The 144,179-nt window shown below is 34.0% G+C and overlaps 7 protein-coding genes and 3 long non-coding RNA genes across 29 annotated transcripts in view; 7 read left to right on the forward strand and 3 right to left on the reverse strand.

Moving 5' to 3' along the window:
- Positions 1–5,214: 5,214 nt before the first annotated feature.
- Positions 5,215–6,324, reverse strand: LOC148625580 (uncharacterized). The gene is made up of 2 exons (XR_015919944.1): positions 5,721–6,324; positions 5,215–5,355 (listed from the first exon to the last, which is right to left on the reverse strand). It is a non-coding gene; the product is annotated as an uncharacterized LOC148625580 (long non-coding RNA).
- Positions 6,325–8,291: 1,967 nt separating this feature from the next.
- On the forward strand, positions 8,292–40,941 carry LOC148625581 (glutamine synthetase-like). 4 transcript variants are annotated; one of them, XM_088569159.1, is made up of 8 exons: positions 8,292–8,372; positions 19,795–19,949; positions 29,454–29,618; positions 30,690–30,761; positions 37,646–37,807; positions 38,661–38,797; positions 39,083–39,276; positions 40,272–40,941. In XM_088569159.1, exons 2-8 carry the CDS (start codon positions 19,799–19,801, stop codon positions 40,621–40,623), a joined length of 1,233 nt encoding a protein of 410 aa, XP_088425285.1. In that variant the 5' UTR covers positions 8,292–8,372; positions 19,795–19,798; the 3' UTR covers positions 40,624–40,941. The 4 variants fall into 4 exon arrangements, with proteins under 4 accessions (XP_088425285.1, XP_088425284.1, XP_088425288.1 ...); XM_088569158.1 differs by lacking the exon at positions 8,292–8,372 and adding an exon at positions 18,864–19,430; XM_088569161.1 differs by lacking the exons at positions 8,292–8,372; positions 30,690–30,761 and adding an exon at positions 18,875–19,430.
- LOC148625582 (uncharacterized) lies at positions 38,968–50,025 on the reverse strand. Of its 3 annotated transcripts, XM_088569171.1 has the most exons (6): positions 49,907–50,024; positions 49,073–49,104; positions 45,640–45,698; positions 45,203–45,259; positions 41,624–42,404; positions 38,968–41,188 (listed from the first exon to the last, which is right to left on the reverse strand). In XM_088569171.1, exons 2-6 carry the CDS (start codon positions 49,096–49,098, stop codon positions 41,176–41,178), a joined length of 936 nt encoding a protein of 311 aa, XP_088425297.1. In that variant the 5' UTR covers positions 49,099–49,104; positions 49,907–50,024; the 3' UTR covers positions 38,968–41,175. The 3 variants fall into 3 exon arrangements, with proteins under 3 accessions (XP_088425297.1, XP_088425296.1, XP_088425298.1); XM_088569170.1 differs by having other exon boundaries at positions 38,968–42,404; positions 49,907–50,025; XM_088569172.1 differs by lacking the exon at positions 45,640–45,698 and having other exon boundaries at positions 38,968–42,404; positions 49,907–50,022.
- Positions 49,968–66,159, forward strand: LOC148625583 (glutamine synthetase-like). Of its 4 annotated transcripts, none has more exons than XM_088569165.1 (8): positions 49,968–50,071; positions 53,514–53,869; positions 56,520–56,678; positions 57,025–57,189; positions 57,534–57,716; positions 58,774–58,910; positions 61,750–61,949; positions 62,194–66,159. In XM_088569165.1, exons 3-8 carry the CDS (start codon positions 56,534–56,536, stop codon positions 62,546–62,548), a joined length of 1,185 nt encoding a protein of 394 aa, XP_088425291.1. In that variant the 5' UTR covers positions 49,968–50,071; positions 53,514–53,869; positions 56,520–56,533; the 3' UTR covers positions 62,549–66,159. The 4 variants fall into 4 exon arrangements, with proteins under 4 accessions (XP_088425291.1, XP_088425294.1, XP_088425292.1 ...); XM_088569167.1 differs by having other exon boundaries at positions 49,994–50,071; positions 53,514–53,558; XM_088569166.1 differs by lacking the exon at positions 53,514–53,869 and having other exon boundaries at positions 49,976–50,071.
- Positions 66,160–76,345: 10,186 nt separating this feature from the next.
- LOC148625584 (glutamine synthetase-like) lies at positions 76,346–77,907 on the forward strand. The gene is made up of 2 exons (XM_088569173.1): positions 76,346–76,368; positions 77,417–77,907. The coding sequence occupies exons 1-2, from the start codon at positions 76,346–76,348 to the stop codon at positions 77,769–77,771; spliced, it is 378 nt and encodes a 125-aa protein (XP_088425299.1). The 3' UTR covers positions 77,772–77,907.
- Positions 77,908–83,850: 5,943 nt separating this feature from the next.
- Positions 83,851–98,705, forward strand: LOC148625585 (glutamine synthetase-like). The gene is made up of 6 exons (XM_088569169.1): positions 83,851–83,998; positions 94,180–94,344; positions 95,023–95,205; positions 95,670–95,806; positions 97,589–97,788; positions 98,171–98,705. Exons 1-6 carry the CDS (start codon positions 83,851–83,853, stop codon positions 98,532–98,534), a joined length of 1,197 nt encoding a protein of 398 aa, XP_088425295.1. The 3' UTR covers positions 98,535–98,705.
- Positions 98,706–99,733: 1,028 nt separating this feature from the next.
- Positions 99,734–112,098, forward strand: LOC148625586 (glutamine synthetase-like). Of its 5 annotated transcripts, XM_088569175.1 has the most exons (8): positions 99,734–100,049; positions 103,328–103,966; positions 105,486–105,635; positions 106,127–106,291; positions 106,781–106,963; positions 108,331–108,467; positions 110,239–110,438; positions 111,636–112,098. In XM_088569175.1, the coding sequence occupies exons 3-8, from the start codon at positions 105,488–105,490 to the stop codon at positions 111,994–111,996; spliced, it is 1,194 nt and encodes a 397-aa protein (XP_088425301.1). In that variant the 5' UTR covers positions 99,734–100,049; positions 103,328–103,966; positions 105,486–105,487; the 3' UTR covers positions 111,997–112,098. The 5 variants fall into 5 exon arrangements, with proteins under 5 accessions (XP_088425301.1, XP_088425304.1, XP_088425303.1 ...); XM_088569178.1 differs by lacking the exon at positions 105,486–105,635; XM_088569177.1 differs by lacking the exon at positions 103,328–103,966.
- A 5,684-nt stretch (positions 112,099–117,782) lies between these two features.
- LOC148625587 (uncharacterized) lies at positions 117,783–119,729 on the reverse strand. The gene is made up of 3 exons (XR_015919954.1): positions 119,665–119,729; positions 118,311–118,416; positions 117,783–117,923 (listed from the first exon to the last, which is right to left on the reverse strand). It is a non-coding gene; the product is annotated as an uncharacterized LOC148625587 (long non-coding RNA).
- An 11,340-nt stretch (positions 119,730–131,069) lies between these two features.
- LOC148625588 (uncharacterized) lies at positions 131,070–136,280 on the forward strand. Of its 2 annotated transcripts, none has more exons than XM_088569189.1 (3): positions 131,070–131,949; positions 132,314–132,468; positions 135,855–136,280. In XM_088569189.1, exons 2-3 carry the CDS (start codon positions 132,318–132,320, stop codon positions 136,088–136,090), a joined length of 387 nt encoding a protein of 128 aa, XP_088425315.1. In that variant the 5' UTR covers positions 131,070–131,949; positions 132,314–132,317; the 3' UTR covers positions 136,091–136,280. The 2 variants fall into 2 exon arrangements, with proteins under 2 accessions (XP_088425315.1, XP_088425316.1); XM_088569190.1 differs by lacking the exon at positions 135,855–136,280 and adding an exon at positions 133,102–133,651 and having other exon boundaries at positions 131,800–131,949.
- A 4,512-nt stretch (positions 136,281–140,792) lies between these two features.
- LOC148625589 (uncharacterized) overlaps positions 140,793–144,179 on the forward strand; it is a 17,581-nt gene continuing 14,194 nt past the window's right edge. For all 7 annotated transcript variants that reach the window (XR_015919949.1, XR_015919948.1, XR_015919950.1 and 4 more), the window contains exon 1: positions 140,793–142,715. This is a non-coding gene — a long non-coding RNA (uncharacterized LOC148625589). The remainder of the gene's footprint in view (positions 142,716–144,179) is intronic.

The following is a 144,179-nucleotide window of genomic DNA, read 5'->3' on the forward strand; positions in this document are numbered from 1 at the left end:
GCGTGCACACGAAATTTTAAAAGGTGTGCTCCAAATATTTAAATGTGCGCACGAAATAATAAATCGCGCGCGAAATACTAAGTCGTACGCACCAAATACTAAATCGTGTACACTAAATACTAAGTTGTGCGCAGGAAATAATAAATCATGCGCACGAAATACTAAATCATGCACACGAAATACTAAATCATGCGCTCGAATTACATAATTGTATGCACAAAATAATAAACCGTGAGCACGAAGTACTAAGCCATGCGCATGAAATGCTAAATGCTAAATCGTGCACACAAAAGCTAAGTCGTGCCCACGAAATACTTAATCGTGCGCATTAAGTAATAAATCATGCGCACGAAATATTAATGCGCATGCGACTTACAGTCAAATGACAGTTGACACGAATGAGTTCAAGCATGTCGATGACATGTCGATTTTATAGTGTTTCGTGTGAACGATTTTGTATTACGTGCGCATGACTAAATATTTCGCGCGCACGGCTTAATTTTTCGTGTGCAAGGCTTAGTATTTCGTGCGCATGAATTATTATTTCCTGTGCACAACTAATTAGTATTTCGTGTACACGATTTAGTATTTTGTGTGCATGACTTAGTATTTCGCGTGCACGATTTTGTATTTTTTTCGCACATTTTAATATTTCGTGCGCATGTTTTAATAGTTCGAACGCACGACTTAGTTAATTAATCCTTCGACACGATAGTTTCCGTGGCCTGATGATATAACCTTCTCTCGTGTAAGTAATATTTTGATAATGACAATTATAAAAGATAAACCTTTACTCGAATTTTATCCGGTTCATAAATCGTGTCGACCAATTATTTCATGTCTGCGCAAGCATGTCATCAAATACGTGCATTTAATCTAACTATTGGACATGTGGACTATTCCATATCAATTTTATATGAAGGTAAGCATGTGGACTATTCCATATCAATTTTATATGAAGGTAAGCATTCTGTTAATTTGATTGTTCAGTGATGTAGTTAATTTTCATCACACGTTGGCTACGTAGAATTGAAGATTGATATTCAAGTTAGTTTTTTTGATCAATTACTGCAGATTCATAATTATTTTGATATGGTAATTATTTGGATACGCATATAATAGGACCTATCGAATCTTGCAGATAACGTGGTCGCTAAAAATATGTGTTTGCGCCTCTCGCGTAAAAAATGACTGATTCGGGAAGGAGTCATCATGTTTTCGACATTTTGTTTGAAATATGCTGATAATAATGTGGTCTTAGTGAACTAAAACGTCAACACTGAAGGTAAGTACAAAAATAAACCTCTTTTTGTTTTGGAATGGATGGTATAACTACAAATGAATTGCAAATTACACCTGATGATTTGTTATTGAGTTTTTCATGGCACAAGCTAACTTGTTTTAGACCTGTGAGGCATGTATCAGTTCGTTTTAGTCAGATTAGCTGAAAAATGTGGAAAGGATGGAATACGAGCAAACACTCGACTGCTGACAGTACAAAGAATCTTCCATGGTGAATTTCCGATTTTCAGTGCGATGCCATTTCTATGTAATATTGTACACCTAGAATAAAGTAAGTGTCGGTTTTTGTAATCATTTGTAATGGGGTTACTTATAAAATAGTGTCAAACAAGTAAAATATACTGACAAAAATAAACCTTAAATAACACAGGGGATCAACTCCGGTTTAAGCGGAAAAATTGAAATCCCAGCCCATTCTGTTCGTAAATTTCGTCCCATACTTAAACTCAATAGCATAGACGGACATAATGTTTAATGAGTGTAGACTGCAATCTTTTCAACAAAAGCAAAAAAACAAAACAAAACAAAACAAAACAAAACAAAAAAACAAAAAAAAAAAAAAAAAAAAAAAAAAAAACCGAAAAAAAAAAAAACGATTTAAAATCATGGCGTTTATTTATTTATTAACAGTATAAAGTATCATAATAATACCCAAATTGGAAATTCTGCCAACTATTCATCGTATCAGGGGATATCAGGGAAAGGGGAAGGAAACAGAGAAATATGCCGCAAGAAAATGGCGATTATTTCCTCTCGGAAAAGCTTGGGTTCTTTAAAAATGCCCGATAAATATATAAAGTAACGCTGTGTTCTCGCTAACGAGATGTTCATTTCATTGGCTGTAAACTTAGCCGAAACATAACGAATATTGTAATTAGCCACGTGCATAACAGCTTTGTTTTTTTTAGGTTAATCCTCTAGATTCGGCATCCTTTATATAATAATTTACAAATAATATTCAAACCGCAGACATTTATTTGAAAATTTAAACAAAGCAAGTACATATATCCAGGGGGTCATTTTTTTCTGTAAGTGGAATAGGGGGGGGGTTCAGTTTTTTTTATAACTTCAAAGAGGGGGGTCATTTTTTTGCACATGGATTTCAAGAGGGATCCAAATTTTTAGTTACGCAGAGCATTACACCAGTCAAATTAAAACATATTTTACCACCTTTAAACATTATATTTCATTGTCACATGCACGATCTCTGGTAAAATCAAGTTCACACACTAACATCACCATCAGAACCTAAAACATTTACAGTTATTAAATCAAATTGGTCTGACTTATCTGCTGACGATTCAATTTCCTTACCAATATCTTGAATCTCAAGAGCTGTGTCTGATTCTGCTTGATTTTGATCAGACTTTTCCAAAGTATCAAGTTTTGGAATTGAAGACTTGAATTTTTTATTGTAAGAATTCTTTAACATCTCAACTGCTTTTGCTTCAAAGAGTAATCAAAGAAACTACGGTTATAACGGTAATAAGAAGAATGTTATCCAGGGACAAAGACCAAACATGGAAAACAGACGTACAAAGAACATGAAATTTTGTTAAAAGCAAATATACAAATTAACAAAAGCAAACGAGCAACTATGACTCCACTAAAAACTTGGAGCATGGACCAGGTGCGCCAGTAGGGTAAGCGTCCTCTGCTTTTCTAGAAACACCCGTCGAGTTGCTCATAAAAAGTCAAGTCCGGGGTAGACGAAAGAGGAAAGGAAAACCATGACACATTGAACAAATCAGTTTTCATGGCGCAGATGGATGCACCGTAGCGATCCACGATTTCATGATGACGACCATAACATAAAACTTCTATAAGGATGACTTCAATCTTGTAGCAACACAACCCTGTTCCAAAAGTTTATTTGTTAGAATTCTAGCGCGATACAAAAACTCTGCGTAGTTTCTGGCTCTGGCATAATGTAGGAGTTATATGAAAACTCCATACGCATGTTTAATAGAGGGGGTATCACATTTAAAAAAAAATGTTTTTAAGGGGGATAAGAAAATATCATGGGGGGGGGGTCAAGAAAATTTTATATGATTTCAAAATGACCAGTCCCCCCTCCCAGGTAAATAATGATAAATTTCTATATCCATTTGAATCGTAAGGGGAAACAAGGGGGCTATATAGTCAAATTTTGTGTCCTGGATCTTTTTATGTAATATTCAAACCAGAACTTTTATTCGCCTATTGCATCTTTGTATTTATATAAAATCATATATCTTGTCCTACCTTTCTATTTCAAATGTGATCCTGGCCCGACCCCCACTCATAAAAATCAACATGGTTACTCGGAGGCGTATTCAGGTGGGGGAGTGGCGGGCGTGCGCCCCCTAAAATTTGCAAAGCATGGGTTGTCAGGGGTAGATTTAGGCGGTTTCAAGTTGAAACTTTAAATTTCAAGCCAATTTTACCACAAAAGATATCTACATTGCACCCACTCTAAAATATTTCAAAAATTTAACCTCAAAATTTGTGTCACCTCGCTTCGCTCGGCAGAATGTTTACTGTGCGCCCCTATCTAAAATCCTGGATCCGTCCTTGTTACTCCTACAACGTAAGAGGTTGGAATTCCGTTCCACTATACCCCAGAATGGCATCAAGTCAGAAAATAGCTTGCCAGACAACCTCTAGCATTGCTGGAGTGCAACATGGTTTGCTAACTAAGCATTGTATTGCTTATTTATATATTTCTTTTTTGCTTTTATGGAGAATATTAAAATAGTTTCAAAACAGGCAACTTGTTTCATGCTAAACGGTTAAAGCAAAATATGATGAAGGCTATTTACAGGTTAGTGAACAGGGACGGCTCCAGACACTTTGAAAAGGAGAGGTGCAAGCCAATGTGATGGTGATGCCAAGACATTATTTTCCATGTTTTGTCAATTTTACACATGAAAATGACTAATTTTCTGGTAAAAAGGAGGGGTGCCAACCCCCTCTGATCAATAAACAGGTATTACCAGCACAGTTGACTAATAATCATTCGATAAAATGTCCTATTAAACAGGTGCATCATGAGCTTATGGTATGATTATCCTCACCTCAACATCTCTCTTAACTTGTGAACAAAAAAAATCACAATTTACCAGTCTTGTAGAGTTTATACAAGGAAACCATGAATTCAGACCAATTCAATGTAAATTATAGGTACAAGTACATGGCATGATTATGATTAGCTCAAAATTCAACAATAAATCCTTCTTTTCAAAATTTTTAATGTCTGTGAATGTTTATATTTTATTCTGTTTACCCATGGAACTTGTTTTTTTTTTCATTGATTGGTTGTGGTTTCAATGCATATTGCAATTATTTCTTGCATTTCAGGACAAGAATGTTTTACTGTATGAAATGATCCTGCTTTATACTACTCTACTATTATGACATTTTGAGGCGGTTTCATAGTGCTACCTCACAGAATCAACAGTTTCTTAGCCAAATAGTTGTTACACAAAATTACTTGTTTGAGAAGCAATGAAAGATTTAGCACTCACTAGTCATAAGTAGAAAACTTAAATGCATGTACCATTTATGTTTGCCAATCAGATAGTCATTCAAAAAACCAAGCAAGTAATGATTAAGCTTCTAGAAGTGAAATCACCACATGGTTATCAATAATGGGCAAACCACATACCATTAAGCAATCTATAAAAAGGCCCAAAAACAAATAAAGTAAAACTATTTACAAAAGACCATAATCAACCTAATCTAGAGAAAACAATGAAGTAATTTTTTAGCTCAGTTGATAGACTGACAGCTTGTATTGCAAGGGATTCTAGGTTGTATTCCAGAATGGTACTGTCAAGAAGTGTACATGGCTGTAATTGTATACATGTATGAAAGTGACTTTTACTTTTGAAACACAACACATTTAAACCTTGTACATTTGCATAAGAAATATGATTTTGAAAATCTTTATTTTCAAACTTCAGCTTCATATCAGCTTTCATTACAGTGCAAGCAGAGATTTGAACAGCATTGAAGATCATCTAAATTATACATGTATGAATTCTTTTCAGTCATATATATGCCATGAATGACCTGGAAGTATGAAAATCAATAATAAATATACATAATACTCATATTCAAAGTTATTGTGATTCATGATTCCTGTATTGAAGTAGACCTCTATTTAAGTAAACCCTACATTATATGGCTCATTGGATGTTTTTGTTCTTCAAACAAAACATCCCATTATGTTAAAATATTACGTCTATGTTACAACCTTCATTTAAGTGTAATGGGAACTGTGAAAGTGAGGGTCCAAGCTATTAATTTCCTCATTTTTGCAAAAAGAATTCCACATTACTTCCAACATTTCCCAATAAAAGAGGTGGTTCCTCCTTTTGGAACACCCTAAATCAAAATTAAAAAAAAATATTGTATACAGAACCTCAAATACCTACACAATCTATTATCATACTTCATTTGAACAGAGCTTCCTGTTATGTATGACTTGTCTGGTAACTTGTATCGTTGGTAGATGAACATAATGGCTGCATCTAAAATTTTGTGGAAAATATCAAAACATATTTCCTTTTAATATGGAAAGAGATACTGAAAATCAACATGGATAGACTTTTATCATATTGTCATGACTATGGTATAATTGTACATGTTCATGACAACATACTGTGCAAAAGAAATCTGATGAGTGATAAAACTAGTTTCTTATCCTTAGTTACAGATATACAATGTAAGTCAACAGCTTGTATTTATGGATCTATTAAAAAAGTAAAAATATATAACACGATGAACTTCTTAAAAAATTGGAAATTGTGTCTTATATAAGGTCATACAAATGTGTATGTTAATGTTTAGATTAATTTCCAAATCATATAATTCATGTAGTTTACCTCAAGTTATGTATGAAATGTTCTCATATGACTTGCATGTATAATACCAAGGAACATTAAATATTGTTTTTGATTGCTCTTGGTCAACTATTCAGCAATACTTGTTTCACTGGAGTTTCCTTGACCTTGTACATGAATTTATTTTTGTTCTCAAAAATGAAATATGGATACACAAATAACAGATCTTGTAAGGTTTTGTTTGTGTTACCCTATAACCAAGTAACTGTACAACTCATCATGTTCAAAAAGTTTGTATCATAGACTGTTTCATTTAAATGAAAATCAACAGTCATTGACTCAACGACAACTCTTCATGTCTTTAAAAATGTTAGTATGGACTATGGAACATGTATACAATACACGTATAAGGCTTAAGAAAGTTTTTTGTGTACCATAAGGTCCATATCTCCTGTAATTTGAACTGCACTCATTTACTTAGACTACTGCACATGATTTAGACAAATTATAATTAACAAATACATGGTATATGGTAAACACTTAAGCTATTTATCATAATTTTTCATTATTGTAACTGTGCTCGAGCTAAATAAAATATTTGTATTTTCATCATGGCGACACTGTAAACAATAATGAATGCATATCATTAATATTCGTTCGTTTTGCTAATCAATTTTTTGATATATAAAAATATAAAAACAAAAAAAATATAGCAAACAATTGAAATAAAAACAAACTGTCATGTTCGAAATGAAAAAATATATTCAAATAAAACATTAATTTAGCGACAAATATGCCGAAGTTCATAAGCAAGCTGCTGATAAAAAAACACAATGGAGAAAATTTTAAATAGTTTGGCGTTTTTTGTAGAAGGTTTGGAATTATCTCAAACTACAATTTTCAGGTTCATTTGTATTCACCTTAATGTGTCACTTACTCTTTGGTGGAATATATGTCCATATGTGAGTACACGAAACTCAAATTCAGACGCCCCCCCCCCCCAATGTGAAAGCATGATTTTTCACAAAATACCGTTCGGAAGTCTGATTTTAGTTCAAAAGTCATGTAAAAGTCCGAGAATTCCGAACTCTTGTTTCCATAGGCTGGTCGTATTGAGATACCCGGAACTCACAAATTAGATACAAATCGATCTTCAGTTTTGAATGTTTTCAACAGTAGGAATTCCGGAAAAAAAATAAAACGAAAACGACACTTACAAGCCCTTTTACTGTGTTTGACATCGGCGACGCTTGTGTAGCTTTCAATGGGTGATACATGTAATTTAGTAATTTTTTAAGTAACAGTCCATGTAAAATTAAGAAACTGCCTATAGTAGATGTGAATTAGGGTGTAGAAAAACCCACCAAAGAAATGATGTGTTCTTTTCAGTCTACATAGGCGATATATTTATATAACGACAATTTTTTTTTATTTTGATCTGCACTTTTGAGAAAACCGTACATTCATCTTCCACTAAAATCAAATAATTCGAACCAAATGGTAACTCTTGCAAATGCAAATTTGATTCACAATCTGTATAATTTTTATCTCAAAAGCAAAACAAACATTTGAAAAACCAAAAATAGTTTTCTTATCTGAACAATAAATAAATGTGAATTTGGTGGGTTTTTGACATACATGAATCACTCCTATCTGATTAAAAAAAGACTGCTACTTTTTAAAAAAAATGTTAATGTCCGTCTTACAATATTTTAACAAAACGCTAGTATTACTTTTTGCCAAATCATTTTTTGGCACCGTTTATCCTTTTCATGTAAAAACACGTATATTTATGTATATACTGGAGAGGACTTCATCTTGTGTCCAATCCGACTGCTTTAACAGCAATAAAATATGTTGGAACTTTGTATATTTACGTATATGTAACAGTCTGCAATGTTGTTTTATAAGAATATTAAAATGTATTGTGTAATAAAAAAAATATTTGACTTGTATGAATATGTATTATGTTATACTTTTTTTACTTCGACCAACGGAACTGGTGATTGTATTGCAATCTAGTCGTAATCTTCTATATTCTTTTTCATGCTTGATTAGTACGCACTTCTTTTCTCTTCATCTATTGGTTGGTAATCGTCGCGGTTTAATTCCTTTTTTATTTGAACACTCTAACCTAAGTATCTGAACGGACATGTTGGTATTTATGTTCACCCGAATCTAGCAACCTATATTCTTATCAACTTAAGTTTTTCCATATCGGACTTCAACTTAAATATTATTAAGGTTAGTTTCTTTTGCATTCTTAGATTAATTGTGAATGTTAATGGTTTAGAAATTAAGTAGCTGTCTTTGTAAGAATCATGCAAAATCTGAAAAATGTGATACACCCCAAAAAAGGCTACATATTTTTATTTTTGTAATTAAGTTGTTTTATGGGTCTATACTATGAAATGTGTAATTATTCATTCAAATCTGCCTTTGGAGATAATCGGCATTGAAAATGCAGTAGATTCTATTGTATTTTAGCGCCATTTACAGAGTTATCTCCCTTAATTTTAAAATTACAGTGCATTCTATATAATTTTTATCTCCTAAGAGCACGGGTTATATGAAAAACCACATGTTTATTTCTCTTTACTATTACATTTCAAACAAAATATCAAAAATAAAAATATGTAGGCTTTTTACCCATGAATCACATTTTGCATGATCCTTAGCTGGAGTGCTACTTAATATTTTTACTCTCAAATAATTTGGCCAAACATTTTTAGCAAAAAGTTACATTGTATGACTTATTTTACTTTCGGCAGTATGAAAGTCCGGTATGAATAATTGATTGATTGTGTAACTTTCATAAACATTTGCCTTAATGCATAAATCTGTAAGGATATTAAACTATGCATAAATAAAAGGGGTCAATGATTGATTCATTTGACAATTCGAATGGGCCGCTCGAAAGTAAAAGTATAAATCATTAAACCGATCACACACTATGGTCATTAAGTAATTGTTTTAAACTATAAATACAATAAGTGATTTTTGATACTTCAGGTAAAATACAGTAGTACTGGGGACTATTACTATTCCTGTGACCATTTACAAATGTGCCTCTTGCACGATATGTGAGATAATCTTTGTAACGGAGCTCAAGTTGTCTCCTTTTTCAACATCCGAATACACAATTGGAAATTATCATAGGAAACATCTCATAGGTTTTTTCACAAATGATAAATTTTTAAATTGTAACAAACCATTAAGCATCTTTTAAGACACGATTGTAAGATGGGGTTCGGGAGAGACCAAGGGCTAATTTCAACATTCATTTCCTTATTCGCCATTTTAGGTCGCACAGAGTTGGGAATGGTCGCCATCGACTCGGGAGGGGTCACTGATCTCATTTCAACATTCATTAATTTTCAACTTTCATTTCCTTATTCGCCATTTTAGTTCGCACAGAGTTGGGAATGGTCCCAATCGACTCGAGACGGGTCACTGATCTCATTTCAACATTCATTTCCTTATTCGCCATTTGAGGTTGCACAGAGTTGGGAATGGTCGCAATCGACTCGGGAGGGATCACATTATCTCATTTCAACATTAATTTCCTTTTTCGTCATTCATTTCCTTTTTCTCCATTTTAGGTCGCACAGAGTTGGGAATGGTCGCAATCGACTTGGGAGGGGTCACTGATCTCATTTCAATTTTCATTTCCTTTTTCAACATTCATTTCCTTATTCGCCATTTAAGGTGGCACATAGTTGGGAATTGCCGCAATCGACTCGGGAGGGGTCAGAGATCTTATTTCAACATTCATTTCCTTTTTCAATATTCATTTCTTTCTTTTTAAGCCATCATGTCCTTATTAGGCATTTTAGGTCATTTTCATTATTGTTATGTACATTTTGGGCTTCGCGAGTCAATCATGCACTACCCAACTCATCAACGCAATCATGATTGTTTTCGGGTCCATTCGTATGTCTCATTTACGAATCAATTAGGTACAATGGTGTCAGGTTACACACTTACAATTTAAAAAAAAAATGAAAATTGCATGCCTCTACTCCACACAAAATGCTTATAATGACACGTTTTAAACTTCATGGGTATTTATGTTTCAGTATAACATTTTCTTTGTTTTTAAAGTTTTAATGAAATTATGTTGCGATTTGAATTTTTTCCTATTTTCAATAATGGTAGGATGCTTTCCTTTCTACAATTAATAAATCGTCTCAAATTTGGAATCATTCGGTAGTAAATTTTGATTAACTTCAAGGTAAAACCAAGAGAAACTATTTTAAATATTGAGAGAGTAATGAAGGAAACCATGGTTCTAGCGAGAAAAAAAAAGCACAAAACATAGAAATATTACCCTTATCCCTATAAAAGAGGTCTCATTATCAATGTAAACTGTTGATTTACGGTATACCAACCCTGTCTAACTCAAATTTAGGTCATTTAGAAAACTATGTCTCTATCATATCTTTTTCGACACTTAGTTGTTTATGATGGAGTTATGATTGCTATATAATCGTAAAGTTGGGTATTAAGAATATCAAATTTTCTTGTGTTTTGCCTGTTGTAGACAAGTTTTCAAAATACTATATTTAAAACAAGCTATTGTATGATACAGTTGATTTATTAAATATTGTATCTATCAGACGACGTAAGGTAATAAATATTCCATGTCCATTTATAAGATAATTGCCTTCGCTACCTTCTCAAAAAATAAACATATATGTATAGAAAATGCAAATTGTAAAAAAATGGGAAATTATGAAATAAACCAATTAATTTTAAGATTAAAAAAATAAAGTGGTTTTTCAGGGCATTAGAGAAGATTGCAACAAAATAAAATTAAAAAAAAAAAAGATTTTTAAAATTGATTTTTCGGGCATTTAAAAAGATTGTGAAAAAATAAAATAAAAAAATTTTTTTTAAAAAAAACTAACAATGACAACAGACTATAACGGACATAAAGTGAAGGCAATAACTCGCGCTGACCTTCGTCTCAGGTGAGCTTAAAATATACGATAAGAAAACAATCCTTTATCTTCTAACTAAATTCTGTTACTCAGAATGGTATTTTCAAACTCCAGACATTAATTTCTTTAAGTTTTAATTAATCTAAAGTAAATATCATCATAGCGGAACAAACGGTACACTTGACGGAGGGAACGAAACGTAAAGTTGACCTGTAACTTATCATGGTGAACGTGTAAACCAAAAGTTCACGCCAATATCTGCAAGTGTTAAAAAAGTCCAAAAAAAAAAACTGAAGATGGTCTGATGGACTGACGGACAGACGGACGGGTCAAAAACATTATACCCTTTAGAAAACACGTATTCCATAACAGAATGGTGTGTAAATGATTATTAGTCCTGCTACTGGAGTTAAGCACAAGTGATAATTGGCAAGTGACTCTCCATATTTATGACATATTATGAGGTGAAATATTTCATGAAATGAGTCATTAATTTAGGCACTGACGCTTTTTATACAATGGGGGGCCTGGGATTTTCAATTTTGATAAATATTTTTTTTCCGCGCTTTTTAAAATTATTTGATTTTTTTCAATAGCAAATGAATTATATTTTGTTTTCAGGAATATAGCAGATTTTTTTGCCAGTCATCTTGTGATAAGAATAAATGGAAAATATTATATAAATATCAAGGGAGTGCATATGAAAGTAAAGATTCATTTCAATGGGATATTTTTTTCTTGTTAAGACCAAAATAAAACTAATTAGATCAACATCCCCTCCTGCTCCTAAAAATGACATTTTCCAAAATGAAATGAGACGGGAATGTATGCACTTCTCTCTTGGAAATCTCTATTTTTTGTTTGAACTAAATTTAGTGGTTTGATCTTTCCAAGAACACCACGAATATTGGTACCCAGTGAATAATAATACTTTCACAGTAGGATATTCTTTTTCCATTTCAAGATGAACTTTTTTCAGCTGCCTTAATTAGTTGAACCACTTAACATGCGTGTATACATACTTGCCATGTCATAAGAACATAGGAACTTTGTTGTCATATAGAATCTGTAAAAGATCTGAGCTGTCTTGTACATAAGTTACTTGGTTTTTAAATATAGGAAGCAAGAATTAGTCAAGAAGTCAACGAAATTTTCACAATGGGAAATAATTGGACGGCTTGGTATTCTAATCTTTTCTCTGATGGGAATAAAATCTAAATTAGTTACAATGTTTAATGGTAGTTCGAGTATCTTTGTGCATCTTTCTTATTGTTTGTTTAACATACTGGATTAATGTAAAACTGACTCTGGATATTGATATCCATTAAGTTGCTCATTATAACATCATGAATTTTGCGACTATAAATCGTAAAATCTTAATATTAAAGACATTTGTTGAATACTTCTTTATACATAAATATAATAAAACATGTAGAATTGTAGTTTATGATACATTCACTATATGCACGAGATTCCTCTCCTTTTCTTTTCTTTTAATGTTTTTTTTTCTGCTTAAACATTTTTTTACGAAAAACAGAATACAACTTTATTATTTTTTTTAACATTGTGGAACTTTTTTTCTTGCCACAGAAATTAAAAAAAAAATTTTCTTCAAATTGAAATTAATATTTTTTTTTTCAAAAAAATACCAGCCCCCTCCTCAATATAAAAATGGTCGGTGCCTTAAGCCAAAATTTGGTATGTCATTTGACCATGAGGTCATAGGTCAAGTTCAAAAGTTGCACACCTTTGTACAAGACGCTCCGCCTTGGTGTGAAATACCCACATACCAAATGTCAGATATCTATGTAAAGAGAAAAAAGTCATGGCCCAGACAAAACTTTGGGTAGTATTTTGCCAAAATGTTTATGTTATTTGACCTTGAAGTTACAGGTTAAGGTAAAATGTCACCTACTCTAGATCTGGTACGCGACACTCAACTTAAAGAGGATATACCAACATACTAAATATTATAAGTCTAGGTCGAAAGACAAAAAAGTTATGATCCGGGCAACGTCAAAATTTTGTATGTTATTTGACCATGAGGTCAACGGTTAAGTTTGAATTATCTAGTACGTGACGCCTCACCTAAAGGTTATACAATCCAATACCAAATATCAGATGTCTAAATTGAATGACATAAAACCTCATGGCCAAGATACAGTTTTGTATGGTATTTTGTCAAATTATTTATGTTATTTGACCTTTGGATCAGAGGTCAAGGTCAAAGGTCACCTATCTTAAACATTACTCTCCACCTTGGTGTAATAAACCTATGCCAAAGATCAGATATCTAAGTAAAAAGACCAAAAAGTAATGACTGAAACAAAAATATGTATCGTATTTTCCAAAATTTATATGTTATTTGACATTGAGGATAAGCGTCAAGGTCAAAGGTCACCTACTCTGGTTCGCGACACTCTGTCCTGAGAGGATATACCAACATACCAAATATTTGAAGCCTACGTCAAAAGCAAAAAAAAAAAAAAAAAAAAAATGGTCTTGACAAAGTTTGTATGAAAAGCGTTAAGAAGAAGAAAAGTCTTTATGGACAGTGATTTCGGGTCCAGATGAGCAAAAAAAACAAAGATATGCTACATATTTGTATTATTTATATGTTCCAGAGGAGAGGTCCTGCTACACATCCATGCATGCATACATTTTAATTATATCTTCTTTCAGTCTTGGCAAAACGGGTCTGAACATAGTCTATTTTCGTATATTTCCAAATGTCAAGAATTAGGAATTTTGGATGCTATGGTAACCAGATCTTAACCAATCAGATTGGTTTGTACTTTATTATAATTTGTTTTATTTAGACACACTTCATTACTATAGTTATGTAGTTTGAAAAATTTCCATCATTAGATGTATATAATTACATTCAAATTGTGACATTTTTGTGATTATTAGGCACTAAATTGGTGGTTGCTAACGACTGGTTGTTGCGATGGTAACGGTGAAGATATTTTTCATTTTTTCATTTTATTTTTTGTCTTTTTTTTTTCGAACTTCTTCTTTTTACAAAATGAAGTAAACAGACACATATAGGTACCAACAAATAGCAGAATGTGAAAACAATGCAACAATGCAATAAAAATAGATTTTTCGATTTTCCTGTAAAATGTCGCATAATAAGTGTCTCAAATTTGGGTCCATTCGATAGATAATTCAATTTTCTACTGAAATAAATCACGAAAAACTAATTTCCCAGAAATATTTTCTAAAAAATGTTAAAAAATATTAACCCTACCCCTAGAAAACTGGTCTCACTTTCAAACAGAATTCGCCCCGTGCAGGTCCCGGTTTCAAAAGAATAGGCCAGAAGTAGCGCCAAGCTTGTAAAAGGCGACTAAATAGCGCTCAAAAACCTAGCCGGGGACTGGGCGCTTTGCCCACAGAGCAACTGGGTTGTGTGCCCCAGGTGGTGGAATGGGGTACCCCTGGTTTGTTGCATGCTGGGGGTTGGATGTTTGTTTGTTGGGGTTTAACGTCCGAGCAGCAATATTTCAGCTATATTCAGACAATGAACATGAAATGGATGATAGAATGAAGATGAAACGAAAAAAAAGGATGGGTCACAAGGATAATAGGGTCGACAAATTTTGATTGCCACTGGAAAAAGGGGGGATGGGTAAGGTAGGGCAATTTAGCCTCCTGTGGCGGAGCACAAAGGTTCCTACTCCTATCGAATACCACAGCAGGGTTCTTTAACGTGCCAGGAACGTGACATCTTTCCCAACACGGTGCACCACTATGGTTTGCGGTCAGGTTTTCCGTATTATAGCCTGACAACCCCAGCATGTAACACGCCAGGGGTACCCCATTCCACCTCCTGGGGCACACATCCCAGTTGCTCTGTGGGCAGAGCGCCTAACCCCCGGCTAGGTTTCTGAGCACTATTTAGTCGCCTTATACGACAAGCTTAGCGCTGCTGCTGGCCTATTCTTTTAACACCCGGACCTGCACGGGGCCTGGGGGTTGGAAGGATATAATACCGGAAACTTGACCGCAAACCATAGTGGTGCACCGTGTTGGGAAAAATGCTACGTTCGTCGCACGTTAAGAACCCTGCCGTGGTTTTCAATAGGAGTAGGAACCTTTGCGCTCCGCCACAGGAAGCTAAATTGCTCGACCCTACCCATTCCTCCCTATACTTGTGGCAAACAAAATTTGTTGACCCTATAACACTTGTGTCCCATCCCTTTTTTCATTTCATCATCATCATTTCATGTTCATCGCCTGAATATAGCTGAAATATTGCTGCTTGGGCGTTAAACCCCAATAATCAATCAATCAATCAATCAAACAGAATTCTCATTCACTATAAAACTCACATTATAGGCATTCCTAATTAAGGTAATGATGTACCCAACATATCTGAAAAATTCAGGGTTACAATTGCTATAAAATCGTAAAAAAGGAATTTTCAGAATTTCTTCTATATAACCCGTTATTGCCTTTTTTCAATTTATCGTAGTTTAAATAAGCTTTTGTGTAATACAGTACATTTAAATAGTGTCAGCTTTCAAATGAGCCCGAGTATGTTGGGTGCTATTGTTTTAATTATTAATATATCCTAATTTTAGGCGTGTATTTTTTAGTTTCAATGTGGCATTATTGAGTTTTAAATTAAAAGGGGGAACTCCTGGAATTTTATATTTTCTTCCATTTCACTGGTAATTCGCAATGTTTTCAAGTGGTAATGCAACTTTGAACACCATGAATTGGAAGAATGGGGTTTGCACGGTGGACCCTCCCAGCCCATCAACTATACGTTTTACAGTGCTGTGAATGAGAATTTTGTTAAATACCGATATCAGATTTCTAGGGGTAGGAGTAATATTTTACGCTCTTTCGGGAAAATTAAGTTTTCGTGGTTTAATCATGTCGAAAATTGAATTATCAGTTGAATGTTACAAAATTTGACACGTTTCAGCTGAGAAATAACTTGTGGAGTCGAATTTATGCCTCTTTGTTTCAGATTGATTGATTGATTGTTGGGGTTTAACGTCCGAGCAGCAATATTTCAGCTATATTCAGACAATGAACATGAAATGGATGATAAAATGAACATGAAATGAAAAAAAAAGGGTCACAAGGATAATAGGGTCGACAAATTTTGATTGCCACTGGAAAAAGGAGGGATGGGTAAGGTAGGGCAATTTAGCCTCCTGTGGCGGCGCCCTATGGTTCCTACTCTTATCGAATACCACAGCAGGGTTCTTTAACGTGCGAGGAACGTGGCATCTTTCCCAACACGGTGCACCACTATGGTTTGCGGTCAGGTTTTCCGTATTATAGCCTGACAACCCCAGCATTTAACACGCCAGGGGTACCCCATTCCACCACCTGGGGCACACATCTCAGTTGCTCTGCGGGCAGAGCGCCTAATCCCCGGCTAGGTTTCTGAGCACTATTAATTCGCCTTATACGACAAGCTTAGCGCTGCTGCAGACCTATTCTTTTAACACCCGGACCTGCACGGGTGCACTTTGTATCAGAAAATCGAATATTTGCATTTTTTTTTTATAAATTCTGACAATAAAAATTGCTACAAATCATCAAATAACCACAAAAGTATCAATTATAATGGTACAAAACAGAAAATACCAAATAAGCCATAGATACTCTAGGGGTTTGACATGTGAACTTATGCGATTTTTCTATGGGGTAGGGGAATAGTTTTGTTTTTTTTTTAATTCCAGACCCCAAACTGTTACCGGAAGTTGTCTGGTACAATTGGAAAGCTGTATATTTGTCTACTTGATGAAACCTTAATGTGACAATTTACTTCGTTTTGTAGAAAGTAAAAAAAGGATATTTGCCATATAGAGGTACAATAAATGACCCAAAAATACAAAAATGTGTTAGCTTTTTTCTTTGCGACAAAAATGTTCATAACTGGAAGGTATAAGGATACATGAAAACCATATTGTGGTTAATGAGTGGGAATATTGTAAGGGGACTATCTCAACCCACGTACAATAGTACATGTATGCACATAATATCATAAACGACCATTATGTTATGAAGATACAACGAAATGCCGAATGGCAAGTGATTTCTTTTTACGAATCAACTCATTTCATTGTTTCTGTTAAAACATATACCTGTATTAATAACTGGTATAATTACTCAATATATACATGAAACTATTGAAATGAGGGTTTTTGGGAAAAAATAGTTTCATTATACCCCTGCAAACACAGTTTTGGGGGGAAATAGAAATCATCCCGTCCGTCATTCCACATTTCTTGTTCTTCGTAACATTTAATTACTAACAAACTTGACAAATTTTCTTCGCCTTAAAATTTATAAATGGAACTTTATTTATAAAAGTGTAAAACATTAAATTTTCGTTATAATTTTTCTTTTCTCAGCTTCTATCTGATTATACCGCCAAACATTTACATTTTGTCTGGTTATTATTTCAACGATAAAAAAGTACACAAAGTATTATCCTGTGCATTCAATACAATGCATGGTCCGAAAATAGAAGGTAGTTTTCAAGATCCCCGTGCAGGTCCGGGTGTTTAAAAGAATAGGCCTGCAGCAGCGCTAAGCTTGTCGTAAAAGGCGACTAAATAGTGCTCAGAAACCTAGCCGGGGATTAGGCGCTCTGCCCACAGAGCAACTGGGATGTGTGCCCCAGGTGGTGGAATGGGGAACCCCTGGCATGTTACATGCTGGGGTTGTCAGGCTATAATACGGAAAACCTGACCGCAAACCATAGTGGTGCACCGTGTTGGGAAAGATGCCATGTTCCTCGCACGTTAAAGAACCCTGCTGTGGTAATCGATAGGAGTAGGAACCTGTGCGCTCCGCCACAGGAGGCTAAATTGCCCGACCTTACCCATTTCCCCTTTTTACAGTGGCAATCAAAATTTGTCGACCCTATTATCCTTGTGTTCCATCCTTTTTTTTCATTTCATGTTCATTTTATCATCCATTTCATGTTCATCGTCTGAATATAGCTGAAATATTGCTGCTCGGACGTTAAACCCCAACAAACAAACCAATCTACCTCTGATAATAAACATTGGATATAAAACGTTTTACAGACAAACAACAATGTTGTTTTGGGCTTCGTCTGCTGGTACGACAACATATTTGTCATGTACTGTAGACAACGTTTTGCTACATCGAGGTCTTTGAAAACCAATGTAGCCTTGGCACTCATTGACCTACTTAAAACTTTCATTCATTTCAAAATTAAAGACCTCACGGCCTTTCATCACTCTGACAGAGAATCAATATCTTCTTGTTCTCGTTTTATCCATTTTCTTGCATAGACATTCGTTTCCTTTTTCAACATTCATTTCCTTATTTGAGGTTGCACAGAGTTGTGAATGGTCGCAATCGATTCATGAGAGAAATATCATTTCAGCATTCATTTTCTTATTTGCCGTTTGGGCGATTCTACTTTGCACTACCCTATTCATCAACACACCATTGTTTTCAGGTACATATATGTGTCCCATTTACAAATCAATTTGTTCCGTAGCTTTGTATTGCGTTTTTGCATTGCTTATGTATTTGCTTTGCTATTGTTACGCTTATTGTATGCACTTAATCGCTTCTGCTCTAACGCTGTTGTTTTGCTATTTAATATGTTTGATTAGATAATTTACCATTTTCTTATAATTTGCTACATTCGAATATGGAGTAACCCCCCCCCCCTTTCCCGAGACAAACTACATATTTAGCCAGTTGGTTTATGCTTCACAAGGAGATTGATGAAGCCAAAAATTAAATTTACTCAAATGTTATATTTTTCCTATGATATGTAAATGTACTAAAATATACATTCACACATATGGTTAAGAGTACTAATTTTTATTCTATATATATAATTTCTTTTTACAAATTTTCAACGAGCAAGCGTTGAAATGCTATTTAAATTGGATGGCAGATTTTGCATCTTACCCCCTCCCCCACATTTCCAGGGTGAAAATTATATTAAATCTGCGCATGATCCCTCTTTGAGTCGATCGCGTCAATGTCTCAATGGAAAAAAAAATGGAGTTGTATGTTGAATATTGTGTGGTTGGTGTAATGTGACCTTGACTCCATCTGAAAAGCTTCCTTTAATGTTACTATATTCTAGTGGAATTAAACGTTTTTATTTAATATAAAGCATGTGAGATGATTGATCTCTTCTGATTAATATGTCTTTTTAAAGAGGCAAACAGAGAAAATGTCTTCATTTATCTGATATATACCTGTATAAGGCATGCGAAATTAACCCTAAACCCCGTTGTCTGGTAGAGAACATCGTTATCTGTAAGTTGACAGATCGTAAATCACAATACCACCTGGGCAGTATCTCTGTGCAATTGTTGTGAAATAAATCAAGGTAAGTCAGCAGACATAGTATTGTGCTTTGTTACACTTTACCTTATAAATACTGATCTTGCTTTTTATAGATCGCATACGACAGAAAAATGCACACAAACAGTGGCGCACCAATTTTACAATAGGCTTCATATAAAGATGAAAGTATATTGTTAAATTTCTCATTAACCAGGTCCAGGAGAAAAAAAGGGGGATCGGAATTCCCTTTTGATAATTTTATTGTTAAAAAATGAACAAATAATAGTCATTTTTTTCTTTAACCCCACTTTTTTATAGAAAAAAAAAGTATTTTCATGAAAATAAATACGTATCTATCAGAAATTGTTGATGCAATGATTCAGTGATTAATATGTATTTTGATTCAGCAAAATGGTTTCTAATAGTCGCTGGAATAATTTGCTTCCCGATTATACTGAAGAAGGAGAAGGCATCATTTTGGAATATGTTTGGCCGCTTCACACTGGATATGAAATGGCCAGTAAAATTAAAATTGTAGAACAGGAACCACGGAGAATAAAAGGTATTTTTTATGCACTAAAGAATACGACTGTGTTAAAGGAAATTGAATACGCCATTCCCTTTTCCCGTAATAAAAATTTCGTGGCTCTGAAACGAAAAATTATGAAAGACAGCGGAAAAAATTTGAATTCTTTAAAGCAATTTAATTTGCTGTCCCTTAAGTCGAGAGAATGGTAAAATCAGCAAGAACCTTCACATGTTTGAGTTATCGAAGTCCAAGGGATTATTACATAGCAAAGAAACCTCAGTGTCTTGAGACATCTTGAGATGTCTTGAGACACGTCAGGATTAAATTCTTGAGACGCATCTAAAGTCATGTCTTATAGACACGTTAGGATTAAATTTTTGACGTGTCTTAAAGGAATGCCTTGAGACATTTTGAGATGATTAAATGTCTTGAAATCCTGTTTTAAGACATCTTGAGACATGAATTCCATGTCTTAAGATACCTTCGGGTCACGTTCACTGGTCTTTAAAAGACACATTAAAACACATCTGATGACAAAAAAAATCATATTTAAAGAAGTCCTTTAATTATACATGTAAGTGCTCATTACTTAAATATCTTAAGACACTGTATCAGTAAGCAAGTCACAATATATTTATTTATTCGAAAGTTTTTTTTTCTAAATAGATATAGCTACAGGCTTTACATACACGTACTTAAAGTTGTCGAAGAGAGCTTAACAAACATTGACAATTCTTGATTTGGCCTACTAATTTGATGCATGGGAGCTTATATAACACAGTAGTTAATGCTTTTCTAAAATTATATCATTTTGCATTGCTTTTTTGTTAATTTACTATTTCAACAATTTAGTGAGGGCACTTTCCCTGCCTCAACCTACCCCTTAAGCCATGCAAAAGTGTTGCATCTTAAATCATCTGTAAACTGCAGTAAAAGCCAACATTTGACAACGTAACTTATACGTCTGTGTCTAGTACCATTCATTTATAACATACCATATTTGCAATTCATATATCACATTTTTTATCTGGTTTTATCTGTCAGTACAGTAATATCAACATAATATAATATGATAATGTCAAATCAGTCTTTAAACACTTCAAACAAACATCAACATAAGATCTGCATGTTTTAGAGCCCCGTGCAGATCCGGGTGTTAAAAGAATAGGCCTGCAGCAGCGCTAAGCTTGTCGTAAAAGGCGACTTAATAGTGCTCAGAACCCTAGCCGGGGGCTAGGGCGCTCTGACCACAGAGCAACTGGGATGCGTGCCCCAGGTGGTGGAATGGGGTACCCCTGGCGTGTTACATGCTGGGATTGTCAGGCTATAATACGGAAAATCTGACCGCAAACCAAAATGGTGCACCGTGTTGGGAAAGATGCCGCGTTCCGCGCACGTTAAAGAACCCTACTGTGGTATTCTCCCGGAATAGGAACCATAGGGCTCCGCCACAGGAGGCTAAATTGCCCTACCTTACCCATCTCTCCCTATTTCCGGTGGCAATCAAAATTTGTCCACCCAATTGTCCTTGTGTCCCATCCGTTTTTCATTTCATCATCAATTTCATGTTCATCGTCTGAATATAGCTGAAATATTGTTGCTCGGACGTTAAACCCCAACAAAGAAAGCATGTTTTAGAAAAATAGAATTACTTGTGGGATACATATTGAAATGTCTCAAAAGGCTAAAATTGTTGCGAATATGGACACAATATTCAAGCTGTAAAGCTGTTAATGAATTTAATATTAGACAAAAAACTAGAAATCATTGAGATGCAATCCATCTGTGTGGCCACCCCCTTTGAATTACGCCATTTTTATGAAATGTATTTGGAAAAAGCTTTCCAACTCGAAATTTGGGTTTTTAATATGGCACTCATAGTCAACAAAAATATTTACCAGTTGAGAAAGAAGTATAGAACCATATATAATCCAAACACAAGTTTCTCACTGAATTTAAGGAACTTGACCTTGAGATCAAAAATCAAGGTCATATGCCATTATCCATGGTACGTGACACATACTCTTTAGGTGATCTACCAAAAGCCAAATACCAAAAGCCCACATCCAAATACAAAAAAATACAGTCTGGACACAAGTTTGTCACTGAAAATAAATATAAATTTTACCTTGAGGTCACTGTTCAAGGTCATAGGTCACAATCCATGGTATGCAATGCATCATTTTATGTGATCTACCAAAATGCAAAATATCAAAAGCCTACAGTACATCAAAAGACAAAAAAGTTCGGACACGAGTTTTTGATGAAGATGGACAAAGTGATCACTGTATGGCAACCACCACTTTTTGTTGGGCACTGATAAATTTGGTCAAAGTTTTGATTTAACATTTAGGGTTTATGGCCTAACATATCAGTAAAAAATATGTTTAAATCTACATAACCTCAGTTCATAATTCTAATTCTTAATTCATATACATGCATACATGTATGACATAACATCTAATTAACAAACTTAAATGATTTATGAACCAGACCGAAAATTTATATACATGTACATGATAGCAAGATTCAGTATTTCAAATAAACCAAGAAAAACTAGATATTTTAATCATTTGATGGAAATTATCTCTGTGCACGCCATGTTAATATCTTTAGGTCAGACTGATAGTGAACCATATATTAATTATCCAACAATAAAATGTTTGTATGGCTCAGTTTGATACTAACGCAGAGGTTGAACCATGATCAGTTGGGAAAAGTATTGATACATCATTCAAACTTAACAAAGCTTTATATTTAATAACAAAATGAAATTTGACACAGGGTAAAAATTTAACCAGAAACGAAGTGGTATAATTTTGGCCATTATCACTAAATGGTTCCAGTCTAAACCTGCAAAATCAATTCCCATAGGGATATGGTACCTTGTGGCAAAATTCTGAATCCAGTTATCGTCCAGAAATCAGATAAAAAAGCTTCCCTGAGCGCATCATGGTATGAGCGCAGTGGTTAAACCTTGAACAGTTGGGGCAAGTGTGGACATAATATTATAATTTGACATATTTAGTCATAGGGACTTACAATTCATTATGGAAACAACTTGTTTGGACACAATACAGCACAAAACTTGAAATTCCATTCAAAATTTTCAAAATCAGACCTAAATAAAATTGTCATTTTTTTCAGGTGTGGCACCTTTCTTTGACCCCTTATAACTTGATAATCACAAACAAAACCGTTTGAAATCTGATTGAAAAATGCAGACAGGGATTTTTAAAAGGAATCTAAATAAAAAATTGGACCAAAAACAAACAAGCTATTTTCTTGATATCATGAAAATGCATGTTTCTGGTCCCTAATTTCTGAAAAGTTCAAAATCAATCAAAGTCATTTGATCATTGTGGTATGGAATATTGTGCAACAATATCATTTACTGCACTTATTTGTTTGTTTCAGGCCATGGTTGTGGCTATAACCCTAGAAATCAATACCAACCTTCCTTTTGTGGTTTGATAAGTTGTTATAAAAATTCAATAAAGATCAACAAACTTATACTCAAGTTATCACAAGAAAACCAAGTGTCTACAAAACGTCGACAGCGCCTTATTGATAAACAACAACATGTTTTGCGGTTGTATAAAAATCAATCCCAGGCTTTTCTATGTTGGCACCTTGTAGTAAAATGGAAGTGAGATTCATTCACATTTACTCAAGTTATTATACGGACATACGCACAATGCTAGTTTTAGGCCCCTTTATGCATTCAAGTATTAATCCCCAAAATCAACTCCAATCTTCTTTTGGTGGTATTGAACCTTGTAATATATTATCAAAGATCAAAGTGGTATAGAATATTGTGGAACAATATCAAAGGAATCATAATGCTTTTAATGGGGTTATATGTATAAATTCTGTGAAAAGCTGTTTTTTGCCCTTTTTGCATCTCATTATTAAATGGTTGGGGAAAAATCCCTAAAATCAAAAGAAAGCTTCCTTTTAGGATTTGGAATCCTGTTTTAAACTGTCATAAAGATCAGCAAACAAACATTCAAGTTATCGCATGAAAACCAGGTGTCTACAGACATTGTTGATAATACGAACGATGACAGCAACATACATGTACCCTTGGCGTGTTACATGCTGGGTTGTCGGGCTATAATACGGAAAACCTGACCGCAAACCATAGTGGTGCACCGTGTTGGGAAAGATGCCACGTTCCTCGCACGTTAAAGAACCCTGCTGTGGTATTCGAGGAGTAGGAACCTTTGCGCTCCGCCACAGGAGGCTAAATTGCCCGACCTTACCCATCCCCCCTTTTCCAGTGGCAATCAAAATTTGTCGACCCTATTATCCTTGTGACCCATCCTTTTGTTTCATTTCATGTTCATTTTATCATCCATTTCATGTTCATTGTCTGAATATAGCTGAAATATTGCTGCTCGGACGTTAAACCCCAACAAACAAACAAACAAACAATGTCCTAAAATTCAACAAAGGTGTAATGTACTTAAAATATAGCGCTAGTACATGTACTAACATACGATTTGACATTAAAAAAGTGCAGTTTCAAAGTCATCGGTTAACAAATAAAACAAAGAAAATACTTCCGACTCTTTGTTGGTCATTTTCTTCGGCACGAAAGCTTGCAGTTGACATCTCGCTCACAACACATTTTGTCCGTATATATTAACTGGTGCCGTATTTTGGAAATCCGTCTAGTATCTACTACTAGTTCGTCCCCAGAAAGGTTCGCCCCTATGTACATTCTATGAGACGTTTAGGGTTTCCGCACGCACGATACCCAAACGCACGCTAAACGCTCACCAAACGCACGATAAACGAACGCTTCTCATGTCTAATATATATATATATATATATATATATATATATATATATATATATATATATATATATAGTCATCTGTTATAGGATACATATCACTTTATTTAAAAGTTTTTTTTTGTTTTTGTTTTTTTATTTTTAAAAATATACAATGTAACTACAGGCTTTACTTATGCGTGCTTTAGGTTGTCAAGGAGAGTTAAACATACATAGAAAATTCCTGATTTGCCCTGCTAAATTGACGCACGGGAGCTAATATAACACCCTATTTTATGCTTCACTTGAATTATATATTTTTGCATCGGTTTTGTTTTTAATTTTAATACTATTTCAACCATTGCTTTGCCAATTTTGTTGAGGACACTCAATCCTTCCTAAGTCATGCAAACATGTTAATCTGAAGTTATCTATAGTAAAAGGCAACATTTGGCAATATCATTTATTTGTTTGTGACTAGTACCATTTATTTATACCTGACTATATTTGCAATTCTTATATCACAATTTTTAACTGCTTTTATCTGTCAGTACAGAATCATCAACATAATATAATATAAAAATTGCAATTAATTAATCTTTAAATACATGTACATCAAACCCAAATCAACATCATATTTGCAAGATTTGGAAAAATAAAATGATATTTGGGATATATATTTAAATGTCTGAAAAGACTAAACATCTCGGCCAAATATGGAAAGAATATTCAAGCTTTGCAGATGTCATTGAATTTAATATTAGAAAAGAAACAAGAAATCATTGAGATGGAATCCATATCTGTGCTCAACTCCCCCACTTTCTGGGCAATTATGTATGAAACGTTTTCGGTTTTTAATGCAGCACTCATAATCGATATAAATAAGTACCAGTTGAAAAAGAAGTATGATTTAGATATATTCCAGACACTTTCTCACTGTAAAAAAGGAATTTGACCTTTAGGTCCAAGTTCAATGTCACAGGCCCCTATTCATAGTAACACACAGTTTTTAGGTGATCTACTCCAAGCCAAATATCAGAAGCCCACATTCAATACAAAAAAAGTTACAGTCTGGACACGAGTTTGTCATCGTAACACAACAGAAATTTGACCTTGAGGTCAATGTGCATATAGGCTACTATCCATGGTGGTACATGCCACATATTCTTTTGTTGATCTACCAAGATGCCAGATATCACAAGTCCACATCCAAAACCCAAATTTGTCACCTAAAAAACAGGAATTTAACCTTGGGGTCAAAGTTCGAAGGTCAAAGGCCACTATCTAAGGTACGCGATGCATCGTTTTTAGGTGATCTACCAAAATGCAAAATAGTAAATGCTTACATCGAAAGACAAGAAAGGTTTAGTTACAGCCCAGACACAAGTTTTCTAACCGCGAAAGACATAGTAATCACTATAGGGTAACCTCCATTTTTTGTGGTGGGGTACTTATAAATTAGGTCAAAGATTTGAAATTTGAAATTAACTTTTACATCTCAGTTTACAAAATTGGCTTGAATCTCATTTTTTAATTCTATTTCTTAATAAAAATTAAGCAAGCCAAAGTGGACAAAAATCAATATTTTGTTATATTAAAAAATGGATTTATAATATTACAAAATAATGTTTTAATATTAGAAAAGATTTTTTAATACAAGAAATTCATTTTGTAATATTGAAAATTCATTTTGTAATATTACAAATTCCTGATTTAGTCTTATTATAAAATATCACACATTTTGTAATATTACAAATCGAATTTGTAATATGAGAAAATCAGTCACATTTTTTTAATATTACAAAATGATTTTCTAATATTAAAAAATCGCAACTGAATACGACAAATCCATTTTCTAATACATGTATTAGAAATTCAATTGAATTTTTAATATTAGAAAATGAATTTGTAATATTAGATAGACAACTTCAACATTTGCCATTTATGTCGAATCTTTGTTGAAAGTGGTTTATGGTTTGATACCAGGAAAAGAAAGGACTTTTCAGATTTACAGGCTATAAGAAAAGTAATCAAGGTAATAATTATATGTCTAAATACATCTCCAAACATAAAAATATTAGACTGAATGATTGATTGATTGCTGGGATTTAACGCCCGAGCATCAATATTTCAGCTATATTCAGACGATATTCAGAACATGAAATTGCTGATAAAATGAACATGAGATGATGATGATGATGATGATGATGATGATGATGGTGATGATGAAATGAAAAAGAAATGGGATACAAGGGCAGGAGGGTCGTTAAAATTCAGATTGCCACTAGAAAAAGGAAAGGATAGGTAGGGTCGGGCAATTTAGCCTCCTGTGGCGGGGCGCAAAGGTTCCTACTCCTATCGGATACCATAGCAGGGTTCTTTAACGTGCAAGAAACGTGACATCTTTCCCAACACACTGCACCACTAAGGTTTGCGGTCAGGTTTTCCGTATTATAGCCTGACAAACCCAGCATTTAACACGCCAGGGGTACCCCATTCCACCACCTGATGCACATGTCCCAGTTGCTCTGTGGGCAGAGCGCCTAGCCCCCGGCTAGGTTTCTGAGCACTATGTAGTCGCCTTTTACGACATACTTGGCGCTTCTGCAGGCCTATTCTTTTGACACCCGAACATGCACCGGGCTAAAAATATTAAAAACGCTTCTATTATGTATTTATAATTAAAATACCCTGTGTAATATCGATTAAAATTTCCGTTCCATTGGCTCCCACTGCAATGTCTCTGATCTTAGGCCTGTCAACCTCAGTTGACTTCCATAGAATTGAAGGGATTTTCCAGAAAGGAAGTGAATGCAAAATGCGTCTACGCTCAAAGTTAACACTTTGAGCATACAGGTGCTTCTCTGTTCTCTCTGTTTTTTTTTTTTCAAAGGACACAAGCAGGGAAACATAGTGTATGAATCTTTATAGAAGTCAAGAAGCATTCCTCCATCATGTCTGTTTTAAAGATTTTATTCCAACTACAAAATATGAACCACAAAGCACCAAGTTTTAAATATCATTTCAGATACAACAGTATCTTGTTCAATTAATTGAGGTTTATTATCTGGAACAAATCTTATCAAATGATATTTGTCCATAAGTTGGATAATTACTTATATTGTGCTGAATTGGGACAGGTTGAATTTATAGTGTAATGTAATTTCAAAGCATATATACATATACCAGGGAAAAACAAGCTTACTTTCCAGTTTCCAAATATCCTAAAATGTGTAATGTACTTACAAAATGTATTATATAGCGCTATAGTACCTGTATACGAATGTTTTGTGAATACACAAAGCGTGGCGTTTTCTGGGTTTCATACGATCTGTCGTTAAAAAGTGCAGTCTCAATTTAATCGGCTAACAAATAAAACAAAGAAAATACTTATCTGACTCATTGTTGGTCATTTTCTTCGGCAAAAAAAGTATGCAGTTCACAACTCGATCACAACACGATTTGTCCGTGCACATTAACTGGTGCATTGTTTTGCAAACCAGTCCAATACCAACTACTAGTTCGTCCCCAGAAAGGTTCGCCTCTATTTCAATTTCGTACCAATTTCAAATTCGAAAAAACGTATTTTATATAAATACTTGATCCTTTATAAAATTATTTTTTTTCCATATTATGTCTCCACAATAATTTAGATGGTGTGAATGAACCGTGAAATAAACTGACCTGAAAATGTATCTTTCTGAGTGGACGATGCACGAGTAAAATAAAATTTTGTTTTAATAAGTATAAAGTGCATACTTTTGAATTTTAGTGACCAGTGCTTCCAAAAAAGGATGTTTGAAGGATGTCTGAAGTTACACGATTTTGAATTCATTTTTCAATAGTTTTGCCAAGAGGCCAGTTAATTCTTAAACGGTTCAAGTTTGAATAACCTACTATAGGATCACATAAGCATACATTTCATAGTAAACCACATAGAAATATCAAAAACTCATAAAAAGTTATGTTATGAAGTTTGCTTTCCATTTTCTTTGTTCCTGGCGTGACTTCGCGGAGCTTATTGTAAAGTATCTTAAAACACGTGAAGTCTTTAACCTATCTTCACTTACGAACTGTGTGAAAATATAGCGTAAATCTATAAGACGGCTTTAAATAGTAATGGATTATTTTTTTCTTCTAACGCATTTTGAAGACATGTCTTCAAGACACACTTGTAGTGTCTTCAAGACATGGCATAGTCCATATCACTGAAATCAGTTTAAAATCCATTTTGGAGGCTCCTGATCATTCTTTGACATCATGTCTTCAAAACACGAAAACAATTTTTTTCGTGTGTCTCGAAGAAATTTTTAATTCCAGGGATGTCTTCAAGACATGTGTCTTGAGACATCTCAAGACACAAAATAATCGAAACCAAGTCTCAAGACGTTCCACTTATGTCTCAAGACGTCTCAAGGTCACTGAGGTCTATTTCCAATGTTATTGTATGATGTTTAGTCAGAAAAGAGTTAACAATAATTCTTTACAACTTAAAAACTAATGTGCATGCACTCCATCAAAAACCGAAGTGTATAGAGCATTTGTTTCTTGTTTGATATCACAATGCTGAATAGGTGGCACCATATACAAATTGACAAATGTTATAAAACAGAAATATAACCCTAAAATACATAAAAAGACTTATAAAACAACAAAGAAAAAAGAAACCAAGACTAAAATAAATAAAAATAAAACAACAATACTATTGTAAAAAACTTGATGCTACTGACATGTTATTCTTTCTGTTGTTTTTTTAAGATTGTCCATTGCAAGATAGTTATATGTGGAATGATGTCCAAGGTCAAATTAAAGACTTCGTGCAAATGTTGCTAAAACCAGTTGCCATGTTTCACAATCCTTTTTATAAGCGTCCGCACAAATTAATTCTTTGTGATACATGGTTAACAGATGAGGAACCAGCTGGTATGTATTGTATAATATTTCAGAAGAGGTACACTGACTGGTTAGTTCTTGTTTAACCCATTTCAGTATTTTATTCGTTTTTCCAAATTTTCCATACAGATTAAGATAAGTTTTTTGTCGTTGTGGTGTTTCTCAGACTTTCGAGGTATATAAACACGAATTAAAACTGGAAAGTGATAACACTAATGTCCACAAGCTCTACGCATTATTAACCATTGCAGACAGGCCTTAAAAATTTCTCGGGTGTTATTCAAATCATATGTCGTTTTACAATCGGATAACGTCGCTTAAAATCATTCACTTTTTCCCGATCTTGCAAGATTTTTGCATTTTTCGAGAGGGCTGGCTGCAGCGTCTAGAGTGAATCACGAACGTCAAACGCTGTTTTGGAGCTTGTAGTTTCCATAGCTATCCTCGCACTGACGGTCTGCTAATAATTCCGGTTTCCTATGCATATATAGGTAGATCATACTTATTTCATGGTGTATTTTTTTTCTGTTACGATCTTGCAAATTTTACAGAACTATTTTTCTTTGTACAAATAGTGTTTCAAATGATGTTGTATAGGATAGGAATTTTAGTTGTTAGAATATCACAATAAAAAAGGACCCCCAATTTTCCTCTTAAAATATGTCAAGTTAGTGTTTCTTGTACAAGTTTTAAAGAAATTTTTTTATAAGCATTTTAATTTTAACTCGATAGTTAAATTTCAGATTTTATCTATCTTGAGTGGAGAAATCCTGTAATCCCATCGATCGAGACTGAAGCCGCTCTAAGCTGGTGATTACATCTTATGTAAAAATGCACCTGACTTTTTAACTACCCGGTGGTGATTAAATTTCCTCGAGCGATTCCCGCCATGTTACATTTTCCAAATTTTCTACAGATTTATGCGAAGAATCAATTCTTCTTATTCTTAATTTGAATCATTTAAGCTCGCATGTTGAACATCTTTATTTTACCATCTCAAGGGGAGAAATAATTTGAACCACTTATTACTGAAGGAGAATTTATTTGGTTTTTTTAAATCAACATATGCTAAAAAATCCGTTTATGCCAGTACTTCTGTAGATATCTGGAATCATATGTTAATGATGGTAAACCACCACATGCATCTTTACCTGAGAGGCCGTAGCGAGAACGGTGAGCTATACGGTAACATGCACGTGCAAGTAAGCTAGTGTAGAATGATTTGAGCAAAATTTCAACTAGAACATCTAAAAATCATCGACTAATAACTTAAATAGCAAAATTGGGTTGGAAGTACTTACAATGTTTGCATTATGAGAACGTAACATTTTAATTAATGTTGTCCCTTTTACTTTCGATTTAAACTCAATTCCGAAAAATTACAATATTGAAATGCCAAACTTTTAAGTGATTAAGAAAATGCATATGCGGTTAAACACACACACACACACACACACACATAATTACATTTACAATGATACCTTATACTGGTCAAACATATATGATGTGCTCGTTTATATGCAATGCTTACTCCATTTTATACATTTTTACATATTTACGATCTGCATCTTCATTTATGGATAAATTTGATTATTATCTTCCCTATATGTATTTAGCATGTTACACTGTTTTTGTTGTGTAATTTTAACTACTGACGCAAAAAGTATTATACCAATATTTAAATTGAAATTCAAAATTTTTTGCAGTGTTTATCTACATATTTACAATATGTAGTTTATATCATAGAGAAATTAGCTAAATAACTTGACTGACGTTGTGGACACTGTTCATACCATAAAGTGTAACGCCAAGAAGACGTTTTTTAGCGTTTAGCGATCATAGAGAAACGTTTCTTTTAAAATATGTTAACGACGTATTATTGCTGTGCGTTAAAATTATGCTGGATTTGAGTTCATATTTTTTTGCGTTGCAAAAAAAAAATGCATTGGATATTTTCTTTTGGAATCAATTTAAGTTACTGTATTATTCATTTTTTTTGTGAAAGTTCTAAATGTCATATGAAAAATCCGTCCATACTATTTCATAATAGATTCTGTTATGAGTTAACGATCACGAACGAAGTAACACATCCGAACACATTTGACCAGTGCATGGTACAAGTTGTCACCAAGCATCAATGTCCCGTTTTCTAATTATATATACTACCAAAAACGATGAAAGAATGATACCGATATTATTCAAACTTTTTACTGCGTTTCTATGGGCAACTTTTGTTGTTTAGGGGCGGCTACAGCCTGTTTGTGGTATGAGGATTTCCTCGTCGTTCATTGAAAACCAATGGGTGGCCTTGGGCTGACATTTTCATCCCGATGTGGTTGTTGTTTCTTTGATATGTACACCATACCTATTCTCGTTATATTTGTACTGTGTTTATATACATATAAAAAATGTGCAGCTTTCATTGTGAAGAAATTTGATAAATATTTTTTTTACTTTTTTGGAAAGGTGAACTTATCCATTTTTTTGTCACTTGATATTGTAGACGGTACCTACATTGCGTAATCTGTAACTCAAGATGATATGGAGAAATATTTTTTTAAGTTTTAGCATGTAGAACGTAGCCTTTTTACAGCAGTATATGGTACCATTAGTACATTACATATACTTGAAGAAATCGGTTACCCCATTGTAGTAGTTTTAAGTCGCCATAACGAAGTTTTGCGACTTATTGTTTTTGCTCCGTTTCTTATTGTTATTATCATTAAGTCGCCGACCACGAAGTGGCGGAGACTTATTATTTTAACTGTGTTTCTTCTTCTTCTTATTATTATTATTTTAATTCTCCTGTCATAAAATTTTCATTGATTTGTCAGCACGTTTTCTCAAATACGCCTGATCTGATTCAGATGAAACTTCTCAGGAAGTTAGAATTACTCTTCGGAAGATGCAAATTCCAAAATTTTTATTCCAGTTGCCGCCATTTTTTTCAAAATGGCCGCCGGACTGGACGTGTCCATTTTTTACACCGGAAAATGGAATATCATATATCTCGAACATGGCCGCCTCCGCGATAAAAAATTAAGAGCTGTTTGATTTCGATGAAATTTGATATCCAGGTTCTATACGCTGACTCGATTAATTATGAGCAGTTCCTATTGACGATATGTTTCTCAAAAGACTGATCAGGAAGCGGGAGGCGACCTCTACTCTTTTCGTGGAAACGTGAATTTGAATTATTATTATTATTATTATTATTATTTTAATTCTCCTGTCATAAAAAAAAAATGCCCAAGTGCCCGCCCTTTTTCTCAAAGAGGCTGGTCCGATTGAGTTGAAACTTTGCAGGAAGTTATAACTACTCTTTGAAAGATGCAGAATTTCAAAAAAAAAAAAACAATTCTAGATGCCGCCATTTTTTTTCAAAATGGCCGCCAGACTGGACGTACCCATTCTTTACACAGGAAATTTGACTATCACATATCTCGGAAACCGCTGATCAGTATTTGATAAAACTTGGTGTATAAATTGACCTCCATAGTCCAAACAAAGTCACGGAAAAAAATCGCATGCGTCCTGGCCGCCAGCGCGGTTGAAAATTAAAATTTGTCTGATTTCGATGAAAATTGATATCTAGGTATTTTAAGTCGTCCTGATTAACAATATGCGGCTCAATAGGCAATTTGAAGTACATATCGGACGCCATTTTCAAAATGGCTGCTAATGCGCGCGAAAAATCAAAGTTGTCCGATCTTAATGAAAATTGATATCTACGTTCTTTAAGACGTCCCGATTAAGAATCTGCGGCTTAATAATTTGAACTCCGGATCGATTGCCATTTTCAAAAAAGGTGACACCGCGGCAAAGATTTAAAGTCGTTCGATTTCGATGAAATTTGACATCCGTTTTTTTTGGGCCGCCTCGATTTATCATAAGCAGTTCCATTGACGGTATGTTTTTCAAAGGTTGATCAGGAAACGGGAGGCGACTTCTACATGTTTCGTGGAACGTAAATTTTAATTATTATTTTTTTTTTACCGGTGAACTTGTCCGCGCGTTTTCTTGGAAACAAAAAGAGAGATCGGAACAAAACTTGCTGGTAAGTTGGCCTCATCCCACAAAATTTGGAGGGCGCTTTAGCGGAAAAGGGGGATAGTTCATAATTTAGGACATTGCGATATCTCGGAAACCTAGGTGGCCAGGAATTTCAAAATTGGTGTGGTGGTGGAGTTGGATGATCTCTACAATATTATGCAAAAAAGTGAATCGATATATATTATGTTGCTAGGCAGAAAAAACAAAAACAAAAACGCAAAAAATCGCAATTTTTTGTGATTTTTTAAAGGTTTTTTCTTTATGTAGGTTTGTTTGTTTGTTGGGTTTAACATCCGAGCAGCAATATTTCAGCTATATTCAGACGATGAACATGAAATTGATGATAAAATGAACATGAAATGATGAAATGAAAAAGAAATGAGACACAAGGACAATGGGGTCGACAAATTTTGATTGCCACTGAAAATAGGGAGAGGTTGGTAGGGTCGGGCAATTTAGCCTCCTGTGGCGGAGCCCTATGGTTCCTACTCCGGAAGAATACCACAGTAGGGTTCTTTAACGTGCGAGGAACGCGACATCTTTCCCAACACGGTGCACCACTACGGTTTGCGCTCAGGTTTTTCGTATTATAGCCTGACAACCCCAGCATGTAACACGCCAAGGGTACACCATTCCACCACCTGGGGCACACATCCCAGTTGCTCTGTGGGCAGAGTGCCCTAACCCCCGGCTAGGGTTTTCTGATCACTATTTAGTCGCCTTTTACGACAAGCTTAGCGCTGCTGCAGGCCTATTCTTTTAACACCCGGACCTGCACGAGGCTCTTTATGTAGGAGAAATGACTTGAGATATCTTCATCAAGCTTGGGATTTATATAGAACTATCGAATTGCCATTGAATGTTTATTTGAGATTTTTTTTAGATGGCTGCCATCCAAAACAAGGTACCCTCTTGGAAAATTATGTAAATGTCATTAGAATTTAATGAAAATTCATATTTAAGCTTAAAATTGTATGCCAAATTCAAATATTTTGGAATGTTAACCCATAGATATTCACTTCACAAAAAAATTAAAAGGAGGGGTGCTTCAGTCGAAAAGGGTATAGGTCATAATATAGGACATTGTGCCATCTCCTAAATCTTAGTAGCTATCAACTTGAAAATTGGTTTGGTGGCAGAGTTTTGTGATCTCTATAGTATTATCCCAAAAAGGTGTCTTGGTATTCCATGTGTTGCCATGGTAATTTTCCATCGCAACTTTCCCACTTTCACTTTGCTGTCAGCCATGCTCTTTGTGTGAATTCTAATCACTTCGGCACCTGGTTAAATCGGCACCAGATAGAGCCACTTCGGCGTCTGGTTAAATCGGCACCTGTTTTTCACTCGTCTTATATTATTGATTAAAAGTACCAAATCTACGTTGTAACAATTTTGTAAATATATGTAAAAAAAAGACTGAAAATTAAAGAAATTCGGACATCATATTTTAATCTTCTTCTCGGAAAACCATTTGGCCCATAAAACCAAATTTAGGAGGAATAGTGAAACGCCTCTGAGCTTCTGGTATTATTATCTTAAGAGGGGATAGCAACCATTGCATTACCTATGGAGTGATGAGTCTACAGATGTGCACTCTACACACACACACACACAAAAATAAAATAAATAAATAAAAAGGGGATAGGTCACAAAAATCAGCCGGACTTTTCAATAGAATTATCAAAGCTTGGTTAAGTGCATATTTTGCCCCGTGCGGGTCCGGTGTTAAAAGAATAGGCCTGCAGCAGCGCTAAGCTTGTCGTAAAAGGCTTTTCATTTCATCATCATATCATGTTCATTTTATCATCAATTTCATGTTCATCGTCTGATTATAGCTGAAATATTGCTACTCGGACGTTAAACCCCAACAAACAAACAAAAATAAGTGCATCTTTTTAAATATCCAAGATGGCTGCCATTGAAAGTAAAGTGCCCCAATAAAAAAAAAGTGTTGAATTCATCGAAATTTTATGTTATTTTAGCTTAATATTATATGCAGATTTCAAAATTCTGGGTTCTGAGAGTATTTGGGGAACGTGATGGGACTTTTGTGACTTGCTTGCTTATTATTTTTTTAATTCACCTGTTTACTTGAGTGTCCGCCCTTTTTCTCAAACGTGGCTCGTCCGATTGAGATGAAACGTTTCAATATGTTAGAACTACTCTTCGAAGGATGCAGAATCTCAAAAAGAAATTTCCGGCTGCCGCCATTTTTTCAAAATGGCCGCTGGACTAAAGGTATCCATTTTTTACACCGGAAATTGGAACACCAAATATCTCAAAAACTGCTGATCAGAATTTGACCAAACTTGGTATAAATATTAAGCTTAAGTTCCAAACAAAAGCCCGAAAAAAAAAATCAGCGTGCGTCTCGGCCGCCACTACGGTCGAGAATTTTTATTTGTCAGATTTTAATGAAAATTGATATCTAGGTTCTTTGAGCCGTCCCGATTAATAATCTGTCAATTGTCAATTTTAGCTACGTGTCGGCCACCATTTTCAAAATGGCCGCCAACGCGTCGAAAATTCAAATTTGTCCGATGTCGATAAAAATTGATATCCAGGTTCTTTGAGACGTCCCAATTCTTAATCTTCAGGTTCAATTGACAATTTGTATAAGGGTCGGCCGCCACCGCGCTCGAAATTTCAAAGTTGTAAGATTTTGATGAAAATTGATATCTAGGTTTTTTAAGACACCACGATTAAGAATCTGTTGCTCAATCGATAATTTTAACTACATATCGACCGCCATTTTCAAAATAGCCGCTACCGCGGTGAACAATTCAAAGTTGTTCGATTTCGACGAAATTTGATATACAGGTTCTTTACGCTACCTCGATTAATTATAAGCATAAGCGATATGTTTCTAAAAACACGGATAAGGACAGGGAGGCGACTTCTACACGTTCCGTGGAAACGTAAATTTTAATTATTATTATTATTTAAATTCTCCTGTGATAAAATTTCATTGATTTCTCCGCCCTCTTTCGCAAAAACGCCTTATCTGATTGAGATGAAACTTCACAGGACGTTAGAACTACTCTTCCGATGAAATTTGATTTCCAGGTTCTTTACGCTGCCTCGATTAATGATAAGCAGTTCCATTGACGAAATGTTTCTCAAAAGATTGATCAGGAAACAGGAGGCGACTTCTACACGTTTCGAAGAAACTTAAATTTTAATTATTATTATTATTATAATTCTTCTTCTGAACGTAAAGATGTCCGGACGATTACTCCGAGACCGTTTATTCGATCCATATCAACCTTGGCTCAAATATCAAGCATGCTCAGGGGGTGTGCATGCTACTTGCGGAATTTCAAAATGGCCGCCAAAACAAAACTCGGAAAAAATGAAAAAAATCTATAAAATTTATGGAACTCATTAGATGTATGAAAATAGCTCAAAATGCTGTTTTTGACATGTCGACATCATAGGCGGAAAACAATTTCAGAAAGCCGCCATTTTTTTCAAAATGGCCGCCAAAATCGACAAAATTTCAACATTGTTGGATTTCAATGAAATTTGATTTCTATGGTAAACATTACATCCTGAATTCAATGGCGGCTTCAGATTTTATCTTAAAGTCGCCATTTTGTTTTCAAAATGGCCGCCGAAATCGGCAAAATTTAAACTGTTTTGGATTTCCATGCAGTTGATATTGACGGCAAAGAATGTATTCTAAATCAATGGCGGCTTCAGAATTTGACCATATGCCGGTTTTGGCGACTTTTGTGTTTTGCTTGCAAACACAGTATTACTTGTTAATTGCATAGTGTTTACACACTAACTGTCTTGTGTGGCCTCAAATTTACGACGGTAACACAGACCCAGACATTATGAAACAGTTGTAAAAAAACTCTTATGGACAACTTAACCAGTTAAAATCAAAGTTATAATATATATATATATTTTCCGTATTGTATTACATGTAATGAAAAACAAAAAACAGAAGAATAACAAAGATTTACATATTACATTGTATTTCATTCTACATCTTGCAGCAGTCAATAGGAGATACAGTTGTAAAAATGTTATGGAGCAACTTAAGCAGTTTCAAGATGTAATAGATCCATGGTACGGAATAGAGCAGGAATATTTTGTATGTGGGAAAAACGGCTTACCAGTTAGTTATGATCCAGTAAATTTTGACTACAAGAAGTTATGTACGTCTTGTATTTGACAGTTATGAGTAGATAATACAATGTATACTAGTCAACAAAAGATAAGATTTAATATTTTTTATCAAAGAATTATTTATGTATATATAGGTAAAACAATTATGATTTGGATACCGCAGATTGAATGCGAAACATAATATTCGAGAAATATATGATCGTCATAACAACAGATTTTGGAATCAGCTACAGATGGGATAATTTTTCTTTCTATTTCCGCCAACTTAACTTCCGTCCGTTTTTGGTTCAGAAACTGTCTGAACGAGACTTGATTTTTTTTATATTGTAAGTCACGTAGAACCGTGACGTTAAAAAAATTACCAACCAATCAGAAAGCTTGTAACAAGTCAAATCAAATTATTGAAAAAAAATTACATTTTTGACAAGTTTAATAACCAACAAGGCAATAATTAAATCGGAACAAAAACTGAGGAACTTTTTATTGCTATCTTATGCAAAACAGTGCCACACCAGTAGGGTAGATGAAAACCTAAATCTGATATTGTTTGAAGTGCATTGTATTTTCCCCCGCCATTCCCTTTTTCAATGAAGGCAATCAAAAATATTTTGCACCGTAGGTGTATTCTAATGCATTCTATTATTGGGTGAATTTCAGAAATAAATAAAAAACAAAAATTGCATATAATTGTTTACATTTACTGTGCTTTGAATTGTTTTTCGTGAGTAATTTAATAAACATTAGAAAGCAAGTAAAGTTATCGATGCTTTGCAAAGATACATGCACGTTTAAATACCTAAAACAAGGTTTTTATTCATTTTCCGTCATACAAAAATAATCTGCATGCAACATATTTACAGTATCTGACGGTTCCTATTTCAGTCATGTTTAGTAAATGTGGATTTCGACACGACGCAAATATGTCAATTGAAAGAGATCTCTCGTCAAATCATATGCTGGCATGTAGATATGCTGGAATTAAGTATGGAGGGAACATAAGAGAAAATTCACCATCGCAGGTATAGAATACATTCAAACAAAACTTTTATTGATTAAGTGTTTGTCAACATTTACTGAAATGTACATGACATATAACATTTTTTATCTGTAAGTATTACGTTGGTATGCCATATGATGTATACAGCATAAGCGATAGATATTCTAGTAATCTCTTTAAAAGAAGCATTCATTTGGTTTTTTTTTTACCTTATTTTAGATTGCCATTGTTATTTTAATCAGCCATTACCTACAGAGAGTTTGGCGTGTGTGATTATCATAAATATTACTCTATTAACATCTTTCAGTGGGAATATCAAATAGGTCCGTGCCCTGGTGAATCAATAGGCGATCACCTGAACATGGCCCGTTACATATTATGTAGATTAGCAGAGAGACTGGAACTACGTATCAGTTTACAGCCTTTACCTGTCACTCCACTCACCTCAGGTGGTCATCTGAATTTTAGTACCAAACAGATGAGAAATGAAGACGGTATGAGGTATAGTGCAACTTATTTAATGATTTTTTATACCCCAAATCAACGAGTGAATGGTATATGGGAATCATCTTGACCGTCAATTTATCTTTCATTCTGTCCGACCGAATTTCTTCACAGTAACCCCGACTCTGAATGAATGATATGATTTAAAATTCGGTATGCCATTGTATAAATAAAGCATGCATTGTAAACAATTGTTGTTATTGTACGATACCATTTTCATGTTAAGCAATACTTTGTTCCTTTTGAGTACAAGGAATAAAAGAGAAAAAATTCATTCTTAAAATTTCAGCCGCTACTTAGAAGATTTGATGTGGTATTTTATTTTAAACCAGTTGGGTAAAATAAGTATGCAATTGCCCATTCAATACTAAACGATCGTCAATAATTGGGCAAATATGAACAAACTAAGTCAATATTGAAAACCGGACCAAATACGGAAAAAAAACAGAGAAAAAATGAAACAAAACAAAACAAAACCAATATGGAAAACATGTCCAACACAGCAAGCATGAATTTTTGCACTTCCGGTGACGTTTGCTACCGTTATTTAATGAACAAAATCCAGTTATGTCAGTTATGACTTATGGTATAGTGTAATAAGTTGTGGAAACAATTTCCATTGGGCAATCATCTACTGAAACGCTAAGATCGTTTGTTTATCGTGTGTTTAAACGCACGCTGAACGCGTTCGTTTATCGTGCGTTTAAACACACGATAGGAGTGTTCGTTTAAACACACGATAGAAGCGTTCGTTTATCGTGCGTTTGGTGGGCGTATAGCGTGTGTTTGGGTATCGTGCGTGCGGGAAACCTAAACGTCTCAAGGAGTGTACATAAGCTTATATATTAATATGCATATGTGCCTTGCATGGGGTATCACTTATGTTTATAAGCTGGTTAGATATTTCAATGTACAACTTATTATCACCAACAATAGATTTACGTGATTATTTTAGAAAGGAGAACCAAATTGTTCATATTCCTGTTTTGAAGGTACATAGAGCAGGCAATCAAAGTACTTGAAAATTCAGATGAAGAAAAACTGTTAAGCATGTATGATCCGGCATTATTGAAAGAAAATAAAGAAAGACTTTTAAACGCAGGCGGGATTGGCGGACATCCCATTCTTGGTCAATTTGTTGGTGGTGGCTCTGGCAAGGAATTCGAAACTGTTCGTATACCGCCACATGTAAAAATAAACGGTTGTGGGTACTTAGAAGACAGACGACCATCTTCAGCATTGGACCCATACTCCGCAGCAGAAGGGATCGTTAAAGCCGTCGTATTTGGTGAATATCTAAAAGCGGATATTCGTGAGTTATTGCGTAACGATACTTATTATTAAAATTACATTTAATATTCCGCTATCAAGTACTATGCCGCATTATCAAACAAATCATTGGAAGATGGAAGCCTCTAGCCCAAGATGGTTGTATTTCTATTTTGGACAATTGTACTTCGATACGATGAAATATTTCTGGATCATACTTACTTCTAATTGCACTGCAGTATATTTTGTTATAAGAAAAAAATCAAACTTTGTAAGAAAAGTTAAAGAATTTAGCATTAAATACTGCTTATCGGCCTTTGATGAGTAAACTATGTTATGTCATACATATAAGAACAGACGTTGATATAATAAAAGCTTAATTTTTCAATAATATGATTTGCGTATAATTAATTTGTCTACTAAAAACTGTTGCAGTTTTGGTCTGGTTGTCGGAAAAAGGAAAAAAAAAAAAAAAAAAAAAAAAAAAAAACCAACTACCAAACTAACACGGGAATAATTTCAAGATATATCTATATGTAACATTTTACAACTGTTTTACGTTCTATATATTAACAATGCAGTAGTCTTGTATTCTTCCCGTCGATGCTCAGTTGACATACAGATTGTTCATGGCACTGAACTGCAATAAATAAAAAAAAATGAATGCCCTCAGTTGTGGGATCAACTAAAACATACGCTCGCTCTATCTTGCAAATAAAACCGGTGTTAATTTTATTAATGTGTGTATGCAACATTCACTATATTTATTGTATTACTAAATTCTGCTTCTTGCAAGACACATGTCGTACTATACGACAAAATCACATCTGCGAGAAAGGAGTTAGATATCAATATGATTTTAATGTTCCGCTGATGTGTTTTTGAGAATGAAGTTCAATATGCGCGCCAGCCTTAGATTTGTCTTTTGTGACTTTTATTTCAAGGTCTTTGGAATAGATAAGATTTTCAACAAAATGAGAAATGTTCAGAGAAATAACGTCACATATATAGCAAAAACTGAAATAAAAAGACTGGACGAACTTGCTTTCAGTTACAGTTACAGTAACGTACATACCAAATTTCGCTTTTAGAATTCTTGTTTTTACTTCTTTCCTTGTGTAAGTCTTCCTTTAGGTCTTCATTTTCTTTTTTGAGTGCACTTACTAAGTCTTCCAACTTTTTTATTTTTATTTCGTACGATTCTTTAATCTCCATCAAGAGAAAGTCATCCCCTTGGAATTCCGGGATTTTTATTCGTTTTGATAGCTCGAGTTTTCCGAAACTATTCATCTCTTGCAATTGACAGCACATATCTAATAAATCCTTAACCTGTTTTTCGTTTCTTTGAACATTGTCAAAGCATACGCAACGACGGCTATATTGCTCTAGGAGGCTAGCAAATTTGTCGGAATTTGCAGACATATGGTTGAAAAATGCTTTTTCAGTCATCTTATAGTAGCTATCTAGGTAATCGGCAAACGAAAATAGTATTATAACATGATTGTAATGATTTGAACCAAACAAAGTAAGGTACTTTTCTAGTTCATCAATTTCATCTTCGTCAGTTAGTTTTTTTAAAGACAACACAATTATTAAAACATCGATACCATTTCTAAAGATCTTTACAAATGATTGTAATTTTGTCATTTGATTTTCTATTGTATCATCGGTGTCTAGAAATCCTGGGGTGTCAATAACTGTCACACGCTGGTTATAAAGTATTTTCATATGTTCAGTGCATGCAGTAGTAATAGCTTGAAAACCAACTTTTGCTTTAAAAATATTTTCACCAAGGATAGTGTTTCCGCATGAACTTTTCCCTGACCCAACTTTTCCCATTAACATCATTGTCAAATCTGTAACAAGAAATAAGAAATAGAAATACCATATTGTCATTATGATTGTAAATTGAAAGACAAGAATGACATTGTAAACAAATTTGTATGAAACATAAAGTAATTTACTATTACGCACAAATACTCCTTTTTCTTCTGATTTTCACTTTATTTGATAATGGAAATAATGTTGCAACAACCTAGACTGATCAAGTTGAAACTAAAATTATATCTTTTACACATCACTGCTGAACATGTATGGTAAATTTTGATAATAACAAAATAAAAACAAAATATAAAAATTATTAAAAAAGGCATTATCAAATAAAAAAAAATATCAATCATATCAATTTTGAAAATTTTGGCATGCTGACTCATGTAATCAAAAAGCATCAACTTGCATCAACTGCAGCATTAAAACAGTCATCGAAAGTTTTAGTGATCAATAAACGGATGTTTTCCTCTTTTTGTCTTTGTTGACTTCAGCATGTTAAGAAAAGAAGGTGCCGTCACTTGGTAGTTGCACATTACGTATACTTGTGGACCCTGATTATTTTATCAACCGATCTTCCCCGTGCAGGTCCGGGTGTTAAAAAAATAGGCCTGCAGCAGCGCTAAGCTTGTCGTAAAAGGCGACTAAATAGTACTCAGAACCCTAGCCGGGGGCTAGGGCGCTTTGCCCACAGAGCAACTGGGATGTGTGCCCCAGGTGGTTGAATGGGGTAACCCTACCGTGTTACATGCTGGGGTTGTCAGGCTATAAAACGGAAAAGCTGATCGCAAACCATTGTGGTGCACCGTGTTGGGAAAGATGCCATGTTCCTCGCACGTTAAAGAACCCTACTGTGGTATTCTACCGGAGTAGGAACCATAGGGCTCCGCCACAGGAGGCTAAATTGCCCGACCCTACCCACCTCTCCCTATTTCCAGTGGCAATCAAAATTTGTCGATCCCATTGTCCTTGTGTCCCATTCCTTTTTCATTTCATCATCATTTCATGTTCATTTTATCATCAATTTCATGTTCATCGTCAGAATATAGCTGAAATATTGCTGCTCGGACGTGAAACCCCAATTAACAAACAAACAATATCAACCGATCTAGTTATGTCTTAAGAAATATGTTTTACGTTTTGCTTATCTGTAGGGAGGCAGTTTTTTTCGGCTATGCGTTGCAGATAAAGGTTAATAACAATATTACTGAATTCTTAAAATCTAGACAATGGTCAAGAGGAAATTTCTTGTAACAAATGGAAATATCAAGGTAAAAATCAGTAAAAAGAGTATTCAAGGGATTTAAGATTGCCGAATTGCTCAATGTCAAGTCTGGGGTAGACGAAAGGGGAAAGGAAAACTATGATACGGTGAACAAATCGATTCTCATGGTGCAGTGCAGATGGTGACACCGTAACGATCCACGAGTTCATGATGACGACTATTAAACTTCTAGATCTGTAGACGTCAATCTTGTAGCAACGTAACCCTGTTCCAGACGCCCAATTGTGAAAAGCCGAGCACGATAGAACGATAGAAAACAAATTTCAGTACAGTAGAGAAGATATCAACAATGAATAAGTTATAATAAAAAGAACCGAATAAAATTGAGATTAAGTAAAGCCAAAACACGAATTCAGAAATAAAACTTTATGGAGAAGACGTGTCAAGCAGAGACTTTTTGTTAGTTGATTACTGTTGTTGAGACATTAGTAGAAGTTGGCCTTTTCCTTGGAAAATAGGAAGGAGAACAAATTATTATTTATTAGAATCACCGAGAAGCTACGTTTACTCCTGTTGGAAGCAAAGATTTGCATTTTTTTTTTTAGATATATCAACATAGCTGTATGAATACTTAAAGCCATGTTACAAATTTAATTGAAGCTTATATTTGCAAAAAAGGAAAAAAGATTTTTTCAAAATGACATCTCGACTCGGTAAAACTCATAATGAAAATACCGCCGTTATTATTTAGCATTCTGTTTTGATACTCTTGGTATATACAATTTATTTGGATTTAGATCTTCTGTATTTGCTTTCAATGCTGCTGATGCAAGGTAACTCTTTGAAGCACGTGTACAGCAGCATATCATAATTTGCTATATCATATATGATTGGTACTTTTGTATTTGATTATGTCGATAGATGAAATCGGATAATGTATTAATAAAGCTATAAATAATAGAATATTTCGATTGATTGATTGATTGTTGGGGTTTTACGAGCAGCAATATTTCAGCTATATCAAGGCGATGAACATGAAATGGATGATAAAATGAACATGAAATGATAATGAAATGAAAAAAAAAATAGGATAGTTCACAAGGACAATAGAGTGGACGGTTTCGATTGCCACTGGAAATAGGGAGATGTGGGTAGGATCGAGCAATTAAGCCTCCAATGGCGGAGCACTAAGGTTCCTACTCCCATAGAATACCACAGCAGGGTTTTTAACGTGCAAGGAATGTGGCATTACTCAAGAAGTTGCACCACTATAACTTGCGGTCAGGTTTTCCGTATTATAGTCTGACGACCCAGCATGAAGCATCCCAGGGATACCCTATTCCACCTCCTGAGGCACACAACACAATTGCTCTGTTGGTAGAGCGCCCTAGCCCTGGTCAGGGTTCTGAGCGCTATTTAGTCGCTGCTGCTGCGGGTCTATTTTTTTGACATCGGGACCCCCACTGGGCGATTTCAATTAAACGACGTGAAATAATACTATATATGAAATGTACAATAAATTGTATTGATGTTTTGAAGTTTTATAAGAAACTGGTTGATGAACGAGGGATAAAGAGTATAATTTGAACGCAAAATACTAACCTGGCTTGTTTCGAACAACATGTGCATGTTCATCTGCTGCTTTATCATATATTTTTCCTACAATACATTAATTTGATTTTTAATAAACTTAGTTATATGCGGAGGGAAAAACATCCCCGATGTTTTAATAATAACCAAAGATGGCTGTAATGGCCCATGGCAGCGCTGAGGGCCATTACAGCCATCGGAGGCCATTATTAATACTAAGGATATGTTACAGGACCAATATGGAAAAGGCCATGCATTAATACTGTTATTAACCAACTTCATTTTAGGACATAGTCAGCGTCTATTATTAATACGTATGATTTCACCATAATTTAAAATAAATTTCATATCTCGATGAATCAAACTTTTATGAAACTAAATCATGAGGGTTTTGATGTCTTTTCCAATAATTCCCCAAAAAATCGTTTATAGAACAAGATTAAACATACCTAACAATTCAGTATACTCAGTCTCAGTACCATCTTTCAGCAACTTTAAATCTCTTAATCTAATTAATTGAATTATTAGGTAACTACTAATGAAAGTTGTCACTTATTATAAGAAATGTACGTCACTTAAATTTATTCATAATGGTCTCGTATTGATACCCGGTTTAAAATTCATAATGCATGGATATGATTTTGTAATGACGAAATGTAGGGATATCCTGTCCATAATGACCAGTTGTCGAAATTTGTGGTTCATAAAGGATGGGCATTTCTATACATATTGTAGTAAGTTAGTTAATAATGATTTATATTTCTACACTGTTATACTTAAACATGTGTTAAGACAGAAGATGATTTGTATCAGAACCAGTGTGTGACAAGTGAATTATACATTCCACATTGATACAATTAAGAAAAAAAAATCATTATATTGACAAGGGTAAAAATTACAACCCTGATCATGACATGTCATTAGATAAAATGGACCCTGTTGTAAGGCAAATGCATAATACCATAACGGATTTAAGTAAAACCCTTTGTAAATGCATACTACATATAGGATTAAAGTAAAACCCGTAGGTTGTTGGAGCTTCGCGTAATGGTTAATTTGGGAACATTATCATCATAACAATTTACGTATGTCTCATGTGCATGTTTGTTAAACTAGGCACGGTCCCGAGTCCTACGAATATGTAAGCGTCTGTGGCATGTACGTTTTATGAGGAAAACTGAGGAATCAAACTTCGACCCTTAGGGGTTTATTAACGAAGCCCAACATGCCAGAAATTCACCTACAAAACTAACTACATTCTAAGTTAGGTGTAAAAAAAACTAATCACTAATAACAATTATAATTTTCTGAGGTCGGCTTTGTATCACTTAATTAATTTATTCACTTCTGAACAGAACAATAATGAACATGAACCTTATATCTTAGAATATTCGAGTTACACACATTTAGGTCAAACAAGTTCATAATATTAAGTTAAACAGTTTTTTGGATATTTGAAAATTATATACACCTGAGGGACCGAGTTGTACACGTTTGTGAAATTGACCACGCCATAGTAGGACTTGATTTGACTTCACAGTATTATCAAACCTGTTCATGAAATTGGAAACCTCTATGGAACCGGACAAACATTTGAGACTTACATGTATGCTCGATATAAAACACTGATTAAGTAAACAGATTTCTGTATTCAAGATCAGGGTAACATTTGGACGTTAGTTATATACGTTTTGAGTTACTGGTTACACAAACTACGTACCATCAACACCACAGGCAAGCAAAACATATTTAAAATGAAGAAACAAAATTTCTAAAAGTCTACTTAAGCATTAGTCCATACACATATAAAATACAGACGTTGCCTATGGTAAAGTAATTTCGTGGTGTAGAAAAACAAACGGAACAAACGATGCTTTTTTACTCTACTTATGCCTAATTTTTACGTGACAATTGTCCTTTCTGTATTTAGATTTGTACTTTTGAGAAAACTACCCTTTAATCTCCCACTAAAATCAACCAAGTCAAACCAAATCAAGAACAATAAATCTTGCAAGGTGCCAATTGCATACACAATCTTTATAATTTTTTATCTCAAAAGTGCTACAACCAAATGAAATACTAAGACTGGTTGTGTAAACAGGAACTGTTTCTAAATAAGAATTGAAACTAAATTCGTTGGGTTTTTGACATGCATGAATCACCTTCAGTCTGAATTTTAAAAAGACTGCTACTTAATACAAGAAACAAAATGGCAACAGACAGTAACTTTAGTGTTAATTAGCATCAATCGAAACATGCCATTATAGAAAGAGGTAAGCGTCTGCTCATCTATGAATAATAAACAGGTAACATATGAAACATTTGAAAAGTGGAGGAGTGGAAAGCTTGGATATTTTGACCATATGGGACTAAATATTTAAAAAGTTGTATGATTTAGTCTCTCTGATATAAGAAAATTAAATTTAATAGGATTGCAATTTTTTCCTGTCTTTTATATGTGAAAGCTAATAATTTCTTGTTCGGTTTTGCTAACCTATATAATGGTGTTAAATTAATCTTTGTATCGAAATTATTCAGTAACAGACTGCAGCTGATTCTACAACTATGGTTCAATATTCCTTTACTGGTCTTCTTTTGCATCAAGGGAACAAAAATTCTAGCGGAAATCAAAAGAATGTAATCCAGGGACAAAGACCAGACATAGAAAACAGACACATACACAACAAAGAACATAAAGTAACTAAAATATTACTTACAAAGTAACAAAAGTAAATAAGCAACTCCGACTCAAAACCTGGGAGCTTGCAACAGGTGCATCGGACGGGTAAGCGTCCTCTGTTTTTCTAGAAACACCACAGAGATGCTCATAAAGAGTCAAGTCCGAGGTAGATCAAAAAGCGAGGAAAACTATGACACGTTGAACAAATCAGTTTTCATTGTGCAAATGGATACACCGTACCGATCCACCAGTTCGTGATGACGACCATAAAACTTCTGTAGTGATGACTTCAATCTTGTAGCTAATGGTAAGAAGTCTAGCGCTATACAAAAAAGTCTGCATAGTTACAACAAGCTCTGGCATAATGTCTGAGTTGTGATATTAAACTCAATTCGCAGGTACTGAAGGGGTGTTGCCACAGATGAAAGGAAAGTTTCGGCATGAACAGTCATCACATTTGTCGTAAAGTTCGTTCAATGGTTTTCCCTTTCCACCGACCTCTAAGTGTAGGTCAAGATATACTTCTGACTTCACTGTGTCTGTAGTATCTTTTATCTCAAGTTCTCTTAGATAGATGCGATGTTTCAAATCCCAGAGACTAAGATTGATCATCTATATAGCAAAAACTGAGATTAAAGGATCCGGTTAACAGATGTTCTTTCTTTCGTATCAGATCAGCTATAAAGTCAGGCTCATAAATATAGGGGTGAAGGAATAGATCAGCAAGTAGAGAGGCATGATTTGTTCCCATTGGAATGCCGTCCGTTTGTTGAAAAACGCGTCCAACCACACTGGACAAATATGTTGTCGATCAAAAATTCCAGCACTTTGAAAACATCTTGTGTTTATTTGGTAGATGAATTGGAATTATTTTTTTACAAAGTATGAGGAATCTCTATCAAGAACTCAATATGTGTGTCTAGGTGTACCTTGATACAAAAATACATTGAAATAACGCATCAATTTTACAAAAGTCCCCCATGAATACTGTTTGTCTGTGTTTTTGAAGTTTATAAAAATTGAAAATAAATACATCATTAAAACCACAACATCGGTTCAAAAAATAATGGTAATATATAAGTACCAGTATGTGTCAGATAAAAACTTCTGTTACTAGAATTTTAATGCATCAAATGATATTTAAATTGTTGGAATCATAGTGTTAACATAAACATGTTATGTAAGAATACACAAAATATTACCTGTTGCCATATGGTTCTTTAATCATCAATACCTGTAGAAAATTTTAAAAACTAATTAAAAAGCATATAACAGGAAGATTTTTGGGACACAAATGTTAGGTTTGGATAACTTATAAGGCTGTAAAAAGCATGCAAATCATATGATATGAGTGGCACAATATAATCTATTTCCACTGATATCTTTTGTTCCAGTGTATTGTTTGTATCATATGTATGTCAAAAGGTATATTTTAATCGCCAATATTTCATATAAGGATTTTAATATTCCCTAACAGAGCAGCCAAATGTTTCAATGAATTTCAATGCTTCCATTGTTAATATTTTGTTCTTTAATCAAATAACAACATTCCACGTTGTGAAAGAATGCATTTGTGATAAACGTGGATGAAAACTTTTTAAAAATAAAATGTCATATGCTACACACTGCCTGGTTTTTGCATTGACACCCCTCTTTTTTATGACGTTCAAGACGATTACATATTGTAGAAAATAAATGGACAGCTTTCAGAGCCTGCTAAGGCCGGGTTAAAGAATGTATTTATATTTTAAATGGGGGGGATGCGTGTTTAGGAATATGATAAGCACTATATCAAAGTATAGGATACTTAGTACAACTAAATGTGAGTAAATTAATACATAAAATACAAATACTAAATTGTTGAAATCAGAACTGTTCCATAGCAGAACACACCTTTATGCATATTAAATCAATTTAAAGATTTGACTGTTCTTACCAAGTTTTAGACTTTGGTATCTTAATTGTTCAATCTTTAAAGAAAATCAATAAAAAATCTAAAACATATGACATAACTTGTATTAACAAAATTTGCTTACCTCATGTATGTTCCCGTTTTTAACATAACATTTGATAATAGGTAAGGTACAGACATTTAATAACTTCGACAGGTAGATAATATTTAACTATATTAACCATTTTAAAGATCCCTTACATTTGATCACTTTATAGGAATGTTATAAGTTATGGATCCCACAACGAATGTGAGTAGCTTACCATTTGTTGAATTGCTACCGGGGCTTTCATTAAGTTTGTTTCTTTTTATTTCTGGTATATTAAAATGCAAAAAATTCTTCCAAGAAGAGTCATTGTATAATTATTTTGGTTATGGCGTTCTGAACTATCTGGAAAGTTTCACAGGTACCCCGTGCAGGTCCGGGTGTTAAAAGAATAGGCCTGCAGCAGCGCTAAGCCTGTCGTAAAAGGCGACTAAATATCAGGAACCAACAAATCACTATTTTTCATCATGGTTTGACTTATATTTGACTACCATATGCCGATCTCAGCATATAATTTAAACAGCTCAATCATATGATTTCATACAGAGAACACACTTCTTCTTGTATGCTTTAAAACATTTTTATTTTTTATACAATATACTTATGATGTATAATCACGCTATCTTGCATTCAAACAATTCAGACATAAATATTTACATATGTCTTTATTTGATCATGTGATACATTTAAAATATGGATAACAAACAAATTACAACACATTAATCCGATTCATAATCAAGTCAAGTCCAAAATAAATCTCGCAAAATAGATATTACACCACCGAAGCAGTTGGAACCGCAATGGTCCTGACATGGTACAGGCACTTCAGACGAAATGGTTGGTTAAATCTAGGTTTAACAGCGCCGCGCTAAACCCTTCTCTTCCATTGCGGCGTGACTATACCAGCGGTGATTAAAGAGCATTTACAATCGGTAAATCAGCGGTCGCATCAGCAGAAAGAACATTAAGAAAAAAATTATTACTCGTTGTTTTAGGCTACACTTGAGTATTTTTCAACTAAGGACTGATATCTAAAAAGAATTTTTTTTAAGACTCGGGTATGTTAAGAAGTTTTCTTGTACATCAGGTTGACGTCTGATCATGCACACAATACGTGACGTTTTAAGTTGGGGGAATTTTTTCCGGAAGTAACAAACATCTTTGTAAATAAGACCTAAGAATATTTTTAGTGTTAAATGAAGTCCTCAGTTCTTTAAATATATGAAATTAACGATTGAATAAACCCTCATCTTAATAAAGAAACACAACATAACAAAACTGGCAGCACTTTTGTATCGATTTTGACGTCACAGGGAAGCTTGAAACGTCAGAGCACCTGTAGTAAACAAATGAGACGTCATGCTTGCATTCACCGAGACATTACTTCAATTGTCGATGAATTCTGAAGTCATATATGTTACCAGTAAGACAATTCTCCAAGTTGTGTAAGTTGTACTTTAAATTCTCTTTGTTTTGGTAAAAGACGGTTGTAACTATGTGCGGGACCGGCTTGGCCGGGCTTCATTCATCACTGACCTACTTGTTTGTTTGTTTGTTGGCTGATTGATTGATTGTTGGGGTTTAACGTCCGAGCAGCAATATTTCAGCTATATTCAGACGATGAACATGAAAAACGGGATGGGACACAAGGATAATAGAGTCGACAAATTTTGATTGCCACTAGAAAAAAGGGAGGGATGGGTAAAGTCGGGCAATTTAGCCTCCTGTGACGGAGCGCAAAGGTTCCTACTCCGGGAGAATACCACAGCAGGGTTTTTTTAAGTGCGAGGAACGTGGCATCTTTCCCAACACGGTGCACCACTATGGTTTGCGGTCAGGTTTTCCGTATTATAGCCTGACAACCCCAGCATGTAACACGCCAGGGGTACCCCATTCCACCACCTGGGGCACACATCCCAGTTGCTCTGTGGGCAGAGCGCCTAGCCCCCGGCTAGGTTTCTGAGCACTATTTAGTCGCCTTATACGACAAGCTTAGCGCTGCTGCAGGCCTATTCTTTTAACACTTGGGCCTGCACGGGGCATTTGAATTTGACCATGTGTAAGATGCTATATTATTCTTTTCTGTTTTCAGGTAGTGTTGTAATTCCAATTCAACATTTTCCAAAAATATACATGGTTCATATTCCATCCGAATGAAATAAAAAGGTCGAAATTTGAGCTTTCGGTAGTTGAATTTTACGTGATACCTGATCACGTATTTTTCCACTTAGGCACACCCTTATATATAATGTTTGTTCTTCACTATAAAACATATCATATGTAGGATAAAACAAGCATCGTTTGTTATGTGTCTTTATCTACACTATATATTACCTCCTCAATAAAGCTGGATTATATCTTTTTTCTGTTATTGCACACCTTTAAAGTTGTTAGACTTTTTTAATTGGATGGTGAAAAATCTTTGAATGCTTTAAACATTGATATTTGTTCCATTTACAACGTCATAGAGTATATTGCAAAGTAATGGGATAAAATCTGCATTAGTAATTAAATACTGGTATCAACCTACCTACTATTGAAACAATTGTTTCGACTGTCTTATTGTAAGAAGAGATTAAAATTAAAATTCATGATAAAATTGAACAATTTATTTTTTTCAGTCTTATGTTGTAGTACATTTATTTTGTGCGGAAAACAGATGCACACAATAAACAGTATGAAATAATCGAAATAACACGTACAAAGAAACAAAGCAAATGAGTAAACAGGACTCCACGAAAATTTGGGTGCAAGGAAAAGATGTACCAGTAGGGTAAAGGTCTTTTCTGGTGCTTCTCTGGAAATAGCCCGCCGAGTTTGCTCATGATATGTCCAGTCCAGGGTAGAAGAATAGATGAAAGGAAAACTATGACACGATGAACAAATGTGTTTTCATAGTGCTGATGAATACCCCGATACGATCAACGAGTTCATGATAACGATAAAAAAACTTAGCAATGCTTCCAATCTTGTAGAAACATATACTTGATCCAGATACCAATACTGAATGAGAGGTCAACGCGTTTGTTATATAGTTTGGTTCCTTTACCATCGATCTCTGGTTGTTTGCCATGATATGAGATTGATTTAACACTGCCTGTAGTTTTGTTTAACACTGGCTCATTATTGGGGTAGATGCAATGTATACAGTATTCCCCAAACTAGGATAGTTTAAAGATACACTTGTAATTCTACTTCTATATAACAGAAACTGAGATTAAATGATCTTGGTAAACGATCGTCCTTTATTTTTGATAAAATCAACTTTAAAGTCAGTCTTAAAAGAGATAAAGAATAGGTAAGCGAGTAGCGGTGTAAAATTCTTCCCAGTGAAATGCCGACCTTTGTTTAAAAAATGCGTCAACCACACTGGACAAATATATTGTCGATCAAAACTTCCAGCATTTATATTTGGAAAATGATTTGGAATCGTCGCTTGCAAATTATGAGGAATCTCTACTAATTACTACACATCTGTATCTAGGTGTACCGTCTTTTCTAGAGTAACAAATACTTTTGAGTCGGGAATTAAATTGAGTACGTGAGATAGTAGTATGAAGATTTGACAAATTATAAGTCTTAATATGTTATGTTCTGATAATAATTAAGCATTGAGGGCCTTCAGAAAATCTTCGGAATTTTTCAGGATCTATAATGATTTGACACATCTACAGGAGTAACAAATGCAGTGGTAAGACCATTTCTAGAGATGCAAGTATGCAAGTTTGAGGTTTCGAAAGATGTTTGGTAGTACATTTGGCAAATCCAGCTTTGAAGCGTTGCTTGTATGGATTCATATGGAATCCAGTACATTATAACAATCACTGTTTTCAGACGAGAAACCAAAAAAGAGGATATTTCGGATTGATGGTCAACCACTATATCTTCTTTTGAGAGTATTGTAGCAGTAACGGTCTTATTGCAGCTATTATTTTCTATTTCTACCTCCAAAATGTAGAGTGACAAAAATCATCATAAGATTATGAGGAAGAATCATTATTGGTAATTATGGCAGATTTAAGGTTTTATTATACGGTGCATCACAAGTTAAAAAGCAATTTAAATGCCTTTTCCATATGCACATAAACATATAATGTTTATACATTATCAAAACATTACATCAGAACTGTTTGTGCATAGATCAGATATCTTTTTTAAACTAACATATGAAATTTATACTTTGAAATTTGTATCCTTTTGTATATTTTCAAAGATTGAGTGTGTTATGACAATACTTTACCTTAACTGTCATATAAATAGAATGCAATTTTGAATTAGAATTCAGCGTTCATATATCATATGGTCTCAGGGAATAAATTTAAGTTTTTTCATATTGTTAATATTATTTACATCATAAAACTTTATTGAAATAAACGGTATTGCCAAGATACGATCGCTCTTTTGGCATTGATAATGCTCTTTTGGCATTGCTAAGTATTTTGATCGTTATCATGAACTCGTTGATCGTATCGGTGTATTCATCAACACTATGAAAACACATTTGTTCATCGTGTCATAGTTTTTCTTTCATCTATTCTTCTACCCTGGATTATTGTTTTTTTATCCTACATATGGTATGTTTTATAGTGAAAAACAAGCATTATATATATGGGTGTGCCTACATGGAAAATACGTGATCAGGTATCACGTAAAATTCAACTACCGAAAACTCAAATTTCGACCATTTTCTTTCATTCGAATGGAATATGAACCATGTATATTTTTGAAAATGTTGAATTGGAACTACAACAAACCTGAAAACAGAAAAGAATAATATAGCATTTTACACATGGTCAACTTTCATTGAAATTTTAGTTGTGAACGGCATTAATAAATAAACACTTTTTTGTTATTGAAATTGCTATTTCTTTTGTTTAAACATTCATTGATTTGATGTAAAAGTTTCGCCATTCTTTCATGCAAAGTAAAAAAGCAAATGAGCAACTCGGACTCCATACAAAACTGGGAGTATGGACTAGGTACATCGGCAGGGTAAGCGTCCACTGCTTTTCTAGAAACACCAGCCGAGTTGTTAATAAAAAGTCAAGTCCGGGGTAGAAGATAGAGGGAAGGAAAATTATGACACATTGAATAAATCAGTTTTCATGGCGCAGATGGATACACCATAACGACCCACGAGTTCATGATGACGACCATAAAACTTCTGTAGTGAAGACTTCAATCTTGTAGCAACATAACTCTGTTCCAGAAGCCTATTTGTTAGAATTCTAGCGCAATACAAAAAGTCTGCGTAGTTTTGTCAAGTTCTGGCATAACGTATGAGCTGTGATATGAACACTCCATACGAAGGTGCTGAAGGGATGTTGCCACAGATGAAAGGAAACTTGACAATTCTAAATGAAAAGTAATCATGTTGGTCGTAAAGTTTGGTTAATAGTTTGATGAAATGTTTCTAAAAGGGTCTCCGCGGGTGTTTTAAGGAGAAATGTCATAAATTGTCATATTTTTATCTACGAAAACCAGATACTTATAAACTCATCTTAATACGTGAAATTTCGTGGATGTTCATATTTTTAGTATACAAGTTCATAAAATAAAACTTCCCAAACACAAAAAGATGAACAAAATTTCAAAATGTTCAATAAAAGTGAGTCACGTGATTGGTTAATCAAGCCTTGGTCGGACCACATAAATGTCAAAGTGCAGTGGGAAGATGAAAAAATTGTATATCCAAATTTTAATAGTAGGTCAATGAATATGTATATTTCTCAAAAAGTGTTGCGGGAAGTGTGAAAAATCTACATGTAGATTTACAATTTACCCAAACTTGGAGAATTTTCTTACTGGTAACATATATGACTTCAGAATTCATCGACGATTGAAGTGTAATGTCTCGGTAAATGCAAGCATGACGTCTCATTTGTTTACTACAGGTGCTCTGACGTTTCAAACTTCCTGTGACGTCAAAGTCGATACAAAAAATGCTACCAGTTTTGTTTTTTTATTAAGATGAGGGTTTATTCAATCGTTTATGTCATATATTAAAAGAACTGAGGACTCCATTTAACACTAAAAATATTCTTATGTGTGATTTACAAAGATTTTGGTTACTTCCGGAAAAAATTCTCCCAACTTAAAGCGTCACGTATAATGTGCGTGATCAAACGTCAACCAGATGTTCAAGAAAACTCCTTAACATACCCGCGTCTTAAAAAAAAATCCTTTTTAGATATCAATCCTTAGTTGAAAAATACTCAGTTTCTTCTAAAACAATGACTAATATATTTTTTTAAATGTTCTTTGTGCTGATGTGACCGCTGATTTACCGATTGCAAATACTCTTTAATCACCGCTGGTATAGTCACGCCGCAATGGAAGAGAAAGGTTTAGCGCGGCTCTGTTCAACCTAGGTTTAACCAACCGTTTCGTCTGCTGTGCCTGTACCATGTCAGGACCATCGCGGTTCCAACTGCTTCGGTGGTGTAATATCTATTTTGCAAGATATATTTTCGACTGGACTTGATTATGAATCGGATTAGTCTGTTGTAATTTGTTTGTTATCCATATTTTAAATGTATCACATGATCAAATAAAGACATATGTAAATATTTATGTTCGAAATTTTTGAATGCAAGATAGCGTGATTATACATCATAAGTAAATTGTATAAAAAATAAAACATGTTTTATAGGATCAAGTCAAACCATGATGAAAAATAGTGATTTGTTGATTCCTGATATATCTTATAATGGCGATAGAACTATACTGGAGTATGTTTTCACAGATCACACTAGATACAACATGTGTTCTAAGAATAAAGTTGTCGATTTTGTTCCAAAGACTGTTGAAGGTATTTGTTTTGATATGCAAATTTCGTAGTAAACTTACCTTTTTTTTATTATCATCAGTAATTGATGTAGGTTATTTTGACTTTAAGACCAACCTAGAATTAAAAACCACAAACATCTCATCGCTGTTTTATGCTGATAAAATCACCAGAAATGTTAAGCTTTATTAATTGCAGGTAAACTACACTGTATTTTCTTTATTGTTCATTTATCAATTTATTCTGATATGCCTGTTACATTGCATAAAGTCTGTATTAGCAGGTTTAGACCGATTATTTTTACGATACATCCAGAATCATTTGTATAACAAGAATAGTTAATCAACAAATGTAATTGTAAATTTTAAAGATTGTCCAAACTGGGATAATTGTATGTGGAACGGACTATCTGACAATTTTGAAGATTACAAGGACATGATCCTAAAACCAGTTGCCATGTTCGAGAATCCTTTTTTAAAGAGTCCACACAAACTAGTCCTATGTGATGTTTGGTTGACACTGGATGAGCCATCCGGTAAGGAAACTTTTTTTGGTGGTGATGTGATGTAGAACAGTATACAGACAAAATATTTAATTTGATTAAAAGCCATTTCAAAAGACCATTTTTTTCTGTTACACTTTAAGGTCGTGTTACTTTGTCTTTGGTCAATCGAAAACTATGAATGCATACATTTTTCACATTAAAAAAGTGAGACCAAAAATAGGAAAATGTCGTTTGTAAGTACAAATACTTTTAAACAAGTCAAATATTTATTACTGAACACAAAAATTAATGGAAACCTTTTATAGTAGAATCCAAGTTTGTACAACTTTTTGCAAGACAAAAACACTAAGTATATCAACATCATTTGATTACAGTCATCAATACTCGTTACTCATGCAAAAAGACAATGGAGAGATTAAAGTATGACCCAGTAACAGGACACAGGCCACAGCAGCTGCACGACCCTCTCTTTGGAATAGAACAAGAGTATCTTGTAGACAAAAATAATGGATCGCCGTTTAGTTATGATCCCGAAGAAATGGATCCTTCGTTTAAAAGTACGCATTTTGGATTGTACATTTGAAATATTATAATTACAAATAGAATAAAAGCTCTAAGTATGGTTTTATAAACAATAATTTTCCTGATTTTTTTTTCAGTTTTCTTCAAACATTTAATTTCATGTTATCTAGTTTATAAAAATTACATTAAAAAAGATTTGAAATAAAACCTGATTCAAATACTGAGGCATGTTTTATAAAAATAGACGTTTTATATTTGAAAGGTTGTCAAAACAAATAGCAATGACCACTCAATTGATTTTCTGTATTTAAATGATGGACAATTGCTTTGTACTGCATGCAATTTTCCTAGAACGTACGCCCCGTGCAGGTTCGGGTGTTAAAAGAATAGGCCTGCAGCAGCGCTAAGCTTGTCGTATAAGGCACTAAATAGTGCTCAGAAACCTAGCCGGGGGCTAGGCGCTCTGTCCACAGAGCAAATGGGATGTGTGCCCCAGGTGGTGGAATGGGGTACCCCTGGCGTGTTACATGCTGGGGTTGTCAGGCTATAATACGGAAAACCTGACCGCAAACCATAGTGGTGCACCGTGTTGGGAAAGATGCCAAGTTCCTCGCACGTTAAAGAACCCTGCTGTGGTATTCTCCCGGAGTAGGAACCTTTGCGCTCCGTCACAGAAGGCTAAATTGCCCGACCTTACCCACCCCCCCTTTTTCCAGTGGCAATCAAAATTTGTCGACCCTATTATCCTTGTGACCCATCCTTTTTTTCATTTCATGTTCATTTTATCATCCATTTCATGTTCATCGTCTGAATATAGCTGAAATATTGCTGCTCGGACGTTAAACCCCAACAAACAAAGAACAAACAAACCTAGAACGTACTACGCTAAAGTAAGAATTATACTTTTAAATAAATAAGAATGATTTTAATTTAAATCATAAATATTTGTCCTTGAGACTTTCCAAATTTCTTAAATCCCCAATCCTTTGTTCAAAAATTGTGTTTATGCTGAATTTGCTGTATCCCCAATTTGAGATTTGTTTATGTAAACGAGGCCCAAAAGCTAAAATTAATTGATACGGACAATTTCAGTTCATTACATGAGAGTCGATCATCCAAACAACAGGAATGTTTCTATAGAAAGAGAATTATCAAGTAAACACTTGTTGGCCTGTTTGTATGCTGGGGTGAAGATATGTGGAAGCAACAGAGAAACCACTCCATCAACGGTAACGCATTAAGGAGCAATCCGCATAAGAATCATGCAGTGGGTGATTTATCGATATCAGATATTGTATCCGAATTGACTTTAAATCAGTTGGAAATATTCGAAAAACAATAAATAAAATGACAAAATTGGAAAATATTTTCATTGTTACCATAGCAACGACCACTCCTTAGGAACCACCAATGTTGGGCCTAATTATCATAAAAATATCACAATTTGAATGTAATTTGAGATATCTAATGGTGGAAATTTTTCAAATTACATAATTATATTAATGAAGTGTGAAGTAAGGAAAACAATTTAGAATAAAGAACAAAGCAATCTTATTGGTTTAGATCGGGTTACCATAGCAACAAAAATTCTTAATTTTTGACATTTTAAAATATACGAAAATAGGCTATGTTCAGACCCGTTTTGCCAGCACTAGAAAGAAGATATCATCCAAATGTATGCATGCATGTGTGGCAAGACCTTGTTTTTTGCTCATCTGGACCCGAAATCACCAACCATAAAAACTTTTCTTCTTAACGCTATTCATACTAACATTGTCCAGACCATAACTTTTTATCTTTTGACCAAGACTTCTAATGTTTGGTATGTTGGTATATCCTCTCAGGACAGAGTGCTGCGTACCAGAGTAGGTGACGTTTGACCTTGACCTTTAAAGTTTTTTGATTCTACGAATTTCTTTCTCTACGGAATGAAGTAAACTGATATATGTATGTATCATCGTATAACCCTATGTCTCACCTTTATAATGGTACCAAGAAAGTACCACTTAGGGTTTTGCGGTAAAATGAAGAAAATGTACTCCGAAAAATCGCTTAAATTGACACATTTTTCAATGTCAAAATTCCTAGAGTATTTATGCTTCAATGAAAATGGTTTATTTGGTATTTTCTGTTTGGTATTATCATAATTTATACTTCTGGGGTTCTTTCGATGAATTTTGGGGAATGGAATTTCGTAGTCAGAATTTATCAAAAAATGCAAAACATGGGATTTTTTATTTTTCGGTCAAAAGTAAAATAAATTCGAAACTACAAGTTATTACTCAAATAAAACGTCTCAAATTTGGTATCATTCGATAGATAATTTAATAACCTTCATAAAATAATCACGAAAAACTAATTCTCAAGAATGAATATTTAAAAAAAAATGTTAATATACTACCCTACCCCTAGAAAACTGGTCTCAGTATCAAACAGAACTCTCATTCACAGCATACTGACACCGTAAAACTCATTTTAGGCATTCGTAATTAAGTTAATGATGTACCCAACATATTTTGTCAATTCAAATGCTTAGATTTTCTTTTTGTGGTGACAATTACTATACATTTGGAAAGAGGGAAATTTTCAGAATTTCAAATGTTTTCCCTTTTTTACAGAATACCGTAGTTCAGTCAAGCTTTTGTGTGATACAGTACATTAATATAGTGTCTTAGCTTCATAATGAGCCCAAATAATAAATATTTGAACTTTTCTAAGTCAAGTTAGGTAAAAAATTGCCACCCCTTCCCATGAAAAAAAAATGCCTCAACATGAACCGAAATGTTAATAATTAATATATAAACGGTGTACAATAGACATGTTGGGTACTATTGTTTTAATTATCGATGTATCCAACAGATCTTCTCATTATGGCCGAGACAAAGTTTTGTATGGTATTTTGCCAAAATTTTTATGTTATTTGACCTTGGGGTCAGATATCAAGGTAAAAGGTCATCTACCTGAAACATTACTCTCTGCCTTTGTGTGATAAACTTAAATGCCAAAGATCAGATATCAAAGTAAAAAGACCAAAAAGTAATGGCACAGACAAAATTATGTATCGTATTATGCCAAAAGTTGTATGTGATTTTACCTTGAGGTTAAAGGTCAAGGTCAAAGGTCACCTACTTTGGTACGCAACACTTTGCCCTGTGAGAATATACCAACAAACCAAATATTAGAAGTCCACATCAAAAGTAAAAAAAAAACATAGTCTTGACAATGTTAGTATGAAAAGCGTTAAGAAGAAGAAAAGTCTTTATGGGTGGTGATTTCGGGTCCAGATGAGCAAAAAACAAAGACAGGTTACATATTTTTATTTTTGATATGTTCCAGAGAAGAGGTCCTGCTACACATCCATGCATGCATACATTTAAATAATATCTTCTTTCAGTCTTGGCAAAACGGGTCCAAACATAGCCTATTCTTGTATATTTCAAAATGTCAAAAATTCAGAATTTTGGCTGCTATGGTAACCCGATCTAAACCAATCAGATTGCTTTGTACTCTATCGTAAATTGTTTTCCTTACTACACACTTCATTAATATCATTATGTAGTTTAACAAATTTCCACCATTAGATATATAAAATTACATCCAAATTGTGATGTTTTTGTGATAATTAGGCCCTAAATTGGTGGTCGCTGAGGAATGGTTGTTGCTATGGTAACGGTGAAAATATTTTTCATTTTTTCATTTTATTTATTGTTTTTTGGAATATATCCAACTGATTTGAAGTCAATTCGGATAAAATATCTGACATCAATAAATCACTTATAATGAAAATTGCATGATTTGTAGGCTGATTGCTACTTAAATACTTCTTAGGTAAAAAACAAACAAAATGATTATTAATAAAGATCCGCAAGAACAAATAGAAGTTTCGTATATAATTTTTGATAACTGCAAGTTCAGACAAAAGTATCAAAACTAAAAGGAGAACTATTTTAACTTGGAAGAAAATGAAAACGTAGTCTTTTTTATAATTCCAGTGGTATAGATTTCATCAGAAGGTTATGTTTTTAAAGCGCACGGAAAAAAAGCAGTCATATGTACTGTATTTTTCAGTGGGAGTACCAGATAGGTCCATGTCCAGGGGAGACTATCGGCGACCACCTGAACGTTTCTCGGTATATACTACATCGATTAGCGGAGATGTGTGGGCTACGAGTGTCTTTATGCCCTGTTACTTCGCCTGATAAACAATCTATAACCACTGCACATCTGAATTTTAGTACACAGAAAATGAGAGAAAAAGATGGAATAATGTGAGTAAATCACTTACGTGTGAAGACTTTTCTTGTTGATATTGTTTATGGTAAATGGTAAGGCGGTATACATTACATGATTACCAAATAATGACAGAAAATAAAAGACTCATGTTGACTATGAAACGATCTTATCTTCACTCTTTATGAAGTGTTGTCATTTGCACGATCAATGTACAATAAAAAGCATATAGAGGTATATATTCATTTATCATGATACACACCTTCGTTTCTTCAATTACAGATTTATTCGTCGTGCTATCGATCTTCTCTCAAAGTCGGAAGATGGACCATTATTGGTAATGTATGATCCCAGATTGACAGGAAATGATATAGAAAGATTGGAGACTTTTCATAAGAAAAACACTAAATTTAGCAGTTTTGTTGTTAATATCGGCAAGAAAAGGTTTACAACAATAAGAATTCCCCCGCTTGTTGATGCAGAAGGTTGTGGATATTTTGAAGACAGACGACCTTCGGGATTAGTAGATCCTTACGCGGCAGCGGAGGGTATAGTGCGCGCTAGCATATTTGGGGACTATTTGAAACCCGGTTACGAACATTTGAAGGATTTAAGTTTTTGGGACAGTCAACCATAATATGTTGTTCACGTTCTTCTCAAGTAATTAGAAAAAAAATGTATCTTATTACAAACAGTGAAGACATCTAAGTAACTGTCAATGGATAAGTTGTTATATTCTTATGTAAATAATTCAAATTTCCCTAAAATAATTTATAGGAAATAATAGCACTGTCATTTCTTTCATTATTGTTTTTGTTAACACTTTCTATAACATACAATCTTATACCTTCAATGTCAAAGCTGAAGTAGCGTTTTCTCTATCAAGAAAATGGACTCTCTGTAAATTTACACCTGAAATATATTTAATGTTTACCAATTAAATGCCCGATATAAATACCCTTGGTCCTAGCCGACAGTTTCCATCTATTAATCTATTTAATCTATTACCCCCAAAAAATGTAAAAACTCTGTAAATCTGAAAACAAATGAAGAACAATAGCTCCAAATTATGTAGATGTGGGATATCATTTAATACGAATGGTGTCCATGAAACCTTTCAGTTGAAAAGTTGATTAAAAGTAGAATGACAAATAACCAACATCGGTCTTATAACAAATTTACATCACACGTCCTAACAATGTGTCTTATTTAAATAGTGTTTCATCATAAAATAAAAAAAAAATGGTACACCAATTTTAATATATTGAGGCAAGAACATGTGGTCGTGAAAGAGAGATTTGCTTTATGAATTTTCAAGATGGACAGATTTTATCCAGGGACAAGCATCATTTCGGTCTCTGTAGAATTACTAACAAAAATACTTCTATGTTTTCATTTTTTACACTAAATACGTCCACTGTCTATGTATTGTAAATAGTAGATTTTTAAAAGCCACTTGTACCTGGATACTATATAAAAACAACTTTTAAATATGCGTTAAGCTCTCCTTGACCGAATAATATTGATACATTGATTTTTGGTAGACAATTTATGTCATTACATTGAGTGTAATAGTTATATTTAATAAGGTCTTTTATTAACCAACTACCCAAAATATGTCAAAAACTGACCAATTGATATGAATTTAAACCGGGCATCTATACGGGCCAATATGAAAAAAAAGAGGGCCAATACGGCATCATAATTTCCGGTCGTTTGACACTGCCATTTTGAATTCAATATTCTCAATGCTTCATCCTTCTGGATTATTTATGCATATGTACCTAACCATTACATGCATATAATTAACCAAACAAATAAGAAACTAAGAATAAGGTAAGAAAACTTAATTTTGATTTGGCATGTCATTCAAATACAATCATAAGCTCTAAGGAGCTTCAGACCAAATATAAAAACATATATTATGTAACATAAACCAGACAAACTGGAATCAAAGGATGTGCGCAGAGAAACAAGAAAAAAGGAATCCAACATAATTTTGATATGCAAACCAATAATTTAATACACCTGGCAACCCTATTGTAATGTCTTAAACAAAAGAGCATAATATAACTTCAATTGCACATTTGTACATCTAAAATGTGCTTTCAGAATTGTGTTATTTCAGTAATTTTGATCACCAGGACTAAACGTTGCAGAAACACAAAACAATCTTCCATTTTATACAAAAAGGGATATTTAAGACCGATTAATGCCAATAAATTTTCATGTTCTTTGTAAAACACGAAATTAACTGTCATTTACAAATCATCTAGTTGAGTTGTTTAATAAAATTGTCGATAAATATGTAATTTCATAATGGCCCAGTTATAGATTTCGGTCATATTGGCCTCGACAGCCGTATTGGTCATCGGTGATGTCTCGGAACCAATACCACCGCCTCGACAAATTTGACAGACCTCAAACCTATAACAGGGCCACTATGAAATTACATATTTATTAACATATAATATAGTTTAATATTGTTTGTCCGTTAGTTAGTCATTATATTATTTATTGACATATCAGATACACAATGGTCTCGAAATTGTTATATATTACACATAAATTTGCTCTTTCTATAGGTCTTTGTATGCTTATGACTACTTGAATAACACTTGTATGTGCCAATTTTAGTTGCTCTATTGTCTTTTTAGTTTCTTCAAATACCGCTATTTTTGCATTATTCTTCGCAATCAGACTGGTCAACTTAACATGTGTTCTCGTTTCAAGTGCTACGGATTAGTTCCCGTAATCTGAAAAGAAAACATTGATTCCATTATCCTGTTACGATAGGATTTCATGTTGTATTCCATTTTTGTAAAACTTATGTGCAACATAAAAGTTTAAAACGTGTAATAAAGCTGTTAAGGGGTGAAATAAATTACGTGTCCTCTTCACTTAAGTCGTGATTTAAAAAAAAACAAAGTCTGGTCGAGTATTACTAGTACTATTGCACATTGCAAACAACTGCAAAACTTAAAAGGTGAAGGTACAAAAGTCTCAAATTAATCTTCATGGAGATAATTTAATATTCGTCTGGATTATTATTTCTATTACGTACATGTATCTGTCACTATCAGTTGAATTTCTAAAATGAAGTCAAAGTCATAAGATTTCTTTAAAATCAATGCATGTAAAACGTATACATACATAAGCTCCGTTGAGCAATAAAATACTAGTTATAAATATTTACATAAAATAAAAGTACAGCCATATAATGGCATAAGATACAATTTTTAAAAAAAAATATTACATCTAAATTGATAATATAAAATATCGATAATGTGCACATTAAATGTAGGCAGTACATCTTAACACACTTAAAAACTGCTTATCTCCCATGTGACAGATGTATTTCCCCCCGGTGCGTTATTAATGTATATTATATCTATTCTTTAAAAACTTAAAAAAAAGTAAAACTAAACATTTTACTATTAACAAAAAAAACTATGTAACGCAAGAAGAGAAGCCGGGAAACTTTGCACTTACTGTTTAAAATTCTTACATTTATGAACGAAATATAGATTTTTTTCTCTTTTGAAAAAGTAAGACATCTCTGCACAAAGAATCATGGAGAGTTTTGCATAGGCGGGGGGGGGGGGGGTATTTTGTAATAATAAGCTTCACATAAGAACATCCTCTCCTAATATAAGTAAGGAAGTGTCACCTTTGCAACGAGTGATTTAATGCAACTGAGATATTATCGGGTGTGTGTTTAGTTTAATCAACAATTGTGTAAATAGATGGGGTTCCCACGTCTTGTCCACTTTGCAAATGAACATAATAACAAAGGTACAAAGTTAGGTTCTGGACACTTGTAGTATCACAGGATCGCCGATCATCAATAATCTTCCTATCTATTATTGTTTCAATTCAGCGAATTAATGTATTATATAATTTAAAAAAAATACCCCCCCTCCCCCCAAAAAAATCATAATTTTTAAGTATACGCGAAGTCTGTTCTCTGCATGGAATCATGTGATTGATTTGTTGAAATAAGAATTTGAATTCGGTATATTGTAGTCAGAAATGAGTTGAGCCATGACGAAGACTGATGGTTTGATGGTTTCTATAATATCTTTTAATGGCCATAGATCTATACTACAGTATGTTTTCACAGATCTGACTAGATGCAACATGTGTTCTAAGAATAAAGTTGTCGATTTTGTCCCAAAGACTGTTGAAGGTATTTGTTGTTATTATGCAAATTTCATATTAATTTTTTATAAAACTTTTCATCATGAATTGAATTTAGCTATTTTGAAAGCTAGACCCACCTATAGCAAAATTAACCAAAGCATTTCATTACCGTTTGATATTGATAAAGAAGTTTACCACATAGTTTTTGCTTTATCAATTGGGAGGAAACAACATTGTACTTTCTATATTTTTCATTTAACTATTTATTCATGCGTATTACCTTGCGTAAAATTAGTATTTACAGGTTTAGACCTGTTTTCATCACACATCAAGAATCATTTGTATAACAAAAATAGTTAATCAATTAATCTAATTGTTAATTTAAAGATTGTCCGAAATGGGATAATTGCATGTGGGACGGACGATCAGGCAACATTGAAGATTACAAGTATATGATCCTTAAACTAGTTTTAAAGATTCCACATAATCTAGTCCTTTGTGATGTTGACATTGGAGAAACCATCTGGAAATTTTTTTTTACATTTTTGTGGACAATCGAAAACTCATGAATGCATATATCGAACATTCAAAAAGCGATACAAAAACATGATAATGTATATTAACGATCCTTTGTTAGTACAAATACTTTTAAACAAATGCAAAGTCTGTCATTTTTTTTATTACTGAACAGTCCCGTGCTGGTCCAGGTGTCAAAAGAATAGGCCTACAGCAGCGCTAAGGTTGTCGTAAGGTATTTTTCAAGAGAATGTTAGAAAAAGAGATTTTTGATAGAGTATTCTGCCTTTGAAATTTTCATTTTCAGTGCATTTCAATGAAATTATAACTCGATGGTCCAGCATAATATCTTGTGATGAAATATATTGTCTGTTTTCCTTGATTTTGATTGAGTAAACAGTCAAAATTCACTATCAAAATGATGGTTTTTTTCATACCATGTTTCACCGACTGCCCGATTCTTACTGGGACTGACACTTAATAATATAACATAAAATAAAATGATTTTAATCACAAGTATCAAGAAATGTTCCAAAACCCTAAAATCTCCAGTTTTATGTTTGAGTTTAGGCTGAATTTGAGGTATTCCCAATTTGAGATCTACTTATGTAAACGGGGTCCGAAAGCTTAAATTTACTTACGTCGACAATATCAGTTCATTACATGGGAATCAATCATACAAACAAAAGGAATGTTTCTGTAGAAAGAAAATTATCAAATAAACATATGATGGCTTGTTTGTATGCTGAAGTGAATATATGAGGATTGATTGATTGATTGTTGTGGTTTAACGTCCGAGCAGCAATATTCAGACGATGAACATGAAATGGATGATAAAATGATCATGAAATGAATAAAAAGGATGTGACACAAGGATGATAGGGCCGACAAATTTTGATTGCCACTAGAAAGAGGGAGGGATGGCTAAGGTCGGACAATTTAGCCACCTGTGGCGGAGCGCAAAGGTTCCTACTCCTATGAAATACCACAGCAGTGTTCTTTGACGTGCGAGGAACGTGGCATATTTCCCAACTCGGTGCACCACTATGGTGTGCGGTCAGGTTTTCCGAATTATAGCCTGACAACCTCAGCATGCAACACGCCAGGGGTACCCCATTCCACCACCTGAGGCACACAACCCAGTTGCTCTGGACAGAGCGCCTAGCCCCCGGCTATGTTTCTGAGCACTATTTAGTCGCCTTTTACGACAAGCTTAGCGCTGCTGCAGGCCTATTCTTTTGACACCCGGACGTGGCGAAGATATGAGGAAGCAATAGAGAAAGCAATATTACTATGGTAACGTATTAAATAGTTCTAAAACAAAAGACAAAATGATTTTCAATACAGAAACACTAGAAAAATGAGAAGTTTTGCTTCAAGCTCTGACAAAAGTTATATATTAAATGGAGGGCCTTCTGTTACCTGAAATAATTAGGAAGAAAATGTAAAAACAAAAATAACATTGTTTTAATTCGAGTGATGTAGATTTCAAAGGTAGATTATGTTTTTGAAACAAAAGAAAAAGTGCTAAAGAGGCATATTTAAAGACGCTACATTTTCCAGTGAAAGTACCAGATAGGTTCATGTCCAAGGAAGACTATCGGCGACCACCTGAACGTTTTTCGGTATATACTACATCGATCAGCGGAGATGTTTGGGTAACGAACGAATGTCTCTATGTCCCGGAACTTCATCTTATATATCATCTATATGTACTACACATCTGAATGTTAGTACAAAGAAAATGAGAGAAAAAATGGAATAATGTTAGTTCATCACTTACGTTTTATGACTTTATTTGTTGATGTTGTTTATGGTAATTGGTAAGAAAATATACATTACGTGTTGGCCAAATAAATACAGATAAGAAACAAATCATGTTGACTAAGAAACGATCTTATCGTCATCCTCTATGAAGTGTTGCCATTTTCCCGATCACTGTACAGTAAAAGCATGATATAGGCCTTCGTTTCTTTGATTACAGACTTATTCGTCGTGTTATCGATCTCCTCTCTATTTTTAAAGAACTATAAGTTGATATGTATGACCCCACATTGACATGATACAAAATAGAAAGACTGGAGACTTTCCGTAAGCAAAACCCTGACGTGAGCAGTTTTGTTTGTGAGCAATTTTTTTTCTTCAATTTTTGGTTTATATGAATTATTACACCTAATATATATAATCCAAATTCTCCTTGAAGTCACTTACGTGGTTGAATTGATGATAAATTTATTAAAAATCGACGATTACCCATGCCATACAAATTTTAATAAGTCATGTGGTCACGTGACCGTGTTACGCCATTGGTTCTCAATTCATAGATCGAGTGGTTGAAGTACGTGCATTTTTTATCTGATTTCTACAACTGAGATTGAATATATACCCTTTTTATGGAACGTTACTCCTGACAAGTGTACCAGTACCAGGGAGTGTAATGTAAAGTCACTGCAAGAACATGTTAATATACTTTTATTGGTTTTTGATGATTTTATGTGATAACACATAAGGGTTTCGTGCTGAAGCTTCCTCGTGCTCTAAATCTTTTTTGCTAGATTAAATGTTTTAACTGACCTATGAAAATATTGTCCGTACCAGAAAATCTCCCATAAACGCACCTAGGGTCATCTATTGTATACTGTGTATTGTGTCAAATTCTCATATACTGTGTATTGTGTCAAATTCTCCATGTAAATTGTTTCATTTCAAAATCCGTCAGACAAAAGAAATTTAATTTAATTTTAATCATTATCGAAGTCACCTGGGTCGACACGTGTGTCATTGGTGGCCGAACCATGTAGAGATCAAAGAAGCATCTAAAATTGCCAAGGTTGCAAATGCAAGCGGCAACTACAATGAGCAATACTCTAGGAAAAAGCAATATCAAGTGTACAATTTCCCTTGGCGTGAGAAACAAGATCTTCGTCAAAATTTTATTGAGATGGTAAAATCTGATTTAAAAGTAACACTTGAAGATAGAGATATTGTAGCAATCCACCGCCTTCCTGCCGATCAAGTACGTTGACCATTAATTGTTAAGTGCTTTAACACAGATGTGTAGAGAAAACTTATGAGAGAAAGAAAACAGTTGCAGAACAAAGTGAAATTTGTTGATGATGTGACTACACGTAATATGGCATTGATCAATAGAATGGAAAACACAGGACTTATTGATCAAGTTTGGTACTTCAACTGTGGTATCTATGGTAGAACACAGGACGACGTACAGATGAAGTTTGGCATGTACGATGATATCAACCATGACTGAAGGAAGGGAAGTAAGTCTGATTTATTTTGTACTTTAAATTAATATGATTATGATATCTCAGTATACGGTAACATTAGGAAAGTTTTAAAAGAGAAAAAAGATCTTAATGGAAACTACTTAGCACTAGATATAATTGTAGATAAAGAAAGATTAACATTGTTATCTTTATATGGCCCCAATACAGATGATCCTCACTTTTTCCAATAATTAATGTGTGTTATAGAGGATCTGGGAAATAAAAACTTTATACTGTGTGGTGATTTTAACCTAGTCACCGAACCAAAAATGGATTATTGTAATTATTTGCATTTAAATAACTCAAAATCAAGAGATAAAGTGTTAGAAATGATTCAACAGTATTGTCTTGTTGACCCATTTAGAGAATTATTTCCTAATACAAAGAGGTACACAAGGAGAAAAAAAACTCCATTGCAACAAGCAAGAGTAGACTTTTTTTCTTTTGACGGATAGCTTTTTTACAGCTCTCAAAAATTGTAGTGTGGAATCGAGCTACAGATCTGACCATTCAATGATTAATTTAGAATTAGAATTTTGTCCATTTTTCCGTGGCAAAGAACTATGGAAGTTCAATAACTCTTTGTTATATGATTAAGATTACATTAATTTTGTTAAAGAAAAAATTATTGAGGTTAAAAGACAAAGTTGTGCTTTGGTTTACAATTTAGAAAATTTAAAATGTGTTTAATGAACATTTACAGTTGACTATTAATAAGCAATTATTTTTTGATACTTTGATGATGGAGATAAGTGGGGAAACCATTTAATATGCTAGCTATAAGAAAAAGGAAAGGTGAAAAACAGAAATGGAATTACAGAAATAGAAATACTTGAGACAAATTTAGATGAGTTACAGTTTAAAGATTTTGAAGATAAGAAATTAGAATAGGAAAATATCAGAAAAGAGACAATAAAAGTGAAAGTAATTAGATCAAGGGATCAATGGATAGAAGAAGGTGTAAAGCCTACACAATTTTTTTGTGGCTTGGATCAAGAAACTTTACTAGTAAAATTATACCCAAGATTGAAAAAGAGGATGGTACTATTGTCACAAATCAGTTCGATATACTAAAGGAGACTAAACTTTTCTGTGATAATCCTATGAACAGATGTACTGTAAATACATTAAAATATGTTATATATAAATATATTTTTAAGATTTAGTTTGTAGAAAATTAACTGAAGAAGGAAAATTATATTTAGAAGGAGAGATTAATGTCACTGAAGCCGGTTTAACATTACAAAAAATGAAAAATAATAAATTATCTGGTTCTGACGGCATTTCTTCAGAGGTTTTCAATTTTTTTGGAAGGATTTAAGACTTTTTATTGTGGATTCTTTAAATTATGGCTTACATACTGGAAAATTATCAGTCACACAAAAACAAGGAATAATCACTTGCCTTCCCACAGATAATAAACCAAGACATTTTCTGAAAAATTTTCTGTATTAAATTCAATATCTTGGGACTTTCGTATAAGTGTTTTGCAGTTTTTTAAATTTTAAATTTTGGCGATTCTATTATTAGTTGGGTTAAGTTTTTTGTTATAAAAATATTAGATCAACAGTTATACAAGGAGGTAATCTATCTGACTTCTTTAACATTTGCCGTGGTTGTAGACAAAGAGACCCATATCTTTTTATTTTATGCTTAGAAATTTTAGCTATTAAGATAAGGGGAAATAGTAGGATTCAAGGTATAGAAGTAACACAAGTAGAGCATAAGCTATCACAATTTGCTGATGACACTTCCTTTATTTTAGATGGAAGAGAAGACTCTCTTAGTGAAGCTTTGGGAGAACTGGATTTTGTCACAACAGAAACTTGTCATGGGGATCAAATACTTTCAGACATTTGGGTATTACTTTTGACGTAAATCTAAATAGAATATTAGCAATAAACTATGAAGATAGACTGTTTCAAATAAAAAAACCTTGCCATAACTTGGTCCAAAAGAAACTTGACAGTTATTCGGAAAATATCTGTAGTCAAAACACTTATGCTTCCTGTTCTGAATTTTTTGTTTTTGACATTGCCTAATCATACATAGATATTGTTAGGAAAATAAATGAGATATTTTTTTTTGTTTTGTATGGAATTCTCCAGTTCATAGAATTAAGAAGGGAGTTTTATATATGGATTATATGCATGGTGGCTTAAAGATGGTAGATGTCGGTTCTTTTATTACTGCACTTAGATACACATGGATAAGAAAAATATTCAATTCAGAGTGTAAATGATAAAATATTCTGTATACCAAGTAAGATAAAGAAAGGTTACATAAGTTAGGAAATAACTATACTACTAAAATGTTATCAAGTATAAGAAATAAATTTTGGTATGATGTATTCAGTGCATGGCAATTATTTTTAGAAAGAGAGGACAATACAGATTGGAATTATTTATTATTTACACCAATATGGATGAATAAGAATATTCTTGTTGAAAATAAATCTATATTTTATAGAGAATGGTTTACAAAAGGAATTATTTTTGTTAATGATATAATGAATGAGGATGGAAGTTTTCTCTCCACTCAAGAATTACGTAATAGATTTAATATTTCCCTAACCATTATGAAGTATAACAGTGTTATATCAGCACTATCTAGATTAGCAAGATCATATTCATTTGGGAAAAGTAAACTTCAATGCTCCTTTGTTCCATCAGTCATACAAACTATTATAAAAAAGACAAAGGGTTCAGAAGCTATTTATCAGGTATTCATACAAAACATTATTCCATATGGACAGAAAAGGTGGGGGTGGGGGGATCTGTTAGAATATAGTGATAATGAATGGAGAGATATATTTATATATTTAAACTTCCATTTTAGTTACGAAAAATACAAAATTACAGTGGTTACAGTTTTGAATAACCACATAATTATAGCAACAAATAAATATTTATACAAGATTAAAATTTCAGACAACCCAGTTGGTACATTTTGTGGTGATGTCACAGAAACAATAGAACATTTATTTTGGAATTGTGAAGTTGTACAAAGTTTTATTGAAGGTATAGACTACTGGTTTTTATCGAATGGTATAAGCCTATCGTTTAATAATAAGATTTTCTTTTTGGTGATGTAAAAAAAAAGATTTGTAAAGGAGAAGCCACAAACTTAGTTTTTTTAAGCCTGAAACAGTATATTTATAATATGACGTATTTTTTTAAAAAGTATTTAGTATCTGTACCATGAAAAGGACGTTGAAAGATTTATATTTGCTACCAAAAACAAACAAATTACAAAGTTCAATGAAGAGTGGAACAAATTTGATTTTGCAACACACATATGATTTGATTGTTAAATAATAGAAACATGGTTTTTTTTATAATATATAGTATATAACAGGAAATATATATATCTAATCAAAAACAAACCATTATTCATATTGTGTTGCTAACATGACCCACCATCAGACAAATTTATACTGGAATTTATTAATTTTCTTTTAGGGAGGAGGTTAGTACATCAGTATCCTTTTCATACTATACAAATCAAAAATCTTTTTTGTATATCTGCACTTTTGTCTTAAGAGTTTATTTTGCTATCGACAAAACATCTATTTGTCAAATATTGTTTTTTCTTTTTAAATATTAGCATGCTATAGCATGCAAGATCAAAGAAGTCGTCAACGGTATCGCTTTGTCTTAATTAGGTCTACCGGGCTTGATTTTTAACATAACACAGCGGCAAAGAAAGAACGATACAAAGTGTGTCCATATTTTAGTAGCACCCTCCAGTTCAAGTCCTGAAAAATAGTGTACAAAGTAGTTGTGTATTCACCACTTGGTGATGTATGCCTAACGAAAATGTAAAGCCTAGTAAAGTCCAGTGGACCACTCTGCACCGTATATAGTGGCTATTTTGGAAGATTTATTAATCTTTTTTCGGGCACGTGTATACATTTTCAATGTACCTAAATGGAGATTGAGAACCAATGACGTAACGCTTCCATATATGGTCATTGAGCGTTACTTCCGGTTTTCACTTATGCATATTTATTAGGTCGTCGTGAAAACACAAATAACACTTTTCACGTTGACGTACTCCCAAACAGTTAGAGTGAGGAAACGCTCTCGGACCCACGTGGCGTCTTGGAGTAGGCTAGAGCGTCCACAGAGCACCCCAGCCGCTAGTAGGACATACTCTGACTGAGTTCTTTGGTCAGGTATCCCGAAAGCTGGGCTTCGTTACCTCCAACTACTAACACACATCTACTAACACAATCCATGCAAGGATAGTCAAGACCGAATAAACCACCAATCGAATCGAACACAAATAAATTACATTTTATTTAGCTCTAACCTGATGCGGAAATGTTTGTTACACTCGTCTGATACTCGCTGATAATTACTGTCACCGAACGCTTTGATATAAACATTATATATTGTTGTATATTGTATTTATTGTATTAAATATTTTTTTTCTGGAAAGTCTTTTTAGGTTATAATGCTTCTAGCAAAAACAGGACACTTACCCTTCCGATGCACCCGATACATGTTCCCTGTTTTGTGGAATTCGGGAATTTCTTTTGTTGTTTCTATGTGCGTGTAGTTTTGTTTGTTTCATATTTACAATGTACATGTCTATTTTCTTTGCCTAGTTGTTATACCTCACTGATGTTCTTTTTTTTTCGTTCGATATCATGCATCCCTTGATTTTCCTACCCATCTTAGTGTTTTCTAAATTAGTTTTATCCAAGTGTTGTCTTAAGAATAGACATTGAGGTTTTGAAAGCATTACTGTCTATACAGAATATATAAGGGTAACAAAAAAAATACCGAGCACTAATCAAATTTAAAATCATGTCAAGTCCAAATAAATCTTGCAAAATAGATATTACATCATCGGAGCAGCTGGTATCGCAATGGTCCTGTCGTGGTATAGGCACTTCAAACGAAATGGTGGGTTAAATATAGTTTCACAGCGTGCTGAACCTCCCTCTTCCATTGTGGCGTGACTATACCAGTGGTGATTAAAAATCATTTGCATGCTATTGTCATAATAGGTAAATCAGCGGTCACAACAACAAAGAACATTTAACAAAACAGTAATCAAGGGAACCAAGGCTATAGAGGTAATCAAAAGAATGTAATCCAGGGACAAAGACCAGACATGGGAAACAGACATACACAACAAAGGACATAAAGTAACTAAAATCATATATACAAAGTAACAAAAGTAAATGAGCAACTCGGACTCCACTAAAAGCTGGGAGCATGGACCAGGTGCACCGGTAGGGTAAGCGTCCTCTGCTTTTCTAGAAACATCCGCCGAGTTGCTCATAAAAAGTCAAGTTCGGGGTAGACAAACGAGGAAAGGAAAACTATGACCCGTTGAATAAATCAGTTTTCATGGTGCTGATGGATACATCATAACGATCCACGAGTTCATGATGACGGCCATAAAACTTCTGTAGTGATGACTTTAATCTTGTAGCAACATAACTCATTTCCCTAAAATCCTTGAGTTTTCTTTAAACATTCAATTTCAAGTGATCTAGTATATTAAAATTCTCGTTAAGAAAGGAAGTAAGGTAAAATTGATTAAAATACTTTTTTATGTAACTTAGGCAAGCTTTAATAAAGATAGACGTTATATATTTGAAAGATTGTCATTACAAATAAGCAATGACCCCTTGCATGTTTTTCTATATTTAAATGAAAGACAAATGTGTAGTGCTACATATAATTTTTGTATAATGTACTACGCTAAAGTTCGGTTTAATAATATTATATAAATCATAATGATTTAATTAAAATCATGAAAAACGTTATATAAGACTTTCAAAAATCTTAAATTTCCAGTCTTTTATTCCATACTTGAGTTAAGGCTATATTTGAGTATCCCCGTTTTTAGATCTGTTAATGTAAACGGGACACAAAAGTTAAAAGTAACACATATCAGTAATTTCAGTTCATTACATGAGAATTGATCACCCAAACAACAGGAGTGTCTCTGTAGAAAGAGAATTATCAAATAAATACATGTTGGCCTGTTTGTATGTTGAGGTGAAGATATGTGGTTGCAACAGAGAAACCAATCAATCTATGGGAACATAATAAATAGTTCTTAGGTAAAAGACAACATGATTGTTAAAAAAGATCTGTAAGAAAAAGTTTCGGATATCTTTTTTTATAACTGTAAGCTCCAACAGAAGTATAATATAAAATGCATTGGCTTATTTTACCTGTAATAGACAAGAAGAAAATGTTTTTTTTTATTTCGTGTCCTGTTGGTTATATTTCAAAGCATAAGAAGAATTGTTTTCTAAACAGTCATATGTAAAGACGCTACATTTTTCAGTGGGAGTACCAGATAGGTCCATGTCCAGGGGAGACTATTGGCGACCACCTGAACATTTCTCGGTATATACTGCATCGATTGGCAGAGATGTTTGGGTTGCGAGTGTCTTTAAGTCCTGTAACTTCCCCTGATATACCATTATAACCACTGCACATCGGAATTTTAGTACAATGAAAATGAGAGAAAAAAATGGAATAATGTTAGTAAATTACGTACGTTTTAAGACTTTACAAGCTGATGTTGTTTATGGTAAATGGTAAGATAATATACATAACGAATGTACCAAAAAATGAAAGAAAAAGCGTCTCATGTAAACTAGTAAACTATGGGAACGATCTTATCGTCTTCAATATGCAGTGTTGTCTTTGTTTGTTTGTTTGTTTGTTTGTTGGGGTTTAACGTCCGAGCAGCAATATTTCAGCTATATTCAGACAATGAACATGAAATGGATGATAAAATGAACATGAAATGATAAAAACAGGATGGGTCACAAGGATAATAGGGTCGACAAATTTTGATTGCCACTGGAAAAAAGGGCAGATAGGTAAGGTCGGGCAATTTAACCTCCTGTGGCGGGGCGCAAAGGTTCCTACTCCTATCGAATACCACAACAGGGTTCTTTAACGTGCGAGTAACGTGGCATCTTTCCCAACAGAGCGCACGGGTCTGAAAGTGTTGTCATTTGCACGATCACTGTACGACAAAAAGCATAAATAAATATTCATTAAACATTAAATACGCCTTCGTATTACAGGCCCCGTGCAGGTCCGGGTGTTAAAAGAATAGGCCTGCAGCAGCGCTAAGCTTGTTGTATAAGGCGACTAAATAGTGCTCAGAAACCTAGCCGGGGGCTAGGCGCTCTGCCCACAGAGCAACTTGGATGTGTGCCCCAGGTGGTGGAATGGGGTACCCCTGGCGTGTTGCATGCTGGGGTTGTCAGGCTTTAATACGGAAAACCTGACCGCAAACCATAGTGGTGCACCGTGTTGGGAAAGATGCCATGTTCATCGCACGTTAAAGAACCCTGCTGTGGTATTCGATAGGAGTAGGAACCTTTGCGCTCCGCCACAGGAGGCTTAATTGCCCGACCTTACCCATCCCCCTTTTTCCAGTGGCAATCAAAATTTGTCGACCCTATTATCCTTGTGACCCATCCTTTTTTTCATTTCATGTTCATTGTCTGAATATAGCTGAAATATTGCTGCTCGGACGTTAAACCCCAACAAACAAACAAACTTTTATTACAGATTTATTCATCGTGCTATCGATCTTCTCGCTAAGTCTGAAGAAGGACCATTAGTGGGTATGTATGACCTTACATTGACAGGAAATGATATAGAAAGACTGAAGACCTTTCGTAAGAAAAACCCTGAACTAAACAGTTTTAATGTAAATGTTGGCAAAAAAAGATTTACAACTGTTAGAATTCCTCCGCTTGTTGATGTAAAAGGTTGTGGATATTTTGAAGACAGACGACCTTCAGCAGCAGTTGATCCTTACGCGGCAGCAGAGGGTACTTTGCGCGCTAGCATATTTGGGGACTATTTGAAACCCGGTTACTTACATTTGAAGGATTTAAGTTTTTGGGACAGTGTCCAATAACGTTAAGTATGTCATCAACCTTACAACATACCAACATTTAATGTTAAATATGTTTTAATATCAAATTTTAAAGCAGCTTCATATCTCTATTTGCTTGATAGTTTTACTGGTATAACAATGATAAAACAAATTTTGATATTAATAGGTGTAAAACCACTATTAAAAGTTCCATTACTTTCTATGTTGAATTGAGCAATTTTTTTTAAGTTGTTAAAATGAACTTTAACAGGTTTCATCATAGAGGCGACCCTTTAAAGACTCTCTCATAAAAATACCAGCATATGCAGCATACCTTTAATGCTTCTAAGAAAGAACGTTGAAATGAAAGTAGACAGGTACTAAAAATACTACTTTCGTTTGGAAATCAATGGGCTTAAGATCTACACTCTAAAATATTTTCTCTACATCAGAGTTAAAAAAACTGTTGTATTCAGTGTGTACCTTACATGATAAGCTTTCAGATGATACCCTGTTTGCATATACTGGATAAATCACAAAAAAATATACAATGCATCCTAGGAACTACTTTATTTTTTTTACGGACTACTTTCCCTGGTTCCCTTTAATACTGGTATTATACCTTAAAACGAAATACGTTCTGAGGTGTAACACATGTGTACAAAAACTACAAAACATTACAGACTAAATGATGTCCGAAGGAGTGCCCGAAAGGAGATTTCTTACGATCGTTTTTAAAGCAAACAAAAAAATAAACAAAAAAAAAAACAAAAAAACAAAAAACAAAACAAAATAAAACTAAACTTAATTGAACAAAAGAAAAGAACCCCCCCAAAAAACTGAGATTAATTCGCTTTGTTTACACAGGAGAAACGGGACACTTATACATATGAAGCCAAGCAACAGCTTAAAGGTTGATTATATAAGCACCGAATGTTCTTACTGCTATATAAATAGACTGAACTGTCATGCAGGGTAATATACTATCGCTTTCCACTTTTTTCTTAGGAAATGAACGTAAATTATCAAACACCAACGTTAAAAAATCCATGTATTCGACGCTGAAACCGTAAAACCCTCGTTAGGGGTAAGAAACGGTGAGAGAGGGTTTTGCATTTTTGCTGTAACCCAACAAATCTTACAAATATCACATGCACATACTAAAGTCATATATACTCCAACAATGCAACAGAAAGTCGCATTCTTCTTATTACTAAAACGACTTTTCCCGCACCCATGATTAATGATTAAGTAGTACTCCAGCTAAGAATCATGCAAAATGTGATATTTTGTTTAAAATGTAATAGTAAACAGAAATGTACATGTGGCTTTTCATATAGCCCCTGTTCATAGGAGATATTAATAATCAGGAATGTACTGTAGAATTCAGAATTAAAGGAGATAACTCTGTCAATAATACTGAAATACAATAGAAAGTATTGAATTTTCAATGTGAATTATCTTCTTAGAGCTAACGGATTGGAATGAATGATAATACAGTTCAACATATAAACAAACAAAAAATGAAAATGTGTAGCCTTTTGTTAGGTGTATCACATATTACAAAGTTTGCTTGATTCATACTAAGATTGCTACTTAAGTAATAATGCAGTTACGGTTTTTACAACATTACAACATTTTACAACATGAAAATTTAACCTCCATATTGATTTAGGAGGTGCACAACTAGAATACTTTATGAAGATTCTGCGAAAGTTTCATTAAATTCCATTCAGACATGCAGGAGAAGTAATGGATAAGAGATGGATACCCCCGTCTACATATTCATAAATGAAAAAGTTCATGCTTTGAAATGTGAGGCACTATTTGCACCTTTTCCCACATTGAACCCATATGGTAAAAATCAAACTCACATTTTCCTACCGCATCAGGTGTAAAAACTGCTTACATACACAACAATTTTCTCCTCTGTATTCTTACTATCACGGTCTAACTCTGTATCTTCACTTACATACACTGGTGCTTGTCCACTAAATCATGACTTCTATGAATCTCACAACATTGCAGTTTTTAAACATTCTATTCACTCTTTTTTTCACTCCAGCCACTTCTTTTCCTGTTGTTTGTGTTTAGAGTTCATAATGCTTATCTTTCTACTCTCCTCTTTACCTTTTACATTATCAGTTTTCTTGCAAGCATACTTTTCGACTTACTCCTTTAACTTTTTCGGACCTTCATCGTTTGTCATGGACTAACCACCAACTACTTTACTAAGTACATTTCTCTTCATAGTGTCCCTCTCTCCTTTAACACTCATGCTCTCACTGCCACCTTTAACTTCTTTTTCAATACTAGGTATCTGCAAACTACCCTTCTTAAACTTCAGTACTTTTTAACACCACTACTCTGTACAATATTAACTCTTCCAACAATTTCCATGCTCTCAGAAACACACTCAGCCATGTCTGAAAAAAGAAGATTCAGATGGTAAAAGTGGTGAAATATGTATAATGTAATTTTAAAATTGATAAATTCCGCACTTCCTTAATGCAGTTTGCAGATTTGCTTCGGAAAACAGTTCTGTATGCCCTGCATGCCACCCATCTTGCATATTTTTAATGGCACATATCTGCATGGATTTGTTGCAGAAATTCTTTTGAAGTGGACCATAGCAACCGACATCAATTGGTTGGTAATTCTTTTATAAACAGAATTAGATGGAACTGCTTAGTCCAATCTATTACACTTTTACTCATGTGTTCTTTAATCATCAAAAAGCATCAGTAGTGCGTGGTATGTCTTCTACAAAATAATTTGATAAAGTCTTAAAAAAAGAGTATCGACTTGGATCATCCAGTCTCAGAAACTTTGCCCACATACTAGAAGAAATTTTCAGCAACTTATCATTCATCCTTTCTCCAAGAAAAAATGAAAATTAGGAGGGAGAGCATTACCAGTAGCATTTCAACATCCTATATTTGCTACTGTTTGACCGTTACCAAATGTTCCCTCTCCTATACGTGAATGTGCTTGAAAAAGCTGAATTTTTAACGACATTGTAGATAAGGTTGATCGGCTAATACTTAGTTAATGCATTTTCGGGTTCATTTACTTATTTTTTATTTGTTGGATTGGCAGTTTTTGTCAACAGCGTTTCATGATTGATTGATTGATTATTGGGGTTTAACGACTGAACAGCAATATTTCAGCTCTATCCAGGCGATGAAATGAATGATAAAATGAACATGAAATGATTATGAAATGAAAATGGGAAAGGACACGTTGACAATAAGGTCGATGGTTTTGATTGCCACTGGAAAGAGGGAGAGGTGGGTAGGATATGGCAATTTAGCCTCCTTTGGCGGAGCGCGAAGTTTCCTACTCGATAGAATACCAAAACAGGGTTCTTTAACGTGCAAGGAATGTAGCATATTTCCCAACACGGTGTACCACTATGGTTTGCGGTCATGTTTTCCGTATTATGGTCTTGCAACCCCAGCATATAGCATGCAAGTTGTCCAATTTCATCACCCCGGCCAGGGTTCTGAGCACTATTCACCTTTTGTGACATGCTTAGCGCTGCTGCCAGCCTATTCTTTTGACACCCTCAAGTTCTTTAGCGATTGAAGCGGTTATATATTCTATACCAACTTAATCATTCAACCAGGCTGGTGAACTGGATTGAGCTGGAATAAAATTTAAAAATCATGGTATTAACACATAATTAATTTCACAATGTATCAGTTTGACATCTATTTATAATGTCGAATAGATATATGCGGTCTTAACACAACTCGACAAATAAACATTGGGGAGTTAATGCTATAACGATCAAAAGAAGCAAACTTCAGCAATACAAACTCATTACTAAAATGACAAATCCTTGTTACCCTGAAAACCAAATTTTTGAACTCGTAGATCGTTATGGTGTATCCATCAGCACCATGAAAACTGATTTATTCAACGAGTCATAGTTTTCCTTTCCTCGTTTGTCTACCCCGGACTTGACTTTTTATGAGCAACTCGGCGGGTGTTTCTAGAAAAGCAGAGGACGCTTACCCTACCGATGCACCTGGTCCATGCTCCCAGTTTTTAGTGGAGTCCGAGTTGCTCATTTACTTTCGTTACTTTGTATGTATGATTTTAGTTACTTTATGTTCTTTGTTGTGTATGTATGTTTTCCATGTCTGGTCTTTGTCCCTGGATTACATTCTTTTGATTACCGCTATAACCTTGGTTTCCTTGATTACTCTTTTGACAGTCGTTTAATTCAAAATACTACTAAGTCGAAAGGGTACAAAAGCCATGCAAACAGGATGATGAAGTGGTGATCATTAAATACCATAAAAGTGATGAATTATCAAAAGTATTAAAACCTTTGACTCACTCTAAATTTCTTTGCGGTTTTTCGTAGTGTTTTGGTGTTTTATCTTTGTAATTTAATATACATAACATTTGTATATGGTTAATGTATTGCTTTAAGTAAGGTTACTTTATAGAATTTTTCGGAAATCTAGGAAAGATGACCTTGAATGAACCTACTTTAGAATTTTAATGTAAAAAATATAGGTCACCGAATTTGATTTCGAGTAAATTTAGTCTTAATAAAGGAAATTTTTACATAGATTGAGTGGGGAATTTTACTATTTCACAAACTATCACAAAAAACTGGTAGATAGATTTCTTTTAAATTAATAAAATGAACACTTTACTAATATTATTTCATATTTCAAAAAGAAAATTGAGGGTCATCGAACCTTTTTATTGTAATATTATAAAAACTAAAAATCCCATTATATTTCTACTGAACATATCCCCATTAAAGAAGCTTTATACAAAAAATGTATGTATTTTTACCAAACAATCATTTGTGTCAAAAAATCTTTTAAAATAATAATGTAAAACAAATTCTTTTTACATTATTTTAAACATTATTAGTTCAGTGAAAATATATAAGTCTGTATGATTTTTAAGAACACATAAACAACACTCAGTATGAGAGATATGCGTGTACTCATGCTACCGGTGCATCTAGATTATTTTTGATTAGCGTTCGAATCCTTGTTCCCTTGATTATCTCTGAAAACGATCATATAAATGAAAAGTATGTTTTATTTTATTGAATACTAGCATGTTCATTTAAAAATGGTAAAAGGTTTTAATTTAAAATGTAGATATTTCAGTCGCTACAAAAACAGGGATTCTAAAATGAACATACTTTTTTATTATTGTAATAAAAGGTCGCATGTTAATATTTTTTTCTGTAAAAATACAATTTTAGTGCAATTATGAAGGTAAAATAATATTGCAACAACTTTAAAGTTCAATTAAACTATTATTTCTCTATAAAAGATCACGCACTAATGTATTCTGATGTTCCAGATTAAATGCCCTGATATCGTCAATATATAACAAATATTGATCATTCAGAGATTTCTTATCTTCGATAAGCCTTTTCAATATGCTTGAAAAATATCTCACCAGAGAACAAGTCAAATATAATCACAGAACATCTATAAAAGGACATTAATGGCCACAAAAACTAATTCGACAATTTATATGTATATATTCATGATTTCTAAAAACTCAGCTTTATCTTGGGCATCAATCGTAAGATTCTGGGAGGACATGTAAATTTTCCCCGGACAAGACATTTAACAGGATTCTGGCTTTTGAGAAGAAAACGTGTTTTTGAATTCTTAGTGAAGAACAAGGAGGGCTTAGTGTCGTGTTTAAAACATAGGGACTAGTAAATACGGTAAGTGGTTTTTTCAATTATGGTAAATATATATAAAAAACTACATGACTTAAAATTCAATTCAAACGTTGAAAAGTAGGCTGCATGAGGTAAATTGATCGTTTATGTAACATAAACGTTAAGTTAAGTTTTTAAAATGAAAATTTAATATAATAAGATGCATTCTCATATGCAATGTGTTCAAGCATTATTAAGAAGTAAGAAGTGAATGCAGATGACTACATAGAGTTGCTACTAAAATTAAAAAAAAATATGATTTCAGCATATTTATATTAATAAGTCTTGTCAGCGGAATTGATTATACTTTACCATAGATCGTAAAACTGAAGATGAAACGCATTTTAACATGGCCTCTATATGCCCCTCCAGCTGCTTGCTTGGATGTTTAATGTTGTATTTCAGATGTCTACCGACAAGTATGAGTTATTGCTTCCTGATATTGATTATAAAGGGGACAAAGTGGTTTTAGAATACGTCTTCATCAGTCATACTGGGTACGAATTGTGCACCAAATCGCGTGTTGTAGAAAAGGAGCCAAGGAGTGTTGAAGGTAAGCAAACATCACTATTGAAATGGAAACCAGAAAATTCATAGACAAAACCAAGTATTACAGATAAAAAGTTTTGCAGTTTCGTTTTAAAACAGAAAATTCCATTAAATAATACTACATTCGGAGCTTAAGGTATAAATAATACGCCTTAATTTCTATAGGAATGAGAGCCAAAAACCTGTTTCAATTAGAACCAATAAAAAATATTTCAAAACCATGTTGTGGTTCATTAATTCTGCATATATCACAGGCTCCATTGACAATGTAAACTTTTATTTGTTTCCAAAAATGTAGATAAAGCAAAACGCATTGAATGAAAATGAAACTTATTTTGGGGATTTGGTCATGCTTAGGTAAGTGAGCGTTTAATGTCTAATTTTTGGCGAGATAAACCACGGGTCATGATGGTGATAACTATGTGAAAACTAAGTTAATAAAATAATTATCATCTTTTTTTATATCTCGTGACAACTAGTGCATTGAGGGTACATCTAAAATAATTGTTCCGACCTTGAAAAGCTTTAAATATTTAATTGCTCGAAGATTTTGTGTTAAGCTGCATAATTTAACAAATGACTAAAGTTCCCCCTTCGTACTGATCACTTTTCAACATGATAACAACATTTCAAGAAACGTCAGTCATCTTTTGAGTTTGTTCAAATTGAAATCGATTAATCTTTATGATTACACATAACTTTATGTCTATCGTCAGCTCTTGAATTTTATGAACTGATTTATTCATTCAAATACACTATAGACCATTCAAATTTCCCATGGACTATCCACTGTGTTTCTTTGTTAAATATTGAATTATCCAATTACTTTTTATATTTCAATTCTTCAACATTTGAATACTAGAAAAAAAATTAGATACAATATTCATCTAAATAAATATTTGCCGATTTTTCCTTATTGTGTTTTTAAGTTTCAAGAAATATATCATTTTTTTCATTCACGGTCGTTCTAGAACAGCAGAGCACGCTTACCCTACCGTTGCACCTGGTCCATGCTCCTGGTCTTTGTCCCTGGATTACATTCTTTTGATTTCTGTTATAGCGCTGCGGACAGGTATCAAAAAGTGCTTTAGTTTTCGAGTTTAATGGGCCTAGAAGGTATACGGCTATATCGTATGTCAGTGGAAAGATACATCAATGTAGTTTTTGAATATCGTACTTATCAAAGTGAAAAACGGTAAAGTTTTCTGCTTTTTTGCATTAATTAGGGGAAGGGTCAAAGATCAATCGACCCCAATACATTTTGATAAGTAATGTAAGTGAAATCGTTTATTGCAGGTATTGGGAAACAAGTAACATACAAAGATCACATGCATAGAATTTCAAAAAATGCAAGAACTTTTTCTGACAAATTTTGACCTTTTAATCACAGAACAAAATTGCCCATAAAAATGGATGTATTTTAGTGCGTTTTTAATGATTAAGAGACACCGTAGAATATTACAATGTATATCTAAATATTCTTTACTGAATAACAAATAAAATAAACACAACATTCTCGATTCGATCTGCAATATGAGCTTTATAAAACGTGTTTGAGGTTACAAATTTTCCCATATTTTAACTACTAATTAATAATTTCCCGGACAACCTGTTCTATTTCCGAACTGTTAGTACAACAAAAAAGCATGACTATTATAAAAAAAATAACTTATTTTTTTACCTGATCAATATTTTAAGTGCTTTTTTAAGCAGGCAGATAAAAGTTTGACATATATTTTTTTCTGTTATTCAATAATTGAGCTTTTAACAATGTTCGTTTTGAGGAAAATGGAATGAAGTAAAGGATATCCATAGTCATGACAACGCCTCAAAAAACAAAAAAAATAATAGTCATAAGAATAACATATATAAATTTTAAGAATTGATTAGCAAGCCAAACTGGGTGTTTGGACCAGGTTCATTGGTAGGATATTAGTTTTGACGCCTTTTCTCTGTTTTACCTTAAGCGCCCGTCGATCTGTTCTTATACAAATGATGTCATTCCGGTTTAAACGAAGGAGGGAAACTCTGGCATTGGTTAAAAGTCATCTAGTATGTGACGGTGAAAAGGAGAACGTTACAAAGATTTTTCGTACATGGATTATTTCAAATAAAATCGGCCTTTACTATCATATAGAATGCTGAAAAGTTTCCAAGTATATGAGTGGCTTACTTCCGATCTAGATTTTACAGCATCTTAGCTAGGCAAGGGTTACAGTCCTACCCCTCCCATTGCGTGACAGGAGTGGGCATGACCGTAACCCTTGGCTAGCAAAGATGCTTTTACAGTTGTGATGCCATATTCAGTTTAGTTCTTATTGACATTTAGATTATAACAAATCAGAATGCGAGTGGCTCACTTATTCATTCTTTGTATGAAGCAGACAGACGTGATTGGTTGCCTGAAATTTTAAATTATGACATTGCAAATGTTCAAAACAAATTTTCTACCTTGTCAAAATATGACAACAGAAGTAACGCACAATACAATGCACAAACCACTTACTGCAACTGCTCTGTACATGTATGTTTACGCCGCAAAAAAAAGTAAGTTTATAACAACTTATAGACAGTAAATACAGCAAACGATAGATTGTATCTCCTGTTTATGAACGTCTTGATCAGAGCCTCTCTCTTTTTCTAATAATCTTGATCCGCCCCTGGCCTGGACAATGATGTTTCATTTGAACTAATATTCTGTAACGACTATATTACCATTGTGTCCTATTAATACGGGTACTAAAACTTGAGTCTTTTTGAGAGGTAAAATAAATCTTAGAAGTTTTTATTGCGTCTGAACTTCTTTCTTCTTTTTGCGTCAGAATTTTTACAAGGTATCTGGTTTGTTTTTAACAACTCGTTTAGTAAAATCCGTTCAGAGCAGCGGCGGTTCCAGAGCGGATGCATTTTATTGAAAAAATTGTTATTTTCATGTGTAAAATTGACAAAAAAAAAACGGAAAATGATATCCAAGCACAACCCCCTTTTTGTGAGGAACCCCGGCTGGCACCCCTCCTTTTCATAGTGTGGATCCGCCACTGCAGAGGATATTGCATTACAAGCATCAACCTGACCCACAGTTAAACATCTTAACACATAAATATTGAGATAGCATGCATGTACATGTTCTCTTCACATGCATCCATGCAAAGTTCAAAGTACACAGTTTATGTACTGTCAAATTTATTATGAAATCCAGCCTTATCATGAACCCCCGAGTTGCATTTTTCGTTTGAGAATCCCTCATTCATGGTTAAATCTTTCACGTTTTATTTAAAGTGCAAGCATATAAAGACAAATGCATAGAAATATGCATGAGAGTTTCAAAACCTCAAATCTTTTCATCAAAACGTAAGGCAGACTCGATACTTTACATGTGTCTCTGTTCATAAATCAGTCTGGAAACGATTCCGTGTTATACAATTTTAGTACATTCAATAATTTAAATACGTGAAACCCCGTGCAGGTCCGGGTGTTAAAAGAATAGGCCTGCAGCAGCGCTAAGCTTGTCGTAAAAGGCGACCAAATAGTGCTCAGAACCCTAGCCGGGGGCTAGGGCGGCTCTGCCCACAGAGCAAGTGGGATGTGTGCCCCAGGTGGTGGAATGGGGTACCCCTGGTGTGTTACATGCTGGGGTTGTCAGGCTATAATACGGAAAACCTAACCGCAAACCATAGTGGTACACCGTGTTGGGAAAGATGCCAAGTTCCTCGCACGTTAAAGAACCCTACTGTGGTATTCTTCCGGAGTAGGAACCATAGGGCTCCGCCACAGGAGGCCAAATTGCCCGACCCTACCCACCTCTCCCTATATCCAGTGGCAATCAAAATTTGTCGACCCCATTGTCCTTGTGTTCCATCCCTTTTTCATTTCATCATCATTTCATGTTCATTTTATCATCAGTTTAATGTTCATCGTCTGAATATAACTGAACTATTGCTGCTCGGACGTTAAACCCCAACAAACAAAACATTAAATATGTGAAAATTTGCAACTTTAAACTCATTTTGCAAAGCCCATGTGGCAGATCGAATCGAAAATGTTTTGTTTATTTTATTTGTTATTCAGTAAAGAATATTTATATATACATTGTAATATTCTACGGTGTCTAATTATCTCTTAATCATTGAAAGAGTAATCAAGGGAACCATGGTTATAGCGGTAATCAAAAGAATGTAATCCAGGGACAAAGACCAGACATGGAAAACAGACATACACAACAAAGAACATAAAGTAACTAAAATCATACATGCAAAGTAACAAAAGTAAATGAGCAACTCGGACTCCACTAAAAACTGGGAGCATGGACCAGGTGCACCGGTAGGATAAGCGTCCTCTGCTTTTCTAGAAACACCCGCCGAATTGCTCATAAAAAGTCAAGTCCGGGGTAAATAAACGAGGGAAGGAAAACTATGACCCGTCGAATAAATCAGTTTTCATGGTGCTGATGGATACACCATAACGATCCACGAGTTCATGATAACGACCATAAAACTTCTGTAGTGATGACTTCAATCTTGTAGCAACATAACCTTGTTCCAAAAGCCTATTTGTTAGAGTTCTAGCGCGATACAAAAAGTCTGCGTAGTATTGGCAAGTTCTGGCATAACGTATGAGTTGTGATATGAACACTCCATACGCAGAGCCGAAGGTATGTTGCCACAGATGAAAGGTAAGTTGACAATTTTGAATGAAAAGTCATCACGTTTGTCGTAAAGTTTGGTCAATAGTTTTCCTTTACCATCGATTTCGAAGTGTAGGTCAAGATATGAGGCTGACTTCCCAGTGTCTGTAGTATCCTTTATCTCAAGTTCTTTTGGGTAGATGCGATGTATCAAATCCCCGAAATTAGGATTGTTTAAAGATAATACGTCATCTATATAGCGAAAACTGAGATTGAAGGATCTAGCCAAATGATATTCTTTCTTTCTGATCAGATCAGCTATAAAGTCAGCCTCATAAGAGTGAAGGAAGAGGTCAGCAAGTAAAGGAGCACAATATGTTACCATTGGAATGCCGACCGTTTGTTGAAAAACACGTCCATCACACTGGACAAATATGTTGTCGATTAAAAATTCCAGCATTTTGTAAACATCTTCCTCTGTATATTTGGAAGATGATTTGGAATTATTTCTTACAAAGTATGATGTTTGTTTGTTTGTTGGTGTTTAACGTCCGAGCAGCAATATTTCAGCTATATTCAGACAATGAACATGAAATGGATGATAAAATGAACATGAAATGAAAAAAAGAAAGGATGGGTCACAAGGATAATAGGGTCGACAAATTTTGATTGCCACTGGAAAAAGGGGGGGGATGGATAAGGTCGGGCAATTTAGCCTCCTGTAGCGGAGCGCAAATGTTCCTACTCCTATCGAATACCACAGCAGGGTTCTTTAACGTGCGAGGAACGTGGCATCTTTCCCAACACGGTGCACCACTATGGTTTGCGGTCAGGTTTTCCGTATTATAGCCTGACAACCCCAGCATGTAACACGCCAGGGGTACCCCATTCCACCACCTGGGGCACACATCCCAGTTGCTCTGTGGGGAGAGCGCCTAGCCCCCGGCTAGGTTTCTGAGCACTATTTGGTCGCCTTATACGACAAGCTTAGCGCTGCTGCAGGCCTATTCTTTTAACACCCGGACCTGCACGGGGCTACAAAGTATGAGGAATCTCTACCAAGAACTATATATTTATATCTAGGTGTACCATCTATTTTGGAAAAACAACGATGTATAATGTTTTTAAGTCGGGATTTTAACTGAGTATGGGGAATAGAAGTATACAGTGTTGAAAAATCATAGGTTTTAATGCTATTATATTCGGATAATAGTCTGATATTAGGCTGATTGTCTCCAAAAGATCTTTCGAATTTTTCAGGATCCACATTGAATTAATACCACTACGGGAGTAACAAGTGTTGTGGTAGGACTGTAGACCCTCTTTGACAGTTGTGAGTATAGAAGTTAAAAGTTTTGAAAGAGGTTTGGTGGTACATTTTGCAGATCATCGCCCTTGGTAGAGAGACCAAAAGAGGATAGCACAGATTTATGGTTTTTTCACAATCTCTTCTTTGTTTGTTTGTTTGTTTGTTTGTTTGTTGGGGTTTAACGTCCGAGCAGCAATATTTTAGCTATATTCAGACAATGATCATAAAATGGATGATAAAGTGAACATGAAATGAAGAACAAAAAAGGGTCACAAGGATAATAGGGTCGACAAGTTTTGATTGCCACTGGAAAAAGGGGGGATGGGTAAGGTTGGGCAATTTAGCCTCCTGTGGCGGAGCGCAAAGGTTCCTACTGCTATCGAATACCACAGCAGGGTTCTTTAACGTGCGAGGAACGTGGCATCTTTCCCAACACGGTGCACCACTATGGTTTGCGGTCAGGTTTTCCGTATTATAGCCTGACAACCCCAGCATGCAACACGCCAGGGGTACCCCATTCCACCACCTAGGGCACACATCCCAGTTGCTCTGTGGGCAGAGCGCCTAGCCCCCGGCTAGGTTTCTGAGCACTATTTGGTCGCCTTCAACGACAAGCTTAGCGCTGCTGCAGGTCTATTGGTCTCAGTATCGTATTAATTTTCCCATAGACTTCTATAATGAAGTGCATATTTTTAGGATTTTTTAAAAAAATATGTAAATTGATTCAATAAAACTTTCACTTATGTAGCATTTCTAAGGACATGTGAAAAAATAATTTCCCGCAAAGAAAATAGGGTGAGTCCACGAAGATCGGACAGAAAAGTAGTCTTGAACTATAAATAGCCATTTTCCTTACTTTCACTTTCGTTTTGCACTCACCAAACCAACCTTTTCAGTGGAACATTTTTATGATATTATGGTAGATTTTCTCTTAAAAAAGTTCTTCATCTTCCAGTGTGATGTTTGCTCTATTTTATAAGTCATTGTTCATATCTTTTGACAAAACATTAGTTCGTAGAGAGGCAAAAAGAAAATGCACTATATTTTTATAGCATCCATGTTTTGACGTACACCCGCTCAGGGATATGCAATACGATACTGGTACCTATTACTAATAAACATTTCAATATAATCATAAAAGTTGTTGTTTGTCTGCTAGAGTATTCATTTTCATACTGAAAATTCAGAATATCATTGCCCTGCTGCAAACATGAGTTTTCTATTAAAATTTTTATATAGGTACCCTATTCCAGGCACAAGACTAATATCTCAATGTTAACCAGAAAATATTACTTTTGATAAAAAGCTGCTGCATTAGTCAAACTAAGCAAATTTGTGGTTTATTCTGACATGGTAGATACATGAGCTGTACTATGAGTTCCAAATCATTATTCAATCCCCACTTGTGAGTTCCTTATATGGAAATATTAATATCCGAACCTCCTTTTTTGTCTGTAACTCAAGGGAGCCTCTTGTTTAAAGTAAGTATATGTACCGGTACAACCAACTGTTTTAAACTATAGATATGGTCATTTTAATTATAATAAATCCAGAAAAAATTATACCAATATCATAGTTTTAAAAAAATATAGCTTTTCATATGCAGAAAATACAGATTTTAAGCCATTTTGGTACCCCAGGCAGATACAAATGGACCTCAATATGACAGGAAAAGGATTTTTTCTTTAAAACAGATAGTTATGATGCAAGAAAAATAGTTTACTGGTGTAAATATTATAATAACAATTGTCTGCTTTAGACACTTTTTGAAAAAATTCTTTTTTTATATGAAAAAACACCATTATTTTTCTTGCCGCATTAGAATCTGTCCTTTTGAACCACTAAAAAAAGTCCACTAAAAAATTGGCTGTTGACTTTTGTGACATTTCTGTGTTTAAATCAACCACACAGTTATATGGCAACTCATTTTAGCTATTTGTTTGAAAGAAAAACCAAAAATTAAAAAAAATATTCATTTTTTCATATATAAGAGGCAATGTATGGAAAATGACTATTTTCAAGTCCTAACCACATACTTAAAATGTGTTGTAACTTGAAAACTATCCTTTATGCAGGAGTATTACTTGCTTTAGGTTACCTGAATATAGATATGCTCATCATAAATAGTAAAGATAATAATTTTAATGAACTGATATCCTACAAATTCATGAAAACAAAATGCATTTCCAAATTTGGTAAAGATTAACCATAAATGCAAAAAACCAGAGCTACCATAAAAAATCAGGTTCAAAAGTTGGCTAATTCATCTTAAAAGTGTTACCTGCATTGGGGTACTACTTTTTCAGCTGGTAAAGACCACTTGCTGAATATCCAACTTTACTTGAAAAACTGGCTTACTAGGTCTCAGTATCGTATTAATTTTCCCATAGACTTCTATAGTGAAGTGCATATTTTTAGGATTTTTTAAAAAATATGTAAATTGATTCAATAAAACTTTCACTTATGTAGCATTTCTAAGGACATGTGAAAAAATAATTTCCCGCAAAGAAAATAGGGTGAGTCCACGAAGATCGGACAGAAAAGTAGTCTTGAATATAAATAGCCATTTTCCTTACTTTCACTTTCGTTTTGCACTCACCAAACCAACCTTTTCAGTGGAACATTTTTATGATATTATGGTAGATTTTCTCTTAAAAAAGTTCTTCATCTTCCAGTGTGATGTTTGCTCTATTTTATAAGTCATTGTTCATATCTTTTGACAAAACATTAGTTTGTAGAGAGGCAAAAAGAAAATGCACTATATTTTTATAGCATCCATGTTTTGACGTACACCCGCTCAGGGATATGCAATACGATACTGGTACCTATTCTTTTAACACCCGGACCTGCACGGGGCATCTCTTCTTTGGAGAGAGTGGTAACAGCGTAGGTCTTATCGTTGCTATTATTTTCTACGTCTACCTCTGATAATAAACATTGGATATAAAACGTTTTGCAGACAAAAACAATGTTGTCTTGGGCTTTGTCTGCTGGTACGACAACATACTTGTCATGTATAATAGACAATGTTTTTGCTACATCGGGGTCTTTGAAAACTGATGTAGCCTTTAACCACTCTGACAGAGAATCAATGTCTTCTTGTCCTCGTTTTATCCATTTTCTTGCATAGTCCTCGACGGCATCCACAAGAACTTTAAAGTTATAATTCCAATTTATGGAGCGTGGTTCACGGTACTTGGGACCTTTAGAAAGGATATTACGCAGAGATTCGTTTTCGATAATGGTTAAATCTCCCGTAACGACGTGACCACAAGGACCATATTTGAATGGAGAGGTTTTGCAAAAACAGTCAGGTGGATTAGCCTTGAAGTCCTCAATCTCGAGGTTCTGCAATAGCCTTTTATAATTGAAAATTTTGGATGCGATGGGTGAAGTAAAGGAATATGAAATAATTGGTATGGAAAATTGAAAATGCACTAAAATGCTACCAATTTTAGGAACATCTTCGTTTTGTGATTAAATAGTCAAATTTTGTCGGAAAAAGTTCTTTTTTTAACTTTTTTTTTACATTTTTGAAATTCTATACACATGGTCTTCACATGTTACTTGTCTTCCGATACCTACAATGAACGATTTCAATTAAATTTCTTATCAAAGTGTATTGGTCGATTGATCTTTGACCCCTACTCTAATTAATGCAAAATAGCAGAAAACTTTACCGTTTTTCACTTTGATAAGTATGATATTCAAAAACTGCATTGATTTATTTTTCCATTGACACGTGATATAGCCGTATACCCTCTAGACCCATTAAACTTGAAAAATCCGTAGCCGTCCACAGCACTATTAGAATATAGGATCCCTTAATTACTCTTGTACATTTCACTACAAAGCGAAAAGCAATAGACCTTTCGTGTTAAGTTGTTAGCATGCTCAATATACACTTCCGCGAGGTAGGGCTTGAGAAGACAAAAAAACAAATTCCCCGCGAAAATCTATATTGAGAATACTCATCCACTACCCCACAGTTAGCACAAAAGGTTCTATTACAAGAGTTCTTTTTATGAACTGTAATCACAAAAGGTTCTACTACAAGAGTTCTTTTTATGAACTGTAATCACAAAAGGTTCTATTACAAGAGTTCTTTTTATGAATTGTAATCCAATATTGTGTCAAATATACAACATTTTCAAAACAAAATTTGGGTTATTTGCTTTTGCTGATACATTTACTCTTTCTTTTCACTCAAAGAGGTCAACTAGATATTGTCTCTTTTATATATTTTTTTCAGATTGCCCTGTTTGGGATAATTACATGTGGAACGATGTTCAAGGAAGACTTGAGGATTTAAGAGATATGATACTGAAACCAGTAGCTATGTTCGAGAACCCCTTTTTGAAAAGTCCGCACAAGTTTGTGTTATGTGATATCTGGTTATCGATGGATGAACCTGCAGGTTAAATAACATGACAACCTGTGCATTTAATTGCAAATGATACATATATTATTTACGTAAATCTTACGTGAATCGAGATTCACGTTGCAATTGACTTCACATGAAAGAATAATCAAGGGAACCAAGGTTATAGCGGTAATCAAAAGAATGTAATCCAGGGACAAAGACCAGACATGGAAAACAGACATACACAACAAAGAACATAAAGTAACTAAAATCATACATACAAAGTAACAAAAATAAATGAGCAACTCGGACTCCACTAAAAACTGGGAGCATGGCCCAGGTGCACCGGTGAAAGTATTTTCACGTGCATTTTACTGAACATGAACATAACATGAAGTCTCGATTCATATATATTTCAAGTAAACTGTAAAAAAAATGTATTCTAGTTGTGTTGGGGAAATACCAGATGACTACTTCCTGTATAAAGTATAATGCAATAGAAAACGTTGAATGTGTTAATAATTCGCTGATACATTTTAATATATGACGATGCATATATTTATTTCAAAGTATACAAATACAAAAATATCACTCAAACTAATATGGCAAATTTTGTTATGCTGCATACGTGCTTCAAGAAGTAACCTCTCATAAAATAATTCTTGCCTGTTTTTTATTATGAATTTCATAGAAGATATTTTCAGTCCAAATACAAAGTTCTTCATATTTTAGCCATAAACTCGCGTTTCAAATGCAAGAAAACCATGGAAAGACTTGACTATGATCCAACTACAAGTTTTCGACCGAAAAAGCGTCACGAGCCATGGTTTGGTATTGAACAAGAGTATTTCGTCGTTCAGGAAGATAATGTTCCTCTTAGCTACGAGCCTGATAAATTCAATTATGATTCTATGAGTAAGTTTCATTGCATGAACATGTCGTTCGTCTCATAGGCCTAATTTTGTTATGCGACAAACACGTCATCAACCTTTTTTGCGACTCATCGGTATATGTTGATACTGAAAAGTAATCATAAGGAAAGACATTTTCCTATATATTTGTAAAAAATGACTTCAATGTCCTTGGTGCATATTATTAATATAGACGGTGATTTAGTGTGTACTAGGTAATTGGTCTCATTATTTATTTTCCTTCTGTTTTTGCAAATGCAAAAAAGGAAAAAGACATTTAAGTATTCTAAAACAATTCTAAAAGTATAATTAGTCTTAAAAGAGAGTATTCAAACGAAGAGTTTAGAAAAATACAAAAAGTTCATTTTTCATTCATTATGGAAAACTTAAACGTTCGTTGTAAATGAAAAGTTCGATATTGTTTTCTTCTTCCAATACAATCCATAAATCCTTATTCATTTATTTCAGTTTTATGTACTAAAATAGGCCATAAGCATGCGAAAATGGTTGGGATAGAGCGAGAATTGGCCACACGTCATTTGATTGCGTGTTTATATGCTGGGGTTAAAATAGGAGGAAATATCAGAGAGAATGACCCATCTCAGGTACTAAAGAATGGTACAGTTCTTATAAGTTTCTATGGCAATAATTATTCAAACATAAAAAGACAAAATAAAAAAAAATAAGCAATTATTCAAATCCGATAAAAATAATATTATGAAGCATAAATAATATTACCTCAAGAAATAACTGCTAAGACCACCTGCAGAGAATGAAATATCCAAAAACTGACGAATGTCATTATATACATTTTAGCTACCATTCAAAAGAAGATACAGAAAAAAAAATAGAATATGAACAAATGCAATTGATAAAAATTATGCCACTTAACCCACAAAAAAATAGTATTTAAAAAATAAAGGTTTTGTTTGTTGGGGTTTCACGTCCGAGCAGCATTATTTCAGCTATATTCGTTTGTTTGTTGGGGTTTAACGTCCGAGCAGCAATATTTCAGCTATATTCAGACAATGAACATGAAACGGATGGTAAAATGAACATGAAATGAAAAAAAGAGGATGGGTCACAAGGATAATAGGGTCGACAAATTTTGATTGCCACTGGAAAAAGGGGGGATGGGTAAGGTCGGGCAATTTAGCCTCCTGTGGCGGAGTGCAAAGGTTCCTACTCCTATCGAATACCACAGCAGGGTTCTTTAACGTGCGAGGAACGTGGCATCTTTCCCAACACGGTGCACCACTATGGTTTGCGGTCAGGTTTTCCGTATTATAGCCTGACAACCCCAGCATGTAACACGCCAGGGGTACCCCATTCCACCACCTGGGGCACACATCCCAGTTGCTCTGTGGGCAGAGCGCCTAGCCCCCGGCTAGGTTTCTGAGCACTATTTAGTCGCCTTATACGACAAGCTTAGCGCTGCTGCAGGCCTATTCTTTTAACACCCGGACCTGCACGGGGCCAGCTATATTCAGACGATAAAAAAATAAAGGGAGCTTCACACTATGAATTATGCTTGCTCAAATTTTCAATTTATAAATTGCAAGCGTTTTAAGTTATCGAGCAACTTTTAATCGCGAGGGATAATAATCAAAAATGAAATAAAAGAACAATGTCACTAATAAGAAATAAAAAAACCCCATGCAAACCAAACAAAGTACAACTAAGTAAAATTAAAATGTAAGATTGATTGATTGATTAATTGATTGTTGGAGTTTAACTCACGAGCAGCAATGTTTCGTCTATATTCAGGCGATGAACATGAAAAGGATGATAAAATGAACATGAAATGATGATGATGAAATGAAAAAAGGGATGGGACACAAGGTTAGTAGGGTCGACAAATTTTGATTTCCGCAAGAAGGGAGGGATGGGTAGGGTTGGGCAATTTAGCCTCCTGTGGCGGGGCGCAAAGGTTCTTACTCTTACCACAGCAGGGTTCTTTAACGTGCGAGGAACGTGGCATCTTTCCCAACACGATGCACCACTATGGTTTGCAGTCAGGTTTTCGTATTATAGCATGACAACCCCAGCATGTAACACGCCAGGGGTACCCCATTCCACCACCTGGGGCACACATCCCAGGTGCTCTGTAGGCAGAGCGCCTAGCCCTCGGCTGAGTTTCTGAGCACTATTTGGTCGCCTTTTCCGACAAGCTTAGCGCTGCTGCGGGCCTATTCTTTATGACACCCGATCTGCACTGGGCTAAAATGTAAGAAAATCTAAAATTGAATGCGTTTTTGGGCAACTGTGTAATAAAATAAATGATAGTGAATTAACAACAATATATAAAACTTAACCAAAATTAAGAAAACTAAATATATATCCCAGTGTACTGCTCTTGAATAAATTGTGCAAACCTTTCTCATCAGTGGGAGTACCAGATCGGTCCGTGTCAAGGGGAGACAATTGGTGACCACTTGAATATGTCTCGATACATACTACAACGTCTGGCTGAGATGTTTGGTCTTCGAATCTCTTTAAATCCTATTCCTGTAAGCGGTAAACCCTTCACATCCAGTGGCCACCTCAACTTCAGTACGCAACAGATGAGAGACAAAGGTGGAATCAAGTAAGGTTATTAAAAAGGGTAGTGACGGAGGCAGGACAGATTTCATAAATAATAACCTATATATATGCACGTAACTACAAAGTGCATAATATACTGAAGTGTTTTAGATTACAATGGCTTCTCTGCATGTGTGAAGATATATTTATAATGACCAGAATATTTGTAAAAATCATTTTGCTTTAAAATCAGCTGAAATAATCAGGGAACCTTTTTGTTATTGACGTGACTGTTAACTATTTTTCTCAACTTTTTGAACATGAAATAAAAAAAAAAAACGACAATAATAAAAGCTAAAAAAGGAAACGTAAGGAAAAAGGAGAATGTACGTGTAAATGTACAAAAAAATGTAAGTTCTTACATGCTCTTGCAATTATCAAATTAGGTTTATTCGCCATGCAATTGAGCTGCTTTCAAAGTCAGACGAGGATGCACTACTTCGTATGTACGATCCTACCCTAACAGAAGAAAACAAGAAAAGATTGGGTGATACATCTAACCTGTGGCACCCACAGTTACACAATTTTCTGTGCGATGCATCTAATAAGGCTCAAAGCTCCGTTAGAATTCCTCCACTGGTGTCAATAAATGGGTATGGATATTTTGAGGATAGGCGTCCATCATCTACTATCGATCCTTATGCAGCAGCTGAAGGAATAGTCAGGGCATCCATTTTTGGAGATTTTCTATTGCCAGGGAATGAAGATCTTAAAGATCTCAGCATTTGGGACAGTGAACCAGATTTATAGTTTTTTTTTTTTTTAACTTTCTTCTAAGAGTGCTTGATTCCTCTAAACAACTGAGTAAACACAGTTTACACGGTTATACAATGTACGACGAGGACTGAAAGCGACAAAAAATGTGGTTTACTTTTAATTACTGTATTTTTTCAAACTTTATATACCAATAAAACGTGTATATCAGCGCTTAAGTCTGAATATTATAGAAGTGTTTCACAAAAAGCTGTAAAAATGCCTACATAGCCAAAAATGGTACATATGATAATCATATGGCGCTCGATTCAAATGTTAATTTAATTATATGGTATTCATATGATAATCATATGTTAACTTATAAGATAGTTAAAAGCGTATCATACGATAATCATAATTATATGATAGCAATAAGATTATCAGATAAATATCATATATCAATCATAATTATGTTCGTGAAAAACAGTCTAAATTTTATTAACTGATGACTTAAAATACAATGTAAATTGCCCCTTTAATACAACAGGAGATTTTAGCAACCATAATTTATACAGGGCAATTGCCCTTTATTAATTTAATACAGGGCACATGCCCTGTATTGGTACCAGTATCGTATTGCATATCCCTGAGCAGGAGTATGTCAAAACATGGATGCTATAAAAATATAGTGCATTTTCTTTTTGCCTCTCTACAAACTAATATTTTGTCAAAAGATATGAACAATGACTTATAAAATAGAGCAAACATCACACTGTAAGATGAAGAACTTTTTTAAAAGAAAATCTAACATAATATCATAAAAATGTTCCACTGAAAAGGTTGGTTTGGTGAGTGCAAAACGAAAGTGAAAGTAGGGAAAATGGCTATTTATAGTTCGAGACTACTTTTCTGTCCGATCTTCGTGGACTCACCCTATTTTCTTTGCGGGAAATTATTTTTTCACATGTCCTTAGAAATGCTACATAAGTGAAAGTTTTATTGAATCAATTTACAATTTTTTAAAAAAATCCTAAAAATATGCACTTCACTATAGAAGTCTATGGGAAAATTAATACGATACTGAGACTTATTAATTCTGGCCCTGTATAAAAGTTAAACTTGTCCGCCATTTTGTTTGAAACAGACTATAGAATTTTGTTTGCCAAAAATGACTATAAATTTGCAGTGTTATGTGGAATAGACCATAACTATCGCTTTTATCCGAAATAGACTATAGTTTTACAATTTCTAGCAGACGTTAGTAAACAAACATGGATGCATCTGAGAGGATGTCTGATCGGCATGCTAAAAGTGGTGAGGACATGCTGGAGGTGTTGACGCATGACCTTATGAGGTACGAAACACTTTCTGAACAGAGTGAACTGTTTGCCCTCGCGTCAGCCCTTGCAGAAACTGTCCAGACGGACGATAGCGGAACAGTTTATGTTGAGCTGCCAGTCACTGGTGAGCAAGAAACAGATGACCATGATGAAAAGGAGAATAAATGCATCAAGAGATTTGGAGTGTTACAGTCTTCACTAAGAAATATGTCATACTGAGCTGTATTTAAAGGTTTGTACAGATAACTCCTGTTATTTTAAGTCATCAGTTAATAAAGGGATCATAAAATGGTTATTTTCATATTAATCGGGCCAATACAAGTGATCTCAACCCAATACGACTGTACTTGGACATAATACAGGATTAATATGAAAATAACCATTTAATAACCCTATAGTATAACACTCGTCTCATGATATATGTTGCAAACTATATGATTTTCACGTGTGGCACTTTGGCTTTGTATAACATCACAAAATTAAAACGAATGGAAATCTAGCGTCTTTACTTTTTTATAATAAATTATGACAAACATTGACGTAAACAAAGTGCAATAAGTCAAGTATGAAAAATAATGCATTACAAAAATATATTGACGATAATACAATACAATACACTATTTAAAACAATTAATTGTTTTAGCATATCAACCAATATAAGTCGCTTGCAAAGTACCATGAAAAAGTAAAAGCTTGTGCAGTACAATTTAAGGTTAGAGGCACCATACTTCGTTTACACACAGTCACTAAAAAATAAACTAAACTAAACAACAACAACAACAACAACAAACAAACAAAATAAAACAAAACAAGACAACAAAAATATTAAAAGGTCAATTAATCAAGAACAATTGAAATGTTTTCCCCATCCATTCCTTAACTGTCCTGCTTTCAAGTACCTGACTAGATGCCATTAACCTCTTAATGAAACGGCACTATGTCTTAGGAGCAAATGGGGTCAATGAGACAGAGACTAGATGATTTATCTATTGTATATACTCTATTAATGTCATCGAATACTCGCCAACGTTCGTGTCGTGGGGAATCAACACGCATTATTAAAATGTATGCTTACAAAAATAATTGTATTTAAATAATTCATTAATAATAAACCACTTATCCTCCGAATGAAATATGTTGAATAATTTGGTTTGATATCATAACGATCCAATTAAAATTATATTTGATCTTTAACCTCATATCAGTACGCGTTGTTTCTAACTAGTAACTTACTCAATAAAACAGTCGTTTACTCTAGGTATTCAAGTTGTCAACAAATGCATATTTAGGCATAATAAGCAATTTGATGTTTAGCTAGAAATTCAAATCATATGAGATTAAAAATACTCCTAAAATCTAGAAAAGAAATTTAGAGGGATGTTGAATACAAGTTTAAAAATATTTCATGCAAGGGCGGATCCAAATATTCAAAAAAAGAGGGGGCGGGAGGAAATGGTTTACACAATAAAACAGTCGTTTACTATCGGTATTCAAGTAGTATACAAATGCTAGACTAATTAAATCAACACAAGGATCTGTACATTCAAACTCCATATTTCTACAATCGCTTAGACTAAACTACTGCGACCTTGACATCACTAGGAACAAAGTTTCCCGCGATCTTCTGGAAACCCTCATAATTCAAGGTAATTTTCAGAATACAATAGCATCTAGACTTATTATTTTTCAACCTTTTATACTACTTTTCAGTTAAAATCCCGAGTCAAAAACATGATACATCGTTGTTACTCAACAACAGACGGTAAACTTTGATTCAGATACGTACGTGTAGTACTTAGTAGAGATTCCCCATACTTTGTGAAAAAGATTCCAAATAATCTTCCAAATCTACCGAAGAAAATGTTTTCAACATAAGGTTATTTACAACATATTTGTCCAGTGTGGTAGTTGCGTTATGAGACAAACGGTCAGCATTCAAGAAACATCGTTTATCCTGATCCTTTGATCTCACTGTCCGCTGTATAGATGACGAATTATCGTTAAACAATCCTTGATTAGGGGATTTTATGCATTGCATACACCCTCAAAGAATTTTAGATGAAGGATACTACAGACACTGTGAAGTCAGCCTCGTATTTTGACCTGCACTTAGAGATCAATAGAAAACGAAAGCTACTGAATAACCTATACAACAAATGCGGTGATTTTTCATTCCCTATCGTCAACTTCCCTTTCATCTGTGGCAAATCATTTCAGCATCTGCGTATTACAGTTTTCATACCACAAGCCATACGTCATGCCAGAGCTTGTCGTAACTAAGCAGACTTTTTGTACCGCGCTAGACTTCTTTCAGTTGGGCTTCTGGAACAGGGTTATGTTGCTACAAGATTGAAGATTAATTTGAATGATTTTACTGACCTGGAGGTCGATATACTGGATTTCGACTTGAAAATTAAGTATTTGCAAAAAGCCAACTACATGTAGCATTTTGTAGTTCAATTACACAAAAAAGTCGGAAAGTTTTCTTTTTATGAATTTATCTAGATGTTCCATTAACCGACAACGAACCTGGATATCACACTAACTGTCGCACTGCTACTATGCCACGTGTATGTTGATGATTTTATAAAGTAAAATAGAGTGTCATTCATCATAGGAATATTGACTTCAGTGTTAACAATTTTCAACAAATTTATTTGAAGTCGATACCCATTCAAGTTCCTTATATCTTGCCCCTATAATTACAATTTGATACTTATTTGAGGTGAGAAAATTAAAAAATAATTCAGTACATGAGTACTTTGATATTAAATGTATTGCCGAAATACGAACGACCTTGCACTCTTGGGAATATGATGTTAATTTGTGCTCCTCTACGTAACTTATCGACCATTTTGATTATTGACAGCAAATCGAACAGAAATCGGTAAATTACTTTAGAAATCGAATACGTAATAATCAAATCCCTACAAGAGTTTGACAATTTTAACTACCAATATCGAGAGGAATTCGAACATTTTGAATTATTATTTATGACTGAAAAAAAAGACGAACAAATACGTCAAGCTATTACTGATCAATACCAATTCATCACCGACCATGCTTTATATGAGTAACCGATAAGAGTTCGATAAACAAAAACGTAGCTAATCAATATAAATTACCATTGAACGTATGAGCGACCAGTGAACGATCACTTAGATAAGTAATTCCATTAAAGGATAAGAAAGTGATTGTAACATATATATCGGCTGTGGTGTAAACCATTCATACATATACATCCATGTGTTTGCAACCTGAACTCCTATTACTATTTACCCGGATCTTAAGTTTTAGACAGATGTAGACCATTCAAAAACTTTAAGGAGAAGACAAGTGGCACGGAGGGGGGGACTTCGAACATTAATGAAATTTGTCTTCTAAATCTTACACTGCAATTAATCTAATAATTAATTAAAGGGACTGATAGGCATATATGTAAACGTCTACCCGAAAAATAAGTCATAGGAATTTGATCAAGTAAAATGGGACAAACTAAATCAATTTCAGAAACATCGAAAACAACGTGAAAACAGACTGGTATTTTCGGTAATGATATAGCAACATTGTCTGAACATATTAAAAATGAAAACGGTTTATACTACTGCAAAATTAAGGTAAGGCTACCAAAATATTAATATATATTTTAGGAATCTTGCCTGGCACCCTTCCTTTTCAGTGTGTCTGGATCCGGCCCTAACTGTCTTACGTTAGAATACAAACACTAAAGTCCCCCTAGGCGCATCCCGCTGACTTACTAAAACAATCTTTTTTTGTTTTGCTATGTAAAGCCTATAAAATCAAATGCTTCGTATCACCATCAACAGCTCTTGACGTCTTTATTCTCGTTTTACCAGCAAATTGATTCACAGAGAAGATTATCGACATCGAAGTTCGTATTTATTGGATTTTTTGTTGATTAACTACTCCCAATTTATTTGCTTGTTATATACGTACTTAAAGTTATCGCCGAGCAAAGTCCATTATCGTTAGTCAATTGTCCATCAAAGTGTGCTTACACATTTTATGCAAATGTCATGAGAAAATATTTATTTAAATGACCTTATTGTAAATTAGTGTGTTCTGTTCAGTGATGAACTCTCTCTCACACAGTTAGATGACGATAACGGCCTGAACAGATTTTGAAAGGTAAGCAAAACGTTTTTTCTCTTTTTCCAGAAGCATTTAAAGGTTCAAATATGTGTCACAGAATTTTATTTTCCGAAAATTTGGAGAAACATGTAGGTTAAGTGAAAATACTATTAAAAAGCATCGATCAAAATAAAGTTAGCAAAGCTAGGTCATTTATTTAAATCTGTTTGACACTATAGTAGTTCATGGTCATTAAAGTAACATACTAATCGGTGTCTTCTGTTTATTTTCAACGTACATATTCTGTAGCTTGGAGTATTTATAAATCGGTATTTGTGAAATATAATTTTTATTTCCTGATCGACCCAAATAATTAATAATGACCCAGTTTTAGACTAAGGGTTCAAGTGAAGTAACCAGCCGCAAGCTTTTTTTTATTAGAATATACACAAAAACCAAAAAATAAAAATGTCTGAAATAGTACGTTTTGAAATTTGATATATTAAACACAACAAATTTAGACACAATAATTTATTGAAATACAAATAATTTTTAAATATAAAACTTGGGGTGCGGAAAGGTCACACATGTAATAATACTTCAAACATAAAACACCAGATGTCGCTGCGAACTGCATCTCAGTATGCAATGCACATTAACTATAACAATACAATATAGATATAGGATGTCATCAACTGACTTACATGTAACTAGGAATGTGAGGTAACTACAATGTAGTGTTGACGATGTTTGTGGACATGACATTTTTAATAAGGAAACAATTTAAGCATTTAAACCGGTTTTTTTAATCTCGTCCGAAAACCTTATAGACCACTAGATAATCTTGGCGTTTTCCAAACTATATACATATATTTACATGTAGGACGGACACATTGAACGATCAAAAACTGACAATGGAAGTGTAATAATAAAAAAGACAACATACCACACATATATAAACATAATGCAACGTGTGTTTATATTATCTAAAAAAAAAACACAATCCATTCCACTTACAATTCACCATTCTTGTCTATTCAGAAAGTATTGTTGTTGTTAAACTGTGTGTGTTTTCAGTTCTGTGCGGAAAAATAGGACATCAACATCCCAAAAATATAGGGATGGAAAGGGGACTTCTAACACGACATTTGATAAGGCCTTTGATTCGCTCTTGTATTGAATTGGAAATGTCGTTTAATTAAAATCAGTATCTGTTTAGATTTATAATTAAATAAAATTAAAAAAAATAGGGTTTTATAAATGTAATATCTTACTATATATCTATATATATATATATATATATGTATATGTATATATATATATATATGTATATATATATATATATATATATATATGTATATATATATGTATATATATATATATATATATATATATATATATATATATATATATATATATATATATATATATATATATATACATATATATATATATATATATATATACATATATATATATATATATATATATATATATATATATACATACATATATATATATATATAGATATATAGTAAGATATTACATTTATATATATATATATTTCGAATTGTAGCTATGGCAACAAACAAGCATAACGTACTTATCCCTGATATAGACTACAAGGGTAATAAAGTAGTCCTAGAATACGTCTTTGTTAACCACACTGGTTACGAACTGTGTTCCAAATCACGGGTTGTAGACAAAGAGCCAAGGACGGTGGAAGGTAATTACATGTAATTTGTACAAGGATTTCTCTTTATCTGTTTTCATGTTATATGCAACTTCTTAACTATTAATGGAACGTGTACAAAGATTCTTAAGAATCAAATTTCATGAGGAATTTTATGTCATCCTTTCAGACATGTACATTAAAATTTTAAAACGGAACATATTTATTTTCTCCGATAAGAGATTGTGTAAAAAACCTTCATTCTTAATCTGAAATCAATATGATGCTTTCATGCTACAGAATGTTAAGTTCATTGTTGTCGTTTCAGTAAATGGTTTACATGTACAGCATTATCTTTGTCATTTATCAATTTTATGACCATATATTCTTTGATCTCTAAGTAAACTTCGCCACTAGTATTTGAATTCTGTTTCATGGTTGTAACATTATGATAAGCTCTTTCAACATTGAGTAAATAATTTTAAAACTTGCCATTATTTTTTTTGGAGTTTACATTGATTTATATGGAGTCTTTATAATTGTAGATTGTCCAATATGGGACAGCTACATGTGGAACGATATACAAGGAGAGCTGAAAGATTTAAAGGACATGATACTAAAACCTATAGCCATGTTTGAAGATCCATTTCTGAAGAGTCCTCATAAGCTTGTTTTGTGCGAATTCTGGCTATCCATGAATAAGCCATCAGGTAATTCAAGAAGTTTTAGTCAGACAAGTCGACCCTTAATCTGAATTTTGATTATTTGTCCTTTTTATAAAGTTTAAAAGTAATGAAACAATAAAGAACAGAGGCAAGCTTCACTCATTGAAGAAAAACTATCTTACTTTTTGTTCAAAAGCCAAACAAAGCGATATCGTAGGGTATTTACAGACAGGATTATTCCCTTGTTTGTCTGTCAAAAGATAAATCGCTCACGAAGTATACCATCGCCTCACCTCAGTAACCGTATGGTTCAAATATAAATAGGCCGTCAGACGGGATGTTCATATTGTTTCAATCTAAAATAAAATCTTATGATATGGCATATTTAAAACTTCTTTCAAAATATAAGTATTTGCGGAGAAAACTGCGGCAAGAATTCTAGTGGCCTCGATATGTATGATCATATTGACCTGTCTTACAACATAATAATCGTGTTTAGGTTTGTTGCATAATTATCTCTGTTTTTTTTGTCAGCTATCAACACTCGTTACTCCTGCAAGAAGACAATGGAACGTTTAGATTACGACCCAGCCACGAATTACCGACCGAGGAAACGTCATGATCCATGGTTTGGAATTGAACAAGAATACTTTGTTGTAAATGAAGATGGCTCCCCGATCAGTTACGAAAAAGACAAGTATAACTACGATTCACTAAGTAATTATTTGTTTTTATGTTTCGGTAAAAAATCTTCTTGTTTCCCTAGGATTCATTAAAGGTAAACATTTGGTATGAACAAATTATCGCAGATGACTTACAAACTATATTTCATAAACAGGTATGATTCTTTTTTTCAATAGTTCCTTTTGATTTTGTAACAAACTTTCTGATAGGTTGTTCTCTTTGAGGAAAAAAAAAGGTTATTTTGTATAACCTCGCTGGGTACTATCGCTTAATTAATGCCGATTGGTCCACACTTCACGGTTTAAATTATCCTGAACGAAAAAATGTTTAGATTATGAATCAATTCTTAATGTTTGGTCTGTAACACATTTGAAATTAAACTGTACGGAATATTACTATTTTTTAACAGGTTGTACGCTATAACTGGTTGAAGCCATTTCACAATTTTTAAAACCACGAAACGTGGTATAAGTGTAAACTAAAAGAAACCAGGTTATTTCGTTAATTATAACCTGTTCAGGTATAATAAACATTCGTAGACTACATATGGTCACCTGAATTATTTCTTTTCTTAATCATGGTCAACAGAATACGTTATTCTGCAGAATCTTTTTTTTCTACCAGTCAATATGTAATATTGATCATTCGGGACGTCTACCAGCATACAATAACTTTTACCCTGAGCACTGTCGAAAAAAGAGATGAATATAGATTGACAAATACATGTATGTGGAAAAAAGAAGTTATTTTATTTTTCCTGCAAACGCCCCTCCCCCCCCAAAAAAAAAAAAAAGGAAAAAGAAAATAAAAAAAATAAAATAAAATAAAAGAAAGAAAAAAGAAAGACAAAAATACTGTAGTAATCGGACTGTGTATGAGATTTGTACTTCCATTTGATTAAATTGAAAAGTTGTTTAACCCATTTATATGAATAGTTTTATTCTTGAAATAAACAAACCAGTTACTTACTCATTATTCATTACCGTAAAATGCTTACTGTCCTCGGATAAATACTATTGATCTTAACGGCAAGAATGGTTTTGGCATTATAGGCATATCTATCTCAAACGGACAATAATCACTTCCCTATTATTAGTAAGTATTTTTAAGTATATCAGATTATCTTCCAAAAGACTAAAACAATGCTCCACCGTGATGACTCGGCGTTTTCAAAACCATTTAAATGTATTAACATGTGGGACACGTTGATCGATCAAAAACAGACGGAACGGAAGTATGATAAATTGAAAAAGACAACATATACCATGCATATATAAATATAATGCAACCTACTTTATATTATCAGAAGACCACATACCATTCCATTCATCAGTGAAACATTACAATTCACCATTCTTATTTATCTATTCAGAAAGTATTGTTGTTATATGTGTTTTCAGTTCTGTGCGGAAAAATAGGACATCGACATGCAAAAAATATAGGGATTGAAAGGGAACTGTCTACACGACATTTGATGGCATGTTTGTATGCAGGAGTGAAAATAGGAGGAAACATTCGCGAAAATGATCCTTCGCAGGTAATGCAAAAATATAGAAGTGAATAAAGCTCACAGTGTTAAATTATCAGTGACATGTACTACTATATCGTTTCCAGTCGGTTCAAGGGATATGTAAACAAATATGCACCAGTCCACAATTGTGTGATTGTTTATCGAACTCTATCGCTTTCTAAGTATTTTTCATGGTTTTAACATAAAATATTAAAAGAAAAAAATTCAAATTCTTAATGGGAGCCAGTCCATATGGGTCCCCTTTGGGTCTGCTTATGGTTTTTCTTCTAAATTGCGAAGGTCCTTAGCAGAAGATATGTGATTTTAAGTGGTAAAAAAGAGATCTTTTAATTAGAAGTAAAAGGCAAGAAGATGTTTGTTCGTGTTGACAGAAGTGTGGAAAGGGGAGAGTTTATTGTTTCGATATACTGAAAATATTGTCTAATGTAAGCTTTGTCATTGTACTTATTCTCATAGAAGACAATTTTTAAACTGTTCTGTTTATTACAAATTCTCTCAAAATAATAATAAAAAATACCGCAGTGTCTAAAGATGAACCAAGGAGACCTATGTTACTACATATAGCTGGACACGAAGAACAAAACATTTTTGAAACATTCTCAGATCTACCGATCCGGGAACTAACTATGACCAAGCTTTCAGAACACACGTAATTTGCTTTTTTTAGAAAGGTAAATCGAAAATACAGAAGTGCCAATAAAAACTGTGGATATCGAAGAGGCTAAGTCAATGGGCAAATAGAGGCTCCGAGGAGCCTGAATCGCTCACCTAGTTAAATGTTTGCCTTTCAAGGACAGTAACTCTAACAAGTTGTCCGATAACTTTGACTCAAGGAAGAATTTGTAAGGCTTATCATAAGGACAATTTCATATGTTGAAAGTTTCATTTTATCTATTATAGTTTTCAAGATATTGGATAAAAACTCCTAAAAACATAATTGTTTTGCCTTAAAAGGGCAATAACTCTAACTAGGAGTTGTGCGACAACTTTGATCCCCCGTAAAATATTGTAGGCCTTATCATTAGGATCATTTCAGCAACTGAAAGTTTCATTCTGTTTATCATAGTTTTCAAGATATTGGCTAAAAACTGTAAAAAAAACCCGTCATTTTTCACCTTTCAAGAGCAATAGCGCTTACAAGGAGTCCTCTGATAACTTTGATCCCTTGCAGACTTGTAGATATATGCAAAAAACTTCTGACTGACCGCTTTGTTCTATTTTTAGTAACAACAGCCATTTTTTCCACGGATCAAAAATCCCTACATCATTTCTATGAAAAATGCCCTAAGGAACTTTCATACCGAATTGGGTTCCAATTGGTCTGGTAGTAGTGTCGGAGGTTTGGAGATATATGCGTAAAACTACTGCCTGACCCGTATGTTCTATTTTTAGTGAAGGCGGCTAACATCAGTTCTATGCGGATACTCCATAGAGCATTCATACCAAGTTTGGTTCCAATTGGTCGAGAGAAGAGTTTTGAAAAAAAAAACGTTGACGGACGACGACGAAGACGACGACGACGGACGCCAAGTGATGGCAATAGCTTACCCGGCCTTTGGCCAGGTGAGCTTAAAACGCGTTCGAGTTCTACAATATAGGGCCATTTTTGAATTATAGGGATGCTGATGAATATATGATGAAATGTTTGATGCTTTTTGGCATAAGATCATTTACAAATAAAAACTAATATATTTTTTTCACTTTTTTACTTGTTTTAGAGACAAACTGGCATATAAGAAGATATAGTACCCATATTTAAGTTGCTTTATAATTACAGTGGGAGTATCAGATAGGTCCATGTGAGGGTGAAACCATTGGAGACCATCTGAACATGTCTCGGTATATACTACACCGTCTGGCAGAGGTATTTGGTCTACGTATTACTCTTCATCCAATCCCTGTTCATGGTACACCTTTTACATCAAGTGGCCATCTCAACTTCAGTACCCAACAGATGAGGGACAAGGGTGGTATCAAGTAAGGCGTGTCTGAAATAATTGTCAGTTGTGATTTACGCTATAGCATTTATCCCAACTCCCAATAGACCCTTTTGTGCTTACGTTGGGGTAGTCGACGAGCATGCTCAATATACACTTCCGCGAGAAAAATTCTTTTGTTCTACCCATGCTCTACCTAGCGGAAGTGTATATTGAGCATGCTCACCAACTTATCATAAGACGGTCCATTAAATATTTTCCTATGATAGATCGCGTGCAATATATAACTCAGTTTACAGCTGTATGGATATTTAAAAAAGATCACGATTTCAAGCGATCATAACGTACAGTATTATAACAAATAAATACAATTCAGAAGTAGCTTCTTTTAACCACTATAATAATATTTCTTGAATCGATGTTGATGTCCAGACGATATTGAGTTCAGTGTGCAAAACTGCTAAGGTAAATAGCAAAAGTAAAACATGAAGTTCTTCATATTGGCGCAAAGGTTCGGCGATTTTGTAACAAGTATTTCTAAATCATCGTTTAAGGTAGATCATGGCTAATATGTCTAGAAGATGAATTCCCTTTTTTTTGGAAGATGACCTTGAATGAACAAACTGCAGAATTTTAATGTAAATAACATAGGTCACCGAACTTGATTTGGAGATAATTTAGGCTTAAAAAGGCAATTTTTATATGGCTTCTGTCGGGAATTTCACTATTTCGCAAATATAGAAAAAGCGGCAAATAGAATGTCCCCTTAATTTACATAAAGGACAGTTAACTGATATTCTTTTATATTTCAAAAGTAAAAGTTGGAGTCACCGAAATCTTTTCCATGTAGTATAGAAAAAAAAATTAAATTCCCATTACATTTCTTTAGAACATTTCCCGCCAATTATCTCCCCTTAAGAGAGGCTTTATACAGTTAATGTCTGTAATTTTACTATACAATTTTCTAGGTCAAACATTCTTTAAAAATAATTTAAACATAATGTTTGTAAACCATTTTTAACATTATTAGTTCGTTGAAAATATATATGTCTCTATGATTTTGTAAGCTAACAGAAAAGAATGCTTAGTGTAATAGGTATGATCTACCTTAAGATATAAAAGAGTCACATTATATATTTTCCGTCCGTGAGAGACCCGACAGGGTAGTCAAGGACGTTAAAAACCCCCTTAGTTAGACGCTTATATAGACAAGTGAAATGTGTTTTGCTTTTAACAGATTCATTCACCATGCTATTAATCTACTATCAAAATCCGACGAAGATGCTCTTCTACGCATGTATGACCCCACTTTAACAGAAGAAAACAAAGAGAGGTTAGGAGACACAACTAGTTTATGGCACCCACAATTACACAACTTCCTGTGTGACGCATCTAACAAAGCAATGAGCTCCGTTAGGATCCCACCGCTGGTGACGGTTAACGGGTGTGGATATTTAGAAGACCGACGACCATCTTCAACTATAGACCCATATGCAGCTGCCGAGGGTATTGTCAGGGCTTCGGTCTTCGGTGATTTTCTCTTACCCGGAAATGAAGCATTAAAAGATTTAGCTATCTGGGACACGGACCCTGAGTAGACTACAACAGCCTCTTGGTGGCATGGCGTCATACATGTACATGATATAAGTAATGAACAATTTATCATTATTGAATACTCGCTGGTGTTAGTACTGTATAAATATAGCTATTGAATATAATAATTTATTAAACAAAGAATTATGTATTATTGAGTTATCGTCAAACACGAATTTGAAATAGACATAAACTGAACCCAGAATGGTAACAATGCATTCATTGTCACATGAGTGTATCATAATTACATGTATACATAATTAAACTGTTTAAGTAAGGCACAGACCATTTTCTTCTAAAAAGGGGAGGGGGACTGTTATTTTATGTTCAGATGGCACAAAAAAAATTATTTTCTTTTCAGTAGCAGTCGGAGTTAAATAAAAAATAGATTGAACATCCACATTGTCAGGTACGGAGCCATGTAAGTGCCATGGAAAAAAAATAATAATAACCAATAACCAAGTTGTTCGCACGAAATATAAAATTGTGAACGAAATACGAAGTCTTGCGCACGAAATACTATATCGTTAGCACAACATACCATATTAAAAATGCTAAGGCGTGCACACGAAATTTTAAAAGGTGTGCTCCAAATATTTAAATGTGCGCACGAAATAATAAATCGCGCGCGAAATACTAAGTCGTACGCACCAAATACTAAATCGTGTACACTAAATACTAAGTTGTGCGCAGGAAATAATAAATCATGCGTACGAAATACTAAATCATGCACACGAAATACTAAATCATGCGCTCGAATTACATAATTGTGTGCACAAAATAATAAATCGTGAGCACGAAGTACTAAGCCATGCGCATGAAATGCTAAATGCTAAATCGTGCACACAAAAGCTAAGTCGTGCCCACGAAATACTTAATCGTGCGCATTAAGTAATAAATCATGCGCACGAAATATTAATGCGCATGCGACTTACAGTCAAATGACATTTGACACGAATGAGTTCAAGCATGTCGATGACATGTCGATTTTATAGTGTTTCGTGTGAACGATTTTGTATTACGTGCGCATGACTAAATATTTCGCGCGCACGGCTTAATTTTTCGTGTGCAAGGCTTAGTATTTCGTGCGCATGAATTATTATTTCCTGTGCACAACTAATTAGTATTTCGTGTACACGATTTAGTATTTTGTGTGCATGACTTAGTATTTCGCGTGCACGATTTTGTATTTTTTTCGCACAAGTTATTATTTCGTGCGCACATTTTAATATTTCGTGCGCATGTTTTAATAGTTCGAACGCACGACTTAGTTAATTAATCCTTCGACACGATAGTTTCCGTGGCCTGATGATATAACCTTCTCTCGTGTAAGTAATATTTTGATAATGACAATTATAAAAGATAAACCTTTACTCGAATTTTATCCGGTTCATAAATCGTGTCGACCAATTATTTCATGTCTGCGCAAGCATGTCATCAAATATGTGCATTTAATCTAACTATTGGACATGTGGACTATTCCATATCAATTTTATATGAAGGTAAGCATGTGGACTATTCCATATCAATTTTATATGAAGGTAAGCATTCTGTTAATTTGATTGTTCAGTGATGTAGTTAATTTTCATCACACGTTGGCTACGTAGAATTGAAGATTGATATTCAAGTTAGTTTTTTTGATCAATTACTGCAGATTCATAATTATTTTGATATGGTAATTATTTGGATACGCATATAATAGGACCTATCGAATCTTGCAGATAACGTGGTCGCTAAAAATATGTGTTTGCGCCTCTCGCGTAAAAAATGACTGATTCGGGAAGGAGTCATCATGTTTTCGACATTTTGTTTGAAATATGCTGATAATAATGTGGTCTTAGTGAACTAAAACGTCAACACTGAAGGTAAGTACAAAAATAAACCTCTTTTTGTTTTGGAATGGATGGTATAACTACAAATGAATTGCAAATTACACCTGATGATTTGTTATTGAGTTTTTCATGGCACAAGCTAACTTGTTTTAGACCTGTGAGGCATGTATCAGTTCGTTTTAGTCAGATTAGCTGAAAAATGTGGAAAGGATGGAATACGAGCAAACACTCGACTGCTGACAGTACAAAGAATCTTCCATGGTGAATTTCCGATTTTCAGTGCGAAGCACGATAAAAATAATGCCATTTCTATGTAATATTGTACACCTAGAATAAAGTAAGTGTCGGTTTTTGTAATCATTTGTAATGGGGTTACTTATAAAATAGTGTCAAACAAGTAAAATATACTGACAAAAATAAACCTTAAATAACACAGGGGATCAACTCCGGTTTAAGCGGAAAAATTGAAATCCCAGCCCATTCTGTTCGTAAATTTCGTCCCATACTTAAACTCAATAGCATAGACGGACATAATGTTTAATGAGTGTAGACTGCAATCTTTTCAACAAAAGCAAAAAAACAAAACAAAACAAAACAAAAACAAAAAAAAAAAAAAACAAAAAAAAAAAAAAACAAAAAAAAAACGATTTAAAATCATGGCGTTTATTTATTTATTAACAGTATAAAGTATCATAATAATACCCAAATTGGAAATTCTGCCAACTATTCATCGTATCAGGGGATATCAGGGAAAGGGGAAGGAAACAGAGAAATATGCCGCAAGAAAATGGCGATTATTTCCTCTCGGAAAAGCTTGGGTTCTTTAAAAATGCCCGATAAATATATAAAGTAACGCTGTGTTCTCGCTAACGAGATGTTCATTTCATTGGCTGTAAACTTAGCCGAAACATAACGAATATTGTAATTAGCCACGTGCATAACAGCTTTGTTTTTTTTAGGTTAATCCTCTAGATTCGGCATCCTTTATATAATAATTTACAAATAATATTCAAACCGTAGACATTTATTTGAAAATTTAAACAAAGCAAGTACATATATCCAGGGGGTCATTTTTTTCTGTAAGTGGAAAAGGGGGGTTCAGTTTTTTTTATAACTTCAAAGAGGGGGGCATTTTTTTGCACATGGATTTCAAGAGGGATCCAAATTTTTAGTTACGCAGAGCATTACACCAGTCAAATTAAAACATATTTTACCACCTTTAAACATTATATTTCATTGTCACATGCACGATCTCTGGTAAAATCAAGTTCACACACCAACATCACCATCAGAACCTAAAACATTTACAGTTATTAAATCAAATTGGTCTGACTTATCTGCTGACGATTCAATTTTCTTACCAATATCTTGAATCTCAAGAGCTGTGTCTGATTCTGCTTGATTTTGATCAGACTTTTCCAAAGTATCAAGTTTTGGAATTGAAGACTTGAATTTTTTATTGTAAGAATTCTTTAACATCTCAACTGCTTTTGATTCAAAGAGTAATCAAAGAAACTACGGTTATAACGGTAATAAGAAGAATGTTATCCAGGGACAAAGACCAAACATGGAAAACAGACGTACAAAGAACATGAAATTTTGTTAAAAGCAAATATACAAATTAACAAAAGCAAACGAGCAACTATGACTCCACTAAAAACTTGGAGCATGGACCAGGTGCGCCAGTAGGGTAAGCGTCCTCTGCTTTTCTAGAAACACCCGTCGAGTTGCTCATAAAAAGTCAAGTCCGGGGTAGACGAAAGAGGAAAGGAAAACCATGACACATTGAACAAATCAGTTTTCATGGCGCAGATGGATGCACCGTAGCGATCCACGATTTCATGATGACGACCATAACATAAAACTTCTATAAGGATGACTTCAATCTTGTAGCAACACAACCCTGTTCCAAAAGTTTATTTGTTAGAATTCTAGCGCGACACAAAAACTCTGCGTAGTTTCTGGCTCTGGCATAATGTAGGAGTTATATGAAAACTCCATACGCATGTTTAATAGAGGGGGTATCACATTTAAAAAAAAAATGTTTTTAAGGGGGATAAGAAAATATCATGGGGGGGGGTCAAGAAAATTTTATATGATTTCAAAATGACCAGTCCCCCCTCCCAGGTAAATAATGATAAATTTCTATATCCATTTGAATCGTAAGGGGAAACAAGGGGGCTATATAGTCAAATTTTGTGTCCTGGATCTTTTTATGTAATATTCAAACCAGAACTTTTTTCGCCTATTGCATCTTTGTATTTATATAAAATCATATATCTTGTCCTACCTTTCTATTTCAAATGTGATCCTGGCCCGACCCCCACTCATAAAAATCAACATGGTTACTCGGAGGCGTATTCAGGTGGGGGAGTGGCGGGCGTGCGCCCCCTAAAATTTGCAAAGCATGGGTTGTCAGGGGTAGATTTAGGCGGTTTCAAGTTGAAACTTTAAATTTCAAGCCAATTTTACCACAAAAGATATCTACATTGCACCCACTCTAAAATATTTCAAAAATTTAACCTCAAAATTTGTGTCACCTCGCTTCGCTCGGCAGAATGTTTACTGTGCGCCCCTATCTAAAATCCTGGATCCGTCCTTGTTACTCCTACAACGTAAGAGGTTGGAATTCCGTTCCACTATACCCCAGGATGGCATCAAGTCAGAAAATAGCTTGCCAGACAACCTCTAGCATTGCTGGAGTGCAACATGGTTTGCTAACTAAGCATTGTATTGCTTATTTATATATTTCTTTTTTGCTTTTATGGAGAATATTAAAATAGTTTCAAAACAGGCAACTTGTTTCATGCTAAACGGTTAAAGCAAAATATGATGAAGGCTATTTACAGGTTAGTGAACAGGGACGGCTCCAGACACTTTGAAAAGGAGAGGTGCAAGCCAATGTGATGGTGATGCCAAGACATTATTTTCCATGTTTTGTCAATTTTACACATGGAAATGACTAATTTTCTGGTAAAAAGGAGGGGTGCCAACCCCCTCTGATCAATAAACAGGTATTACCAGCACAGTTGACTAATAATCATTCGATAAAATGTCCTATTAAACAGGTGCATCATGAGCTTATGGTATGATTATCCTCACCTCAACATCTCTCTTAACTTGTGAACAAAAAAAATCACAATTTACCAGTCTTGTAGAGTTTATACAAGGAAACCATGAATTCAGACCAATTCAATGTAAATTATAGGTACAAGTACATGGCATGATTATGATTAGCTCAAAATTCAACAATAAATCCTTCTTTTCAAAATTTTTAATGTCTGTGAATGTTTATATTTTATTCTGTTTACCCATGGAACTTGTTTTTTTTTTCATTGATTGGTTGTGGTTTCAATGCATATTGCAATTATTTCTTGCATTTCAGGACAAGAATGTTTTACTGTATGAAATGATCCTGCTTTATACTACTCTACTATTATGACATTTTGAGGCGGTTTCATAGTGCTACCTCACAGAATCAACAGTTTCTTAGCCAAATAGTTGTTACACAAAATTACTTGTTTGAGAAGCAATGAAAGATTTAGCACTCACTAGTCATAAGTAGAAAACTTAAATGCATGTACCATTTATGTTTGCCAATCAGATAGTCATTCAAAAAACCAAGCAAGTAATGATTAAGCTTCTAGAAGTGAAATCACCACATGGTTATCAATAATGGGCAAACCACATACCATTAAGCAATCTATAAAAAGGCCCAAAAACAAATAAAGTAAAACTATTTACAAAAGACCATAATCAACCTAATCTAGAGAAAACAATGAAGTAATTTTTTTAGCTCAGTTGATAGACTGACAGCTTGTATTGCAAGGGATTCTAGGTTGTATTCCAGAATGGTACTGTCAAGAAGTGTACATGGCTGTAATTGTATACATGTATGAAAGTGACTTTTACTTTTGAAACACAACACATTTAAACCTTGTATATTTGCATAAGAAATATGATTTTGAAAATCTTTATTTTCAAACTTCAGCTTCATATCAGCTTTCATTACAGTGCAAGCAGAGATTTGAACAGCATTGAAGATCATCTAAATTATACATGTATGAATTCTTTTCAGTCATATATATGCCATGAATGACCTGGAAGTATGAAAATCAATAATAAATATACATAATACTCATATTCAAAGTTATTGTGATTCATGATTCCTGTATTGAAGTAGACCTCTATTTAAGTAAACCCTACATTATATGGCTCATTGGATGTTTTTGTTCTTCAAACAAAACATCCCATTATGTTAAAATATTACGTCTATGTTACAACCTTCATTTAAGTGTAATGGGAACTGTGAAAGTGAGGGTCCAAGCTATTAATTTCCTCATTTTTGCAAAAAGAATTCCACATTACTTCCAACATTTCCCAATAAAAGAGGTGGTTCCTCCTTTTGGAACACCCTAAATCAAAATTAAAAAAAAAAAAAAAAAACAAGGCATACAAATATTGTATACAGAACCTCAAATACTTACACAATCTATTATCATACTTCATTTGAACAGAGCTTCCTGTTATGTATGACTTGTCTGGTAACTTGTATCGTTGGTAGATGAACATAATGGCTGCATCTAAAATTTTCTGGAAAATATCAAAACATATTTCCTTTTAATATGGAAAGAGATACTGAAAATCAACATGGATAGACTTTTATCATATTGTCATGACTATGGTATAATTGTACATGTTCATGACAACATACTGTGCAAAAGAAATCTGATGAGTGATAAAACTAGTTTCTTATCCTTAGTTACAGATATACAATGTAAGTCAACAGCTTGTATTTATGGATCTATTAAAAATGTAAAAATATATAACACGATGAACTTCTTAAAAAATTGGAAATTGTGTCTTATATAAGGTCATACAAATGTGTATGTTAATGTTTAGATTAATTTCCAAATCATATAATTCATGTAGTTTACCTCAAGTTATGTATGAAATGTTCTCATATGACTTGCATGTATAATACCAAGGAACATTAAATATTGTTTTTGATTGCTCTTGGTCAACTATTCAGCAATACTTGTTTCACTGGAGTTTCCTTGACCTTGTACATGAATTTATTTTTGTTCTCAAAAATGAAATATGGGGTACTGTATACACAAATAACAGATCTTGTAAGGTTTTGTTTGTGTTACCCTATAACCAAGTAACTGTACAACTCATCATGTTCAAAAAGTTTGTATCATAGACTGTTTCATTTAAATGAAAATCAACAGTCATTGACTCAACGACAACTCTTCATGACTTTAAAAATGTTAGTATGGACTATGGAACATGTATACAATACACGTATAAGGCTTAAGAAAGTTTTTTTGTGTACCATAAGGTCCATATCTCCTGTAATTTGAACTGCACTCATTTACTTAGACTACTGCACATGATTTAGACAAATTATAATTAACAAATACATGGTATATGGTAAACACTTAAGCTATTTATCATAATTTTTCATTATTGTAACTGTGCTCGAGCTAAATAAAATATTTGTATTTTCATCATGGCGGCACTGTAAACAATAATGAATGCATATCATTAATATTCGTTCGTTTTGCTAATCAATTTTTTGATATATAAAAATATAAAAACAAAAAAAATATAGCAAACAATTGAAATAAAAACAAACTGTCATGTTCGAAATGAAAAAATATATTCAAATAAAACATTAATTTAGCGACAAATATGCCGAAGTTCATAAGCAAGCTGCTGATAAAAAAACACAATGGAGAAAATTTTAAATAGTTTGTCGTTTTTTGTAGAAGGTTTGGAATTATCTCAAACTACAATTTTCAGGTTCATTTGTATTCACCTTAATGTGTCACTTACTCTTTGGTGGAATATATGTCCATATGTGAGTACACGAAACTCAAATTCAGACGCCCCCCCCCCCAATGTGAAAGCATGATTTTTCACAAAATACCGTTCGGAAGTCTGATTTTAGTTCAAAAGTCATGTAAAAGTCCGAGAATTCCGAACTCTTGTTTCCATAGGCTGGTCGTATTGAGATACCCGGAAGTCACAAATTAGATACTGATCGATCTTCGGTTTTGAATGTTTTCAACAGTAGGAATTCCGGGAAAAAAATAAAACGAAAACGACACTTACAAGCCCTTTTACTGTGTTTGACATCGGCGACGCTTATGTAGCTTTTAATGGGTGATACATGTAATTTAGTAATTTTTTAAGTAACAGTCCATGTAAAATTCAGAAACTGCCTATAGTAGATGTGAATTAGGGTGTAGAAAAACCCACCAAACAAATGATGTGTTTTTTCAGTCTACATAGGCGATATATTTATATAACGACATTTTTTTTATTTTGATCTGCACTTTTGAGAAAACCGTACATTCATCTCCCACTAAAATCAACTAATTCGAACCAAACGGTAACACTTGCAAATGCAAATTTGATACACACTCTGTATAATTTTTATCTCAAAAGGAAAACAACCATTTGAAAAAACCAAAAATAGTTTTCTTATCTGAACAATAAATAAATGTGAATTTGGTGGGTTTTTGACATACATGAATCACTCCTATCTGATTAAAAAAAGACTGCTACTTTTTTAAAAAATGTTAATGTCCGTCTTACAATATTTTAACAAAACGCTAGTATTACTTTTTGCCAAATCATTTTTTTGGCACCGTTTATCCTTTTCATGTAAAACCATGTATATTTATGTATATACTGGAGAGGACTTCATCAGTGGAATTTCACTTGTGTCCAATCCGACTGCTTTAACAGCAATAAAATATGTTGGAACTTTGTATATTTACGTATATGTAACAGTCTGCAATGTTGTTTTATAAGAATATTAAAATGTATTGTGTAATAAAAAATTATTTGACTTGTATGAATATGTATTATGTTATACTTTTTTTACTTGGACCAACGGAACTGGTGATTGTATTGCAATCTAGTCGTAATCTTCTATATTCTTTTTCATGCTTGATTAGTACGCACTTCTTTTCTCTTCATCTATTGGTTGGTAATCGTCGCGGTTTAATTCCTTTTTTATTTGAACACTCTAACCTAAGTATCTGAACGGACATGTTGGTATTTATGTTCATCCGAATCTAGCAACCTATATTCTTATCAACTTAAGTTTTTCCATATCGGACTTCAACTTAAATATTATTAAGGTTAGTTTCTTTTGCATTCTTAGATTAATTGTGAATGTTAATGGTTTAGAAATTAAGTAGCTGTCTTTGTAAGAATCATGCAAAATCTGAAAAATGTGATACACCCCAAAAAAGGCTACATATTTTTATTTTTGTAATTAAGTTGTTTTATGGGTCTATACTATGAAATGTGTAATTATTCATTCAAATCTGCCTTTGGAGATAATCGGCATTGAAAATGCAGTAGATTCTATTGTATTTGAGCGCCATTTACAGAGTTATCTCCCTTAATTTTAAAATTACAGTGCATTCTATATAATTTTTATCTCCTAAGAGCACGGGTTATATGAAAAACCACATGTTTATTTCTCTTTACTATTACATTTCAAACAAAATATCAAAAATAAAAATATGTAGGCTTTTTACCCATGAATCACATTTTGCATGATCCTTAGCTGGAGTGCTACTTAATATTTTTACTCTCAAATAATTTGGCCAAACATTTTTAGCAAAAAGTTACATTGTATGACTTATTTTACTTTCGGCAGTATGAAAGTCCGGTATGAATAATTGATTGATTGTGTAACTTTCATAAACATTTGCCTTAATGCATAAATCTGTAAGGATATTAAACTATGCATAAATAAAAGGGGTCAATGATTGATTCATTTGACAATTCGAATGGGCCGCTCGTAAGTAAAAGTATAAATCATTAAACCGATCACACACTATGGTCATTAAGTAATTGTTTTAAACTATAAATACAATAAGTGATTTTTGATACTTCAGGTAAAATACAGTAGTACTGGGGACTATTACTATTCCTGTGACCATTTACAAATGTGCCTCTTGCACGATATGTGAGATAATCTTTGTAACGGAGCTCAAGTTGTCTCCTTTTTCAACATCCGAATACACAATTGGAAATTATCATAGGAAACATCTCATAGGTTTTTTCACAAATGATAAATTTTTAAATTGTAACAAACCATTAAGCATCTTTTAAGACACGATTGTAAGATGGGGTTCGGGAGAGACCAAGGGCTAATTTCAACATTCATTTCCTTATTCGCCATTTTAGGTCGCACAGAGTTGGGAATGGTCGCCATCGACTCGGGAGGGGTCACTGATCTCATTTCAACATTCATTAATTTTCAACTTTCATTTCCTTATTCGCCATTTTAGTTCGCACAGAGTTGGGAATGGTCCCAATCGACTCGAGACGGGTCACTGATCTCATTTCAACATTAATTTCCTTTTTCGTCATTCATTTCCTTTTTCTCCATTTTAGGTCGCACAGAGTTGGGAATGGTCGCAATCGACTTGGGAGGGGTCACTGATCTCATTTCAATTTTCATTTCCTTTTTCAACATTCATTACCTTATTCGCCATTTAAGGTGGCACATAGTTGGGAATTGCCGCAATCGACTCGGGAGGGGTCAGAGATCTTATTTCAACATTCATTTCCTTTTTCAATATTCATTTCTTTCTTTTTAAGCCATCATGTCCTTATTAGGCATTTTAGGTCATTTTCATTATTGTTATGTACATTTTGGGCTTCGCGAGTCAATCATGCACTACCCAACTCATCAACGCAATCATGATTGTTTTCGGGTCCATTCGTATGTCTCATTTACGAATCAATTAGGTACAATGGTGTCAGGTTACACACTTACAATTTAAAAAAAAAATGAAAATTGCATGCCTCTACTCCACACAAAATGCTTATAATGACACGTTTTAAACTTCATGGGTATTTATGTTTCAGTATAACATTTTCTTTGTTTTTAAAGTTTTAATGAAATTATGTTGCGATTTGAATTTTTTCCTATTTTCAATAATGGTAGGATGCTTTCCTTTCTACAATTAATAAATCGTCTCAAATTTGGAATCATTCGGTAGTAAATTTTGATTAACTTCAAGGTAAAACCAAGAGAAACTATTTTAAATATTGAGAGAGTAATGAAGGAAACCATGGTTCTAGCGAGAAAAAAAAAGCACAAAACATAGAAATATTACCCTTATCCCTATAAAAGAGGTCTCATTATCAATGTAAACTGTTGATTTACGGTATACCAACCCTGTCTAACTCAAATTTAGGTCATTTAGAAAACTATGTCTCTATCATATCTTTTTCGACACTTAGTTGTTTATGATGGAGTTATGATTGCTATATAATCGTAAAGTTGGGTATTAAGAATATCAAATTTTCTTGTGTTTTGCCTGTTGTAGACAAGTTTTCAAAATACTATATTTAAAACAAGCTATTGTATGATACAGTTGATTTATTAAATATTGTATCTATCAGACGACGTAAGGTAATAAATATTCCATGTCCATTTATAAGATAATTGCCTTCGCTACCTTCTCAAAAAATAAACATATATGTATAGAAAATGCAAATTGTAAAAAAATGGGAAATTATGAAATAAACCAATTAATTTTAAGATTAAAAAAATAAAGTGGTTTTTCAGGGCATTAGAGAAGATTGAAACAAAATAAAATTAAAAAAAAAAGATTTTTAAAATTGATTTTTCGGGCATTTAAAAAGATTGTGAAAAAATAAAATAAAAAAAAAAGATTTTTAAAAAAACTAACAATGACAACAGACTATAACGGACATAAAGTGAAGGCAATAACTCGCGCTGACCTTCGTCTCAGGTGAGCTTAAAATATACGATAAGAAAACAATCCTTTATCTTCTAACTAAATTCTGTTACTCAGAATGGTATTTTCAAACTCCAGACATTAATTTCTTTAAGTTTTAATTAATCTAAAGTAAATATCATCATAGCGGAACAAACGGTACACTTGACGGAGGGAACGAAACGTAGTTGACCTGTAACTTATCATGGTGAACGTGTAAACCAAAAGTTCACGCCAATATCTGCAAGTGTTAAAAAAGTCCAAAAAAAAAAACTGAAGATGGTCTGATGGACTGACGGACAGACGGACGGGTCAAAAACATTATACCCTTTAGAAAACACGTATTCCATAACAGAATGGTGTGTAAATGATTATTAGTCCTGCTACTGGAGTTAAGCACAAGTGATAATTGGCAAGTGACTCTCCATATTTATGACATATTATGAGGTGAAATATTTCATGAAATGAGTCATTAATTTAGGCACTGACGCTTTTTATACTATGGGGGGCCTGGGATTTTCAATTTTGATAAATATTTTTTTTCCGCGCTTTTTAAAATTATTTGATTTTTTTCAATAGCAAATGAATTATATTTTGTTTTCAGGAATATAGCAGATTTTTTTGCCAGTCATCTTGTGATAAGAATAAATGGAAAATATTATATAAATATCAAGGGAGTGCATATGAAAGTAAAGATTCATTTCAATGGGATATTTTTTTCTTGTTAAGACCAAAATAAAACTAATTAGATCAACATCCCCTCCTGCTCCTAAAAATGACATTTTCCAAAATGAAATGAGACGGGAATGTATGCACTTCTCTCTTGGAAATCTCTATTTTTTGTTTGAACTAAATTTAGTGGTTTGATCTTTCCAAGAACACCACGAATATTGGTACCCAGTGAATAATAATACTTTCACAGTAGGATATTCTTTTTCCATTTCAAGATGAACTTTTTTCAGCTGCCTTAATTAGTTGAACCACTTAACATGCGTGTATACATACTTGCCATGTCATAAGAACATAGGAACTTTGTTGTCATATAGAATCTGTAAAAGATCTGAGCTGTCTTGTACATAAGTTACTTGGTTTTTAAATATAGGAAGCAAGAATTAGTCAAGAAGTCAACGAAATTTTCACAATGGGAAATAATTGGACGGCTTGGTATTCTAATCTTTTCTCTGATGGGAATAAATCTAAATTAGTTACAATGTTTAATGGTAGTTCGAGTATCTTTGTGCATCTTTCTTATTGTTTGTTTAACATACTGGATTAATGTAAAACTGACTCTGGATATTGATATCCATTAAGTTGCTCATTATAACATCATGAATTTTGCGACTATAAATCGTAAAATCTTAATATTAAAGACATTTGTTGAATACTTCTTTATACATAAATATAATAAAACATGTAGAATTGTAGTTTATGATACATTCACTATATGCACGAGATTCCTCTCCTTTTCTTTTCTTTTAATGTTTTTTTTTTCTGCCTAAACATTTTTTTACGAAAAACAGAATACAACTTTATTATTTTTTTTAACATTGTGGAACTTTTTTTCTTGCCACAGAAATTAAAAAAAAAATTTTCTTCAAATTGAAATTAATATTTTTTTTTTCAAAAAAATACCAGCCCCCTCCTCAATATAAAAATGGTCGGTGCCTTAAGCCAAAATTTGGTATGTCATTTGACCATGAGGTCATAGGTCAAGTTCAAAAGTTGCACACCTTTGTACAAGACGCTCCGCCTTGGTGTGAAATACCCACATACCAAATGTCAGATATCTATGTAAAGAGAAAAAAGTCATGGCCCAGACAAAACTTTGGGTAGTATTTTGCCAAAATGTTTATGTTATTTGACCTTGAAGTTACAGGTTAAGGTAAAATGTCACCTACTCTAGATCTGGTACGCGACACTCAACTTAAAGAGGATATACCAACATACTAAATATTATAAGTCTAGGTCGAAAGACAAAAAAGTTATGATCCGGGCAACGTCAAAATTTTGTATGTTATTTGACCATAAGGTCAACGGTTAAGTTTGAATTATCTAGTACGTGACGCCTCACCTAAAGGTTATACAATCCAATACCAAATATCAGATGTCTAAATTGAATGACATAAAACCTCATGGCCAAGATACAGTTTTGTATGGTATTTTGTCAAATTATTTATGTTATTTGACCTTTGGATCAGAGGTCAAGGTCAAAGGTCACCTATCTTAAACATTACTCTCCACCTTGGTGTAATAAACCTATGCCAAAGATCAGATATCTAAGTAAAAAGACCAAAAAGTAATGACTGAAACAAAAATATGTATCGTATTTTCCAAAATTTATATGTTATTTGACATTGAGGATAAGCGTCAAGGTCAAAGGTCACCTACTCTGGTTCGCGACACTCTGTCCTGAGAGGATATACCAACATACCAAATATTTGAAGCCTACGTCAAAAGCAAAAAAAAAAAAAAAAAAAATGGTCTTGACAAAGTTTGTATGAAAAGCGTTAAGAAGAAGAAAAGTCTTTATGGACAGTGATTTCGGGTCCAGATGAGCAAAAAAAACAAAGATATGCTACATATTTGTATTATTTATATGTTCCAGAGGAGAGGTCCTGCTACACATCCATGCATGCATACATTTTAATTATATCTTCTTTCAGTCTTGGCAAAACGGGTCTGAACATAGTCTATTTTCGTATATTTCCAAATGTCAAGAATTAGGAATTTTGGATGCTATGGTAACCAGATCTTAACCAATCAGATTGGTTTGTACTTTATTATAATTTGTTTTATTTAGACACACTTCATTACTATAGTTATGTAGTTTGAAAAATTTCCATTATTAGATGTATATAATTACATTCAAATTGTGACATTTTTGTGATTATTAGGCACTAAATTGGTGGTTGCTAACGACTGGTTGTTGCGATGGTAACGGTGAAGATATTTTTCATTTTTTCATTTTATTTTTTGTCTTTTTTGTTTTCGAACTTCTTCTTTTTACAAAATGAAGTAAACAGACACATATAGGTACCAACAAATAGCAGAATGTGAAAACAATGCAACAATGCAATAAAAATAGATTTTTCGATTTTCCTGTAAAATGTCGCATAATAAGTGTCTCAAATTTGGGTCCATTCGATAGATAATTCAATTTTCTACTGAACTAAATCACGAAAAACTAATTTCCCAGAAATATTTTCTAAAAAATGTTAAAAAATATTAACCCTACCCCTAGAAAACTGGTCTCACTTTCAAACAGAATTCGCCCCGTGCAGGTCCCGGTTTCAAAAGAATAGGCCAGAAGTAGCGCCAAGCTTGTAAAAGGCGACTAAATAGCGCTCAAAAACCTAGCCGGGGACTGGGCGCTTTGCCCACAGAGCAACTGGGTTGTGTGCCCCAGGTGGTGGAATGGGGTACCCCTGGTTTGTTGCATGCTGGGGGTTGGATGTTTGTTTGTTGGGGTTTAACGTCCGAGCAGCAATATTTCAGCTATATTCAGACAATGAACATGAAATGGATGATAGAATGAACATCAAACGAAAAAAAAGGATGGGTCACAAGGATAATAGGGTCGACAAATTTTGATTACCACTGGAAAAAGGGGGGATGGGTAAGGTAGGGCAATTTAGCCTCCTGTGGCGGAGCACAAAGGTTCCTACTCCTATCGAATACCACAGCAGGGTTCTTTAACGTGCCAGGAACGTGACATCTTTCCCAACACGGTGCACCACTATGGTTTGCGGTCAGGTTTTCCGTATTATAGCCTGACAACCCCAGCATGTAACACGCCAGGGGTACCCCATTCCACCTCCTGGGGCACACATCCCAGTTGCTCTGTGGGCAGAGCGCCTAACCCCCGGCTAGGTTTCTGAGCACTATTTAGTCGCCTTATACGACAAGCTTAGCGCTGCTGCTGGCCTATTCTTTTAACACCCGGACCTGCACGGGGCCTGGGGGTTGGAAGGATATAATACCGGAAACCTGACCGCAAACCATAGTGGTGCACCGTGTTGGGAAAAATGCTACGTTCGTCGCACGTTAAAGAACCCTGCCGTGGTTTTCAATAGGAGTAGGAACCTTTGCGCTCCGCCACAGGAAGCTAAATTGCTCGACCCTACCCATTCCTCCCTATACTTGTGGCAAACAAAATTTGTTGACCCTATAACACTTGTGTCCCATCCCTTTTTTCATTTCATCATCATCATTTCATGTTCATCGCCTGAATATAGCTGAAATATTGCTGCTTGGGCGTTAAACCCCAATAATCAATCAATCAATCAATCAAACAGAATTCTCATTCACTATAAAACTCACATTATAGGCATTCCTAATTAAGGTAATGATGTACCCAACATATCTGAAAAATTCAGGGTTACAATTGCTATAAAATCGTAAAAATGGAATTTTCAGAATTTCTTCTATATAACCCGTTATTGCCTTTTTTCAATTTATCGTAGTTTAAATAAGCTTTTGTGTAATACAGTACATTTAAATAGTGTCAGCTTTCAAATGAGCCCGAGTATGTTGGGTGCTATTGTTTTAATTATTAATATATCCTAATTTTAGGCGTGTATTTTTTAGTTTCAATGTGGCATTATTGAGTTTTAAATTAAAAGGGGGAACTCCTGGAATTTTATATTTTCTTCCATTTCACTGGTAATTCGCAATGTTTTCAAGTGGTAATGCAACTTTGAACACCATGAATTGGAAGAATGGGGTTTGCACGGTGGACCCTCCCAGCCCATCAACTATACGTTTTACAGTGCTGTGAATGAGAATTTTGTTAAATACCGATATCAGATTTCTAGGGGTAGGAGTAATATTTTACGCTCTTTCGGGAAAATTAAGTTTTCGTGGTTTAATCATGTCGAAAATTGAATTATCAGTTGAATGTTACAAAATTTGACACGTTTCAGCTGAGAAATAACTTGTGGAGTCGAATTTATGCCTCTTTGTTTCAGATTGATTGATTGATTGTTGGGGTTTAACGTCCGAGCAGCAATATTTCAGCTATATTCAGACAATGAACATGAAATGGATGATAAAATGAACATGAAATGAAAAAAAAAGGGTCACAAGGATAATAGGGTCGACAAATTTTGATTGCCACTGGAAAAAGGAGGGATGGGTAAGGTAGGGCAATTTAGCCTCCTGTGGCGGCGCCCTATGGTTCCTACTCTTATCGAATACCACAGCAGGGTTCTTTAACGTGCGAGGAACGTGGCATCTTTCCCAACACGGTGCACCACTATGGTTTGCGGTCAGGTTTTCCGTATTATAGCCTGACAACCCCAGCATGTAACACGCCAGGGGTACCCCATTCCACCACCTGGGGCACACATCTCAGTTGCTCTGCGGGCAGAGCGCCTAGCCCCCGGCTAGGTTTCTGAGCACTATTAATTCGCCTTATACGACAAGCTTAGCGCTGCTGCAGGCCTATTCTTTTAACACCCGGACCTGCACGGGTGCACTTTGTATCAGAAAATCGAATATTTGCATTTTTGTTTATAAATTCTGACAATAAAAATTGCTACAAATCATCAAATAACCACAAAAGTATCAATTATAATGGTACAAAACAGAAAATACCAAATAAGCCATAGATACTCTAGGGGTTTGACATGTGAACTTATGCGATTTTTCTATGGGGTAGGGGAATAGTTTTGTTTTTTTTTTAATTCCAGACCCAAAACTGTTACCGGAAGTTGTCTGGTACAATTGGAAAGCTGTATATTTGTCTACTTGATGAAACCTTAATGTGACAATTTACTTCGTTTTGTAGAAAGTAAAAAAAGGATATTTGCCATATAGAGGTACAATAAATGACCCAAAAATACAAAAATGTGTTAGCTTTTTTCTTTGCGACAAAAATGTTCATAACTGGAAGGTATAAGGATACATGAAAACCATATTGTGGTTAATGAGTGGGAATATTGTAAGGGGACTATCTCAACCCACGTACAATAGTACATGTATGCACATAATATCATAAACGACCATTATGTTATGAAGATACAACGAAATGCCGAATGGCAAGTGATTTCTTTTTACGAATCAACTCATTTCATTGTTTCTGTTAAAACATATACCTGTATTAATAACTGGTATAATTACTCAATATATACATGAAACTATTGAAATGAGGGTTTTTGGGAAAAAATAGTTTCATTATACCCCTGCAAACACAGTTTTGGGGGGAAATAGAAATCATCCCGTCCGTCATTCCACATTTCTTGTTCTTCGTAACATTTAATTACTAACAAACTTGACAAATTTTCTTCGCCTTAAAATTTATAAATGGAACTTTATTCATAAAAGTGTAAAACATTAAATTTTCGTTATAATTTTTCTTTTCTCAGCTTCTATCTGATTATACCGCCAAACATTTACATTTTGTCTAGTTATTATTTCAACGATAAAAAAGTACACAAAGTATTATCCTGTGCATTCAATACAATGCATGGTCCGAAAATAGAAGGTAGTTTTCAAGATCCCCGTGCAGGTCCGGGTGTTTAAAAGAATAGGCCTGCAGCAGCGCTAAGCTTGTCGTAAAAGGCGACTAAATAGTGCTCAGAAACCTAGCCGGGGATTAGGCGCTCTGCCCACAGAGCAACTGGGATGTGTGCCCCAGGTGGTGGAATGGGGAACCCCTGGCATGTTACATGCTGGGGTTGTCAGGCTATAATACGGAAAACCTGACCGCAAACCATAGTGGTGCACCGTGTTGGGAAAGATGCCATGTTCCTCGCACGTTAAAGAACCCTGCTGTGGTAATCGATAGGAGTAGGAACCTGTGCGCTCCGCCACAGGAGGCTAAATTGCCCGACCTTACCCATTTCCCCTTTTTACAGTGGCAATCAAAATTTGTCGACCCTATTATCCTTGTGTTCCATCCTTTTTTTTTCATTTCATGTTCATTTTATCATCCATTTCATGTTCATCGTCTGAATATAGCTGAAATATTGCTGCTCGGACGTTAAACCCCAACAAACAAACCAATCTACCTCTGATAATAAACATTGGATATAAAACGTTTTACAGACAAACAACAATGTTGTTTTGGGCTTCGTCTGCTGGTACGACAACATATTTGTCATGTACTGTAGACAACGTTTTGCTACATCGAGGTCTTTGAAAACCAATGTAGCCTTGGCACTCATTGACCTACTTAAAACTTTCATTCATTTCAAAATTAAAGACCTCACGGCCTTTCATCACTCTGACAGAGAATCAATATCTTCTTGTTCTCGTTTTATCTATTTTCTTGCATAGACATTCGTTTCCTTTTTCAACATTCATTTCCTTATTTGAGGTTGCACAGAGTTGTGAATGGTCGCAATCGATTCATGAGAGAAATATCATTTCAGCATTCATTTTCTTATTTGCCGTTTGGGCGATTCTACTTTGCACTACCCTATTCATCAACACACCATTGTTTTCAGGTAGATATATGTGTCCCATTTACAAATCAATTTGTTCCGTAGCTTTGTATTGCGTTTTTGCATTGCTTATGTATTTGCTTTGCTATTGTTACGCTTATTGTATGCACTTAATCGCTTCTGCTCTAACGCTGTTGTTTTGCTATTTAATATGTTTGATTAGATAATTTACCATTTTCTTATAATTTGCTACATTCGAATATGGAGTAACCCCCCCCCCCCCTTTCCCGAGACAAACTACATATTTAGCCAGTTGGTTTATGCTTCACAAGGAGATTGATGAAGCCAAAAATTAAATTTACTCAAATGTTATATTTTTCCTATGATATGTAAATGTACTAAAATATACATTCACACATATGGTTAAGAGTACTAATTTTTATTCTATATATATAATTTCTTTTTACAAATTTTCAACGAGCAAGCGTTGAAATGCTATTTAAATTGGATGGCAGATTTTGCATCTTACCCCCTCCCCCACATTTCCAGGGTGAAAATTATATTAAATCTGCGCATGATCCCTCTTTGAGTCGATCGCGTCAATGTCTCAATGGAAAAAAAAATGGAGTTGTATGTTGAATATTGTGTGGTTGGTGTAATGTGACCTTGACTCCATCTGAAAAGCTTCCTTTAATGTTACTATATTCTAGTGGAATTAAACGTTTTTATTTAATATAAAGCATGTGAGATGATTGATCTCTTCTGATTAATATGTCTTTTTAAAGAGGCAAACAGAGAAAATGTCTTCATTTATCTGTTATATACCTGTATAAGGCATGCGAAATTAACCCTAAACCCCGTTGTCTGGTAGAGAACATCGTTATCTGTAAGTTGACAGATCGTAAATCACAATACCACCTGGGCAGTATCTCTGTGCAATTGTTGTGAAATAAATCAAGGTAAGTCAGCAGACATAGTATTGTGCTTTGTTACACTTTACCTTATAAATACTGATCTTGCTTTTTATAGATCGCATACAACAGAAAAATGCACAAAAACAGTGGCGCACCAATTTTACAATAGGCTTCATATAAAGATGAAAGTATATTGTTAAATTTCTCATTAACCAGGTCCAGGAGAAAAAAAGGGGGATCGGAATTCCCTTTTGATAATTTTATTGTTAAAAAATGAACAAATAATAGTCATTTTTTTCTTTAACCCCACTTTTTTATAGAAAAAAAAAGTATTTTCATGAAAATAAATACGTATCTATCAGAAATTGTTGATGCAATGATTCAGTGATTAATATGTATTTTGATTCAGCAAAATGGTTTCTAATAGTCGCTGGAATAATTTGCTTCCCGATTATACTGAAGAAGGAGAAGGCATCATTTTGGAATATGTTTGGCCGCTTCACACTGGATATGAAATGGCCAGTAAAATTAAAATTGTAGAACAGGAACCACGGAGAATAAAAGGTATTTTTTATGCACTAAAGAATACGACTGTGTTAAAGGAAATTGAATACGCCATTCCCTTTTCCCGTAATAAAAATTTCGTGGCTCTGAAACGAAAAATTATGAAAGACAGCGGAAAAAATTTGAATTCTTTAAAGCAATTTAATTTGCTGTCCCTAAAGCCGAGAGAATGGTAAAATCAGCAAGAACCTTCACATGTTTGAGTTATCGAAGTCCAAGGGATTATTACATAGCAAAGAAACCTCAGTGTCTTGAGACATCTTGAGATGTCTTGAGACACGTCAGGATTAAATTCTTGAGACGCATCTAAAGTCATGTCTTATAGACACGTTAGGATTAAATTTTTGACGTGTCTTAAAGGAATGCCTTGAGACATTTTGAGATGATTAAATGTCTTGAAATCCTGTTTTAAGACATCTTGAGACATGAATTCCATGTCTTAAGATACCTTCGGGTCACGTTCACTGGTCTTTAAAAGACACATTAAAACACATCTGATGACAAAAAAAATCATATTTAAAGAAGTCCTTTAATTATACATGTAAGTGCTCATTACTTAAATATCTTAAGACACTGTATCAGTAAGCAAGTCACAATATATTTATTTATTCGAAAGTTTTTTTTTCTAAATAGATATAGCTACAGGCTTTACATACACGTACTTAAAGTTGTCGAAGAGAGCTTAACAAACATAGACAATTCTTGATTTGGCCTACTAATTTGATGCATGGGAGCTTATATAACACAGTAGTTGATGCTTTTCTAAAATTATATCATTTTGCATTGCTTTTTTGTTAATTTACTATTTCAACAATTTAGTGAGGGCACTTTCCCTGCCTCAACCTACCCCTTAAGCCATGCAAAAGTGTTGCATCTTAAATCATCTGTAAACTGCAGTAAAAGCCAACATTTGACAACGTAACTTATACGTCTGTGTCTAGTACCATTCATTTATAACATACCATATTTGCAATTCATATATCACATTTTTTATCTGGTTTTATCTGTCAGTACAGTAATATCAACATAATATAATATGATAATGTCAAATCAGTCTTTAAACACTTCAAACAAACATCAACATAAGATCTGCATGTTTTAGAGCCCCGTGCAGATCCGGGTGTTAAAAGAATAGGCCTGCAGCAGCGCTAAGCTTGTCGTAAAAGGCGACTTAATAGTGCTCAGAACCCTAGCCGGGGGCTAGGGCGCTCTGACCACAGAGCAACTGGGATGCGTGCCCCAGGTGGTGGAATGGGGTACCCCTGGCGTGTTACATGCTGGGATTGTCAGGCTATAATACGGAAAATCTGACCGCAAACCAAAATGGTGCACCGTGTTGGGAAAGATGCCGCGTTCCTCGCACGTTAAAGAACCCTACTGTGGTATTCTCCCGGAATAGGAACCATAGGGCTCCGCCACAGGAGGCTAAATTGCCCTACCTTACCCATCTCTCCCTATTTCCGGTGGCAATCAAAATTTGTCCACCCAATTGTCCTTGTGTCCCATCCGTTTTTCATTTCATCATCAATTTCATGTTCATCGTCTGAATATAGCTGAAATATTGTTGCTCGGACGTTAAACCCCAACAAAGAAAGCATGTTTTAGAAAAATAGAATTACTTGTGGGATACATATTGAAATGTCTCAAACGGCTAACATTGTTGCGAATATGGACACAATATTCAAGCTGTAAAGCTGTTAATGAATTTAATATTAGACAAAAAACTAGAAATCATTGAGATGCAATCCATCTGTGTGGCCACCCCCTTTGAATTACGCCATTTTTATGAAATGTATTTGGAAAAAGCTTTCCAACTCGAAATTTGGGTTTTTAATATGGCACTCATAGTCAACAAAAATATTTACCAGTTGAGAAAGAAGTATAGAACCATATATAATCCAAACACAAGTTTCTCACTGAATTTAAGGAACTTGACCTTGAGATCAAAAATCAAGGTCATATGCCATTATCCATGGTACGTGACACATACTCTTTAGGTGATCTACCAAAAGCCAAATACCAAAAGCCCACATCCAAATACAAAAAAATACAGTCTGGACACAAGTTTGTCACTGAAAATAAATATAAATTTTACCTTGAGGTCACTGTTCAAGGTCATAGGTCACAATCCATGGTATGCAATGCATCATTTTATGTGATCTACCAAAATGCAAAATATCAAAAGCCTACAGTACATCAAAAGACAAAAACGTTCGGACACGAGTTTTTAATGAAGATGGACAAAGTGATCACTGTATGGCAACCACCACTTTTTGTTGGGCACTGATAAATTTGGTCAAAGTTTTGATTTAACATTTAGGGTTTATGGCCTAACATATCAGTAAAAAATATGTTTAAATCTACATAACCTCAGTTCATAATTCTAATTCTTAATTCATATACATGCATACATGTATGACATAACATCTAATTAACAAACTTAAATGATTTATGAACCAGACCGAAAATCTATATACATGTACATGATAGCAAGATTCAGTATTTCAAATAAACCAAGAAAAACTAGATATTTTAATCATTTGATGGAAATTATCTCTGTGCACGCCATGTTAATATCTTTAGGTCAGACTGATAGTGAACCATATATTAATTATCCAACAATAAAATGTTTGTATTGCTCAGTTTGATACTAACGCAGAGGTTGAACCATGATCAGTTGGGAAAAGTATTGATACATCATTCAAACTTAACAAAGCTTTATATTTAATAACAAAATGAAATTTGACACAGGGTAAAAATTTAACCAGAAACGAAGTGGTATAATTTTGGCCATTATCACTAAATGGTTCCAGTCTAAACCTGCAAAATCAATTCCCATAGGGATATGGTACCTTGTGGCAAAATTCTGAATCCAGTTATCGTCCAGAAATCAGATAAAAAAGCTTCCCTGAGCGCATCATGGTATGAGCGCAGTGGTTAAACCTTGAACAGTTGGGGCAAGTGTGGACATAATATTATAATTTGACATATTTAGTCATAGGGACTTACAATTCATTATGGAAACAACTTGTTTGGACACAATACAGCACAAAACTTGAAATTCCATTCAAAATTTTCAAAATCAGACCTAAATAAAATTGTCATTTTTTCAGGTGTGGCACCTTTCTTTGACCCCTTATAACTTGATAATCACAAAAAAAAAAACCGTTTGAAATCTGATTGAAAAATGCAGACAGGGATTTTTAAAAGGAATCTAATTAAAAAATTGGACCAAAAACAAACAAGCTATTTCCTTGATATCATGAAAATGCATGTTTCTGGTCCCTAATTTCTGAAAAGTTCAAAATCAATCAAAGTCATTTGATCATTGTGGTATGGAATATTGTGCAACAATATCATTTACTGCACTTATTTGTTTGTTTCAGGCCATGGTTGTGGCTATAACCCTAGAAATCAATACCAACCTTCCTTTTGTGGTTTGATAAGTTGTTATAAAAATTCAATAAAGATCAACAAACTTATACTCAAGTTATCACAAGAAAACCAAGTGTCTACAAAACGTCGACAGCGCCTTATTGATAAACAACAACATTTTTTGCGGTTGTATAAAAATCAATCCCAGGCTTTTCTATGTTGGCACCTTGTAGTAAAATGGAAGTGAGATTCATTCACATTTACTCAAGTTATTATACGGACATACGCACAATGCTAGTTTTAGGCCCCTTTATGCATTCAAGTATTAATCCCCAAAATCAACTCCAATCTTCTTTTGGTGGTATTGAACCTTGTAATATATTATCAAAGATCAAAGTGGTATAGAATATTGTGGAACAATATCAAAGGAATCATAATGCTTTTAATGGGGTTATATGTATAAATTCTGTGAAAAGCTGTTTTTTGCCCTTTTTGCATCTCATTATTAAATGGTTGGGGAAAAATCCCTAAAATCAAAAGAAAACTTCCTTTTAGGATTTGGAATCCTGTTTTAAACTGTCATAAAGATCAGCAAACAAACATTCAAGTTATCGCATGAAAACCAGGTGTCTACAGACATTGTTGATAATACGAACGATGACAGCAACATACATGTACCAATTTTTGCGGTCCTATTAAAGTAATACCTTAGTCTCACTTTCCCGATGTTTTAATAGATGCAAAATTATGGCATAAGCTCACATGGACGATAAGTCCAGATAAGCAAAAAGGCCAACAATATCACTGGGGTGAGAATAAGTTCAAACTACATGTAAATTGCATATCAATTCCTATACATGTTGAAGTATACGTTCATTTAGGTGTTAACTCAGGAGCATACTGCAAAAATAACGTGTTTAGTATTTAGTGTATGAATAAAGAAAGAAAACATAGTAAAATATTTAATTATTTTTATCAAATAATGCTAGAAAAAGGAAGATTGACTAAAATAAGTTGAAGTACATTAAAAATCAGTTCAATTTGTCTGTAATTGTCCACTAAAATGTCCTTTTATTGAGTATTCTTGTTTTGTTTTCATTTTAAAAACACAATTCATGTACAAGTATTTGGTTTTTTTTGTATATTTGGTAAATATTTTGCACATGCTTGCTGACAACCTAGTATGTAACTAGATATTGTGCATGTGGCAAAAAATATCTCCTGCTATAGACGACTTTAACAATGGCCATTGATGTCGAATATTTGTTGAAACTACATTTCTGTAATTTATGGTTTGGTGACAGACAAAAAAAAGGACCTCAGATTTACAGGCTACATGCATACAAAAAGTAATCATGTTAATAAATATATGTGTAAATACATCTCCAAACAAACATTCATTGGATATCGTTGCATATTTCTGATCTAAAGCCTGTCAACCTCAGTTGACTTCCATATAAATGAAGAATTTTTCCAGAAATGAAGTGAATGCAAAATGCGTCTACGCTCAAAGTTAACACTTTGAATTTTTATAGAGATCAATAAGGCAGGAAGCATTCCTCCATCATGTCTGTTTAAAATATTTTATGCGAACTACAAATATCAAAATAAACCATAAAGCACCAAGGTTTAAAAAAATATCAGTTACATACATACAACTGTCCATTAATTGCGGGTTTATCATCTGGGAATATTCTTTGTCAAATGATATTTGTCCATAAGTTTGATATTTAATTATATTGTGCCTAAGTGGGACATGTTGATTTTCTAGTGTAATGCCATTTCAAAGCATGTGTACAAGTACCATGAGAAAACAAGCATACTTTCCAATGTCCTAAAGCCCCGTGCAGGTCCGGGTGTTAAAAGAATAGGCCTGCAGCAGCGCTAAGCTTGTCGTAAAAGGCGACTAAATAGTGCTCAGAAACCTAGCCGGGGGCTAGACGCTCTGCCCACAGAGCAACTGGGATATGTGCCCCAGGTGGTGGAATGAGGTACCCTTGGCGTGTTACATGCTGGGGTTGTCGGGCTATAATACGGAAAACCTGACCGCAAACCATAGTGGTGCACCGTGTTGGGAAAGATGCCACGTTCCTCGCACGTTAAAGAACCCTGCTGTGGTATTCGAGGAGTAGGAACCTTTGCGCTCCGCCACAGGAGGCTAAATTGCCCGACCTTACCCATCCCCCCTTTTCCAGTGGCAATCAAAATTTGTCGACCCTATTATCCTTGTGACCCATCCTTTTTTTTCATTTCATGTTCATTTTATCATCCATTTCATGTTCATTGTCTGAATATAGCTGAAATATTGCTGCTCGGACGTTAAACCCCAACAAACAAACAAACAAACAATGTCCTAAAATTCAACAAAGGTGTAATGTACTTAAAATATAGCGCTAGTACATGTACTAACATACGATTTGACATTAAAAAAGTGCAGTTTCAAAGTCATCGGTTAACAAATAAAACAAAGAAAATACTTCCGACTCTTTGTTGGTCATTTTCTTCGGCACGAAAGCTTGCAGTTGACATCTCGCTCACAACACATTTTGTCCGTATATATTAACTGGTGCCGTATTTTGGAAATCCGTCTAGTATCTACTACTAGTTCGTCCCCAGAAAGGTTCGCCCCTATGTACATTCTATGAGACGTTTAGGGTTTCCGCACGCACGATACCCAAACGCACGCTAAACGCTCACCAAACGCACGATAAACGAACGCTTCTCATGTCTAATATATATATATATATATATATATATATATATTTGCGCCTTTGCCGTTTTGGGAGAAAAATTTTACTCAAAATATATGACTTCAGGCGAAACTTTGATTTAGGCGAAAAAAGTGGTGTCGCCCTTATTTTCAAGTGTGCAATTTAAGTTCTTTTACATGTTTTTATGCCTTTTCCTTTTGCATGTGAGTACCTAGTGTGCCAATTTATAACACATCTTAACCTGAAACTGATTTAGTTACCCGTTTCGATTTAATGCCCTTTCATCTGCATACCTGCCTATATCGTCAATACGTGAATAATCGTTGTTGAGCGAACTTTACAAATTCATTAATTTCTTTCTTATTTTATATATATATATTGTAGAGACAGTTGTTAACCGATGTAAAATACAGAATCACATTTTGGTAATGATTTTTTCCAAATAAACACAAAAACAATAGCATTTTATTAAACATATAAAGTTTCAAAATGCAACATATACTTTTTGGTGCGTATATCGGATTACAACACAATTTGATTGGTTGGAAATATCTAACAGACAAATGACGTTTAGTCCTTATTTGGACATAGAAATTAATAACAAAATTTACTATAATGTACTATGTTGACCTAGTTAAACCAAATTTATAAAATATTGACGTGTTTTGTTTACACATAATTTGCTTTTTGTCCTTGTTTTCTGACATGTTATGTCATAGATATGTTACACCTTCTAATAAATACAGAAAGAAATGTTGAAATAATTAATAATGAAAGGAATGTCATTAAACAGTTTAATCATCAAACTGCATAGCGTTTTGATATTTGAAGAAGTAATTAAAGAGAAATGTTTGTCAAAATATTAGCTACTTCTGTCATATAAGATAAAGATATCTTAGAAAATTCATATTATTCTCTATCAAGGCTACCGGAGATGACAGGTGTATAAATAAACTGCAATATTCAACCAATTGCTACATTGCAGGCTTTGTAGGAGTCCATTGTTTAGTAGGAAAATTCTCACTTTACTCTATAACCACGGAGAAAAAAAAAACTTGAGATCGATGACTCAGTGTCGTTACAAGCAGATTTAGTGAGGTATTTCTGAATCACAGGGGCGTCGTTTACTGTCGCATTACCATTACTTGTAACTTATAAGAGATACAACCAACGATTCATAATACTAGGGTTGATACAACCCGGGGATGTATATGCCTCTTCTTTAGATAACTACGTATCAGACAACGATCCTTCACAAGTTTGATTGAAAGAATGTCAAATCTTCTGCCGCTCCCAATATAAATGTAAATGGGCATTTGTATTTAATTAAGTTTTTTTTTTGTTGGAATAAAAATCTTGCGCGTTATTGCATTCCAAACTTCTTTAATTCTTTTTTTGATTTGATGAATAATAAAATGTGATACTGGTCAGATAGGTATAATTAATAAAGCATTTGCTTTCCACAAATATATCAAGTATGATATCAATTTGAACAATGGCAAACACAATTTTATAAGATCGTTTTTTCGATTTATGACTGATAAAATTCTATAACCAAGGCTAAACATACATTAGTCGTTGCAGTATATGTAATAAAACATTTCGTTAAGGGTTAAGTATTATTTTGGTTATTGCATGTCCTTCGTTGTTTGTGTCTGTTACTGATGTCTGCTTTTGTCCCTGGTATACATTCATTTGTTTTCTGCTGGAATCTTGGTTCTCTTGATCACACTTCCTTTTGTACCGGAAAAATATCAAATTCATGTCAACGAATTATGATGTTGATTGATAATCGTTAGGAATGTAATGGAGAAATAAGTAGGATAAATTCCCTGATCATGTTTTGTAATGCATTATTATCAATGTATCAGACTTTTCTTGTTTATTATTCGAGTTTTCTTGTAAGGCATATTTAATAAATCATTCGTCTAAGCTATTGGCTTAGTGATGACAACATTAATATGAAAGAATAATTTTTGTTTGATCTGATTTTTTAAATATTATTATTTACAATATTTGTATAGCGCCAATCTAAACTGCATTTACTCTAAGCGCTTTACAGCATATAAATGATATACAATACAAAATACGTAGTAATCAACACCTAAAATTATACAAAAGAAAATGAAAAGAGAAATATTTTTCAGAACAGTAATTATGTATCTTAGATATAGAAATTTGTAAAACCACAAAAGAAAAGACGAACAAAAAAACAAAAAAACAAAAATCAAAAACAAAAAACAAAAAACAAAAATACAAACTATGTAATTAAAGGATAATTAAGTATTAAAACATTATTTAAATAGTATAAAAATAGAAATTTTCAGACGACATGACATACTTTATCATTGTTACGCTAATGATTCGCAGATATATTTAGTAATTGAACCAATTAACAACTGGTTCGAAATATCTACACGACTTGAAGCTTGTGTTGAGGACATCAGCTCATGGATGACTAGCAATCTGTTAAAGTTCAACCAAGATAAGAATGTATTACTGAATCTAAAAATTATAGCAAAAGTAAAAATATCTAGAAAATAGATATATTGATCATTTGAATGAAATAAGAATTAAAAACAATAAAAAAAATATTTCCATTTAAATAAAATAAAACTCCGAAATATAAAATTACTGTGTTAAAAATACCAGTGATAAAATAGATCAATAAAATCATATTCCAACAGATACAAACCCCTGCGAAAATATGTTTTGACTAAAGCCCCGTGCAGGTCCGGGTGTTAAAAGAATAGGCCTGCAGCAGCGCTAAGCTTGTCGTATAAGGCCACTAAATAGTGCTCAGAAACCTAGCCGGGGGCTAGGCGCTCTGCCCACAGAGCAACTGGGATGTATGCCCCAGTTGGTGGAATGGGGTACTCCTGGCGTGTTACATGCTGGGGTTGTCAGGCTATAATACGGAAAACCTGACCGCAAACCATATTGATACACCGTGTTGGGAAAGATGCCACGTTCCTCGCACGTTAAAGAACCCTGATGTGGTATTCGAAAGGAGTAAGAACATTTGCTCTCCGCCACAGGAGACTAAATTGCCCGACCTTACCCATCCCCTCTTTTTCCAGTGGCAATCAAAATTTTTCGACCCTATTATCCTTGTGACCCATCCTTTTTTTTTCATTTCATGTTCATTTTATCATCCATTTCATGTTCATTGTCTGAATATAGCTGAAATATTGCTGCTCGGATGTTAAACCCCAACAAACAAAAAAATGTTTTGACTAAAAGAGCACAATTTGAAAATTTATTTCGCCCTAATCCTGAAAAAAAAATGCAGGATGTTTATATCATGCCGTTGTATTCCAGAATTTACTGATATGTAAAGTATATTAATTCTGATATAAGGTTTAGCATTGCATTAGCAACATGAGTTTATGTTTAATATCTAGCTAAAAATGGCATACAGTAAAACAGAAACAATTATTAACCCATAATTATTACGTGCACATTACGACGTCATGGCAAATTCTGCTCTTTCATGGTTTCTCTCGTATTTAGAAAGAAGGACTCAACAAGTATCCGTGGGAGCCATCCAATCCAACTTGATAAAATTCAACTTTGGCCTTCCGCAGGGACCTGTTTTCGGTCCAGAGTTTATTGTATGTTTTCTTAGCCTATCGGATGCACTTAGACAAGTCATTAAACATGGAACAACACATTTCCACTGTATCCATGTTTCCTTGAAATCAGAAAGATTGACCGAATTCGTTGTTACATTACGGACAGTGCTTGCAAAACTCTAACATCGAGATTGAAATACGACAATTCCCTTTTAGATGGCGTGAAATTTAATGACTTGAACAAGCTTCAAAGAGTTCAAAATGCTACCACCAGATTGATGTCACGGCGCAGGAAATATGACCACATAGCACTTGGTTTAACTGACCTACACTAGTTATCTATTGAATTCCAATGACAATACGAACTTATCTTATGTTTTATGCTTTATAGCACTGCATGGTATAGCTCCAGCATATCTCCAAAAGCTTCTGACTCTCTATCACCCATCAAGATCACTACGCTCCCAGAACTCTGTGACACGTGAAACGTCAAGAGTGAAAACGAAATCGTACGGTGATCGTAGGTTCGACAAGGCAGCTGCTACTTTGTGGAATAATCTTCCCAGTAAACTGCAAGTTTAAAACCGTCAGTATTCTATTATTACACATTCGTTAAACTCAACTGCAATGAATTTAAAGACGATATATAATGCTTGATTGCACAAAAACATTGCATTTTCATGAAATTATAAAAAAAAATATATTGTATCATTTTCACGAGTTAGGAGAATCCTCTCCTCAAAATACGCTCTTTCGGGCGAAACATATTTTTAACAATATATCTGAACAGCTTTTAAATGTAAGCATAAGTATCATACATATACACAATTCAGCACAGATCAACTGCAATGCACATATTATTTTAGATGACTTAATGCTTTAATGCACAGAAACATTGCGTTCTCATAAAATTTTGAGATGTTTAGAATGGCTGAAACCGTTAACGACAATATGTTTTTGATCAATAAAATGTTGGTTTTGTATCTTAATATTGATTCGTTCGAGGTCATGATTCTTGGAGATGACATACATGTTGTGATAAAAAAAATATTTGTTTGATCCGAGTGACTTCTCTTAAAAGATCCCATACCAGTGCATTAGATGTTGAGATTTTCATAATCAATAGGCGTAAGCTTTAAAGTATATCTTGTACTAGAAGTTATGCATTGATTTGTTGACGGATGTTGAGAGATATGAGGTTGATGAATACATGCTTGCCCGGGCATGTAATGGTGAATGAGAAAGAAATTAAGATCATTCTATTACTAATTTTCTATGTAGGAATACATTATCATGAGCCGCAGCTATATTTAGTATTTCCTTTTCTTTACATTATCCGACATTTTTGTGTGATGAGAAAATCAAACTTTTAAATGTAAGCATAATTATCTTACATTTACACAATTCAGCAGAAATCAGCTGTAGTTATAAAAAATCTATACTACGTTTGATCTGAATGAATTCTGTTAAAAGATTTGATATCTGTGCATTAGTTTTTTGTGGTTTTCTTAATAAAACAATTGGCGTTAACTTTGACTTATATCTTGCTCTAGAAGTAATGAATTGATATGTTGAAGAATATTGACAGAAATGAGGGTAATGAATACATAAATTGTCCGGACATGTAATGGTGAATGTGTTGGAAATTAAGATCATTCTATTACGAACTTTCTTTGTAGGAATGAATTATCACGAGCAATAAAGATATTTAGTATTTCCTTTTATTTACATAATCCGAAATTAATGTGTAATGAGAAATTCACTCTTTCATCTGTTATGATTAAGTAATTATTGATTATTTGCTTCATTTTAAAATGAAAGTACCAAGAACGTAAACACTATGTATAGAAGTTCAATATTGGCGAAGAAAGTATTTTAATTTTATTGATTTACTTAAAATTTTACTTAAATCTTAGGGAGAATAATTGTTCTTAACTACATGATAAGATCGAAGAAAAACTTCATTTAACACCAGCTCTATCAGTGTATCCAATAATTTCTCTCGAAGTAAGTATCGGAAAGCGAAGGCATTATATGAATATACTGTACT

Source organism: Perna viridis, chromosome 2, assembly GCF_037379345.1.
Source record: "Perna viridis isolate PV_CMFRI_1.1 ecotype Kerala chromosome 2, ASM3737934v1, whole genome shotgun sequence".
Classification (NCBI taxonomy): domain Eukaryota; kingdom Metazoa; phylum Mollusca; class Bivalvia; order Mytilida; family Mytilidae; genus Perna; species Perna viridis.

Coding starts and splice junctions, on each gene's coding strand:
- LOC148625581 (XM_088569159.1), top strand. CDS start 19,799: ATGGTTTCTAATAGTCGCTGGAATAATTTGCTTCCCGATTATACTGAA. Junction 19,950..29,453: donor GGAACCACGGAGAATAAAAG/GTATTTTTTATG, acceptor TGTTTTTTTAAG/ATTGTCCATTGCAAGATAGT. Junction 30,762..37,645: donor GAGAGGCCGTAGCGAGAACG/GTGAGCTATACG, acceptor TACATCTTGCAG/CAGTCAATAGGAGATACAGT.
- LOC148625582 (XM_088569170.1), bottom strand. CDS start 49,098: ATGATTAAAGAACCATATGGCAACAG. Junction 45,699..49,072: donor AAAGAACCATATGGCAACAG/GTAATATTTTGT, acceptor TCAATTAATTAG/ATTAAGAGATTTAAAGTTGC. Junction 42,405..45,202: donor TGTTGTTCGAAACAAGCCAG/GTTAGTATTTTG, acceptor TTCTTGTTACAG/ATTTGACAATGATGTTAATG.
- LOC148625583 (XM_088569165.1), top strand. CDS start 56,534: ATGATGAAAAATAGTGATTTGTTGATTCCTGATATATCTTATAATGGC. Junction 57,190..57,533: donor GACACTGGATGAGCCATCCG/GTAAGGAAACTT, acceptor ATTTGATTACAG/TCATCAATACTCGTTACTCA. Junction 61,950..62,193: donor AGAGAAAAAGATGGAATAAT/GTGAGTAAATCA, acceptor CTTCAATTACAG/ATTTATTCGTCGTGCTATCG.
- LOC148625584 (XM_088569173.1), top strand. CDS start 76,346: ATGAGAGAAAAAAATGGAATAAT. Junction 76,369..77,416: donor AGAGAAAAAAATGGAATAAT/GTTAGTAAATTA, acceptor CTTTTATTACAG/ATTTATTCATCGTGCTATCG.
- LOC148625585 (XM_088569169.1), top strand. CDS start 83,851: ATGTCTACCGACAAGTATGAGTTATTGCTTCCTGATATTGATTATAAA. Junction 83,999..94,179: donor GGAGCCAAGGAGTGTTGAAG/GTAAGCAAACAT, acceptor TATTTTTTTCAG/ATTGCCCTGTTTGGGATAAT. Junction 97,789..98,170: donor AGAGACAAAGGTGGAATCAA/GTAAGGTTATTA, acceptor TTATCAAATTAG/GTTTATTCGCCATGCAATTG.
- LOC148625586 (XM_088569175.1), top strand. CDS start 105,488: ATGGCAACAAACAAGCATAACGTACTTATCCCTGATATAGACTACAAG. Junction 105,636..106,126: donor AGAGCCAAGGACGGTGGAAG/GTAATTACATGT, acceptor TTATAATTGTAG/ATTGTCCAATATGGGACAGC. Junction 106,964..108,330: donor GTATAACTACGATTCACTAA/GTAATTATTTGT, acceptor ATGTGTTTTCAG/TTCTGTGCGGAAAAATAGGA.
- LOC148625588 (XM_088569189.1), top strand. CDS start 132,318: ATGGTTTCTAATAGTCGCTGGAATAATTTGCTTCCCGATTATACTGAA. Junction 132,469..135,854: donor GGAACCACGGAGAATAAAAG/GTATTTTTTATG, acceptor TGTTTGTTTCAG/GCCATGGTTGTGGCTATAAC.